The sequence below is a fragment of the Syngnathus leptorhynchus genome, chromosome 7 (genome assembly GCF_054491065.1).
Source record: "Syngnathus leptorhynchus isolate UIUO chromosome 7, UIUO_Slep, whole genome shotgun sequence".
Lineage (NCBI taxonomy): Eukaryota > Metazoa > Chordata > Actinopteri > Syngnathiformes > Syngnathidae > Syngnathus > Syngnathus leptorhynchus.
Genome location: NC_141201.1, coordinates 6,323,698 through 6,462,434, shown reverse-complemented (window position 1 = coordinate 6,462,434; position 138,737 = coordinate 6,323,698). Strand labels below are relative to the sequence as shown.

The window sequence follows — 138,737 nt, the reverse complement described above, 5'->3', positions numbered from 1 at the left end:
TTTAAGTTGTAACAATTTAAAAATCTATAGTAAATTATTTATGGCAGAGCTGCCCAATATGTTGATTGCGATCTACTGGTCGATCGTAAAGGAATTGTGGGTAGATCGCATGATATTCAAAAAGTAGGGGGATCCATCGCCACTTTGACATTTGTCTTTTGATTGACATACAGGGTAGCCAATCTGACGTCTGAACTTTTGACACATTACGCATGCGCATTAAAGCACGCCAACTTCATTTACCTTGCTGTGTCAGTGGCCTCCAATTTATTTAAACTTAAGGGTATAAAAAGTTCAGGGCTCATGGACAGTTCTGGAACTTACTAAAAGAGCGCAAATACTCAAATGTGTCATCTCCCTGACTGCATTATTTGGTTCCACCTATTTGTGCAAATCAGACTTTTCCTACATAAAGTTTTAAAAGTCTACCATGACTGATGATCATCTGGAAGCATGCTTGATGCTGGCTATTAGCAGCTATTGTCCAGACCATGCTGCCTTGGCTTATGCCATTCAGTGCAAGTCATCGGAGGAAGGTAAGGGCAAACAATGTGCAATGTGAGTTGTATTGTGCAATGTGGGTACATGCAATTATGCAAGATACACCAATGTGTCTTGAAGATGAATTTCAAATTCAATCAAAAAAACACTTTACTTATTCTAAAAGTGAAAAAAGGTAAAGGAAAGAAAAAACACACAATATCAAATAATAATAATAATCATAAATTAAACAATGATAATATAGAAGCAATACATTTGTTTTGCATTTTTATTGTAGGTATGTAGATTATTTTGATTTAGTCATCTTATAAGTAGCTTGCAAGCTGAAAATGTGTGGGCACCCCTGATTTATGGCAATAATGTTTGTTAGGCCAACAAAGTATGTGAGATATGAAAGATATGCCATCAAGTGGGGGGGGGGGGGACTTCGATTCAAGTCCAATGCAGTCAAATCTAAAGTGTGTTCCCAACTTTGAGATAATATCTTGTATGCTCTTGCAGAGACACTGTGAAAATCAGTTGAAATTGCTTTGGCTGAATTTCCACAACAGCTCTGCAACTTTTTAAGAGTGGCTGTCCAAGATAAGACATTTGAACGGGCCAAGAGACACCTGAGAGTACCTTTAAAAGGTCTGAGATTGTTATCGAGGCGTAATCACTTGGTATGCAGGGCAACACATATCATGATTAATTAACATCCTAGCATTATTTGACTTTTTACTCGCAGTATTGTTTGACGCTTGAAGCGTTTTGCCTCACTGAGTTTAGTCATGGATGGCTTAAGGAAGGTTATCCACATTAGTTTCAATGATCATCAGTGTAAAAGTCACTTGGGATAGGCACCAAGCACACATTCCCCTGCTCTGGATTATAGAAAATGGATTGATGTATGGATGTGATTTTTGCGGGTGCAGCAAATTCCGACAGTCCTGTCATCAGTATGATGTCGTCCAGCCGAGTGAACGGCTACAAATTCTCCTTTCTTTTATTTATTTAATTTATTTCCAGGCTTTGTATCTGCAGTGCCAAGCTAAGTTAACCGTTGTAAGGTCATTTGACCACAGAAGTGAGAGTGGCATTGATTTTGTGCATTTGAGCACATTTTCCAAAACAAAAATAATCTTTGAATACATAATGATCCCCCCCCACTGAACAACCGACTTATTCTCTATGTTCCAGAGTTAATAACCATGAAAAAAAAAAATCACTGACACTGTGCCGCTTATTAGTTAGGGAGACACGAGGTCTGACCGCACTGCTTTCGGATCTTGGAGGGTCCATTGTGAATCCCCCCCCACACACACACACACACTTAATTTTATTATTTTTTGATTGACCTTGACAGTAAATGCGCAAAAGCAAACGAATAGGAACTATTTTGAATTAGGCCTTCTTACTGGCTCAATATTGGCTTTGCGTCTTTTTATTTTTGCTATCCGGTTGAAGGTAATCGTATAGTTTAATGGTTGAACTTGCCGCCTCTTTCTTTCTCTTATAAAACGGTCGCATGTTAAGTCTTTGTATGCTTTGTAATAACCACCCTCCACTAGAATGGGCATCTTTAATTTCACACATTCATCAGACGAGCCGATGGAGTGTGGACCTTGTAATTACTACCTCTTACTTATTGCTTATCATATATCAGGAACAAAGCTATAAACATCTCTTGGAAAACAATGCATGAGAATACGATCTCCGAGACACGGGCTGTCGGAGATTGTTTTGGATGTAATGTGAGAGACAACTCGCATTCGAAGCTATTCATCACATCTGCTGTACTGCCTACGGTGAACTGCAGAAGCTTGGATCACACTTTTGGGTCTTTGCTCATGTTGTGTTGTGTTAATCTGTAAATTATACTGTGCCAAGGGAGAGTGTAAATCAGCAGCTGTTTATTCAAATTATGACTGGGCCTGTAGAGTTTAGTGAAGTCATTCAACTCGATTTGAATTTGCAATCAACAGCAAAAGAAGGGCCTTGTCTGACTTTCACTCATCTAATCTTATAATCTATTAGGTGAATGGGAGCGATTCATTCTCTTCATCCATCTGTGTTCTTCATCCAAGAAATAACACCATTTAGAAGGCGTGCTCGGTCATTTAAACATGACTATGTTAGTGAAATAATTTCCATGTTGACACTTGACTCAAATTGACATTGGTGCCAGAAATAGTAGCGCCTGTCAAACTGGGAGGGAAAAAAAGTGAAGTATGAGTTATTGTGATGGTTTCAACATCTGGAAACTGAGCAAAATACAAATTGACAATTCTATTATTAGTCTGTATATTTTTAATCACCAGGGTTGTGTCAGAACACTGTTCGTGTGTACCTAATGTATACATTAGATAATTGTGAAAAAACTTCTTCTGCAAAACACTACACTGCAAGCTTTATGTGACATTGTTAGCTACTCTGCTCATTGTACAGCGCCATATTTAAGCTACCAACATATATACTCCCACGTGGGAAGAGTGGAATTCATATAAACATTGTTTGTGCAACAGCTTGTTGAAAATAGACATTACAAGGTGGACAAAGTGCCACCAGCCATTTCCCAAAGTACCATCCATTTGTTATTCATTGTACACAGTGTAAAACTGCACAGCTGAGCTAAATGAGCGAAATAAAATATTAGAAACAGTTGGCAAGGTAAGACAAGTTTATCATAATACAGTGCAGCAACATGTAATTCAAAGTGCTTCACACAAGTCATTAAAATACAATGACAATGTGAAAAAGACCAGACTTGAAAATGTCAAATGGAAAGAGGCCCCACGATTGAGCCTTGTGGTACCCCTTATGTAATTTTGATCTGCTCGGATTTAAAGTTTCCTTTTATCAGTACGATGCAGTTCAGGACTATATCACTCCAAACTACAACCAAAATAATAGATACACTATGGTTGACCCGGCATTGTTTTGGAGTTTTATGTTGTTTACTGTTTTTATTTTGATAATGTATTGTTTAAACGTCATTGGCTTTGCAACATTTTTCTTCATATATAGCACTTTTTATGCAGCAATGATTTTTGCTCTACAGTATAGGTTATACAACTAATGATAGTAAATTTAAAGAGGTGTTTCATTAAATGCAATTATCAGAGCTGTTATAAATCAAACACTGGCCTCATTTCAGTGAAATAGCGGTTTCGCTTTTCACCAGCCAAGTTATCCGGCAAACTAAATGTTTGGCTGAGTGGCTCTCTATATTTTTCCCCCCCTTCCAGTACCTCTTACCTTGTTTAATTCAACTTTACCCATAGCAGCGCCACGTTTCAACTGCAGGATGTTTATTCAATACTTGGGCATATGAAAACGGAATGTCAACACTTTCTCTAGTTCAGCTGACTATTCACTGTAAATTGCTCTTGGATGTTAGGTGCTGATGAGAGCAAGACATTCCTCTGACTTTGCCCCAAAATAAATGTTGCTACATGTCTGAAAAACTTATTTATAGGATGTGTTTGGTCAAAGGTCATAAGTCAATCACGCCATGATACTTTATATATGATATATAGTTATTCTTGTCTGTGTTTGCAGCAGTTAACATCTCTCCTTTGATTCTAAATGTCTCAGAGTAAAATGTACTCGTCTCTCAGATGTCCGTTGGAAGCAGCACTGTTGAAAGCAATACGGTCCTCATGGTCATGTATCCATACTCGAGAGGGGCGAGGTCGTTTTAAACGGCTGAAGATTTGTGGTGAGGGGAAGAAAGGTCAGATAACGTGGAAAGATTTAAAGGGTTTTATTGAAAGAGAGCCGAGGCGATGAAAGTTGAAATTTTTACGTGACAGAAAATAAAGCTTTGCATAACTGAGAACTAAGAAAATGTTCTTTTCCACTCTTTCAGAATGTAAATCCTCTACAGGTGTCGTGTCAACTTCAATTGTGAGATTGGTTGTATTTCAGTGTATATTGGTGCAAAAAAGTGAGTGAATGATTGTAAGCAAGGCTGGGAAGGAAGACAACTGGAATGAGGTAGGGAGAGATCAATGACGTTATTTAAAGGATTGCAGTTGTTAAAGTGCCTTTCCCAAGACATTTCAATCAGTTCATGCGACTGCACAATGTCAGAACGATATAACGAGGGCTCGATCCAATTATTCACCAGTAAGCTCTGTTTTCAAATGACCCTTGACCCTTCATCATGAAATTGCTTCCTAAACTGCTCAGGTGCGCCACATTTAAAGGGACAGAAAAAAAAAACCGCTTGATTGATTTGAACACGATCGGAGTCAGCTGCGTCCAAATAGCGCGACAGCCCCCGTCTACCTGCGCCAAATTTTTCTCGCTCTGTAAAATTGCCAAAACTGATACTGAAATTGCCAGACAGCCCCCTCCCCTTGCATATTTGCACCACACAGTACGCCAGACTTGCGCTTGGAACGAAAATAGGGCCTCATATCTGAGAAGCCGCTTTAAAAGAGGTCAGCTCTAGCAATCTCACACTGGCTGTTAAATCAATTCTATGTCACGCTCACAAATAGCAGGCCAATAAGATCAATTAACAGTGAAATAGTCCGAATCTATGCCCTTTTACTCCTCGTCACCACCTCCCGGGACAGGCCTCGCTGATGTGTGGGACATGAGACGAGAGCGCCGACCACATAGGACCCCTATCAATCTATAGCTGCATACCTTCACCCTGCACTCACGCACACAAACAGCTTAGTGCCTATTTTTACATCACATCCTGGCAACACACATGAGAAAACAAGCCCCCCTGCACTATCAGCGTATCCAGTGTTGTCTGGCCCTCACCGCTTTGCCCCCGTCTGATGTCGGAAAGGACAGGAACATAAGATAGCTGCTTAGGATAGCTGAAAGATGGCTGCTTTAGATAGCTGGAGATACCAAAACAACTTGATTATGCATTTGGCGGCAGGGAGCGGTTGTTCAGACGTTGCGTTTCCCTTGCTGACATTCCGCTGCGTGTAATTCTGCCAGTTAGTGTCGTGTTATCAAATCATTATCTAAATGAGATAGGAACAATGGAGTCCAATGATAGTGTGCTTCCACTTTCCCTTAAAAGGTTAATGCTTCACTGTCAAATTAAAATTAAATGAATTTGCATCGTGATTACGATTAAAGTAGGTGATTTTCATCTGGAATACGATTATTCCAAATGTGAGAGCTTGCATCGTTATGCTTAATTTAATTCGTTAAAAATCAGACTCAAAGCATATAAACTGTTTGTGAACAGTTATTTACTAGCTAACACAATATTTTATTGCAAAATAGTGTTTTCGACAGTATTTCAATATTGCCTTGTATTTAGCCACACACGATTTAAAAAAAACCAACAAAAAAAAAAACCAACAAAAAAAAGTAAACATAGCTTTGATCTGGAACATATTAATTGCATTTCCATTCCAAAGTTCATGAACCATGTCGCCAATAAATGAAATGTTCTAAAGCCAAGCAAGTCCTTGATTGATTTGACACCTCATGTGCAGAATGCTCACACACTAATATATTGAAAAAAAGAATTTAAGAAAGAAATGAATCACCTCTGAAAATGAAACAAGTAGTGAGATGACAAAATCATTATAGGACATAGAAAAGAATGACTCTGTTTTAAAGCATTGCCTCAACAAGTTGGCACCGCCAATTTTAGCCTCCTTGGTTCAAGGCGGCGTGGGCTCAAGTTACAACAAGACATCTGTGAAGTTATCTCTCTCTCTTGCATACTTTTCTATCTAGTTAGCACAACTACTTTTTTTTTTATGCTTTATAATTCTTTGTAGCATTGTACAGCATCAACACACTGAGCAGTTTTTGATATTTTGCTTAACTAGATGACAAGAAAATCCAAAATATTAGGAATAGCTCTCGGTATGATACGGTAAAGTTCTTCACCACGGTAAACGACAATCAATAAACGTTGTTAAAAATAAACCTTTCGGAGATTGAGGGTAAATCAAAACTGAATATTATTATCTTTTGTAAATGTTGAATATTTGATAGAGTTTGATAGAGTATTTGACGAGCAGGCTAAAGTTTGTATGTGTTTACAGAAGTGTAAATTGAACAAGGTTCCTTCTATTTCTAATCTGTTGGGATGGAAGCAGTCTCATGTTGTCACAGTTGACATCATTGAGTGATGTTGATCAGATGCAGATCCTTGCCCGGCATGTTACCTTCCTCCTTATCTTGTGTTATCTCCTGTTTTATTAACACCACCGGCCTCCTGCAGGGCAACGGGAAGTTGTAGCCCGCAGGCGTTTTTAGACCACAGAGAGAACAGCCATCTTGCACACACACACACACACACGCTGGAACACACAGACGCCTTGAGCCAAAAATGACAGCCTTCGACTCTTGTTGGGCTTCAAATCGATTTGTTGCTCTCCTCTCACTTAGCGTCTGCGTTTCATCTAATGATTCTACTTCAATCCCGCTAATCTGCATATCCAGTTTCTCAGGGACTCTGTTGGGAAATGGAACATGTGCAGGCCAAGCGGTCATTATTCATTTTTCTAACACGTTGACTAATTTTGCAAGGTAGCCAAGAGTGAAGATCTTTCCAGGAGGAGTGAGTAAGACGCTTCGAGTCTATCGCAGTCGGTCAGCATGATGATGAAGTGCAAATATCCCCAACGTGTCTGATTACAGACTGGCGGCCCAACTCCATCGGAACCCCCAACCTACCCACATCCATTTGTCATGTTTTCATGCATTTTACAATTTTGATTACATACTGTCAGCTGTAGAGAAGTCGTGCTAGGGGAAGTGTGAGTGAATGGCACAGAGAGTGACATATGTTACACAGGGTTGAGTGAAGAAGAACACATGCTGTCCTTAGAGAGATCTTACAAAGAAGTGCATGTGAAACAAAGCTGCCAAGGCCCAAGCACACAATGAGAGGAGATAGGCTATATTCAGAAGGGGAGAGTAGTTAGAGGACAAGTGGAGGAATATCAACTATCTTTGACCCTCCATTGCCCTCTAACAAACACCGCCACCCTGGTCTGCCCACCCCGTAAGCACCCTCACTGTAAGTCCGACAAGTCCTATTTATAAGCTGTGGATGGATGAGCAAATCAGGTGGAAAGAGTCCCCATTGGAAGAGTGAGCGCATGTGTTAATGCGTGTTTACATCTATCTTTGTGGGGAACGTTTTTGACTTGTCAGCCCAGCATGTCATTGTGAAGTTGTTCTAAATATTACATTAATAGAAACGGCCAGTCCACAAAGTAAAAGGTGGAACTATAATAAATGCTCATTTGATTTATTTATTTTGATATAATAAAATAAAAATAAAATAATATAAAAGAAAAATATTATATATTATATTATATATATATATATATATATATATATATATATATATATATATATATATATCAATGGTGGCTCTCTCATGGCAGAGGGTGTGTAAGGGATGTTTGTACTTGTGCATGTGCCCTCAAGAATGCGCCCCCAAGAATGACTAACCCTCTGTGTAAATGTTTTTGCTACCACCACACACTTCACCTTCCCATGCATTGTGTTGGTTAACATCAAGGATGTGACCCCTAAAACTGGAAGACAAAAACATGATTTGAGTGAGTTTGTATTTGTGTCGAGCTCCCTGGCTATTTTTGATAAGCGAAAGTTAAAAACTGGAGGTGTAAAATGTCAACACCAAAGACAGAAAGCTAAATGTGTCTTGAAAGACATTCTGGTTTCCTGTTGCAGTAATAGATGGACAAGACAACAGCAGTAATGTTGTTAGACTAAAGCTAAGCTAAGACTAGACAGCGAATGGTGCTCATCCATCATGAGACAGGATTCTCCATTTGGCCCGGCGGCACACACACGCTTCCAGGCTTTTCTCTCTTTATTATTGTAAGTGAACAAGGGAGCCCTTCATAAGTTATCCAGTGTCTCGTTTCGGAATAAAAAAAGACCAAAAACAAAGCGAAAAGAGCACGAAGGTCATTGTGGTTTGAAACGTTGGAAACCTCAAGCCTTGCGAAGAGGCCTGAATGTGCAACCAAGGCCAACGGGTCATGACGAGGCCCGTTTCAGTCCTGGCTTGCTTTTGACAGTGCAAAAACACAGATCCATCAGAGGGCTCATTTACAAATGCCTGCATTCCTACATTTTGTTCCTCTTTCAGTAATTTCCTGGCTCAAACTTGAAGAATATTTTGCTGTAATGGCTTTGAATTGCTACAATGCCATAAACTTTTGGAATATCATATTTTATGCGTTGTAAAAAGAAATGTTCGACTGGTGGGCTTTTAGAGAACCTGATTTACTAAGCTACTAAAAGTGGGTGCTAAATTGTGCGTTCACAATCATATTATTCTTAGACATACATAAATACTATGAATAGATAGCTTCAAATAAGCGATCTCTCGCTCAGATAAATTTGGTGGTATTGGGGAAATATTTAGGGTTCAGGATGAAAGGGGGGTTTGTGCCGTGGTGGGAGTGAACACAGCCGACTTCCTTCCTGTCCATTGAAAGCAGCTCCATTTTTTTACGTTTAAATTCAGCGCAGGAGAGGCTGACCAATATGGCTGAGTCCCTTTTGTCAACACAGATGCAGTTGCGCACACGATTTGTACAATCATGATAGATTATTAATTATTGTGAGACATTTGGCTGCCCCATGCTAATCTCAGTCAATTGGCTGTGCTTGCCTAATGGCAAATCCACCTAATTTGAGGTCATGCTTGAACTCTGAAGTACTGTGGGACTTTAGCTTCTCCCCCAAAAATTCCAAATCAAACTTTAAGACCTCAGTGCTTTTTGAATTGTGCCATTGTAACATTATGACAGTTTTTCTGCTTGTGTTTTGAATGAGACCTAAGACTAACAGTCAGCTTCATGCTAAAAGACATCTTTGTCCTAGAAACCTGTGTGTTGTCCTAAAAAAAATACAAAAATCATAAAACGGCCAGGTTCATAAATGAGTGTCGTTCAAAGACTCATTCTTTTTTTTTTTTTTCCCTCTTGGTCTCACTTCACCTCTCGTCCCGCCAGCCTCACAGTCTCCAACCTTTTCCTGCCCGGGCCAGCAGCAATGGGGGCTTTCTCTTGTTTCCTGGTGCTGGTAGTGCTGGATAAACACACAAGCAGCCCCTTATATAAAGGCTCAATTCTTCTCCATCATGTTTAAATATGGATACAAAGAGAAACTTGTATGATAATTTCTGGCATCTGGTGGCAGGGGTTACCTTTTGAGAGGGTTGGGGGGGGGGCGGGCTGTGTGTGTGTATAAGGGGTTGGGGGCACTGGACAGACAGACACGGTCCTTGTTCTGATTCTTTTCTGAGATTTGGAGGTTTTCGTTTATAAAAGAGCCAGTCAATTTCATCTGACAGCGTGACTGACTGAAAATGTGACAAACGATTGGCTGCCTGAAGTTGCGTGCTGGCATTTGAAGCATTGGCAAGGCTCGTCACGACATAAAGCGCCGCTGTCATGGAACTCGGTGGTATGTGGAAACACACACAGCCGCCGGGGATTAAACCAAAATACTTACTTGAAGGAGAACACTTCTCTGCAACGAGGGGGCACGCCATTAACGTTCACCTTTTGATTTGAAGAGGCGGTCATGGAAAAGGAGACGGAATCTGGCCCCTGGCTCGGAACATGCCAGAGGTGTCACAGATAGCCTGGATGATACCGATGGCCTGGAGATAGCCTGGAGATCACTTTACTGTCCTGCTGCCATCATCAGCAATACAAGTACATAATGTCACCCAGCGAGGAGACTTCAAAGGCCAAAATGGGCTCTGGCAACAAAGAGAGTTGCGGCTGTGTTTAAAAATATTTTGGATTTCCAGGTATATTCAAATTAGCTTGCACTATAGGGATGAGCTGGATGAAGACTCATGTATTGATTACAACTGGAACCTTTCTATTGATTGTTGTGATTCAGCTCAGTCCCACCGGTCGGACAAATCGATCATGTTTTATTGATGATGCATAATTTTTCTTTGATTTCTATAGTAAGGGGGAATAAGAATCGAAAGTGTGAACTTTATAGGCTCACCAAACTTTCTGTGCATTGCGGTCAAACCAAAAACTTCTGTCCCGGTTCTATCAGGGCAACAATGAATTTCTATTCACAAGGAACGATATAAAACCTAATACATGAGTCTGCTCCCTTTTTTGCCTAAGGGATAACTGTGATGACTGGCAGCCCACAGCAGAGGCAATAAAGCAGCTCATTCTTCTGTCTGACAGTGAGCGAGCGAGCGAGCGAACGAGCGAGCGAGCGCATAGAGCGCACATTCAGCGGGCGCCAGCACACACAGCCTGCTTCACTTTTCTCGGGTGAAGACGTAGAAAATGATGTTTCTTTTGTACTATACACAGCTTACCTTACCTTCAAGGATGTGGAAAAACACCACATCATTACGTTCAAATCAGCCACTCTGTTTTCTGCTTAGACTCACTCCAGTGGAAATGCCTTCACTTTTGTGGAAGAAACAAATGGCATTTTATTTGATGAAATCAAACGAGTCGTTTAATTCAACTACGATTGTGAAGATTGTACATTTTGTACAGGTTACAGAAGAGAATAACCGAAGAACAGGAAAAGAATTATTATTTTGCAACCATGTGGTCATTCAAATACATAAGTACACAGTATTTGGCGGAAGATGAGAAAACTGGTGAAAGATTGAGACTTACCGTCTGTGGTGACCTTGCATGACTTTTTTTTGTGCATGAAAAAACAACTACGCTTTTAAAAATACCCGCAGAGCTTTGCAAAACAAACTAACAAACATGCACTGACATGGAGTAGCTACATTAAAGAACGAGCTGCTGGTAAAGTTCAACAGTACAGTTGTGTCTTTTGTTCTCGTGTGCGTGTGTGTTTGTCGTCATCTTGCACGTAAGGAGAGATTAGAAGCCTGTAGGGATGTTGATGTGAGATACTGAGCCCTCATGCCAAACTGTGCAAGAAAACTGATGTGAGAGATAATAAAGATGTAAAATTGTGATGATGATGATGTTTCCGGCCTGTCGTTGTAATTCCTAACAACCTTCCTCTGCACTGCAGGCATGACAGAACAGCCTTGAATGAATTGGACATGTGGTTCACACGCGAGACGTTCAGCGTATCCTCGTATATTTTTGTGCGTGCGGTGATGCTGTGTCAACATTGTTAGGAAAAGTTCAAATCTACAATTGCCAACCAACACGGTTTTTGGAAGAAAAAAAAAACTGGACGCTTCCAAGTTATACAATCAGTATCATTTTGGAAAGTTAGGGTTTTGAATAGAAAAATAATGTGTTAAAAATAATTTATGAGCCACTCACTGAAATAAATGATTAAAAAATACATGAATAATTGTATTAGATTACAATATGTTTATAAAATTTGGGATGTTCCCAGGTTAAAGTCATTTTGCAAAAAAAAAAAAAAAGCTCCTGAGATGAATGTCTGGTCCTAAATGGAAAAACAATAGCATGAGCGTAGCTAGCCATGCAAAAGATGAACTTCATAGAATGTCATTTTTCTTGGCAGCTTGGCCCAGTTTGACTTGTACATGCCGAACACTCACTCCATTTAAGATTTATGTTTGCAGATACACTTCAAGTTGACGTGAGTTATGAGGAGATGTCATCGTTTTGGCTGCGGAATTTACACGATTTGTGAACAATTTTCGCCTGCCGTGAGAGAGTGCGACTGATGTGCTCTTGAGCCTGTCAACTTTGCGCTACACAGAGGCCCTGTAACTTAGCGTGTGTCGTGTCACGTCCATGAAGACTTGGCAACGTGATGGCTTTTGTAGCAAACATACACACAGGCAATGAACGTAGATTTGGAATTTTTTTTAATTTATTGCTTTGGACTGTTGAAAGACTTTTGACTTTTTTATAGGAAAAACAAAACATTAGGTATTCCATCTGACATGTCAACTCACCAGACACTTTATGAGGTACATTCAGGTAAGGAGGGATATAGGACTCCCGCTGTCCCTCTACTTTTTAGAAACTTGGAAGAATTTGAGGTTTCCAGAGACTCAAAACCATCAGCCATGTTTCATTAATAGGAACAGGAAGACTTGGCTGATTCAGTTTCATGTATTTAGTCAAGTCGGATCACGATCCGCTAAAGCCGTCGGAGGCTTTCTGCAGCCAGCTGTGTCATCCCCAAATGCGCTTTGACATTAGTAGATGGCGGAATCACGGAGAGTGTCTGAGGCCGTCACTACAGCTGTCTGTAAAACCAGCTGCAAAAGATATTTTTTGTCAGCGCCAATGACGTCCACAGGACACGCTTCATTCTGCTTTTTTATGTTGTCAGTCCATACGTGTAACTGTGAAGGAGGGGGGGGGGGGGGGGGTTAACGCAGCGGGAGCTGACAGGTAGCTGTTTGTGCTCCAGCTACTCACCAGCGCCAATTCAAACCAAGTGACTGAGCTGCAGCTTCTCGAGTGCCAAAAGAAACAAGAAGACAGTTAGCGGAGGAAGAATTTCAATGGCCTCAAGCTGGAGCTCTATATCTGATACATTTAACCTTTCATAAGCGTATTTTGAAATACTTTGGATTTTTTTTATTTTTTTTTATTTTTCATGTAAGAAGTCACTTGACCTGACTAAAAGTCAGCTTCTGTAGAAGAACGTACACATTCCTACACTATAATGGCAACACACTGGGCTGGTTTTCAGCACTTAACAACAGTAACGCTTATTTTGAAGTTAGTACTAGTGAGAACTGCTCACAAAGGGTCAAGGAATAAAAACACACAAATCAAACAAGTCTGAGTTGATTCACGAAGCAAAATAATTCAACTACATTAAGTCAAAGGTTCTTCAGGAAATGATAACCTGCCCACTTCTCCCCTGCAGCGTTATTGGCATGCACTATGAGGGCTAAATTGCAGTGTAATAAAAAAAAGCTGGTTTGGATGATTAATTGATGGATGGATGTCTTGTATATGTCGAGAGAAGAAGCTTCCACTTTTAAGGCCACTTTTATCCCTGCTTGCTGTAGTCATTATTTATAAACCCAAAGCGCTGGTGTTTGTCAATGAGCCTTATTTGCCTACAGGTGGACAATTTTTCTCACCTCGAAGCATTCTGCCTGGCATCGTAGTTTGTGACTGCACGTGAATTAGATGCTTTTCGATGTATTTGCTCCATTTTTACCAATTAGCGCCATGCAAAAGCGACTCAAACTTGAATCTGGCTCACAGGGCGAGAAATACAAAACGTGGTGGCACAAGTGACAGATTGAAAGATGACGGAGAATTGGAGCAAGGCAAGGAGGGGAAACAAAGAACATATTGTCAGTACTGGGCGCTAATCGTCTCCTCTTTAGGCTGCCAGAGACAACAGGTGAGAGCAGTTTGGCTCCCTGCAGGCTCCATGAAGTACTGTGTGTGTGTGTGTGTGTGTGTGTGTGTGTGTGTGTGTGTGTGTGTGTGTGTGTGTGTGTGTGTGTGTGTGTGTGTGTGTGTGTGTGTGTGTGTGTGTGTGTGTGTGTGTGTGTGTGTGTGCGCATGTGTGTGCATGTGTGTGCATGTGTGTAAGTGCGTGTGTGCGTCCATAGAAGTCTGCCAATGCCAACTCAAACGGCAAATGAGAAGTGAGGGCCGCTCCACCAGTTCTTTGCAGAGATGCCAAGGTCCGGTCATGTGTGTGTGTGCGCGTGTGTTCAGTGTTCAGGAGATAATATTTACAGATCTTCCGAAAAATGTTCCATCTCCTCACACTAAGCGGCTGTAATGATGAATGCACTAATAGCAAAAACACATGGATCAATGCACTGAATGGAAAGAAAGATACACTTTGATGTTAACAAGAGTATGTGTGCTTATTATGTGTTAACAATCTGATAAAGCATGTGACCCGCAGCAGCTGAGTACAGAACTCTCACCTTTCAGAGTGACCGTAAAGGTAGAAATGTGCCAAGAGCAAGTTACAAGAAATATAGCGGCTTTCAGTCTGTTCAGCAAGTTGTTGTTTTTCACTCATTTCCCCTCCCCGAATTTTTTTCCCCCATAGGTCGTAATAAAGTGGATTCATTTGTTCCAAGCTCAACCCGTCACGCTTATAAAACATGGCAATGTTTTAATCAACAGCTTAATGTTGCATGAGCACAAACATCAGGTTTTTGGGGGAATTGCATTTATTACATATTTGCTACGTGTTGAGTCAGACAGGAAATTTACACGATTTATACGATACAAGCTGTGTATTGGCTATTTTGCATTGCAGCGTAGACACTTTTTCAATTATTATTAATTTCCCTATGAAAAGATAGAATAGTGTCAATATAATAAACTCATCTTTACCCGCTGCCTATTTTTGGAAGAAGAGCAAAGACTCACAAGAGCATCAACAATGGAGCTGTGTTTGTCGTGGTATCCCCGGCAATCAGTTATGATAATGTCCGTAAGTGCTGGCTTAATGCAACTACCTTTCTAAATATAGGTCAGGTGACCCAACAGATGATCAGCGGTCGGGAGATCATACGAGTAGACAAATTTAGCAAGATTAACTGCCTGTTTTTTTTTTTTTTGCAAGTGGGACTGTAACCTAACACCCCCTATCCTGCCATAAATAACCTCCGGAGCAAGTGTGTACTACTCCAGTGAATTGGATACTTGGAAACATACATTTTATACGCATCAATGAACACATCTATTCAGCTTTTGTGTTTCTTTCTGTAAAACTTAAAGAAGTGGAAAAGTTGAAAATGTGACAGTGTTGAAAAGCAAAAAAGGTCAACAGCAGAGCAGAACAAATAATGTTAGAGTCACACAAGGCACTGCGGAGAAACATCTGGGCACTGTGTGTGTGTGTGTGTGTGTGTGTGTATTTATCTATTCTGGCTTTCAAGGGAGCGGGAACTCATGGGGCTCATCCTCATGATGGTCACAAGATAGAGCTTAGCTCTTTAATCCTCCGTATTTATATTTAGTTATCATATTTATTGAGTCACGTCAGACCAAAACAAAGCCTATAAGGTTACCAGAGGTCTTAGATTTGAAATGTGTTCCTCGTGAAAACATTTGATAGTATGTGTTATGGCCTTCGCTACCAAAGCAACAATAACTTGAGCAATGTTGGATTTGGAATGCTGAGAGACATGAGCCTGTTTGGAGTCCCTGAATTAGCTTGTCAAGCTATGGAAACTGCCACTCTTTGTGTAAACTGTATCATTTTTATTGATACTATCGGAGATGTTCCATAGTCATTTAAAAATCGTTCCAATGTTGATGTGATTGGCTTCCTATCATACAGGGAAGTGCTACTCTCACATATTGAAACTCGATACGGTAATCTATAGGGTGATGAGGCCCAGTTTTCTTCATGGTTCACATTCCTACTTATATAAAGACAAACATCAGGTGAAAAAAAAATCATGTGAAAGAATGTGTGAAGGCTCAATGATCATCCATCCATCCATCCATCCATCCATCCATCCATCCATCCATCCATCCATCCATCCATCCATCCATCCATCCATCCATCCATCCATCCATCCATTTTAACCATCCATCCATCCATCCATTTTAACCATCCATTTTAACCATGATGTTTTTCCTCAGCTGCAAGTGTGGCTTTGGTCAAGGTGAAGGGCTGTAAGAACATAATACTACTATAGCAGTCGATTTTGGCACCAGACCTACGGGCAACAAAAGCCCTGTGTTGAACAGAGAGCGCCATCTAGAGGAGTAAAAAATGGAACTGGTTCACGAAGCAACCTGAAGCTTCATTTTCTCATTACTACTGTAAAGTGATGACCTTCTGAGCTACTCCCATGATATTTTGAAAACCTCACCTCCCTTTGCTACTTGCATGACATCACCTGACTGTTGCCAGCTGGACACAATGCAGACTTGCGCTCTGTCTGATTGTCTCCATAGTGAATGAAGAGCGATGACCACGAATGGCATGAAGAGTATGCGTGGGGAAATTCCGCAATATTAGATTGCTGCTTTCAGTATGGCACATAAACAAGTTCAACCTGCTTATATCTCAATATAACTTTAAAAGTGAAGAGTGTAAAAGTTCACAATTGACCCTACTGCGGTGCACTCGATGGAGATACAGTTAGTGTATAAAATATTATAGTGACAGATTGGAAGTAGCCGGGAAAGAGAACTTGGAGTAACTCCACACTGTTCGTCATATTGCATCACTAAGAAAGAATGCACTAAGTAACCAGCTAATTAAATCAAAGCTGATACAGTCTGAGGAACCAATACCAGTCTGCAGCTTATATTTCTGTTTTTGCCTTACTGTCATCCAGTGAATCAAATGCTTTTAAAGCACTTTTCCACTGACACACACACACACACACACACACTTGTACTGTAATCAAAGTACATGAACATATGCACTACTTTTTTCTTTTTTTTGAAAGGAAGAAGGGTTGTAAAGTGCTTCCCTGCTGCATTAGCCCGTATCCCGACACCCTCTGCCCGCGTTTGAAGTGCTGATCTCCAATCAGCCTCCAGCAGAGGGGGTGGTAAGGAACATCAGGCAGCTTTAAACGACTCAAGCTGACTCAGGTTTCGGGATACTGTGACTTCTTGAACTTATAGCTGTTTCCTTGGGGTTTTTCTATTTGTGGAGGGGAATTTTATTTAGGGTGACAGGTGAGGAGTAAGCAGAGTTTAGATGTGAGGGGAAGGATGATGTTTGAAAGACTTGATTTGTGTGCAATGTTGACGTCATATTTTTACTATGCATGATCATTTTTTAATAATATGAATTATATTCCGATGGTGACTAAAAAAAACATATTTTCGTAAGTGAACCAAGTAAAGAAGTCTCACATAGGTCCTTATTCTAAAAGAACAATGGCTCCACAGTTACTTTACGAGCTTTACGAGTAACAAGAGGGATTACTTGACACCAAAGGCAGCCTTCCACTTGAATAATAATGGCTGTAAATGACAGACACATTTCTGCACTGAAGCAATTGAGCTTGGTGAAGAGATGAGCTATTGTTGGACTGTTTACAAGCTGTGTCCTCGTTTGCCCAAAAGCTGATGTTGCTCTGAGTAAGTGTTACGGAAAGTCTCCCGTAAATGACGGCAAGTCTGAGAAATGGCCCCAAAGCGACGTCTGTGTGTGTGTTTGTGTGTCTGTGTGTGTAAGAGAGAGAGAGAGAGAGCGGGAGAGCTTATTTAACTACGTCCACTCGAGCACTGTGTGCCCGGGGTTTGAGGAAACTATGGAAAGAATCACACAGGCATACTGGCGCAACACACACACACACACACACACACACACACACACACACACACACACACACACACACACACACACACACACACACAGATCCTGTTGGATTGCACAGCAGGAATTCACTTATTTGTTGAAATGTGAGGAATTCAAGCAATGAAGCACAGCAAATTGAACGTTAACCAAAAAATAAACACTTCCTGTGGAGAGGTGGGGGTGACCCTGCTACCACAACAATAGTCATATAACTTGCTTCCAAGTCTTAATTTGAGTCTTCATTCTTGTAGGTTAACCTTGACCTCTGCTGGCTAGCTGTCACCATTGTTGTTAAAATAGAAACATTCCCCTTAACTGGTTCCACGCTCGCATGAGTGGCTCTCACTTTCCTCGCACAGTCAATGACCTCTCTGTCCTGACTGATAGATGTTTTCTCACCTTCTACGCCCTCACAGACAAAAGGGCAAAGTTCTCAGAATACCCAATGACAGTCTAAGGAATACATCCAGAATAATAAACAGTTGAATGAATATATATTAGAAGAGGAAGGTTGGGTATGTGTGCCCTATGTTATGATGTGATTAGAGTTTCTGCACATCATCTACCACGGCTGACAAAATGCGGCTCGGGCTTTTCCGCTTTTGAAATGTTGCGTCATTCTACACAATGTTTTCACAGGGCTTGCCCAAACATACGTCATCTTCGTAAAACACCCTCCAAAGCTCCAAGTAACAATTTAAAAGAATGATGCACACATTTGTTGGATGATCTTGCAGGGAAACTCTGCAAAAATGGAAGAGGGCAATTTTTTTTTTCATGGCATAGTTATACATCAGAAAGTAGATAAGTGAGAATTTAGATTCTGGTAATATGAATATTTAATTACAATGAATAGGAAGGCATTTGTTAAGTCATGTGGGATAACTCACACATTTAGGATTTAAAGCAGCAATGCAATGCTGACCTCAACCTTTTGTTTCCCATCTGTCGTTGAATTGTTTACTGCAGCTACGTAGGATATTGAAATATTTCCCGTGGCTCTTAGCAGAAAAAGTCAAAACAAAGTCAGCATTTTTGATGTTCCTGTTAGGTGTGAAACGCTTTTCTAGATGTCTGGCGGCATCTAGTGGTGAATTTTGTTTTACTACACGCCACATGTGAAAGCTGTGAGCAACAATTTTGGGGTTATAATTACAAACCGTGTATGTATGAAATGATCAAGATTGCGCAATAGCTTATCATACGCTGCACAAGGCATATTTTTTTTAAGGCCTAGGAGTGTTTATATAAATATTTATCGTAACTAAGATTTAACAGCGTTTGCAAAGGTTGGTAATAAACTACCACTGCATGTTTCGATTTGAACTCCGCTGTAAACAAAGCAAAGTGCACTTACTCCAGCAGTGCTGCAGAAAAATACACAAACACACGTTTTCACCAAGGTTTTCCTCTACAAACAAAACAATTTCTACTAATATGCCGGTATAAAATGCATTTTCAACAAGTGGTAATTATTAGAATATCAGTCGATAACCTGCTGGCACAAAAATGATTGAAGTCAAACTGTTAAATGAGAATGGATTGCAGTTTTAAAGTTATTCGAGGTAGGCAAACTTATTGTGTAAAGATTATTTTTGAAAACAGTATCAAGTACAAGTATCCCGTATTTTGTTATAAAATGACACACGTCTTTGAGTTCCATGCCATCGCTTGATCATGGCCGTTCCTTTCTGGTTTGTTGAGCTCATCAAACAAGCCACTGTCAATCATTTCCTTCTGCCAAGAGACTGTGACTGCGCCGGTGCTGAATTCTTTGAAGAAGTTCTCATCCTTGGCATCAAGTTCAATGTCTCCAACTTCCGAAGTGTCGTTGAAGTGGTCAGTGTCTTTGGCGTACACAATGTTGGGCTTGGGCACCCAGGGGGGCTCCAACCTCTGTGCCTCCAGGAGAGGAAAGTTAATGCTCTTGAAAAATTGGTGTTTTCGTGGGTCATCACCTTTGCTATAAAAAATAAGAGTTATGAGATATGATGGACCCAAACTTCTTGCATTGAGTGAGAATTTATTTGTACTTACTGGCATCCAAGGCGATGTGCTACTCTTTTCTTAAGGAGGCAACAGATGATGTCTTTGCTAGCTGGATCGAATCCCTTGTGAGAAAACTTGCACAGGTCTTCAAGCGTGCGACGGGTCACCTCGCTCTTCTGCACCTTTTCGCGGAAATCTCGAAAAGGCAGGCGAGCGGTCACCATCTCGTAGATGCTGCAGCCCAGGGCCCACCAGTCCACGGATGTACTGTAGTACTGCTGCCTTAGGATCTCGGGGGCCATGTAACCAATTGTACCGGCCTGAACAAACGAGTGGACACGCACAGGGGAGATATTAGGAAGTGGAGCGCTGCCATAAAGTAAAGGAGAGACTATTTGAACAAATTCCTAGCAAGTGCTGCTAGTGATGGGAAAATGAAGTTTCAAAATTGCTTTGTGAACCTTTTTTTTTTTTTTTTTTTTACTCCCCTCAAAATTGGGCTGGAAGCACACTGACTTGCCATTTTTGAAATCCCTTTTTTTAAAACAACCGTGCCACCTAGAGGAGTCAAAAATACCAAGGTTCATGAAGCTAATTTGAAGCTTCAGTTTCCCGTCACTAGACGTTAGCCAGCTTTTAATTGGATTCATTTGGGACATGCGGAGTGCTTTATAACGCTTGTCGGTCAACTCTAAACTAAGAACCATTCTACTGTATCTATTTCTGGTAAACCCCTTGCACTCAGGGATGAACACATATGATGTAAGCATACTCCCAGAAAATAATGCTATGGTAGCTTTGCAGTGACACGACTCTTACAGCTTGGGAGCATCATTTCAAAGGAATAATTTGACATTTTTCCTTGCACACAATGAGTAGGCCACCAGACTGACCTTTTGGCAGATCGTTTTCCCATTTGGCAGCTCGACAGCCAATCCGAGGTCTGATAGTTTACAATGGCCATAAGCGTCCAGCAGCACGTTCTCCGGCTTCAAATCACGATAGACAATGTTCATGGAGTGCAGGTGAAGGAGGCCCATGGTCATCTGAGCTGCATAGAAAATCACGCGGTCCATGCGGAGACCTCGCTCTCCAAGTTCGTAGATGTGGAACCTGAGGTCTCCTCCATTCATCAGGTCCATGACCAGGCACAAGTGGGTGTTGTTATCGTAGGCGTAGGCCAGGTTTACAATGAAAAGACTGCTAACCTTCTCCAGGATCTTCTTCTCTTGAAGGGCCATCCTCTCGCCACCTTTCTTCTTCAAGCGTTTCTTTTCCAGCTTCTTGCAGGCGTACATCTTTCCTGTGGTCTTCACCTGCACTGCACACACCTGCAATACAAAACATTTTTATTTACACTACAATCTGACATTCTCTCACGACAGTTTTGCTTTGGACACCTACCTCACCAAAACCACCTTTCCCCAATGTCCGAAACTCCCGAAAGTATCTATCACTAATCTTCTGTCGCTCATACTCCTTCCACTGTAGAAACCTGAAAAAGAACGGACTCCTCAGGTACTCCGAGAAAGGTTTTCCTCGCAGGAAGTCTCTTGTGGCTTCTCTCATATGGCTCACCGAGGACTCATCGAAAATATAGTTTGATAAGCGCTTGCTTGTATCCCCAGCGTCTCCTTTGAGAAAAGACAGAAAGTTCCTGGACTCAGGGTGACAGAACTTAGCCACGAGGTTCCGCCTGGCGTTTTCTTCTAAGTCGTCTTCAGCAAATTGGCATCCTCCCAGCTCGTCCAGGAACTTAACGGCGGCGGCATACCGGGGGTTACAACTGAGGAGAAACTGCCGGAACAACTCCCTGCCGATAGGCTGTTGCTCACAAAGTGACTCGTACTGCTTTCCATCTGCTTCCTGCAGAGTTGAGAAGCTCTTCGGCAGGGGCAGTTTGAGGGAAAGTCTCTCCTTCAGCAGCTCATTCTGGTCCAGCTGCTGAGCCCTGAGGTAGGCTGTGTTGGCCACCAGTTCCTTCACTAGCTGGTCGCTCATATTGGGGGGGCCCCACCTGTAAACCGTGGGGCCTTAGACCAATCTTCTACATGGTCCAAGCATCCGGAGAGCACCCGCTAGCACCTGCAAGCATCCCTGCAGTCTTGACACACCCCTTACAGCATTAATAGTGCCACTATCCTCTGGGATTTGTTGGTCCAGAGGGAAAGCAACTTATGTGGTTTGAACTTAAGAGGATTTAGTCAGGCCTATTTTAGGAGCCGCAAAGTTCATGTGAGTAATACGCGTGTTGTAACCTCACGTCATAGGTGGCAGGTCTCAGGTGAAATTTAAGTCTTTCAAAGGATTTCAAGGAATTAGTCAGACCATGTATGGGTACACCGACTAGCCACGCAATGACCACTTGCACAATGATCCATGTGCCTCTTTCATAGTGTTACTCAAATAATAAAGGGATCAACACAATTTTTTGATTAATATTTTAAAGATGTTTCAACTACAAAGTATGTTGACCATGTTGAATTGATTTGAGCATGTTTTATGAACACAAAATAAAGTGGCCATGCATGTGCTGGTACTTCTACAAAGAACAGGTAGCGCAAACTTGAAAGGCACGCTACATAGAGGAAGAAGGATAGTTTGACCAGCTGAGTAGGCCATTTAAGTTCATGTTGTGAGTGTGAATCTGGGACAGATAAAAAATAAAAAAATCCAATTATATTGGAGGATAGGACATTGCTGAATGTTTCTTTTTCTAGATTGCTCAAAATTTTTAATCATTATTTCAGTTGTGTGGTTAGTGGGATATTAATAAATAGCATGCTAACAAGACTACGTGTTTAAAATTGGTAATACAATGTCATAAAATGCTCAAAAAAAGAGGCATAATTCATCAACTTACACCAACTTTTATTCCTAAAAATTACAGTCACATATTTAACGTGTGGCAAACACTTCCACAGACAAAACCCGAAAAGCTAATAAATGACCCCACACTGCAAAATGTCAGCCTCTTTCTCCTCATGACTCTGTGTCCCTGCACACCAATCGTGAGCCGTGAGTCAGAGTTTTGTGGGATCCACCTGGTTGGTTTACTGCCTGCCACTGACACTGGGAGTACTGGAACATGCAATCAAATGGCCAAGGCGAGTTGTCGACCACGGCTCTGCACGGGGCGTTGCAATGATCACGGCCATATCTGTGTCGACCATAGGTGACGTCTTTGGATCACGTCGCCAAGGTGCTGGCCTTATTTGCCGATTCTCTGAACCACCCAGTCCTGCTGGCAGAGGGGGCAGCGATTGTTCTGCTTCACCCAAAGGGACATGCAGCAGTTGTGGAAGGAATGGTTACACTCTCCCCAAACCACTGCAAAACAGGACAAAATGTTGTACAATCAGCTTAACAGTCAATTCACTTCCCAACAAGCAGCAGTTTGGCACATCTAATAATAATAGAAAAAAAAAAAGCTTTATTGCTATTTATATCTGCGCTCCCAGTTGGCCAAGATGCAAGAAATGCAGCATATGAGTAAATGCAATTCAAATCACAGCCTTATTTATGATATAAAACAAACTGTCAAATAACTCTGACCGAATCCAGGCTCTTATCTTTTTAAAGGCAGTATGATTCATTCAATTTGTGCATTATGTATCACTGCAGTGTGCATGTGTAGCAGGGCTCCCCACTCCCCTGTATGACAGACAACTCAAATGTGGATGTAGGTTGAAATGGGCCTTATCTATCACTAAGCTATCGTTTAAGAAGAGTCTTAATTATAGTAAATTACTAAAATATTTAATTCACTGTAGTACTCTGTAATTTTTGCATAAATGTTACATTTTTATGATGCGTGATGTTCGTAGACTCCAAATGTCGTATGTCCGGAGCGAAAATCGAGGACCCCCTTGTTAGCTAATATTGTGCTCACCCACTCACTGTATGTCATTTAGTTGAGTTAATTCACAAGAAGCGAAATATTAGCGTGTGTTTGCTGACAACACCTTACCAACACAGTCTTCTTGCTTGTTTTCGGCCTGGCACCGGAGACAAGCATCTATAAAAGATTAAACGTAGTTATAATTACCGTCAACGACCGGCATTTAGGTACAGAGTAGCCGGGCTAAACTAGCTAGTGTCGACACGCTCACCCATCACTTGCACCCGGCAAATGGCACAAGTATCACATTCCACATCCCAACTCCACATAGCAACAGCATTCCACTTTTTGAGTGAAAACATCTTGTCGCCGCCCGATTTGGAGCTAGAGGTGTTGTGCGAGAGAACTATTCCGAGATCGTCGCCGTCATCCATGTCTGCATCAGCTCCAAAACCACAGCAGTTAGCCTAGCAAGATTAGCTTAGACAAGCAAAATGGACGTAAAAGGCCGACTGCCGGTGACCATTAGCACAATTAGGAGACGCGAAAGTGCAAAATAAGTAAGTCAGCGCCTACGCCATATTGGATGTGTCAGATCTGTCCGTTGTTGCTTTCTATAACGTGCAAAAAGGTCATGCTGCTCAGTCACACATTGCATACACATATTTGGTGATTAGAAATGTTTATTGTCTTCAATATTTATAATTGTAACAAAACAACAATGTTGCTGTAAACTCTGATGCAAGCATGAGAAAAAATAAAGTTGCTTTTGATGCAAATGTATTTCTCAAATAGTTACTATTTGCCATGTTGACATACATTGCCACATCCAAATTTTGGGTACCAAAATAGGCACCTAGGCTGACTTAACTATTCATTATTTGCATCCCATGAATAAAAGCCTCCCACATAGCCTTCATAATGAGAAATTATAAATGAACTGAATGCATCGTACACTCTCATCACAAACTATGACAATATTGAAAATGTATGTCTGGGAATGTTCCACAAGCAGGAGAAGCTTTGGCAGAATGTTTATTGTACATTTGTTTAAACTGACACATATAGAACCAAGTTTAGAAAATAAAAAAATGTGTGTAAAAAAAAAAAAAAAGGGGACATTTATGGAGACATTCAGAGGGAATGACCTGTGTCATGAGAAGTGAACTACATCCAACAAATAACAATGGCACATAGATATCCAGTATTTTATCAAATTACAGCAATGTGCTTTAAAAGATATTTTTGATTCTGTCACAAAATGCAACTGGACCTTGTTTTGTCTCTCTAAAACACAATAGATGAGGATGTTAACTCCCATCTAGATTAATTTTTCCCAGTTCATTTGTACAACTTTTACTTTACAAATATTGCTATGAACATGGCAAAAAAATGCCCGTTGCTGTATTTTACCAAAAGACTGCCCTTAACAGAAAAGTGACAGGCACATTATTTTAATAAAATCATACTGTACCGCATGGATTTTCAGGAACATAACAGAAACATACAATTATACCAATGCGCACAAATAAAGGACACTATAGCCATAAGATTATGGTCCCTTCTTAAAACTACAGAAGCATATTGTGCAATAATAGAGTCTGAGTTTGAAATGTTCCTGCCTCAAGAATCTGGTTCCCTCTTTCAGTCTGCAAAACAATACAGCCTGCAAAAAGAGTGAACAGGGTGTTGTACCAGCTTGACATCAATAGCATAGCATAAAAAAGGGGCACGGGACCTTACAAAATATTTTCTTTTTGCATTAAATATAAAAGACATGAAAAATAAATGACTGAACAGATTTCCAATAGATCTACCAAAACAACAGGGAGGGGGGGGGGGGGAGGTTAATTCCATATTGTCACAATTTCAATAAAAATCCAAGTTTCATGTGATGCTTTATGAAAGGGAGCTGATATAGAGATTTCAGGCCATATAAGATATGGTGGCATGACTCAATAACACAACTGAATTAGGAGAATGTATGTATAAAAAATATATTTCACTGGCACTGATTCATTTTGAAAAATGATGTGCTTTCAAATATCCGGATTTGGTTGCTTGACATTTCTTTCCCTTTGTGGATTTTAAAAAAAAATATGTTGTGGCAGTGAAGCTTCAGAAGTGTCATGAATAGAATCTTCCATTAGAGGTCTCAAGAAATGTGTACATTACAGAGTTTGGATTTCCTTCATGTGTACAGCACCTGTTGAGATACTAGTCTCGTACCAATATGAGCCGCAAACAGGTTGAAAAAAAAACAACATTTGCTGCCACAGGTCATGAAAAAAGTAATATATGATATATTATTAAAAGATATTACACAAATATATAGATATTACATTTCTTTCCACGTTTAAAATAGTCGTATTCAAAATACATAAATTTTGTTTTCAAGTCAGAGCTATGAAATTGTCTTTGGTCAAGAAAAATATAAAATCAACCAAGCTATAAATTTTACTATACAGGGTTGAAAAGACAAAATCAGGATCATGTAACTGATCAAAATGGGGAACGCTGATACACCAAGTATCCAGTAATTAGTTTCTCATTTGGAGAAATATTAAAGTGCTTTTGCATTATTCATTCCCTCAGCATGTCATGCTAAAGAACATCCAAAGAAAGGCAGATTGGCTATTCCCTCTGTACCTTGGAAAATGTACATATTTGTTCAGAGGTGGAAAGATGCTAAAACATCATAGTGTTTAGACGGTCCATCCTCAGAGCCATTCAACTAAAACTGAGTGAATAAAATTAAATTAGCAGCCTACTCACACAGCTGTGGACGTGAACTACGAAGGAGGCTCTTTATAAAAGAACTACGAAGCTGAGGGGTGGGGGGGGGGGCATATGGACATGAAGACGATAACAACAAAAATGGCAGTCTGTCTGGTTCTGTGCAGAGGAATGAACACGTTAACTTCCCGTTTTTAAGATATCAAAGCTGCAACGCTGACTGGGGAGTCTAAGCTCTTCTTTTTTTCCAGTTGGGCTTTCTTCACTGGGACTCCCGAAGAACATCCAACCTGTGTCACTGGTGTGATCTCGCTGGTGCAAAGGCACAGCTCGTCTAGGAGGTTTTTCCCACGATTGGGTTGTCCCTGAAAAATAAATAGCACCGTTTATTTATTTTCTTTTTGAAAAGAAGCAGCTAAGCGGCAAATACTCACAAACTGCCGTACTGCGCCGTAGTGTCATTTCGGATCTCATGCTGCCGCTGAAGCTCCACCATGATGTTTCGGAGCTGTTTAAGCGTCTGAAAGGTCTCTTTAGGTTCCTGAATAGTAAACTTAGAGAATTCCTCCTGCTCTCTCTGAGGGCCCTGGTATACCGCCAAACTAGCACACGCATCTAAGAAGAGTACATAGAATGTTGCGAAATCCACTTTTAAAAGGCGATCATACATTCCACTGCATTTTTAATGAGAATAAATAACCTGAACGTATCTCCAGAAAGACTACATTTCATTTGTATAGCCTTAGACACTGACCTTCCATGTTTTGCAGCTTGGTGTCATTTGCAGAGAGGAGCGAGAAAATCCTTTCTGTTTCCCGATCACAGTCGATGTCCAGTTGCAGGTTGGCCTGCATGGTGCTGAAACAGCAGAGTTAAGAAAGTGGAGTAGTGCTGAGATTTGTTGAGGAGAGTGAGCCACTGATGCTTTGTGTTTGTTTTGATCTAAATGATGTAAACTACAAAACATTAGATTGGTTGACTTGGTGGTTCACTCACATGGTGCAGGGCTTGCATCCTGGCGAGCTGCTATTTTGGCTTCTACAGCACTGCCAAGAGCCGCCGCTGTAGTTGGACGGATGAAAAGTGGCTAAGCGGCCCTCGTTACAGCGACTGACTTGGCCCAGGACATCCAGCCACTCACAGGCTTCCACGCAATTTCCTGCCTGAACGTACAGATGCTTCTCAGCATGAACTACCTGAAACATCTGACACACCAGAAGCATTTTTCATTCTGAAGTCAGACCGATGGAGAAAAAAAAAATCTTTTTAGGGAACAATCACTTGTTAGGCTTACATTTTTACGGTTAAAGGCACTTTCGTCAAGTTTCTCCACTGCCTGGATATTTTTCACATTGATGATACAGTCGGCTTCTTTTCCTAAGAAGCAGAATTTACTGTCAGGGGAAAATACAACAGCAGTGCTTTGGAAAAGTCACTTTTGTTTTTAGCTCTGAGCATCTGTTTACACAATCGAAGTAAAAGAGAAATGATCAAATACTTTTTTTTTTACCAAAATCGTTTTTAGCCATTTTTCCTTCCTTTTGTTATTGACAGCAGTCAGATCACGCAATTGCTATAATGTATCTTTTATACGGTATTTACCATCCAACTCACTGACTTAGATTTGCTCGATGATTTGTTATGAGACGCCACTAAAATTGTTATATTGGACACCCATACTCAAGTAAAGCTTTCAGGATGAAGACTATATCTCTCTCACCTTTTTGTTTGTGGTAGGAAAGCTCGCTGTTTGTCACTTGAAGCCATCGCTTTTTGAAGTTTTTCTTGCCAAGGCGTTTTCTCCCCTGGGCCCGTTTCTGGACTTCCCTAAAGAGTCGCCAGCATGCCGTTTCACTTTCAATTCATCAACATAAGTTTCTTCCCTCTACTTTGAAAACACTTCTAGATTCACCGGATAAGTCAACTCATGTGCAAAGTCTCGAGGTGACGTTAGAATACAATTTGAAATGTCAATTTGTAATGGAAATACGATTTATATTAACAATAAAGTCAAAACTAGCTCCAAAAATCTTTGTCAGACTTCCTGGCTCCACAGTTTTAGAAAGAACACTCACCCCTCCTTCAGAACCACTGCGTCTTCCAAGCCGCTTGACTCTTTGCTGACATTGGAAGATATTTCATCGAGAAACTACAGGCAGAGGAGAACAAAACGTAGTTCTTAGACTATTAATAAGAAACAGGAGATAACTAAATAGACGTTAATTATAGAAGAAAAATACCTTTTTTACTTTTTCAATGCACTTATCTTCTTGGAATGATTTGAAGAAGTCATACATGTATGTTTCTTTGAAACTAGACTGAAGGTGGGGAGAGAAAAAATGTGATTGGGACTTTCTTTATTTTAAAGAACCTCAATGTTGCTGCAAACTTTATGAATTGATTAGAGTTACATGTTAACAGTGCTGCTTACCAATTTTTTTGACAAACTGCCCCAGCTGCCCAGAGTCTGAATGGTTTTTGAGATGAGAGTGAGGGTGCGAGAGATGTCAGGATCCTAGAATTTGTGTCCAAACAAAAACTTTTCTTTAGAACTTTTAGTCCACCCATTAGATGGGTCTTTTTCAGTCATGGTGTTGTGAACTTACAGGATGATGGGAGCGGAGCTGAAAAGAGTGTGGCGAAAGAACAGCAACAGCAAAGAAGCGCAAGAACACAAAGCTGCTCACAGCCGAGTATTGGACGTGAGGGTCAGCTGGTAAGAAACAACAACAAGTTTCCAAAACAAGATAATGGGATAATCATTCTAATTACATTCATAAGGTAAACCTATGACTGTATTTTTATTTTTAAACACAGTAATCTTTATGATCAGAGGTTATTTTGCTACTAGCAACCAATATCATCAACCTACCACGTTAATCAATTTTAGCGACATGTGAAACTGAAAATCTGATTATTGTAATTTTTTTGTAATTAGATTCCAATTGGCAAATATGCACATGCCTTACTTTCACTCGAATAATTTTGGAGTTGTTTGGAAAGGTTTTAAGAAAACGGAAGGGTATTTACCTGGAAAACGCTTGCAGGCTAAGTGTCTCAGTGACCTGAAGACGGCACACATTGATGGCGGGCAGTTGGCATTAGACTGAGTGATCGACGAGAAGACTTTCTGGACATAAAATTGTAGGTTCTCCTACAGAGAGAATTTTGTTAATATACAGTATGATGGCAATGTATACTCGTGCCACACTGAAAAGTTACAATGCTTTGAGAATAGGCAATATCATTAATAACCTGTAATTTTATACACAAAGGCTTAGGGAGGGGAATTATATGTTCTTATTATTTTACTGTTTGTCTTGCTTGCAGTTTGCAAAAAAAATATCCTGAATATCACAAATCTTATTAGAAAAGTTAATATCTACCTTGTTGACTTCCACATTGTCCGCTTCTTTTAGTTTATTGGGGTCAATCTCACAAGTTTTATTGGACTCACAGATCTGTGATAACAAAGAGAGCTATTTGAGTCAGTTTGACAAAAATGGTTAATGTTTTTTTAACTACAGTTCTGCTCAGTGACAACTTCAACTTTGTATTTTCTTGTACCTCATCTATTACAGGCTTCAGCGTGACAGCGAGGTAAGTCTTTCCCACAATCTTCATCATGTCATCAATGCAGCGCGTTGCTAGCGAGTTGCCACGGAAGATAGTGTTAGCCTCCCTATACGGACAAGAATTATCATCGTTTGAATTGCTTCACATTGCTTTGTTGCAAGGTTAACAGCGTGACATGACTGTGCGCAAAGTTCTCACTGAGTGTTGTCCAACTCCAATGCCGCCACAGCAGAGACAAAAGGCACAAAGCGATTATGATGCAGCAGCAGTCGAACCATAGGTAGAACGGCCTCGTATCGCTCTCTGCAAATGTCCCCCAGGATATGTGCTGATGATGCGGAGATGGGCTGAAAGGAAAGAAAACAAAGTGAAGGAGGTGACCGGCTAAGCAAAAATACTCTAACTGTACATAAAATACATTAAATGGGGAACCGTTTGAAATGAAGTAACTTATTGCTCATTCTCCTACCTTCACATCTGGAGATTTGAGCAGCAAGTTGCAAAGTGGTATGTAGCAGGCAGATGGCAGCACCGTGTCTTCAACGTAGGCCAGCTTTAACCGTAAGGATCCCAAATCATCAGATTTTGACTTGCTACCATTCCCTTTAGGTTGAAGAAGATACCTAACACAAACAGAGATATTTTGTTTGTAGTGATGCGTGTACAAACCAGTGTCAAGCTTCAATTCAAATGAAAGCTCACAAGTCTAAAATGTGGTCATACATAATCATACATCATAGAGGTAAGTGAGAGAAGCACAGACAAAATAAAATAGGACAAGAATTGTGCCCCAGTTTCCTTACCAAGCCTTGTGTATGTGATTATTTCGCAGTATCTTGACAGGTACCCGTGTTTCCCCCAGGAACACATCTTGAGCCAGATTCTCATTATTCCACAAATCAACTCTGCAAAAATACAAGATTCAAGTACTGACGTGTGCTGTACAGGCCAATTACAGTAAGTAAGATCTTGCGGGCAATCATCACAAAGTCACAACCAACAAGTCAAAAACCTCAAAATTCAAAGACTTAAATATTGTTTTCATTGGTGGTTTTTCAACAGTGCTGTTTGTCTTGGTTTAGAAAAGCCAATCAATTATCCATGCGACAGTGCCACTTCAAATCCAAACGGTAACTCCATGCAGGAAAGTTTACCTTTGATTTAGTCTAGTCTTACCAAGTGCTATAGGTCCATTCTGATTGAAGCCCCACATGTCCTTAACCAGAAACCAAGGCTCTCTATCAGCACAGTACATGCTTGACGGAAACTTTCTTGTTTACTTTTTGTAATTTGCTTTAAAGAAAATATTTTGGGAGGACACACAAATGTAAAGATAAGATAAAAAATGTACTAACTTGATTTCTAGCTTTTCAATGTCTTCTTCCTCCACTTGGAAGTGAGACTTTTTGGAGTAGCTGCTAGACCGTGTGACCTGAAGATGGAAATGTGCTTGGTGAACATATTCAGCATAAGTTGAAGCTTGAGTATATCTGTAATGGCTTTGAAAACCTTTCAAATGTACCTCAAAGAAGAATGTCTCTTCAAAAAGTGGGTTGCTGGTTTTCTTCTTGACCTTGGTTTTCTTTTGGTCAGACCTGAAGAGAAATGTGAAATATATATATATTTTTATTATTTTGACAAAAGCATTAAGACCGAGATCTATTTTAACTAATATTTTGAAAAAAATGTTACCTGGCAGGTCCAACGAGTGACACGGTGGCATACGGGTCACAAATCTGCCCACTGATTAGCGGCAATCCCTGGCACTCTATTATTCTGCAGATATCACAAAGAAAATGCAGGATTAATTGTAAGCAACTATTAGTTATTATATGGCACAAAAGGAAAACAGACAAATTAACCTCCTTTTGCCAGCTACTTAGCTCACATCTCGCTCTACGGCTTTGGCGACTTGTGTTTGTCTTAAATTGTAGTTCTTCAGTAACGTTTATTTACAATAAAATCCACTTTCATAGTTAGAAAAAGGAAACAATGTGACATTAGCAATGGAGGTTTCACAAACTAGAGCACTATCAACTAAGAAAGTATCAAGAATTGTTGTCGTAGCAGTGTTTATTTAAAATATTTTTTTTAAATTAGAAATGAGTAACCTAATTATGAGATCATTGTAACATTATCGTACCCAGAATCTGAATAATAATAAAAAAAATGGCATGCATTCATAAAGTGGTAGTGTGTCACTTTGCCCTTATGTAGGACTCGTGTTGCTCAGGGACTATGACTTTTCTCAAAGGTGTTTCAGGTGAAAACAAACAGACACTGTAGGAACCCTAAACAGGATGTGGCTGCTAAGCAAGGGTCACTGGGGAGTAAGAATGAATTCAGCCCTTCTCTAAGTAAGGCCACGCAAAAGGGAGAAGACATGCCAAGAGAAGGCCGGGTTGTTTGTGCACAATGTCCCTTGGCGCCATGACAATATTCCCTCAAGTCTCCTTTGTCTATTTCTTCATCCACTACTACACTACTGTCTCCTGTGATCATCTTGAGTGATTAGTCACACTGTGACAGCATGACTAGCAGATGCGTGCAGTTTATGAGCTCAACCGTATTTATTTTACACCTGCTGTCATCAATGCATGTGCATTGAAGAGATGACAGTGAGCAGGTGACAGTTTAACCAAACAAAGCGAGCGCGAGAGAATGACAGCAAGAGAAAATCACAGCGCTCGCAGGCTTCCTGCCTAGGCACCATCACTTCCTCTCATTACCCTGTTTAACGATTGTAAAAGGGCGAGTGCAAACGATAAGTCAGGCCTAAATGAGGTTTGAGCATTACTCATACTCATCCTTTGATGAATGGTTGGCTCTTAGCAAATAGGCTTCACATGTCATCCAATGTTTAATTCAAGATATATTATAAAGAGTATATTTACGTGGAAGGACCTATGTTGTGCAGGAATGTTAGCAAAAGGGAAAAACTGTGGATCTTGCTGTTAATATCTTAATGTGGCTCCTTCAAAAAATGCACAATTTAGTTAAAGGAGATGAACACATAATGTTCAGAACAATTATGGAAAAAAAAAAAGACAGTTATTTTTTCCCAATACTTTTAACCAGTCACATTATGACCACTTGCACAAGATGATATCTGAGCAAGAGCTGAAACTAAATACAAACAAAAACAGTAATGTTCAATTTTGATTGACAGATGTATTATTTTAACAATACTTTTATTGCAGTAGTTAAAATTTGCAGTAGTTTACAATGCTATCATGCAATTGTATACCACTTCAAACTATAACCACAATCAAAGTGTGAAATAAATACCTCTGGGAAAAAAATTAATGTCAGTATTTTGTGAAGTGGTTAAAGTGTTGGAACACAAACAAAATACAAGTGTATTGAGTGTAAATACTCACTGCACAAGTAAATGCTGACCCACTGAGCCGTTCTCTGTGATCACTTCATTCAGTCTCATCTCGAGATGAACCTTACCCTGTTCGACAGGAGGACAAGGTGTGGCTGGTGAAAAGTTACATCAGCGAGCCATGATTCAGTGTCGGAACAGTGTACACAGTACTCGTTATTTTATTTGCGTTCATGAAAAATAATGGACACAATTATTCAAATGTCACCTGACTAGACCCAACAGACAACAGATTGTTTAAGAAGTAATCTACCTGAATACCATTCTTACAGCCTTCTCTCGTACTAATTCATTTAGGAACTGTCGTGGTTTCCTTCACAAAGTGACCTGTAACAAACACAGCACTACCTCCTGTTTCATGTCACAGAAGGTACAGTGTGTGATAAGAGCCACCACAGCTGTGGATTTTGTCATCACTCACAAAGATCGGATGTGGTGAAGGCTTTCGGAAGTGCCAGAGTGCAAGAGAACAAGTTGAAAAAAAAAAAAAAAAGAGTGAGAGATAGAGACAAACAAGACGCCCACGCACAGGTCGGCATTTAGCAACGTTTGTGAAGTCATTTGATTGCACAATCCAACTTAAGGCCCATATAATGTTAAGGACTCCGGAAGTATTGGACCAAATAAATGACAAGCCAATTAAGTCACTCACTCATAACTGCTTTTAGTGAATGTGACAGATGATTTGTCTCGAGCTGCACCTCACGTTATTTTCATGATCAGTCTTAGAATATTTCAATCTGAGCAAACACAGCAACCAGAGTTCATGTCTGAAGATCCAAATGGGAGCAGGCATTAAAACGAGACCTTGATCATTTTCCAGTGTACCTTTGCAGTCGAGCTCGAGTGAATCAGTGAAGCAGCACATACCCAGAATAGTCTGGCGTGGGCTAATGGCAGTTTGAGTCAACACGATAGCAACAGCAGTACAGTAGTGGTGGTGTACAGACCACAATATTCATTTTGACAAATATATATATATATATATATATATATATATATACACACACACACACATGTACACAATATACCATAAAACAGAGCAGCTCGCATGCACGTCTTATAAACCATAAAAACTAGAACAATGGCTTTTTCAAAGTTTCAAAATAATGACGCGGAATGAGAACACTAATTATTACCAACAGCTTTAGAATGAGACGTAGAAATTAGAAATGTTACGCAGTCACAGTACATCCGAATATTGTGTTTACCTGAACCTCCGAGTTTGGGTCCACAGGCTGAAGGCTAAACCAGTGCTCCCTCCCTTTGTATTTACACAAGTCATCCTTTCGAATTGACACCTTACCTGAAAAGACAAATAAGAATGCATTTAACTAGAGCACCACTAAAAAGTTAGCAAAGATGCGATAATGGCTTACCGACTGGTAAATCCCTTTGGAAAACGCTCTTGGCATAAACATAAAATGATAAACACTGAAATGGCCGTGGAATCTCGAAGTAGAAGTCTTCACCATAGAAAGGGCTGTTGGTAAAGGCAGAGAATCCATTTAGAAATCGAAGTCCATCTTTGGTGTGAAGAAGAGAATGTGTACAAATGTCTAGTAAAATTGTAATGTGATGGTTGTTGCTCAATTGACTTTAACTTGAAGAGCAATTTTCAACAGTTAATTAATTATTCAACACAAACGTTGTCCCCCATACACTTCACCATCTCGCATGTTGGCTTGACAGGCTTCTAAGTCATTAGGGTATGACTATGGTCATACAGATAGTTTCCCTACAAACTTAAGAACATTCAAAGAAGTAGCCAAATGCAATCGGGACCAGCAACTGAAATACACAGAGGGATGCTTAAGAGTGACTATTAACTGCTTTAACAGAGGCAGTGGAGAGAGAAACACGGGGGTGAGCGTGGGAGGACGCACTTCCTCAGAGAGTGTAAAATTCTTTTAACCAGCGTGGAAATCGGAAGAGAAAAAAACCCCAGCTGATGTACACCACCTAGAGAAGACCTAAGTTTCATATCATGCAATGAAATGTGTACTGTCAGATCCAACATTACTTTACTGTAAATCAATTTTTGGAATTAAATGTAGAATAAGCTGGCAAAAATGAAGTCAGTCACAGTTGTGAATGCTTTTAAATCCAGGTTAAAAACTAATTGAATTAGCTTACCTGACACTTTTGTCAAACACCTTGGTTCGGAACACCTCCTCCTGATCCAGGCTGATGGTGCAAAAGGTACAAAGATCCCTTTGTCGGTTTGGGCCTGATACTGGTCCCAGGTTTTTAGCTTCACCTGCATCACATTGAGAAGCACATTGTTTGCATCCCTAAGCACAAATTCACTTCTTCTATTATTTATTACTGCATGAGATTGAACTTAATTAAACTGTAATTATAAAATATGTATCTATGCTGAATACTAAACATGGTTATGTATGAGAAGATGAGTATTTATTGAACTCTTGAGAAATTAATAAATGTGTGGAACTGATTAATCACATCTTGAAGCAACTGAGACAAAATTGAATGCGGTACTTGGCTACAAACAACACTAATGAACAATCTCTTAATTGGGAAAAAAAACCCTCGTGGTTAGAGAAGATGATGTTGACAAATTAGTCGTGGTAGTGTGAAGATTTTTGCGAGTGATTTAACCTGCCCCAATCTCATCAGAAAATGGCCATGATCAACAGACTATCAAAGAGAAGACCGATGATGGCAGTGTCTTTGGCAAAACTGATCAGATTAACGGATTTGGGGCTGAAGGTGCAGCAGTTGGTGGGGGGGGGGGGGTGAGGAGTACACAGCCAGGAGGGGCTCCGGTGCTGATACCCTGAGACAGACTTCCCCAAACGCACATACGGATTCTGGTCCATCAGGATATCTGTGATCCACCTGCAGATGGGAATTGGCCATCTTGAGCTGGGAGAGTTTATCCTGAACCAGTCAGGATCTGAAGTCCACTAAAATGATCCTAGTGTAGAGTCCCAGGGAGTGTTGCTAGATGATTATGTTGAGACTCGTGTGACACAGTCTTTCTCTGCAAAACCAGTGTGATGCGAGTGGTAACAATGGTTTGCAACACACACACTTTCTGCACGCGCCTGCTGCGTGCAGACAGACCCAGATTACAGGATATGAGGTTTTTTTGCAATACTGTCATGAATGAATACCAAAAAAAAACTAAACGGAAAGTAGTAAAATGCAACGACCAACAGATACAAGGCTGTCAATACCTTCACAACGTGTCAGATTTGGACTAAATGGATTAGCGGGACAAAAACGGATGTCTAAATTGGTCCTTGGCACTAAGCTTAAACACTGGTGTGGACCTAATCAAGAAAAGTTACAAATTAGATCAGTCAGTTGACAGGCTAATATGGTAATAGTTCAGGGTTATTTTAGGTGTGATTGTTAACAGGTTACTAAATTCCAACTTGGATTATCATGCATTCTTGTTGACATCAGAACGCATTAATATGTCAACCTGTAAAAAGCAGCAAGCTATTCCATCAAGTCATTCATTATTTTGCAGTGCATCTGGTTTCACAATATCCCCTGCAAAGTGTAATGGCTGATCTTATACTATCACAGATGATTAACCACTAAGAAATTGCGAATGAAAAAGGAAAATGAACAATGGGTCAATGTGGAAGAATGCCGTTTCATAAGATGGCAATGTGAGTTACATGACATTAGAGTTCCTCTATTTTGTTCTGCTTAGCTGATTAATTCATAGTAGTGAAACTGACGCTTTCTTGTTGTGCTCCTATGGTTTTGAGCTTGAACCTTTAAAAGAAAATCATGTCAAGTCCACCTACACATCACACTGCTGTGATTAAGAGTTAGTAAAACTTTGCATCAATTGAAATTGAAAACAAATTGAAGTGGTGTTCAAATAAACAACTCAATAATATAGTGTCTGGAACAAATAAAATAAAAAAATCTGAATTAAACTTACATGTTGTGCAAGTTTGGCCAAAATCAGTTATACAGTTATATTGATGGAGAAAAAAACACTAAACAAAAATACAAAAATGTCAATTTATAATTAAAGTTTACGTTTGCTTTAGAAAATATTTTACAAATAAAATGATTTAATTGTTTTAAAAAAAATAAAGCTATTTTGTATATAGACAGTTCCACCATTTTTGTAATTTTGCCTCCACTTCTCAGCCACCGTACATTGACGCCAAGGCTAATTATTAGGTCAGCCTTTCCAATCTCTACAAAAACGCTGAAAGGTGTTTTGAACATGCGGGTTGTATTGTTAACAGCAAAATATGATGACAAGGGTGTCGAAAAACTCATTATCAGGTTCATGTTTTCATACCAAGTCTAATAGGATCGTAAGTAAGCTCCACTCCTACACAAATCTGAATGGGTCGTTTGAGTGATTCCCCACTCACCACCTGTCAGTCGTTTCTTTTCAATGTGATCGCTTTAATATGGTTAATTATTATCAATAGTGAGTGCTAACGCTAGCTACTGCCATGGTAACTTAAAAGATGGCTAGCCAGAGTTGTCTCTAAATGTGATTTTGCTCCAATGGAACACCTGAAGTCAAGAGCAGAGGCCAAATTTAAGCAAGCGGAGTTCCGTTTTCAAATGCGCTATTTGAACAGCTGCCTTTGGCTCCGACATCGGGCTTCATGAATGAAATGATGGCCAGATAGTAGCCGCAGCTAGCACGCCACCGCTTCACTGATGTAAAAACAGCAGCCCGGTCCGGCAGAAGAAGCCGATGATCAGTCTGTCTCTTCCCCGCGAATGAAGATAGCACACCGCGCCCCTTCGGCTTTGCCTCTCGCTACTGCTAGCTCGATCCCCGCGGTCACTCACTTGGTCCTACAGGGAGAATCAGCTCCGAGGCCAAACTTACATATTTTGCCACGCAGGCTTTGTAGAATTCGAATCCTTGCGTCGTCCTCTTCCGCCATGCTGAGAGCTGACCGTTGTCGCTGCTCCGGTGTATTCAACGCGGCTTTATCATATCCGTTTATGAATGCAGGCAGGCAGAGTGGGAAGAGAACCAGCCCTTCTGCCGCGTTACGTCAGGCTCCCTAACACAGCATAAACACTCGCTGCTGTCTTTCGGAGGAGAACTTCCCCACAAGCGGAGCCGGTACAAATCCGATGAACATCTCTTCACGTCTTTACATGAAAATCAGGCGCGATTGACGTTATTTGAAGACAAGATGCGACCCAGGATGAGAAAAGCCGAAAGTCGCATCAATGGTAGCCAACACTTTTTTGCACTTGACACATATCCAGATGCTGTACAATATATGTAAACTCTTGCGTTCAGTTATATTTCAACATTTCGATGGATAATAAATGCAATTAAGTGGACATGGAGAGCATTTTCACATATTTGCCACAATCACAATTAACAATCATAATGCTTCACGTCAATACTGTATAATATATGTATAGCAGGATCAGAAAGTCAGACGACATACTTAAGAACAAATATAAAGCATCATTTCAATGTAGGCTACAAATCAACAATCATAATTTCTGTTGAATCTCATTTAAAATACAGTAGAAAATATGGGAAAGACAGAAAAATAGTGGCATCTGGTGGATGAGTTATATTCAAACAGACCGCACACATCCAAAGTACCTTTTCATTTTTTATGACTTTTAAATGTTTAAGACACATTATAGAATATTTGCTGCATATATTTCTGAAATGTACGCCATTGTAACTTTCAAACTACCAATTGTTCGCCTTTCCTGGTTGTATAGATTCAAAAAATATTGTGAATGCAAGCAGTCTGTGTCATAAAATCTTTATTGTCTATTAACTAGTGTTCTTGTCATTTTTACAAACAGGGAAATTTATAACCACATCTTGATTCTGCATCTCAAGACAGAGTACGTGGAGAGAGAGGAGACTTTTACTCTGGTAAGACTTCACAAATGCATACACAACTTGTATTGTTTTTTTCTTCTTCTAGAGTTTTAATGTTTTGGATTTAATCACACTGTACTGGGTAGTCAGAAGAGTGTTCAGAACTGTGTTTGACGCATAGAAAACAAGTTTAATTTCTGCCACATCCAAGTTGCTGTTATTCTTGATTAAATAAACAAGTATTTATACCAGTAATTTACCTTTTGCATCAAAGCTCAGATGAAAACGTTGAATGGAAAAGTCATGACATCTGAAGATTTTGTCTCAACGTGGAAGGGATGAGGGGAATTAAAGATGTTGATTTCCAGTCCCACTTTTAAATTGGGGGGATTATTTACTTTTGTAAAGATTTCTCCTCTTTCAGTTAATATCTCACTTAACTATGAGAGATGATGTCAAACAAACAACAAAATGTATCTGCTTGATCCATGAATATTTTATTTAAATTTCATACGGTTTATACAAGGAAGATATCAAACGTTTCAACTTACAAGTGCTGTGTGTCAGAAAAGAAAAATAATGACATATTCCATCAATTTGTAATTGAATTATTGAAACATAAGTTTAAGTATAAAGTGCAACCCTCTATGTTCAATTATAACAGCACGGGAGTCCAAGAAATCATACAAAGCTTGTTGCTTTTCTGACCTAGTTAAAGCATAGCCCTCAATTTCCTAATGTATCCAATTTATCTTCGGGAAAAGCAAACATTTAAAAAAAACCCAAAAAAAACACTATTCCAACTGGCTCCCTGTAAACAACTCTTTTTATTTTTAAATCTTCCAGCCAGGTCACATGATCTTCGCAAGTGATGCATAAACAATAAAACAAAAATGTGTCGGGTCTTCACAACCTATATAAATTACATTATAGTCACTCGAGGATAAAATTCCTGCAGACATTAGACATTAATATTCAGTGTTCTTTAGAAATATTTTGTCAAGCTTTGCTGCAAAAACATTACAACTTTAGTACTGTACAATTACTCACAGAAGTGATTAGAACTTAATGAATCTCACCTTCTGTAAGTTTTCAAGGTTAAAGGGATTTAGAAAAACGGTTCGTCTTTACACATCCTTTTCTCCGGCTTGTGTGCTGAAATGTGGTTATCTTTAAAGTCCGATCCATTTTTTGTTGACAGTATGGAGGACATCTCTTGATCATTTACACAGTTTGCTTCCAAACTGTCTTTGTGCCTAGCTTGAGGTGTTAAAGCTAGATCTAAAGAATGTGGTGAATTGCTTAGCTTTTTTATTTTCTGTTTCACTTTCTGCTTTTTTGAGGGCGGAGTGAAAGTGAACATTGTCTCGCTCTGTGGCGATGTCGGACTTTTAATGCGCACGCACATAATGTCCTGATATTGAGTTATTAACTCAGAGGTATCCTCAGTTTTAGGTATCTTCAAGGGGAAATGTCCTCCTTCCTCATATTGCGTGTCAGAACTTTCTTGATTGTCATCCTCTTCTGTTTTGATGCAGTCCTTTTTGTTATCCAAGTATTCCAAAGATGGTTGGATGGTATAACCCTCCTCAGTTGTCTCCTGGTGCTTTTTCTCATGGCTTCTCTTGGTGGCAAGGTAGAGAAACCGCTGTGGACAGAAGGAACAGCGGAACTTCTTCTCCGGGTTGGGGCTTCGGGTTGAATTGTCAAAGCAGGAGCCCTTTTCCATACAACTGTTGCAAATGTAATCATTGCCGCTAGGCGTCTCGCCTGGGGGACCTTGTTTACCACAGGTGTGACAGAAATAGGGGTGAGAACCAATAACGTGAGCTCTTAAACCCGTCTCGGTGATAAAAGAGCTGTCGCAAATGTCACAGTTGTAGGTTGTCCTTGGGCTACAACTCCTATGAAGACTCCGTTTCACATCTCCCCCACCTGAGATGCCGTCTGCTGTTTGCCAACTGTCCGATCGGGCCTCACTGGCACCGGCGTCGGCTCTTACGGGATCTTTGAACTCGTGATACAAAGTTCGCCTGTGCTTGAATCTTAGCTTCTTTCGCTTCTTTTTTGATTTGTAAGAATAGTAGGGACGCCAAAGCTCATCGGCCATGTCGCAGTCATTGGGATCTTCGTGAGTCTCAGATAATAAACTCGAGATGTCTGGTCTGAAGCGGCGCCTGGAGCTTTCCAACTTGTCATCTGGATGGAGTGGACTTTGCCCCTCCATCTCACCCAGTTTCTTCATTTCTCTCTTTTTCCTTCTTGGGAAGAGCTTGGAGCCTTTGATTCTGCGGCGGATGATGGCTTCATCGCCTATTTTGACAGTTATCTGGCATAAAGGCATGGCATCACCATCTGCAGATGGACCCGGGCACACAGGCTTGGCAATGTAGGTTGCTGTTTTGGAGCCCGTCGTCTTCTCGTGACTCACTTTTTCGGTATTCGAGCGAAGCATTTCCTTAGTCATTTTCTCGACTCGTTTTGCAGAAGCGGATAACTCGCTGAGCTTTTCCACTGTGTTCAGTGAGTTTAGGAATGTTACATTTGGACTGATGTGATGCGAGTTAAGGACATCAAGAGATCTGCCTTTATTATCCGTCGGGCAACTTTCCGCATCTGATTCAGGGACTGTATAGTCAAAGTTAATGAAAGGTGAACTATGCTCAGTGTCTTTTCCTCTGTGGGGCGAACTTTGGTCCATTGTGTAGGACTTGTCAAAACTAATGCGGGGCATGACAGGAGCCACCATCGTCGTGGTTGCCATGAAAGTCAAAGGCAACGAACCACCGTCGGGGCAGCCGCTCACGCTGTTACCCTCAAACTGAGGACCGAGAGGATTATTGTCAAGTTGTCCCTGATAGTCTGCGTCGTCACCTTCCGAATACGTCTGACTGTATGTCTTATATCGTCTTTTCCTGAACTTCATAGGGAGAAGCCTGTACAGCTTAATTGGGTAAACACTGGCTTTTAGACCGCCATTGGCAGATTTCCGCTTCATGGCTAGTGAGGGATCAATCCCGTGGAAAGACTTCTGATGGTTTTTTAAGATATAATAGGTCATGAAAGTTTCCAGGCAGAAAATACACTGATAGCGGCGTTCGCCCGTATGCCAGATTTCATGTTTGGTACGGTACTCGGCCAATGCAAACACTTTATTACAGTAATGACAGGGATACGCTCTCTGCCAGGAATGTACGTTTTCATGCCTCTTCAGACTGGAAAGTGTTATATACACTCGTTTACATACACTACAGTTGTATCTTCTCTGACTGCCACCTAACTTTTTCTTATGTTCTTCTTTGGGGGTCTCTAATTGATCTTCAAGAAGGGGGTCGTGTGTTTTGATGGCCTCCTCGCTCAATGTGCTAACTGAATCGAGATCCCCCTCTTTGACAACTATCTCATTGAAATCTTGTTCCGGCTTTGTACTCACAACCCTCAGGCAGTTTTGCTCATGGTTGCGCAGCCGTTTTGGATGAATAAATTTTTTGTCACAAAACTTGCAAAACAAAGGACTATCGGAATATTTTTTATGTACCTTGGAGTGAGTTGCTAAGAGATATTCACTCGTGAATACTTCCGGACAACGTTTACATCCGTAGATTGAGATGCTGTCCTCCGCTTGAAGACTCGAAAGACTCGACGCCTTTTGGACATAGCTGGTGGAAAAAGGAATGACTGCATTGCTGGTCTTTTCTTGTTCATTCTGTGCTGACGTCACTCCCTCAGGTAATTTTGGGGTCATTAACGTATCATATTTTTCTGGGTGGGGTTCAGTATGTGTTGGAAATAAACTTCGAAACACAGCACCTCTGAGCCTGTGGCGCTTTTTGAGTGGACCTGAATTCCGGTAAGTAGTTGGCTTTGGCTCTAATGCTGACACCTTCTTGCCATCACATTGATTCGTCTGACCTTTTCCTTCGGGTACTTGGTTCACAGCATACGAGTGGTCCAAGAAGGTGTGAGACTCATTGATCCCGTCGAAGCAGGAGGATTTTGGGCAACTTGCAGGGAGCCCCTCATCTGGTGACTGCCGACCTTCTTCCAATGGGGTGAATGGATTGTTCCCGGGACACACTTCAGTGATAGAGAAGGCATTGGTGATTCTTGGTCCTCTAGAACCATCAATCTCCTCAGGTCTGCTGGCCTCGTCCTTGTTTTTTTTAAGCACATTAGCTGTGCTCCGATCTGTGGATTTAACGGAGTCTGCTTGGTTTTTATTCTTGTCCCGTTTCTCTTGCCCTGCGAGCTTCTCTAAAAAGGGAATGCCGAGTCTTTTCCCTGCCGCTATCAGCTCCTTCTTGTCCTCGACACTACACGATGTCACCTTTGCCGAGTAGATAAAGTTGAGGACGCAGGCAAAAACTTCAGACTTAAGGTCCATCAGTTCCAGCACACGGCTAGAACTCCATGTCTCATTTGTCAGAGCATTCTTGAAGTAGCCACTGCAAGCTGCCAGGATGTTCTTGTGGGCACGGAACTTTACATCCTCCACTACAATAGTCACATCACAGAAAAGGCCTTGTGAGCGCTGCTCATTAAGCTTGCTGAGCACGGTGTGAGGGTGAAAACTATCCATCAGGTTCTAACTGAAGCAACAAATCGCAGCCATCTAAAAAAAACCAAAAAAAACAGAGACAACAATTTACATTAGTCTTACAAATAAACAACATAAAGACCCTTGACCACATTTAGCGCATATCACAACACTAGATGGCAGTAATGACGAGACAGTGAGACTAGGTCTACGTTCTTCATTGACTCTATATTGGCTCTACGTTTTCCTATTCATCATAAGTGACTTATTTGTTTTCATATATAAATAGAAAAACTCCCAAAACAATAAAAAAAAAAAGATCAAATCATGACTGTAACCTAGAGAAAACAAAACAAAAACACTTTTACTGTTACTATGGAAGATGAGTCATCAAAGCATGAAATTGTTACTATGCGAACAAACCATGTATTCAAATTTGTTTCAATTTAAGCACTTGAAGGAAAATGTTCCATTAGATTGTAAAATTTCTAGTAGTGCATGAAATACAATATGGACACCATTTTGAAACCATAACCAGACTCATTGTCCACTTTCTCCAATAGGCCTCTGAAAAAAAAATTGAGATACAAATCTTTGCTCCCACAGGTTAAGCACAAGTTTTTACATCCATTCAGAGCTCTGATAAATTACACGTCTAACTACACAGGAACACTTTGGAGAATATTTTTCATGACATTTAATTACATAATTATTATATAAAATCCACCCCACCCCAAACTTTAAATGTCTATATACTCTCTTTTCAGACCAAACAGCCAAAAACATCTACATGAACTAAGCAAATCTCTATCGTGAGCTTCAACAACAAATGCACATTAAGATTAACCGTGCAACCTCAGCAAGTCAAAGAAAATGATCGGGGGCGTTTTTCCTATACATCTCAAACCTATTTTACAAGAAAACATATTTTAGCGGAAATATGACGGAAGTCAGTGAACAGCATGGCTATCAAAAGCAGAGTCTTTCCAAACCTCTTTGCTCCTCTCTCTTTCTGTGTGCTGATGTTTCCAGCTTCCTTGTCCTTTGCCTTCATTTGTGTGTAGCCAAGTCCAAAAGTGGATCTGTCCTGGTTTTCTCTTCTCAGGCTAGCCCTCTTCTGCCTTTCCACAGCGTGTAGCTATACTGGAGGATGGGCTCGCCTTTGTGCTAGCTGGGGTAAGCGACACATTCTTTGCACTGAGCGATGCTGTGTGCTACGTCATGCAAGCTCTGAGCCACAGTAGCAGGAGTCCTCCTTTGCTATACATAAACGCCTCATGAATCCAGCAGCTTTTCAGCTGCAATCCACTACAAAGCAAAAATAATAATGTACATGGTTATCTCATGCGCAGTGTCACGTGGTGCAACAATATGCTACCAACGTATCACACAAGCCCTTTTTTGCCTGTGCTAACACAGAAGCAGTGGTTAGTAAAGCAGAACCAGAGAGAGAAGATGGCGGCAACAGTAGTCCTAATTTCTATCCCAGCCTGCAGCTCTGAATGTTTTCATTGGTAATTTCAACAAGCATGGCAACTAAATGCTTGGCGTAAAACATCTGATACTGCCGACATAGAGGCTGTTGGTTGATGCACAAGCAGCAGATGCGTCAGCACTGCAGACGAAGGGGAGGGGGCTCAAATTGAACCCACCATGGCACTCTGAGCCTCTGAGGAGGAAAACAGGGGCTTTTATTTCCTCAGTGTTTTGTGGGAGGGGGTGTCACATGACATTGTATTCCATCAAGATGGCTAAACGCAACTCTGACCATTTGCTATCTACTATTCATAAAAAGAAACCAGCACGTGTCAAACAAAGACTCACCCAAACTCACTGCATGAAGTACAGTTCAGAAATTACAGACGCTAACCAAACACAAGACGTACGTTACATTAACCAGACAGTGGACTAAGTTTGTGCTTTTTCACCAGATGGTAGCTCCTCACGTCACAACGGCTCCACTTTCTCTTTACCGTTACTCGCTTTTCTGGTATTACCCGGTGCTACTGATTTGACTTGTAGAACTGATTGCCACACACGCGGTGAGTCGCTTACCGGATTTCACAACCCCAGAGGTCAAATTAAAAACAACATGATCCAAAACGGACTGTACTTGTTTATGATCGCCGCTTTCAAACTCAAAGCCTAAATCAGCATGAGGAAATGCGCTTTGCAGGAGGAAAAAAAGCCCCCTGTCATAAAATGATTTAATTCTTCACCATTTAATATGATAGAATGTCAATGTTTGACTGAAAGGTGCCAGAAGCCTTTGGGGCTTGGCAAGATTCGACAGGGAACACCCTCACTTAAGTGTGATATTTTTAGACTCCAAAATGATTAAATCAAAAACAACAAATCTTTTGATGCACTCAGACTTTTGTAAAGTTCTGGATATAAATGAAAATACTTCAAAGTTCTTGTTAGAGCAAAATATTAGGCAAATACCACTTGAGTCACTGTCTACGTTTACATCCTACGAAACCACGGTATGCCGATTTAAACGTTTATACATCAGAAAATATGGTCATGCTGGCTGCAAAAAGTGACCAATTAAGAATGAAAAAACTTAGTCTCCTCTCATGTGACTGAGTCAGAAAAGGTACGCTGCTGCGCACTTTTTGGTCTGGACAGATTCTCCCATCGGCTTAAATGTCGCGCGACCTTGAAATCAGGGCGTTTCCTGACAAATCTGCCAATGCGTGCATTCTCAAATAAAATGATCTGTATTTAACAGATACTGAAATTCAACTGTCTAGGCAGCAGTGCACGTTTAAAAAAAAGCAGTTACGGCTGGGTTTCATCTCCAACGACAAACCAGTGTCACACTACAATCATCACTGAGATCTTCCCATGTTACCACAACAAGAACACTCAAGTTGCTTACCCAAAGGTGCAGCGGTTGTTGAATGTGCTGCCTCGGGAATCCTCGTGGCATTTGAGACCACAAGTCTCGTTCTAGCTTTGTGCTGGATCAAGCCTTTACCATCGTCTTTCTTCGATGTCGTCTAATCGCTGTCTGTGGGACAAGCCGCTAGCACAGGAGCCATGATTCTTGCATTGCCATGTATAGTTAGTAGCCTTAAGAGCTGCAGCCACTGCTGCGTCACTCTCGTTGCATCACTGGCCCACAAAGACGAGCTCGAGGCTGGGAATGAGGGAAAAAAACAAAACAAGCGGCAGTTCATTCCAGCCACCATTCTGCCTCAGACTTGGGCCTAGCTACTTGTGTGGTATTCAGGAAGTGTTGTGGCAGACTGATCCTGTATTGTTTATGTAATTAACATTTTTTTTGTCGTCAGTAGGGTAGCTGAGAACGCAGTATCCGGGGTATAGAGTCTAATAATAGAGCAATACTGTGTGGTCATGTTATAGCAGATCATTCAACATAGCAAGCAAGCTAGCTGAACTTGACACTAAAGATGTGCTTGCCTTGTATTTCTACATCTACATATACAGTAAAAACAAAAATGACATCATCTTGATTATCACGTGTAAGATTACATAATGGCAGTTATAAAACAAGCACATCCTCGACCTGATCACATAGCTGTTTAGATTTCCATGCGTTCTTGCACCATCTGTTAAACTGGTCTCATGTAGGAAGAAAGAAACAAAATGACATAAGCCTACCTCTGCCTTACGATATTGCTGCTTGCCTGTGCAGGTTTCAGGTGATGTATGACTTTTTCCTGATGTGTCTGAAATGTGTTGTAGTCTGTAGGCCTGAAATGGGAAACAAAATGACAGCACTTGTTTTGCACACGTTACCGACTCGATCCCCCGCCTACTCCCACCATCTGACGGGCTGACACTTTTCTTTGCCGTGTTGCGTCCTCTGCTGGCTGTCCGGGAGAACATGTTGAGACCGCAGTACCGACCTTCTCCAGCAGAGATTGCAGGCGCTGTTTACTGACAAACATAAACAGGAAGCAAGCGCGACAATTGACCATTGACCTTGTTACGAAGTCACACTTTTTTTTTTATTCTTTTTTTTTTTTTTCGAAATCAAGTCTGCATACAACGCATTGCAGCATTTTAAACAGATGAAAAAATGTCTGGTGCTAATTTGATTTTTATCTTATATTAAACACGTTCAATTGCAGTATTACTTCTGTACTACTGCATGATTACAACATTGGAGAATTGTCTTGAAAGGCAATTCCTTCAAATGTCTATAACTTGCAGGATTACTTCTGCACTACTGCATAATTAGATCATTGGAGACTTTGCTTGAAAGATAATTTTATTGTGTTGAAAGCTTGTCAAAATGTAATGAATGCAGTGTGAAACATCTTTTTCTCCCAGTGTAAAACTCATGCCATAGAAATGAAATGTGCTCTTGTAGGCGCCATCACATAGATGCCATTTCGTTAGAAAGAGATGAAGTAAAATTCAGCAACAGCGTTCTAATGCGGTTCTAACCGGAAGCTTAGCTAACGTCAGAAAAATCTAGTCCCTGCGCGGATGAATCAGGCGGATGCATATCACAGTTGTTGGTCTCTCAGCTGATGTGAAACTAGCAGCAAGGGCTAGAAGAGGGACCGAAAGAGAGAGAGGGAGAGAGAAAACAGAAGCTGGTGCACTGTCTGTTACAACTACAACACTGGAAGAAATAGGTAACCCCATTAAGGCAAATGTTTGGTTTTCAGTGACACTTAGGCCAACAGCCTTAAGACCCGTCGAAAATATCCACAAACGAAAAGGATAGGAGATAACGCTGTACTCTTTGTTTAAGGTCTCGAATCCCGTCTGTGCTTTTCTGTTTTTGTGTCTTAAGGTATCAGAGGCCATTTCGTTTTGCTAGCTTACGTGAACGTGCTGGTGGATATCACCAAGAAAACGAGACCGTACACTTAATTCAGTACGACTCAGTTGCAGCCTAATATACATCGTTTGATTGGTGCAGGGAATCTGCAGTTCAGGGAATCACATCTCGTCTTGCTGACAAAAAAGCAAGCTAGCAACAACAAGGCATGCTAATATAAATTAGCTTGTGTGCCAGTGTTAGCTGGTAGCTGTAACCCTCTTGTTTGGTTTGTCAACGTTCAGTGTTAACCACCGCTCACGACACTCCCGTTGTACTTCATTGGATTTCGAAAGTCGGGCTTTTATTTTGCATTGAGCAACTATCTTAGCTAGTGGCAAACGATAACGGAGCCATGGTAAGCCATCTATGTCAGCCTACTGTGGTGTTTGCCAGTAAACAAATTGGAAGCGTTTGCCATCGTATCAAGCTAAGCTAGCTTTAGCCTTGGAATAATGCGTTAACAACCTGGTCGTCAGGACTAAGGTGCCTAAATATTGCATTGGACGGTGTTTTTACCCCAACAGTTTTAAATGTTCGATATGTAAGTTACGATACGGACGCGTCGCGTGTTCGGTCAACTTGTGTCTGCTTCTGAAACATTAAAGACAAACGCGAGTTGGCGTCACTGAGAGTAGGACATTGTTGGCCTTCTGTCAGCTCGGAAAACATTAGTGATCCTTAGCTAGCTAACCTCAGTTAGCCTTACTTGCGAGTTCTATGTTAACGTCGACACTTTTCGGAAGAGATGTTGGATATGCCTGGTAACTGATTTTATATCAATTCGTCTGTTTTCCGTGGTTGTTCGATCATCACAAAACAGTACGTCATGTAAGCTGAACTTGCGTGAGAGAGTCCTGTGACAGTTATAGTTGTTAGCCAGAGCATATAGAGTAGAATTGTCTCGATAATCGATGTATTTATAACAATTTAGCCGCTTGTTTGATTGCAGCTTGTTCTCTAGCCGTGTGTCATTAATCGCCTTCTCTGCTGCTACCGTGTTTGATATATGTCGCTAACCGGATTGTTTGGCGATCGAATGTGTATCCTGTCAAAAAGGCCCTCCTGTCTCGACAGTACTTAAGAATAACCTGTAATGATACCAACAAAGTAGATTGTACGAGGAAAAACAAAGAAAAGGATAAGTGAGTTTCGTTCAGAGCCTCTGCCTGAAAGATTGACACACCGGTACGCCAACTACGCATTTAATCAACCCATTGCTCCATTAGCTGCTATACTTTAGCCGATTGAGTGTCGTGTGTGCGCGTTTACTAACAACGTGTCCTAATAACAGCCACTATCCATCCAATCGTTTACCTGTTTTGGGTTGGGGTTCTTAACGTGTGTGCAGTGTACAAAAAAGGGGCAATTTCCGTGGTAAATTTAAGGTACTAGCTTAACATGCTAGTCGGCGTCTAGAGAACTACGTCAGAAATTCAGACCTCTTATCAGGGCTTCGGGAAATGAATAGACTCCGTTGTTTTATTACTGGTGCATCGGAGTTAACTCCGGTTTGTTTAGTGTCGCAGACAACGTTAGAACTTAACAGAAAAGGTGAGCGTGGTTCATCCGAATGGGCGAATAAACAAAGACCAGGATGCACTGTCAGTGAGGGCCTAAAATGGCCTTGTGAGCTTACTATGGCGTATTTTTAGGAGCTCTTATTTCAGGATTTTTTTCACCCTTGGAATATCCGTGCTCTTTGTCTAAAACGGCAGTTTAAGTTGTTTTGAGATGTGTTTTTGTATCTGTTGATAATACGGTGTCCGTATTCAAAACATGAAACACGTGAAAGCTATGCATTTGATTCATCCACTTGCAATATTTAACCATATCATTTTTTAAATTTCTTTGAAGACATGTAATAGTCCAGGTATTTTTAATGATTTAACATGTACATTCCAATCAAGTTTACTCGTGATTCAGTCTCTGTAAAGACATGCATATGATCAATGAGCTTCTATTCATCAATGAGGAGAAACAATGTATGTAAATGTCTTCACCACATGAGCCCTGCATGGCAATAGCTCAATTAAATCTTCAGTTAAAAAGAAAATATATCAAATGCAATCATCGACTAAAATACAACATTGAGGTAGATAATCTTGTCATGGTTGCTTTGTTTGCTGAATAGAAATAAATGAGGCTGTACTAATGGTCAAATGATATATTTCCTAAATACTTGTCAAATACTGATACTTAATCTATAGCAATTATAATATTACAGTGAAAATATTTTTATACGTTACTTTTTTTTTTTTTTACAATTCTCTCTTTGATTGCAGTGAATGGTAGTGTCTAGAAAGGGTATGTCCCTTCAGGAGAGAGGTGCCAATGTCCAACCGGCCTAATTCCAATCCAGGGGGGTCACTGCGCCGTTCACAGAGGAACACTGCTGCGGCCCAGCCACAAGACCATACTGTCGCAGGAAGGTAGGTTTTGTTGAATACATTTTTATACTTTTGTTAACTAGCTTCTCATTTAGTGAATGGTAACAGTAAGTTGCCTCTATTGTGTTTTGAGACAAAAAGGGGAAATATATTGAAAGATGGGACTTGCTTTGTTCACTTGAAAGTAACTGGGGCGGTACATGCGCTACTCGTGTACATTTTTATCACGATTGGCTAGTTCATCTTCAGATACACACTAAATATACTTAATTTTAGTTAAAATTCTACTCCACAAATAATTTTTGTTTTCTAGGTTTTGAAATTAGAACCTATAAAAAAACAAAAACAGGTTGACCATCTTGCTATACTAGATTGTGTTCAGTCTTAGAGGTTCCTTCTTTATGAGTCATATCTGGAATATGACTAATAATGTTTTAAGTTTACCATGGTTGACAAAGCTATACTTCGACGGCACTTGGCAAAAATGATTTATTTGTATTAAATATGATCTTCTATGTCCTAAGTACAAACACCCACATTGTTTCTTGCATTTGAATTTCCACTCTTACAGGTTGCAGTCAGAGCAGGTCAAACAAAAAGTAAATTCCCCACCTGAAAGTAGAAGGCCCATATCCAAGGCTTCCAAAGCCACAAGCAGCTCAGTCACTGGCCAGACCAAAGGCCATAGCTCAAAAAGGTACCAGTCCTTTACTCTTGGTACTTCTTTGCTAGAGTTTGTTTTGACATGTATATGATGTACATTTTGTTCTAAGAGTGTTATATGACATTTGTTTTTGTTTGAGAACAACTAGTTTCTTAGATCACATTTTGTCATTTTTCCTTCCAAATTGGCAGAAGCGGACTCGCGCTGTCCGTGGCATCTTTTGTACTGCAAGACGACCCAGAAACTGCAGGGACATCTGAACAAGAGCGACAAAGCCATCAGTCCAAAAGCGAAGGCACCCGAGGACTCAAGCGAAGTGAAGCTCCAGACCAAATTAGCACGTTAGGACCGCCACTAACAAAAAAGGCCAAATCCCAGCCCTTACCCAGAGATAATACCTCAGAGACCAGGAAAAACACAGCTAAGAAGAGGTCACTAGCCGCCGCAGAAGCACCTGCATCCTCGGGTAGAGGACAGAGTAAGAAAAGTGGGGCCACTGGGGCCTCACCGGTCCAGAAACGGAAGAAAGCGGATTCTCATCCAGGTCTAAGAAGCACCACCGTGTCCCTCTCCAATAGTACAGAGGGCAGAACTGTTAAACCCACCAAGCTGGCGTCAAAATCGGCCGCCTCAGCCAAAGCTGGGTGCAGCAACGTGACGGACTCCTCTTCTTCTGCCTCAACTTCCTCCTCCTCTTCCACTACAGGCACAAATAGTGCCACAACGCCAGGTGCCCGAGTCAAACAGGGCAAAGACCAGACAAAGGCACGCCGATCTCGCTCCGCCTCAAGCCCCTCTCCTCGCCGTAGCACCCGTGACAAGGAACAGGCCAAGTCCAGCTCTTCAAAGTTTGAGTGGGCGACACGCTTCAACCCAAAAGTCAATCTGCCAAAACCCAAACTGTCTCTAACTGCATCGTCCAAAACTGAGACATCCAAACCAGGACCGTCTGGATTACAAGCGAAACTTGCACGTGAGTTACCGTTATTGAAATACTTACAATCGATAATACACAACTGAATTGTCTTGACAGGTTCCATGCAAGGGTGTGTGTCGTTTTCAATGATCTTCGGAATGTTTGGATAGCATTCCTGAATGCATACCGTGTATAATACAACAATCCTGGCTGTGTTATTTTTTTTGCAGCATGTCATGGTAAAAACAGAGTTTTGAAGCTCACCATAACATAAAGCAAATTAGATTATTTTTTTTTTTTTTGATAAATTACTTTTTTTAAGATCCCAGGTTATGTGGTCTGCGCATGAGCCATATGCAACAATTCTTAATATGACCCATCAGGTTTATTTTGCGCTTTCAAATTTCACATCTTTTTTTAATGTTCTTATTCTGTGTGGGGTGACAGGGAAGCATTTACAGAAACTTTGTCTAAACCTGGACAATTCTAAAAAAATAATAATAATAATAATAAAAAAAATTCAACATTTCGATAGGATTCATAATGTCACCATATACTATATAAGGTAGTTCTATTGTTCAGACAAACAACAAAAGTCTGAACAAAAGGAACGACCTTATATAAGATTTTCAACAATTTTGTAAGTTTTTTTGAGGGCTCTGCTGTGGTCATACTTCATGAGGATGTAGAAAATGTTTTGTACTTTGTCGAGAGAATAGTTTATCTTGGGGTATGATCTTAGCTCTTCAGTCTTGTGCGTGTTCACATTGCATAAAGCTGAGGTCTCTCATGCTGTGATGTGACATTGCTGATGTGAGTAGGTTCCATCCCACAAAGCCACAGACAGACCAAACTTGAGAGACATGTTTTCATAGTTTTCTAACTTGGATGGTCTGGGGTTTTGCCTCAGTTATGTGGTTGCACATTGGAATATTTAATATTTTAATTGAATTTTGCATCCACAATGTATATTGCCTGAACGGGAAATTCAACAGACACACACTGCATGTGTGTGCACACTACCACCACATCATACACATGCAGCCAGCACCTTTGGGTATAGAATTAAAACCCTTTGATTCCCTCTCACAGTAACATTTGAGCTTTTCTGTACTTGAACTCAAACAGCGAATGTATTACCTAAAGCAATAGGCAGTTGTAAGGAAGGTTGGACGTGAGGCGTACCTGTGAAAATGTTTGTTGAGTCCTACTGTTATTAGCAGGGTGGCCTCAGCGGCTTGGGCTTTGGGCCCAAAAAGGGAGGCTCCTCCTAAGTTGGCTTGGTTATCAACCTATCAGTTGACTCAGTTATGTTTGTAGACAGGCAGAGACACACCACTCTTGTTTAGAACTGCAGCTCTCATTTTATTCATCCGTTATCATCTGATACCATAACACTGTACCGTATTCACAGCGTTAATGGTAAGTAAATCAGTACAAATCCCAGTCTTTGCTTAGTTGTGGGAGACATTTTGTTTTGAGTAATGTCAATTTTATGCAAGATATTTTTGGTTTTGTCATTTGCAAAGGACACAAAGGAATAGTCTGACTTTTTAGCATTTGGTATCATAATCTGATGCTTTATCCTTTTGAAGAAATGAACTATGACTTCAGTCTAGCAATGAAGGGTACCCTGTCATACTGCCCCGAGTGCTATTAATACCACTCTCCTGTCTTGCCAGTGTTACAGGCATCGAGACTTTTACCAACTGAAAATACAGTTTCACTTGTGGCATGGCTATATGATTTTGGCATAAACCTTTTGAATCCCTGCATAATGTTTCACCAATTTTTAAATGTCACCATTGTTTCCCCAAGGTTTGAGAGAATCCACTAAAAAGCGCAGCGAGTCTCCTCCAGCAGAGCTCCCCAGCTTTCGGCGGAGCACACGTCAGAAGACCACGGGCTCCTGTGCCAGCACCAGGTATATAATATATACATGCGTGCCTCCAACTTGAATTTGACTGGAAAAAATTTGCTTGAATAAATGTGCTCTGTAAATTCTTAAACTGCAAGAATAAATTCACAATGTTGAGCCACATGAACATCCTGAACATGTGAATTATTCCGTGGTGGCTCATATTGATTCTGCTTATTACAGTCGGCGGGGCTCAGGCCTGGGCAAGCGTGGGGCAGCTGACGCTCGCCGGCAGGAGAAAATGGCTGACTCCGACAACAACCAGGATGGGGCAAATTCGTCGGCCGCTCGCACTGATGAGGCATCGCAGGGCGCCTCAGGTACATACATTATATACAGGTACATTTTATTTGCAGTCATTGCGTTGACAAACTCAACTTCTAAAAATAGTAAGAGTAAGTATAAATAAGTTTAGTCATAACTTGATTTCTTTCCTCACAAACTAAATGACTATGATTTATCTTTCCAGCTTCGAGTTCAGTTACTGGAGCAGTAGGCATGACCACCTCTGGAGAGAGTGAATCTGATGACTCAGAAATGGGAAGGCTTCAAGGTGCCTCAGTTCAACATAAACTCAACATTTGGTTACCACATATTTTTTGTAGTCATTCTGCCTATGCATGCATATTGATTTAACCTGCCACTTTGGTGGTGTTTTTATAGCTTTACTAGAGGCCAGGGGTCTCCCCCCACATCTATTTGGCCCCCTGGGACCTCGGATGTCACAGCTCTTTCACAGGACCATCGGCAGTGGTGCCAGTATGCAGTACCCTCTTATCTCTGCATCTCTGTGACTTTAGTAAACTCGTAAGAATGAATTAAAACATTGTGTCCATTCTTTGTCCAGGCTCCAAGGCTCAGCAGTTACTGCAAGGTCTGCAGGCCACAGGTGATGAGTCTCAGCAGCTCCAAGCTGCCATTGAGATGTGCCAGCTTTTGGTAATGGGCAATGAAGAGACACTTGGTGGATTTCCTGTCAAGAGCGTCGTGCCCGCTTTGGTGAGTTAAATTTAGTTTGACTCTGACACTTTTGCGGAGACGAATGGACTGGCTTTTCATATGAACCTAAGGCCTTATTACTCATTTGACCTAATGCTTCTATTTGTTGTTCTGCTTCCTTTCACAGATTACACTTTTGCAAATGGAGCATAACTTCGATATTGTAAGTACGCTAAAACTTGATCACTGTTGTTTTTCTTCCCAATGTTTTTTTTTTTAATGTAAATTTCCTTGCCTCTAGATGAATCATGCCTCTCGTGCACTCACGTACATGATGGAGGCCCTCCCCAGGTCCTCAGCTGTAGTGGTTGATGCTATTCCTGTCTTCCTGGAGAAGGTAAGACCTTCCAACCTTTCCTAACTATCTTGCGATAGGTAAGATGTCATTTTTATATGTGGAATGTCATTTATGCAGCTTCAGGTGATCCAGTTCATTGACGTAGCTGAGCAGGCCCTGACTGCCTTGGAAATGCTGTCGAGGCGACACAGCAAAGCAATTTTGCAGGCGGTAAGTGTGTCACGTAAGGCATCTTGTCTGTAGTCACCGCCACTCCCAAACTACCTTGCAATAATTTCCTGTCATTCCTCACAGGGTGGGCTTGCTGACTGCCTACTCTACCTAGAATTCTTCAGCATCAATGCACAGAGGAATGCCTTGGCCATAGCAGCCAACTGCTGCCAGAGCATTACACCTGATGAGTTCCACTTTGTTGCTGATTCTCTGCCTCTGTTGACTCAGAGACTTGCACATCAGGTAAAATAAACTGCTTCACAAAGTCACTAAGAAAAATGACACCATTACACATGTCACATGGATTTAATTCATGGTGATATGTCATTTATTTGAAAATATGCCAAGAATGAAATGTGTTTTGGTTTGAAATCCCCCTGCAGGACAAAAAGTCTGTTGAGAGCACTTGCCTCTGTTTCGCTCGACTGGTGGATAATTTTCAACACGAGGAGGTTTGTTTGTAAACTTTTTCTGATTTAGTGCTGTTTCTCTCACCGATTTTCATCCAAGCCAGTTTTTATGTTTGAATCAACAGAACTTGCTGCAAGAAGTGGCATCACGAGACCTTTTGACCAACATTCAGCAGCTGCTAGTAGTGACACCACCTATACTTAGCTCTGGGATGTTCATCATGGTTGTGCGCATGTTTTCCCTCATGTGTTCCAACTGTCCCTGCTTGGCAGTTCAGCTCATGAAACAAAGTGAGTAACAGTCCCCTTAACCCTCTCACCCTTATGGTTCACACTTTAATTTAGTCTCTGATAACCCCCTGGACCTACAATTCATTCATTTGATTATCATAGTTGTAAAACGTTTATAGTGTTTTGTTAACGCACACTTTATTCCAATTGATATGAGCTGAATGCTAATTGCTTATATCCCCCCCCTTTTCAACAGACATAGCAGAAACGTTGCGCTTCCTCTTGTGTGGGGCATCAAATGGCAGCTGCCAGGAACAGATTGAACTTGTACCACGCAGCCCTCAAGAGCTCTACGAATTGACCTCCCTAATATGGTAATGTAGATTTTTTTTTTCCCTCCTCCCCATAGCATAACATATTGTCTCTTCTTTTTCCATATTAAAACATTGATTGATGCCATTATGACGAGACCAGTATGTCACAACCTTTTATTGACACAACAACCATACATAAATTTTTAATATTCTCAATAACACTAATCTCTTCATGACGCCCCAGGAATCTTAAAGTAGTTCTACAGCAATCTAAAACTTGTTCTCCATCTAGTGAGCTGATGCCCTGCCTTCCTCGAGAGGGCATCTTTGCAGTCGATTTAATGCTGAAGAAGGGCAGCGCCCAAACGACGGAAGGAGTCATATGGCAGTGGCGGGATGATAGAGGGCTGTGGCACCCTTACAATCGCATCGACAGCCGCATTATTGAGGTAATGAGCCACTTTAAGCATACTTTGAAATGCTGAAAGACTGCCATTATAGCATCCCTGGTACATTTGTCCTAAAGTAATTCATTGCATTGTGAATCATAATTAAAGATCGCATTTATTGTAATTCACTTCTAATTATGGCCGTATATGGTGATTGTCTTGTCCTACAGACAGCCCACCAGAATGGGGAAGATGAGATCAGCTTGTCAACTCTGGGTCGTGTGTACACAATTGACTTTAACTCTATGCAGCAGATCAATGAAGACACCGGAACGGCACGTGGTATCCAGAGGAAGCCAAATCCACTTGCAAATCCCAACTCCGGTAATCATCTTGACTAAGTTTCTTAAACACAACAGTTTGTACTGTATTTTCTCTAATATAAACACTTGGTGCATTTGTTTCAGTTACGTTAAGTAGTCCATCTGAGCTGTGCACGCATCCGCCTCAAATGTCTCTCATTGTAATTCGAAATGTTTGCTGTGGTTTTCAAGCAATTTTAAAATGGTGTTGTCCTTTTTCTCCAGGGAGCCACCAGGAAGTTAGGCGAGAAGATGCACGAGCCCAGCTGATGAAAGAAGATCCCGAGCTGGCTAAATGTTTTATCAAAACTCTATTTGGGGTCTTGTATGAAGTGTACAGCTCCTCTGCTGGACCTGCAGTTAGACACAAGTGCCTTAGAGCCATCCTCAGGATCATCTACTTTGCTGATGCAGAGCTGTTGAAGGATGTGTTGAGGAACCATGCAGTGTCCAGGTAAGGATTTGAGTCGCTGTTTTCATTCATGAAGAAACTCAATCTAGAAGGTGCCATTTAAAAGGGCACATTTATTAATGTGGTCTATTTTTATAATTGACTCGTTTGTTTACTTTTTTCCCCCCCTCCAGTCACATTGCCTCCATGCTATCAAGCCAGGACCTGAAGATTGTTGTGGGGTCTCTGCAGATGGCCGAGATCCTCATGCAGAAGCTCCCTGATGTCTTCAGTGTCTATTTCAGGAGAGAAGGTAATTGTCTTAGATTTCTCTGTGATATGTTATTGTGCACAAAATGATTTTGTCTGTGTTTTGAAAATGCCATGGCTATAAATCATTAAAATTGAAGTCGCTGCTAGTGGAGTTCATTACAGTTCCCTTAAGGTAACATGGAAGAATGCTTTGTGTTCCCTAAGTCACAGCGTTATCTCAGATTTTTCTTGCTGAGCTCTGAACTGACCCTCAATGGTCATGGTTTCCCAACCTAAAAAATTTGAGACTGAATAAATGTTTTAGCTACTTGTGTTTGTGCGACCACTGATGACTTGGCAAAGTTTACTAAAGAGGCACCATTTTGTTGGTCATTCGGAATTGGTTTGAGTTTGTGACGTCAGACAGTGAGCAAACACTTTGCGGCAAAGTATGTTTATATACTGTTAAAAACAAAGTGAATAGCACGACATAAAAAGATTCAACATGTGAAACGAACACTCTGCAGCAAATGTTCTATGAGCGACACAGGAGCAGGAACTCCGTCTGAGGAACATAGGTGCAGAATTATTCTTATTCTCCTCGGGAAACAGTTAGTTAGTCACTGAATGCAACATGTTACAAAATCATCCCCTTTTTTTCCCCCTGATGCCAACAGTTTTCTCAGAAGTGTCAGCTCAAAGTGACTAATTTTACTCATATCAAGGCCTACTTTTGTATTTTGTTCCATAGGTGTAATGCATCAGGTTAAAAACTTGGCAGAGTCTGAGAGCTTTCTAGTTACTTGCCCGCCCAAGGCTTCCCCCAGCAGTAGTACTAGTCTGTGTACTACAACCATTAGCACTACATCTACCACGGCCGCCAATAATACGACGCCTGACTTGGGTTCTCCTAGCTTCCAGCACAGCATGGATGACTCACTGGACCTCAGTCCGCAAGGGTGAGTAGAATGTGATATTCTTTATTTTGTCAACCTGAACAAAATGTTGAAATTCAGATGATGGTTTCTGCTTTTGGTGTGGGATGTTATGTTCCCTATTAAAAATCTGATACAAAAAGAACCTTTAAATCACAATAAAACAGTAAAATCAAAGTCATTGTTTTCCTCATCCCAATCGACACAAAGATTCACACATTGTCATTGACCACACTGAGTTTGATTTTTTTTTTTTTTTTTTTTTTTTTTTTTTGAAAGGAACTATTAATAATGGAACAGATTCCAATTTTGACAAACATGGACTAATCATTGGACATTGCCAAATGATTAGATATTCATTTGTTTGGTACACATGCATCAGAATTGGCGTGCAACTCCAGGTTTATGTTTAAAGAATGAAAGTAAAAAATAGAATGAAATGAATAATAAAAGCGACACTAAGCAATATTAAATTATGCATTTCATGCATTTGCAGAAAGGCACACTATATGAACTGGAGCAAAAAGTTCAGCATTGGTTTCACGGGACTATAAGATTTCATTGTTCACCCAGCCTCCTCTGCCATAACGGTTCCCTTATTATCCGAGGACCAAGTGTACAAGCAATTAAAAGGCAATATTCTTTAACGCGTCCCATTTTTAAAATGACACAAATAGCCAGCTTTAGAAACACTTGACTTTGTATTTGAAAATGTCAACAGATGTCGTAGTGCAATTTTTTTTTTCTTTTAAGTCCGTCACAGTAATAACCATATTTACCATACTCCTGTTGTCTATTCTCAGGAGGTTAAGTGATGTCCTGAAGAGAAAACGATTACCCAAGAGGGGCCCCAGAAGGCCTAAATACTCACCGCCAAGGGATGACGATAAAGTAGACAATCAGGGTAAGATCTTCTTTTGGTACTCTACCTACTGTGAGTATGAGAGTCTGTCCAATCATCTTGTTAGCGTTTTAGTGCACACACTACACATCGTGCAGCGTTTGTCAAAAGAAATAGAATAACATTGGTCCAGTCAAATGATTTTCTTTTGTGCATGTTGTTAACTTGAAGTCTTGTTTTCTCCACAGCTAAAAGCCCCACAAGTACCCAGTCACCCAAATCATCCTTCTTGGCCAGTCTCAATCCCAAGACATGGGGCAAACTGGGTGCCCAAACCAATAATGCCAACTCTGAGCCCTCACGTACAGCTGGGGTGAGTGGCCTGGCAAGGGCACCTCCCAAGGACTCTGTCTCAAATAACAGGTATGATCCCAACAAAATCTGAGATATCATGTGCAATTATGACTTTTAATGTATGTGTGCTAATGTTTATATTTGATTATTGAACTGGTTTTTTCCTCCGTATTTTGGCAGAGATAAAATCAAGGCCTGGATCAAAGAACAGGCCAACAAGTTTGTAGAACGGTACTTCAACTCTGAAAATGTAGATGGCAGCAACCCTGCATTGAATGTACTTCAGAGGCTTTGCACATCCACTGAGCAGCTCAACCTGCAGGTATGTATAGCATGAACACTTTCCCACATGAGCCAGTTAGCTACAGATAATGCCTGATATTTGATGTTCCCTCTCATAGGTGGATGGCGGTTTGGAGTGTCTTTCGGAGATCTCCGGTATCGTGTCTGAATCTGACGTGTCCTCTTTTGAGATCCAACACAGTGGGTTGGTAAAGCAGCTTCTGCTTTATCTAACCTCCCACACAGACAGAGACTTGCTCAGTCGAGACTTGCGACTCAAACGCTTCCTCCATGTCTTTATCGGCTGCCCGGTGAGAATAGGGGGCTCGAATTTTGAAAGATCAAAGCATGCAACAAGGTCTTTCTTGGTTTACCTTTTTTAAAAAAATGTTCTCCTGCTATGTGGTTTACAGGCTCCAGGAACAGAGCCTGAAAGTTGTCTGGACCCAACCGAAAATGGGCCTTTTCTGGCTCTGGTTCACAAAATGAACAGCTGTCTGAGTCAAATGGAGCAGTTCCCTGTCAAAGTGCACGATTTCCCCAGTGGCAATGGCAATGGAAGCAGGTCAGTTGGTTGGTCCTTCGATCACCATTTTATTTAACCCGAAACTAATTCCATATCTATATGTGAGTTTAATCAAGCGAATATGCTTCTCCAGAGGCTCACAGGCACTTAAATTCTTCAACACACATCAGCTCAAGTGTCAGTTGCAAAGGCATCCAGACTGCACTAATGTTAAACAGTGGAAAGGAGGCCCGGTGAAGATCGACCCTCTGGCCCTGGTGCAAGCCATTGAGAGATACCTTGTGGTCAGAGGTGAGTGACAATTTTGGCCTCCTTGCTGATGAGGGGAGCATCTGCTAATTTATGCATTCTCTCAAGGGTCCGCTGTTGTTGCAATTGAGCTGTAACCAATTTTTGTATCAAGGGTATGGCCGAATCAGAGAGGAGGATGAAGATAGTGATGACGATGGTTCGGATGATGAAATAGATGAGTCACTGGTATGTGAATGACACAATTCAAAATGGCCTTGGACTTATTTTTTATTTTTTTTTCTTGCTCAGCTCTAACAATTGTTTTGGCATTGGCCCTCATATGATATTATACAGGCTGCACAGTTCCTGAATTCAGGCAGCGTACGTCATAGACTGCAGTTCTACATTGGTGACCACTTGCTGCCATACAACATGACAGTTTACCAGGCTGTGCGACAGTACAGCCTTCAGGCAGAAGAAGAAAGGGAGTCCACAGACGATGAAGCAAACCCACTGGGGCGAGCAGGCATTTGGACCAAAACGCATACAATATGGTCAGTTTTCCCTAATGAGACTGCAAGAAGGAGTTTAAGATGAAATGCACCTTACTCGAGGTAAACATCTGATTTGATTCTACTCTCAGGTATAAGCCCGTTCGAGAGGATGAGGACGGCAGCAAAGACGCCGTGGGAGGGAAGAGGGGCAGAGCCCAAACTGCACCCACAAAAACCTCTCCCCGTAATGCCAAGAAGCAGGATGAGCTGTGGCATGGTGAGGATCTCTAGGGCTTCCAAGTGAAAGGCAGTAGCTTTTGTCTGTTAAAAAAAAAAGAATCTGCACTTGAGCAAGGGCTTAGAAATCACTACAAGGTTCACATGGGCAAATGCTACGAGTGCTAAAATGTAAATCTAACAATGGCGTTCTCTATTATTTCCAGATGGTGTGTGTCCCAGCGTCATCAATCCCTTAGAGACATACCTCATTTCAGAGCCTCCAGAGAGCATAACCTTTGATGACCCCTCGTTAGACGTCAACCTGCTGCTGAGGGTTCTGCACTCAATCAGTAGATACTGGTTCTACTTGTATGATGTAAGTCCCCAAGAATAATGTGTACGGTCCGGTTTTCCCCACCGGTTGATTTAAAGCAGGTCTACTCTGTTAACTTTTGTCTTTGACATATTGTTTTGGTCAATGCATCAAAAGTGGTCAGCTGAACTGTTCCTGTCATTGCCTACACCAAACCTATTTTGACATGCCCTAATAAAATTGTTTTTGCAGAATGCCGTGTGTAAGGAAATCATCGCCACCAGTGAGTTCATTAACAGTAAGCTGACCGCCAAAGCCAACCGTCAGCTCCAAGACCCCCTTGTTATTATGACCGGGAACATCCCAACTTGGCTCATAGAACTCGGAAAGACTTGGTAAATGTTTGCCCTTTTTGCCGTGTCATGGTAGTTGCAAATTGGTCTCGGACCATTTTCTCATGTTGTGATCTCTCCGCAGCCCTTTCTTCTTCCCCTTTGATACACGGCAGATGTTATTCTACGTAACAGCTTTTGATCGCGACAGAGCCATGCAGCGCTTACTGGACACTAATCCTGAGATAAACCAATCAGATTCTCAGGACAGCAGAGTTGCACCACGTCTTGACAGGAAAAAGGTGTCCTATTTAATCTTGTAACTTGTAACTAACACCTCGTAACCATTGTCACAGTTGCCCTTTACATTGTCTTGTCTGTTTCTTCAAATGTAATTTTGTGTCCCATTCTTTCAGAGGACGATAAACCGAGATGAGCTGCTCAAGCAGGCCGAGTCTGTAATGCAGGACCTGGGAAGTTCACGTGCAATGTTGGAAATTCAGTATGAGAATGAGGTACTTGAAATTGATGATGCTACCACAGGCCTTTTAGTCGATCAGTGTTTGCATACGGGTGGATGTACGATTGAGTTCTCTCTTCACTTAAATTTGAATTCATGCATATCAGTCTGAGTGCTCAGTAGTCTATCACTAATTTGCACGAACGAAGCAGTGCAGTACTGTTTTTGTATTGCATTATAAAGAAGAGGGTGAACATGAATGTCATAAATGTCCTCGTTCTCCAGGTGGGCACGGGTCTTGGTCCCACTCTGGAGTTCTACGCTCTAGTTTCGCAAGAGCTACAGCGAGCTGACCTCGGTTTGTGGAGGGGTGAAGAGGTCACTCTGACCAACCCGAAAGGTATCACCCTACGCGTCCTTTTCTGTAACACATTGTCTCCACTTGTTAATGAAACCTCTGCTTGTAATCAAAATATGCTGTTGCTTTTACCTCACTCTCTTTTTCCATGTTTCTTTTGGACTAGGAAGCCAAGAAGGAATGAAGTACATGTTCAGTACCAGAGGGCTCTTTGCGGTTCCGTTTGGCAGGACAACCAAACCAGCACACATAGCCAAAATCAAAATGAAGTTTCGCTTTTTGGGAAAGCTCATGGCCAAAGCCATCATGGACTTCAGACTTGTGAGAAATTAATAGTTCTGTTTTCTCTGACACCTTTACCCCTTACAAACTGTTTGAGTTGAATTTAACATGCGTCTGGAAAGTATTCACAGCGCTTCACTTTTGCCATATTTTGTGTTAGAACCTCTTTTAGTAAGAGAATTCCCTCTAGAAGTTTTTTCCAAAATTGTCACGTCTGCATGTAAGATGAACAGTATGTAAGGGTTCACACATGCTACTCTTGGCACCTAACGCATTGAATGAAACCTGTTCCACAAATGGATTATTGCTTTGTTTTATTACCACCAGCTGGACCTGCCACTGGGGCTGCCATTTTATAAGTGGATGTTGCGACATGAGACCTCTATAAATTCCCATGACCTGGTCAACATTGATCCTGATGTTGCGAAATCCATCCTGCACTTGGAGGATATCATTCGTCAAAAGAAGAGGCTTGAGCAGGATCGCTCTCAGGTAGACTTGCTTTTTTTTTTTAAAGTGTGAAAATCAGGGCAGAGTGATTTTTTGTTTTGTTTTGTTGAACCTTCCATGACAGAACTTTGGCACTTGGGATACTCTTGATGTCTGTTTCCGTAACCTTATGTTTTGTTCTTGTCATGTGGACGTCATACACATAGGAGTAACCTTTTCATGTATTTGCTTGTAGACAAGGGAGACGTTACAGCAAGCATTGGAGAGCCTCAATATGAATGGCTGCATTGTGGAGGACCTGGGTTTGGACTTCACACTCCCAGGGTTCCCCAACATTGAGCTGAAAAAGGGTGGAAAAGATGTGCCTGTCACCATCTACAACCTTGAGGAGTATCTCAGGGTATGGCACCACCCTTCCTTCCTTGTCTTTTTTTAGTGGCTAAGCAAAAACAAAGGGCATTAGTTTGCAAAACCAACTTGTTGTTTTTTTTTTGCCTCTCCTAGTTGGTGGTGTACTGGACTCTCAATGAGGGAGTGTCAAGACAGTTTGAGTCTTTTAGGGAAGGCTTTGAGTCAGTCTTCCCACTACATCACTTGCAGTATTTCTATCCAGAAGAGGTAAGTCTCTCCACCCACCTAGTAAAAGGAGTTGAGTAAAATAATCAGTTGGCGACCCGGTTCTGGCATCTTCAACTGTACTCGTCTCTCCCCGTAGCTTGACCAGTTGCTGTGCGGCAGTAAATCGGAGACGTGGGACGTCAAGACCCTGATGGAGTGCTGTCGGCCGGATCACGGCTACACACATGACAGGTAAACTTACATCTACCCCGATTTTAATTCAACTCAGAGCTCGCAAACATGAGATGGAGAGTTTAAAAGCAAATCTTGACCTCATCACCCTACAGCCGGGCGGTGCGGTTCCTGTTTGAAGTGTTGAGCAGCTTCGACGCAGAGCAACAGAGACTTTTTCTGCAGTTTGTCACGGGAAGCCCAAGACTGCCCGTTGGAGGTGAGTTGGCACTTGCACATTCACTCGCATACACGTCTCTTTGGGATTGCAGAGCATGTCTGTACTATGTCAGCGCCAATCACAAGGCTTGACTGTTCCGCTCAGGTTTCCGTAGCTTGAACCCCCCTTTGACGATTGTGAGGAAGACATTCGAGTCCACCGAGAACCCAGATGAGTTCCTCCCTTCAGTCATGACCTGCGTCAACTACCTGAAGCTGCCTGACTACTCCAGCATTGAGATCATGCGAGAGAAACTGTTGACGGCAGCTCGCGAGGGCCAACAGTCGTTCCACCTTTCATGATCTCGCCACATCTCACATTCAGATGCCTTCTTCAGCGACTGAATATATGACTTCACTTCTAAGGTTTTTTTTTTTTTTTTTTGTAATCACATACATTAAGGCTTCGTGTACAGCCTTCTTGTTAGAGAAGCAGCTTGCAGAAAAACTTTAAATATATATTTGCTGCCCCGACTCTCCAAAAATATTTAAAAGAATAAAAAAATAGAACGGTGTTCCATGACACAAATGTTAAAACATAAAGAGAGTTAAACCTATATCAGTAGTTGAGTAATGTTAAAAAATGATGAAAACAACTGGGTGATATTTTAAATTGCATTGCTGTGTGATATTTAAAAAAAAAGAAAAAAAAAAAAAAGAAAAAAAGGGATTTCTCCTCTCCAAAGTGGACAATGTGGGTGTGAGGGAAGGGCGGGGAGGGTCCATCAAGCAAGCTAGGTTTACTTTAGCTCCAAAGATCATTTGTACAGACAAATTTGCAGACTTTGCTCATTCTATACATTTGATAGAATAGCTCCTTGTTTTTGTCATCTCCCTCCATTTGTCCGTCTGCACTTTTATTTTGTCGCCACCCCCAAGCCTCACCGTTTCCAACATGTTGTGTACGTTCACTCTCCGTTAGCATTCCCTCTCGTTGGTCCGCGCTTAAATTACAGTTGGTTGAATGTGGGTAATGATGAACGCATATGAACCATTTTCTTCTCCTTGCATAAGTTGGATTGTATTCTGGCCTCCACCTTAATAGAGCTTCATTCAGCTCAGATGAAAAGTTGTAACCGGTGTGTTGATCTGGTTCAGGTGTTTTGCTCTTATTTTGCTAGCATTAGCGTCTTTCTGTTGGGCCCTATCAGATTTGTAGGGTTACCTCGAGCAACCCTCAACACACAATGTAGCCGGGCACACAATTTTGACTGGTCTCATTTTATTGTTTTATGGCCAGATAGCATTTCAAGTTCACTTATGGAGTCAAATTTATATGCAGTTTCACACCCTGTTTGAGGTGAGAATGTCTGCTTTTCTTTTTTATTTTCTATGGTCTTTATTTCTTGCTGTAGTTTTTTTTTTTTTTTTTCTTGCACTGCTGGCTTGGAAAAAAAAAAGGTGTGCACCTGCAGCCAGTGGCCAGAAGAGGGCGCCACTGTCTACTTTCCTGGCCCAATCGTTCATGTGCTGGTTTCTAAGATCTGCAATAATTTACTGCATCAGGTTCATGTTTTTACCTGAACATAAATAAAGTAACTGTTTGACTCATTTTTTGTCATTATTGGGTTCCTGCTCGTCACACAGTGGAACCTACAAAGTTGAAGGCCATTGAACCTGGGGCAAGCTAAAAGACAAGTCACACATTGACACCAAATGTCATGGAAATTTTGCCAAATGTGCATGATTAGTTTCTCAAAAAAATGTATTACATTTCAATTATTTTAACTAGGGTTGTGCATAGAATGTGCTTTAATCTGACCCACTGTATTTGTTTTGAAGGTGTTTAAGAAATGGCAAATCTGTTCTTTCATGCCAATTTTGTGCCATTTAAATGAGTAAAAAAAAAATACAATTGCTCCACGAAGCAAAATTAAAGTGTCATTTTCCCATCGCCGATGAGCATTCTACAACCTAAAACATACTTGTACCAAGTAGATGAGGTGAGTTTCAATGACATGGTTTCTTGTGGTCCAATGCGTGAACATACAATTCATTCAGCCTTTTCAAGATGACGGTTATGTCATTTCAGTCTTATACAAATCGTCCAATCTATTGTAAATAGTTTCTGTCACACGTTTCAAACCTATGTAAGATTACAGCTCAAGATGCATGTTTCTATGTTCTCAGATGGTGCTGGCTTTTAGTGGTGGTTTGGGTTTAAACCCAAGATTGGTGCAGGTATGCCATCAGTTACACGTGCATCTTTTTTTTGTTTTACCTTGAGCACCTGCTCCTCCAAAGGTCACTGCATGCCCCCGGTGCCCCCCCCCCCCCCCCCCCCCGCATCATTCTATGGTGCATCTCCTCCTTTAAAGTAATACTGTCATCTGCCTTTGTCTCCTCAGCCTCCTTGGAAGGCCACCTCCAATCAGAGGCTGCACTTCATAAGAGGGGACAGCATCACAATGACTGCCAAGAGAGGGAGTGTGTACGAGGGGAGGCGGGGTGTGTGTGCTCATGTCGTCACTGCCTAAGATACCGTACAGAGCAAAGCGCCCACCCTCTCGCGCCTTCTGTTCTCCTCCTGCATCCCAACCGTCCCAGTCAGACGGTTTTCAGTGTTGCCTGCCTGAGCCCAGCAGAGGCTCCATATTCTGGCAGTGAGCAACGATCGGCAGAGCCAAAACAGACGAGTACGAGCATCAGGATGAGCTTGAGCATCGCGCATCCCTTGTCCCTCCTTCTCCTGCTCCCTTCGCTCCTCAACTGCGGCATCGGCGCCGTCCCCTCCCCGTTCCAGCTGGTCCCGGACACCCCTGCCCCGGCTGAGCCCACACCGACCCGGCTCGCGTCTCGGCCGGACCCCTGCGAAGGTCAACCCTGTCTCAACGAGGGATTCTGCCTGGCCATCCCGTCTCCAGGCAGCCCAGAGGACACCTGGGAGTACACCTGTACGTGTGGTCAGGGCTTCACTGGACATAACTGTGAGGTCAGTCCTTAACTTGTTTTCATTTTTAGGGACAGCAATGGTGAAGAAAGATGATGTTTGTGCTGTAGAAAACAGAATCATCCTGGATTTCTCATTTGGGGATCTTGTCCTGCTCCCCAGAGGTTAAAGTAATCAGCAGCGGTGTCAAACTCAATCACATCATCGGTATTAAGATTGTGTCAAATTATAGCAATGTTTGTTTTTATAACCTCATTATAATACTACAATTGTTACAACAAACTGAAATGACAAGCACATTTTTCAGTGCTCAACTGTTCATTTAATATTAAGAAGGAATTTGGAGTGGAAAAAATGTGGAATATAATATTTGTAAAAAGTCAAGGAGGGAAAAAGGAGATTTTCTGCTCAAAGGGGAAAAAAAAAAAATCATTCACCATGAAATTTGAAATCGACACCAGGTCTGATCAGAATCCTGTGACTTCTTTGTTTCTTAAAGATATTTAGATATTTAAATATGAAGCACATCACTTGCACTATTACAAATGCACCGGTTTGCCGCAAGTTTAAGTGTACTACTATTTTGAACCGGATTAGTATTGTATTGTGGGGATGTGTGTACCTTAATCTGTGATTAACAAAAGCAAAATCTGCTGGCAAACTATAGAAGGGATAGCTTTTTATAGTGGGAGCATGTGCCATTACTGAGATGTGGAGGCAAGGGCTGCGTTGCTGTGGCAACAGGAAGAAAGAGCGCTAGCACACACGCTCACTTAAATTGTTTTTGTGTGTGTGTGTGTGTGTGTGTGTGTGTGTGTGTGTGTGTGTGTGTGTGTGTGTGTGTGTGTGTGTGTGTGTGTGTGTGTGTGTGTGTGTGTGTGTGTGTGTGTGTGTGCGCGCGCGCGTGTGTGTGGAGAAATAAATTGCATTGCATCACTGTATACAGCGCATTGGTTTGAATTGTTTCAAATAAACTCTCAGATCAATTCTAGTTTTTACATCCTGAGTAACATTATAAGTCGTATAAAAGTCTGCCAACATGTAGGATTATTTTGTTAAGGTCAAAGGGACACTGTAGATGAAGGATGGGTAACTACTGGCCTGCAAGCCCCCCCCCCCCCCCCCCCATGTTTCATGTATAGTTTTAAGTTGTAATATCATCAGTCACCACTAGATGGCAAAGATACTTAGTTGCGCTTGTACAGGAGACTTGTGCTGCCCAATAAAATCGTGAATAAACCTAATATTTCAGTGATTTAGAATGACAAGCGGGGCAACTATAGTACCTGAACTTTTTTGGTGAAAAATGCACAAAATGTGTTCTTGCACGTAATGTTGTTTGTGCCATCTTTGAATGAGCTCTTTGCATGGGGGTGACGGGGTTATTATTTTTGATTGTGCAAACCCTTTGTTAGTGAAGTAAGACTCGATCTTTTATCCAAGATCATACCTTTTTTCAATTTCATTTTTTAATGCATTTAAAGAAAATCCAGACCATATGAATGGATGATGCCCTTATGTTCCCCACCATATAAAGGAATGCGGCTCCATTTAAAGCGTTTTTCGATCTAACTCTATTCAAGTTCCAAGAGAATTGGTAAATGACTAATCCTGAAATTGTCCACCTGTCACTTACAAGGTGATTGTGAATGGGAGTATTGGCCGAGAGTGGACCCGTTGCCATTGAAGTGTTCTTACCACTGAATGATCTGCCGGAATTGTCATTGAGCTGGTGTCTCCTGTTTCGAATGGCCCCTGTTCACTTGAGCTCACAATGAGCAAACCACGACTGCAGTAAAGCTCAATACGGTCAGCTGCGTCTATGAGTCATGCCGAGGCCAAAGCGAGCACCCACTCATCAGCTCAGAGGATAAATGAGTGTGCTGTAGCGTGACTGACAATTTAAAGGAAAGCTGCAAGGTGAATGGATGAACTTTAACCGACTCACCAACAGGTGGCAGCCATAAGCCCCCATGGATTTCTTTCATCTAACCCGAGAAACATCTTTATTTCTTAAAAGATCCTTGTCATGCCTGATACCTGCAAATTTGTGCATTTAACAAAAGAGCCAATGACAAGGGCCTGCCTTGCCGTCCTGGTTTCATTTCTCAGAATAGAAGCAGCAGCTGCAGTCAGGTTTTCGGCCTGCTTCTCATGAAACAAAGGAAATTTCAAATGAATCGGAATTACAGCGCAGTTTTTATTTTCCTATATTCAAGCACTTCACTTTTGTGACAGTTAACAAAAATGAAAGTTAGTAGAATTAAACCTCACCTTTTTTTTTATGACAGCTGGTCCTTAAACATTGTTGGTCATTATGGTGGTACTAGAAGAGCTATTTTTTGGGGTTACGTGGAGTAAAAAAAAAGTTAGACAACCACCGTTTAGATATGACAGATTTATTGTTATCCATTTTCAGACATAGATCGAAAATATGAAACATGACTGCATTTGGTCTTTACATTAGTACATGTGACCTAGAAGTTAGGCAGTCGGGATGAAAAACTTTGACACTCCACCTTAAAAAGTATTGTCCCATAAAGCAAGTGGGGCTATGTTGACCGCTGCTGTAACATGGTGCAACAAAATCTATCCCGCTTATATTGCTCTTGAGCTCATGGCCAACACAGACCTCATGTTGAGCACAAGGGGAATCATTGATTTTTGCTTCCCCCCCTTCTTCTTTCTTTTCATCCCGCTGCTTATTCCTTCACCATGGAAACTGGAACAGCAGTCAATTGAGATTTGCTGAATGACCTGATTGGAAGAGCTTGCTGCTGCTTTGCATCCTCTCTTCCTCTGCTTGACGGACGGTTCAATGCGGGAGGATGAGAAGAGAGCCAAAACGGGGAAAAGAAACAAAATAGAAAGATAATTAAATAATCACAGTCGGCAAGTTAGAATTCAACATAAAAAAAGTCTTCAAAGTCACTCAAAACTTTGCAGCTGTCATTTTTGTAAATCCTTTGACTGCTTTGTTGAGCGTCAAAAGATTCAATTGAATGCAATTGGTTTTTTCTTACTGTATTTCCAAGAGCGAGTAAAACCATTCCCAGCGTGCAGACCTTATAGTGTTCGTCTTGAACTTTCTTTTTGGTTTGTCGTCAGACCTTCTGTCAACAGCTTTCTTGTTTGAATGACCTCGGTCATCGCTTCAGTCTCTACCATATTCATTATTAAAATGACATGATGGGTTTTCTGACAACATAACAGCTGTCAATCAAGAATCTATTACAGGAAGCTGTTAAAACATACCTGTCATTTTTCATTATGAGAGCCATAGCACTATTTAAAGTCACATTTCATCTCATTAATATCTCATTAGCTCATCTGAGAATTCGTATTTTTGGGCTAACGTGTCTTGCTGAGAGTGCAACAAAGAGCTCAATTTATAGAGTTGGATTTATGTACCATTTGGCCACATCATTTTTGTTTTTTCTAGAGTTACATTATTAATTATTGACAACTTCAGAAGTGCTGCTATTTGAGGAAATGTTCTCGTAAACAGAACACCATCACTTAAATATGTACACTCACTACACGCGAGTAATAAGTGTACTTGAATGATCAGATCATATGTCAGTGGTCCAACACCACTGCAAATAATCATGATGCTGCAGTCATCATATTGTTTTTCTTTTCTTTTTCTACTGTTTTCCATTGGATTGGCTACTTCTACTGTAACATTTGATCCTCATCCTGATGAGAATCTTGTAGTAAACAAAGCTAAGTCCTAAAGATATGTCTTAATTGCACGTGTGCGTCTGTGTGTGTCTGTGTGTGTGTGCATTTGTGCGTGCAGGAGAACATCGAGCTGTGTCCAATTAAGTCAAGCTCAGTCCTTGTGGTCTCTTTGAAACTCTCTTGCTTGTTAGTGAGTGGAGTAAAACTGTAGAAAAAGAAAAATACTGTCTACTGTGCCCAACTCTGCAGGAATGTTTACTTCTTTTAACAAGGGGATGTTCCTTTGGTGTTTGCTTCACTCTAAACCCCCCCCCCCCCCCCCCCCACCTGCACAAAATAGGTCAAAGAGCAAACACTGTTATATATAACAGTAATTAAAAATATAGGACAAACAAAAAAATGGCCAAAGCCAAGGTTGCAGTGTTTCTGTGCTATGTAGTAGCAACAGACTCAGATGAGGGGCTTCATTAATGAAGGTCTTTAGTCGGAGTCTAATAAAAAAAAAAAGTGATGTCATTTTGTGACATTTATAGGCAGATGCAAAACTTTGTGCATGGGCGTCCATTTTGCGGAGATGGTTTACTTTCAACAGAATGTGTAAGTGTTCACTTTATAGCGGATTGATCTTGTAGATAATCATTTACATTTCACACATCGGATGACCTTTTGATGTCGAAGGAGTTCAAGAAGAGAAAGAGTTGGTTTGATGACTGTAATGTGCGTGGCTGGATGATCGATTTTTTTAAATAGTAATCCATACGAAATCTCTGCCACTATGATAAGTATATTTCTAACCCCCAACAGACTTCTTCCCACGTAGGCGTAAATGTTAATACGAGCTAATCGTTGCGTCTGAAGCGGCGCCCGAGGCTGACGACAAGTCGTCGCTCGGCTCTCTACTGGAGCTGCTCTGTTGGTCCAAAAGGGATTTGAGGGATTTAGCTAGCATTTATTGTCTGCAGCAAAGAGATATTTGGGACACATGGCAGTACACTAACATCCCATAGAGCGTTGGCTTGTCTCCTAGTTGGCTTCTTTAAAGTCATACATTGTAAAATCGACTCAGCAGACAAGCTGTGAATCTGAGAACAAACCTACTGGAGACAGTCGCTACTAAGGTGTCATTTTAGAAATAGCTCTGTCTTTATCCAACGGATAATTAATTCCAGATACCACATTTTGGAGGCATGTCAATTTAATCACATTATTAAGACTGTTGTAAGTCTATCTGTGCGTGGCACCTCCAAAAAAAAAAAAAACAACAACCCTGCATTGACCTTTAAATCAACATTTAGCACCTCATCAGTCACAAAGCCATTGGGGGCAGTCACATTACATGTCCAGTGCACTCTCTCAATATGAGGTCCAATTTGGAACACCATGCCTCTGTTCCCCTTCCAACATCTCCATGGCAACAGAGTGATGACGAGCACGGAGCCAAAAGATTAACAGGTGTGGAGTACATAACACTGAGCAGGAAGTGCCGTGTTCCCTTGTGTCGGACAAAAACAATGATCTATTTAACTCATTGGCTGGTCAGCAAGTCTGCTTGTTTTCCTTTAATGATTGTTGCATGTGCAGAGTGGCCTCCCTGTGCTAGCCAGGCCATTTAATGAGCTGCTACAGAAAGAGGAAATGGGCCTTATCACGTTTTATCTGACAAAGGTGGAACAGGATGTTGCACTCCCCCAGTGTGTGTCTGAGACTAACTCAAAGTGGCAGCAGGAACAGCTTAAGAGCCATTTTTAGCCGGTGAAGGATTGTTTTTGATCTGGATGCCATAATACAAACATGTGAAAAAGATAAGAAAACACATTGCTTATGAGCTAGCACATCATGTCAGCAGCAGGCGTTAAAAATTCTCTTTTATGAGCAACTTCTAAGTTTGTCTCTTACTCTAATTTCATTTTTTTAATTCACCCGTAATACTTTATTTAGCGGGGTTCGCTGTAAACTTCAACTTTACAGATGCCATGTCTATTTTGTAGCCAGTGTGTTATGTGCTAAAGACCACAAAAATGACATAACAAAACATAATAATAATAAAAAAAAAAAGACACCACTCAATGTCTGCAAACTGCTAAATCGCTACAGACATTTATTTTTTTTGTTATTCAAACTTGTCTGTTACAAATTAGGCCAGCAAACGCGATTGGCAACTAATTCAGGATATACTTTCCCAAAGCTACACAAAATGAACTGCTCTGACGTTAATGCATAAAACATATTTGATCTCACGCGTAGATTTTTTTTTAGCACTTAGCAGATGTGTGTCGACCTTGTTATCTCCATCGCAACTGATAATATTAGTGGCCCGGCTATAACAACAACAAAAAAATGGTGCCATCGCTGTGTGTCCTCACTGTTGAAAATAGATGCATCATGCGGACATATGAGCTGTCACTGTAATGTGACAAGGCTACGTCTGGGAGATGGAGCACCACCGTATTAATCTGCAGCCCACTTCCAGAGCAAGCTCAAACAGAACCGTGTTTGTTGCCGTGAACGTTACTGACAAGTTTGTCGAAATATCTCCGGAAGCGACGACGGTCAGCAGCCCCAAGGCCTTGTGAGGTTATAAATAGCTCACAACACCTCCCTCCTCCACTTCTCATTATCTCCTCTCAATGTTCCTGTGTCAAGTTGAGCATTTGACATAGCGGTGTGTTAGTTGTGATAGACAAAGTCTGGCAATCACACCCGTTTATTGGCTGTTTGCTCGGTGACAGCACGGGGACCTCGCTGAAGGACTTTAAGCATCCTCCGGCTGTGCGCTAAATTATGAATGACACATTCAAAGACATGAAGACTTGAAACGACTTCTCAAGCATGTTGGTTCCTCTTATTGCTCCACTGCCGCCTCATTAACATTTATTCACGCTTTGAGGCAAGATTGAAAACCTATCAAGGTGCTGTGCAATGTTTATGTGGGCTGCAGGGAAGCACATTATGAAAAAGCCTTGGAGCCACCGGGCGAGGGGGCAAAGGAGTTTGCGAGCAAACCGATGATGGATGCTTTGATGTGCGGAAATAGAAACTGACATGAAAAGGCTTGCAGGCAAAAAGTTCTCTTTTGCATAAGTTACTTTTTGGTACCGCAACATGGATGAATATAAAGTATGTGATCGCAGATTAAGGAGGAAACATTTGGGTATGGCAGTCATTTTGAGCCTCAATAGTTATTTATTGTATTGGATTTGAATCATTTCATATCAAGTCATAATATTTGAATCAAGGCTGTTTATTGGTGCACCTTTCTATCCGAGTGGTGAAACAAAAATCGTGAGATACTAATTTGAATTCCAACCACAATTATGTGGAAAAACATGGCTTAAAGTCCTACAAACCTTTTTTTTACTCAAAGCATCAGCAAATCTCACGTGAATTCAGCTCATCATTGTAATTAACTATCGGATTAACTCAACAAGTCAACCTTTTAATTAGATGCCACCACATGAGGGTACCAAAGATGACAAGTTTAATTCAACACTTCAAACTAGAAATGAAAATTTATGACATAGGAAATGGTCTGGCTATTTAGTACTATATGTCAACAATGCCAATAATTTCAATATCAATTACAATAGTTTATGTACCGTTATAATTGAAACGGACCACCTCACTCAAGCAAAGTGTACTTTGTTTTAATGGAACCCGAATCACTCATTTTTATGCGTGAGTTGTTTTGTTTTTATTATAGATGCCAGTGCAGTGTAGTGCCTAACACTTCTATTAATATGCGTCTAGCCACTATAAGGATCTAATGTCAGTCACCAACTCACGTCTGAGATAGAAGTTGCGTAAATCGAGTGATGAAGCAGAGTGTGTGTCGACAAAAGCGATGGCGCTGCATCACGAGGCATTTATCGCTGGGCGGCTTTCTAACTGACAGACATAATAAATCATTTTAATATGAATGTGAACCTGATATACTGTCAGGATATTGCCGGAATGGCAAACCTTCAAAACAATACATTACCGTAACTCAAAATACGGAAGAAAAATGAAACGGAATCTATTTTCTTTTGAGAAGTTCACTTGACAGTTTCCACATTGACAAAGATGAATGACACTTTAATGTGGGTTGAAATATGTGCCCTGAGAAACGGAATCATTCAAATTCATCCATTATCTGAAACTCTACTTTGAATTCAGCTCAAAATTTATATTGCTAAACTTGAATAATTGCATCAATCAAATTGAAATCATAGAATTTGAATCATTTGCATTGATACTGAATAGTAGATTTTCATTTAAATGTTATAGATTCAAATTAAATATTGTAATTTTTTTGTTTTCTGTAGTTGTTAGCAAGACATTTAACTTGATTAGGAATGTGGCGCAGATCTTCCTTCCGTGTAGCTTTGCTTTAACTTGCTTTGTTTTCACTACTTCACATCCAGGTCTTAAACCTCATAAGAGCGCAAATGACGTTAAAGGATTAATTCTGAGAGCAATTTTGCCACTATAATGAATAAAATATTTTGTTTCAGTTGAATTACAGAGAACTCATTATGCAGTGCGCATTTCAGATGTAAATTACTACCAGCAGTATGAAAGTTTAATTAACATAATCTAACAAATGCCTCATTGACTGATTATGTAATTACAGCATATTCATAAGAATCGTTTCATTCTAATGCTATTTTTTGGGTGTAGGATTTGACATTCTTCTAAGTATACTTGGCATATACTTAATTTGCATTACTGTTATCATTCTTATTATTAGAAAAACATTAATTTTGATTTTATACTTTCATCACCAAATATAAACCAGCACAGGATATTGTGTTGCTGTTTATTATTATTACTATTATCAGGTGTCATGGCTACTGCCTGTTGACACTTTGAGAGAAGGAGGCAGAGTTGTAATCCCAGATGACGAAAAGCAAGGCTTGTATAAACATCCATCTCTTTTCACTGCGTGATGCGACTCTGGCAAACATTGCCGGAAGCAGATGGGGTGAGGGCGGGATAACAACACATTGCCTGTTGTGCTGTAGGCCAATTGTTCCCACTTGGTCTGTAACTATGGCAACTTGGTTGGAATAATGGAGGTGTAGAACAGTTTAAGGTAATCTGCAGAAAATGTTCATGGACCTCACTAAGCATCACCAGACGCAGGACTCACCTTGGCATGTGATTGCTGCCTCTATTGATTTTTTGTTCTTTGCACAAAGACAAACATAGCCACTTCCAGTTTTTCCTTCTACACCACCACGACGTACTTAAAATAAAATAATTACGGTAAGATGTGACTTAAGTACATAACATAATATGACGCTATTTACCCTTTTAAGGAAAATACCAATACATGCTTTATTTAGACAATAAACATTTGAAGTGTATATCATTTAGTATGAAACAAAACATATTTTGTTTTCATGATATGCTACGTTCTTATGGGAAAGTGCCATTTTATTTCTTTCCATTGTTTTAGTGTCCCTACGCGAACACAAATATGCCTCTAAATTAAATTAGGAATTTACACTTCATTTCTGCTCCTTTCCTCGGGACAGCTCACATTCAACATTGTGAAGCAATTAACTTTCCTTCTGAGTATCTAATTCCTCCTATTGTTGCTCCTCGGGAATAAACACAAAGAGGTTAATATATGTCATGATCGGTTGTTGAAAAATAAATTCATTCACATGATTTGGTGGCGCTTGTGGCTGTGAGTTATAGCCAGAGAGTAATGAGAAGCAATCATTTTGTAATACACAAGCACCAATACAAACAGCAGTTGGGCAATAGCACCATATAAATATTATTAAATGACCATTTTGGCAGAAAGCTTCTTGAAGTTACAGTTTCTATGAAAAATACTGTAATTCTCTTGCAATGAGGGAAATGCAAATGCAAAAATAACAGCAAAGAATAGTATTTAAAAAAAAACATGTTATGTGGTACATTAAAAAATATTTCATTTTTTAGTTTGTGGAAAAATCAAAGTTTTATTTTTATTTTTTTAATCACCCTCAATAATTTATTTTGAACATTCCACATGAAGGATAACAAGGTTGGCTTCACATCGCTTTTTATCTGATGCTAATAACGCCACATGTGGTAAAAAGTAAATAACTTTTTAAAATTCACGCCACACACATTCACATGAAGAAATAGAAATAAATATTTCAAAATCTTCAGTACAGTTGCCAGGGGACATGGTTCAAACATCATTACCATCCGTCTGTTCAGTCTCTCCCCAGGAAGACACTTTGTTTCCCTCATGGTGGGATTTTGTATTTAAATGATCTTACTTAAAATGATTTATAGAAAAAACAAAACAAAACTAGGAGACCACAGTTTCAGATTCTTTAAGCCCTAGAAGGAAAGGCATCGTTCTGTCAGGCAGTTTTGTAAGCAGTACTTTGTCTTCTTTGACCTTCACCATCCATGCAAGAATATTTTCCTTCAAATGTTCTTAAATATTGATGAGGGGGAGCCAGCATGATGACTGTCTGTAGGCATCAATCTCATTTCTGTGTGTGCGTGCGTGCATGTGTGTGTTCCTAATTTTTTGATTCAGCACAAACAATCAAACACCAGCCTTGAAATCAACAGAGAACAAAAAAGAGCAATTGATGGGAATCAATAGATAACAACATGGCTTTATTTATCCATCCATTTTCTATCATTATGGAAACAACACCAATTATAGGTGAACAGGACAGACTAAAGGAAAACAATATAAAAGAAACAGTAGCTTGATAAAATCAGTGGATAATTATCTGTGACAAACTGGACCGCCAGCATTCTTCTTATCTACGTTTATGGAGCACTTTTGCTGTCAACCTACGATAATACCATTTGAACTTTTAATTTGAAAACCAATTATGTACAGCTTGGTAGGTAAAGTGTCAAAGCTGAAGATGATGTTTTCATTGTCTCTCTTGCCACCAGTTTTCCTTCGTCTATTTATTCCCCCTCATTTCAGTTCTTCACAGACCCGTGTTCCAGCAGTCCCTGTCTCCATGGAAACTGCAGCCTGCACAATGGCGAAGAGGAGGGGGAGCCGACTTTCACCTGTGAATGTAGCGAAGGCTACGAGGGACCGAAGTGCGATCAAATGGTGCTGGCCGGGGCTGAATGGGAACCTGTCTCCCCATCGGCACCCGAACTAGCCACCCCTGTCACCTCCACAACTTCAGCCGCCACTCAGCCACCACACCCAACTAGCGTGTCCCCCAGCACAACATCAGCACCACCCACCCTGCCGCCATGGCAACACAAAACTGGCCAGCGCCTTGTGGTCGTGCTGTGGGAGCCCGACAGGGTAAGACAACTCCAATTGGACTTGTTGTTCACTTTAGGGTTCATCAACACAACATGATGTGGCCATGTTTGCCATTTAGGTGACTGAGGGTCTCCACTGCGTGAGCCCAGAGCTGTGCGAGTTGACAGCAACGCTGACTTTATCTCTGGAGGTACCAGAAGAAACGGCTGTGAAGTAAGCGTGCCTTCAAGTTTTTTTTTTCCAATCCAAATTGCTTCATCAAATTTATTAATTAACTGCTATATACATAGATGGATAGATCGATACTCTGTATGACGGTTAAAACATTGTACGGCAGATTTTAGTATGGCAACAATTTGATCTTGCAATAACTTCAATGACACGCTGTCATACTTTGTATTCAACTTTGGATGTTGAACCGTATTAGTCATTCGAGAGTATATTTCATCTTTTCAGCATGCGTGCTCATGAACAGTGTTACGTTCCCACGAGTAAGGTCAATGATTTATACAGAAGAGTCAAGGAGATGAGAAGACGTCCTTGATGTTGCCCCTCATTACTGATAGTGAGTCAGTCCATGGTTGGAGACCGGGCGCTATGAAGTGAGAGCTAATCAGCTGAAACAACTTTGTTTTTATTCAAAGCGGTTCACTGCAAATCTAGTTGGATTAGTTTTTATAGACTGATAGTTCTCGCTTTTCACTCAAGCTATTCAAGTAGATTCTGTGATTATTTAATTGTGACGAGATATTTCACATATTTAGACGGACCCGAACTATTTTCTTTTCTAAATCTTCTCCCAAATTTGTTCCCTCTCCAACAGGCTGGTGGTGAACGCCGGTGGAGCTCCGGTGCTGTGGCGTGTGAATGAAGAAGGCTTCCTGCGTTCTTCTTTTCTAAATGGCTCTAAAATGTGGTTCTTGCAAGCCTCAAATGGGCTGGTGGTCCCTGACCATGCCTTGCCTCTGGGACAAAACTACTTTCTCAGTAAGAAGCTATTTTTGCTTCACCTTAACTTTAGCCATGCCTGACAGACAACGTACAGGGACTTAAATGAAAGAAAATGCATAATTAATAGGGGGAGGGCGAGACTGAAGGTCAAGTGTAAGGACAAAATTGAATATCTGATTTGATTTGAGAAAAAAGCAGGGATACGGCATCGGCTGGATGGAGGAGGCATTTGCGAATGACCGAAATAATGCTTTAATATCAATTCAAATGTGCATCATTGAGGTATGACTCATGCATGACATGTTGAGTGGAAAAATATATGCAAAGTCAGCAAAAGAGTGAGGTGCACTGACATTGCATTTTGCTCTCACCTCATTGTGTTTCAATTTGTCCGTTGGAGCGATTTGCTGTGACTGTACACTTTCAACACAGTCATCCGGGTCGGCAATCATTAAATCAGAAGGGAGCATCACTACGCTCTGATTGGTTGGAGATGGCATCGCATACGTTATCACAGCTGATTGGTTCTAAAAAGTCTATCGATGTGCACTATTTTTATCCCAGTGCCTGAGTGGCTGTCAGTTGTGATTGAAGATACTGTAAGATGTGTCTTCAACTTAAATGCTTTGAGAGAGATAAAGCACGTTCTATTCTGGTCTCCTTAATGGAGGGGGGAGGAGTCTAGAGATCATGAGTGTCCACATTTTTTTCTTCTGCTGACCACATTCAGAAAAAAAACAATGATGCACGCAGTTTCTATGTAGTACGTATGTAATGGAATTTCTTGCTCGGTAGGTGTGATCCAGGTGGATTCCCCCACAGCACCAGAGGTCACCCTGCGTCTCAACCTGACGGTGAAAGCTAGTAGTTGTGTGGAGCCTGGCAGCAGCTTTAGTGACCCCCAGTGCTCAGGCAAAGGCAAATGTGTCACACAGCCTTCTGAGGTAAGACATGGAGCTGCATAAGAAAAATTCTCCCCAAGAAATATGTCAAGAGTTATTCATTTTTGTAATAAAAGCAAGCCACTGAAATATTATCTGGGAACTGTTTTAATTTGTAAAAAAAAAATACATAGATACAGTTTACATGATATGTCTCCTTTAATTTCCCTCCAATGTATGACTGCATATGTTTGCAGAGCACCTTCTTTTGCGAGTGTGATGATAGCTACACAGGAATCTTCTGTGAAGAATTTGATGCCTGTCATCACCGCCCTTGTCGTAACAATGCCACCTGCACTGATGTTAGGCAGGGTGGCCAAGGACACAACTTCACATGTTCCTGTCAATCAGGTAGGTGCATGCTTGCCTGCCGCTTGTGTGTCTGTGCTTCTTTTAGGCTGGTGTGTACAATAATGAGAAATCTCTATGACCAAAAGAGAGACCAGTATGAAAAATTGACTAATCTAAGGCCTAAAAAAACAACAACGGGCTGAGACATTGAGTTCATGATATAACACCACTCCATTGAATCAATTTCACACCAATAGACATCAACATGTAACAACATAATTGAAAAAATTAATTTGTACTAAAATGATATATACTAGGCCTATTCACATTGCTGATTGCTGTATGAGAACTAAATGATTACCATCTAGTGGTGATTGGTGATATTACAACTTAAAACTACACTGCTGCTTTTTGCAGGGAACAGGGACCGAGACTACCCGCGACTAGAAAAAATATCATATAATTGATGCGCATTGAAATGCATTTTTGAAAAAATATATAAAATTGTAAACCCACCATGACTGAGTTTTATAAACCAGTCTTTATCTGGAGGTGAGGTGTTGATTCACAATAACTGGTATAGACAAGTATATTTTCAAGGCTGGCAGTAAATTGTTGACCAGATTGTGTGTCTATTAGGTTATGAGGGTGAACGCTGCCAATCGCTGGTGAACCACTGCCTCTCTCATCCCTGTGAGAATGGAGCCACCTGCTCCAGCAGCCTGGCTGGGCCCAGGTGCTTCTGTCCTGAAGGTAAGCTGCCGTGTTGAATACACAAATGTTCAGTGAGCCATAAAATGGCAGAAAGGTGCTAACTGATCTGATGGGACTTGGGTTTTGGAACCGCAGGGTCACAGTTTGAGTCCTGCTACACAAAAAAAAAAAAAAATCTTTTTTGGGGGAAAGATACTCAGTAGGATGTAAACAACACAGCATGTAGTGTATTCACAAGCAGATTTATTATTTTTTTTATTATTATTATTATTATTATTATTATTATTATTATTATTATTATTATTATTATAAATCTCTGCAGTTCCCAGCTAGTATGTGCCATTGAGATACTTAATTTAAACCTCCGTCCTCCATCCTAATTAGGTTTCATACCCTTAATGACCTGCATTAGACTGTCTGAGGAAATCTGCGACTGCAAAACTTTTGCCGAAACAGCAGTTCTCAAGAACACACTGTGATTAAGTGATTAATGCTCGACTCTAGAATGAGATGCGAGATGCATTAAAATTGGCTACGTAATAAGACGTGAAATGACGGCGGCCATTTAAAACGGTTTCATTACGACCCCAAGTTGCTTTAGTACCAAAATGAACGCTTAATTGCCCTTCACCAACAACCTCAAGCTGCTGGAAATAAAAGTCAGAACAAAAAAGGATGATTAATTCATGTTGCTGCTCTGAGAAACAAGGCACTCTCCTGCAAAGAGAAAATACATCTAGATCTTTGAAAGTTAATTTACATGTGCTGTAACTCACGCACACATCACAAATTCTTTATTTTACCTACTGGTAATTAGTTAGATTAAATCATTCGAATTGTGATGGATTTTTTTTCTGTACCATTTGTAATGTATTTGCCTGCTCCCCCTTCCTTCTAACGCACGCACGCAAGACCAGAGGACAAAATGTGTGTCATTTCTCTGATGATGATGCCTCTGGTCGGAACCAGCCGGGCGGGGGAGTAAACGAGCCTGCTATATTTAAACTGTTAACTTCCTTTAATGTAGGCCGGTTGGACTGCCAGCAGCAGGAAGACACGGCAATAGTCTGCATGCTATATATGGCTTTTTCAGATCATATTCAACACGACATACATAGAATGAACTTGATCTCAAGGTGATGAGAAAACAGCTCACTTGGAACAAAAAGGAAAAAAAGCAAGGGAGTGATTCATTTTATTCAAGAGATTTTGTATGTGGAAGAGGAGGGGGGGGGGGGGGGCTGTGAGAAAAGAGAGCAAGGACAATCGTTTGCGAGGGTGACAAGAAAAAGCAGAAGGATGGAGCTTACGGTGACTGACCCAAAATAAGGAGCTTAGTTGGGATGCTGCAATTTTTCTTCTTGTCTTTGTTTTGTGTGTGTGACAAATATCTTCCAACATTCAGGAAATTACAGACTTTACAAATCAATGGATGCATGAAAGAGGAATCGCTTCATTAGTGCAATGAAATGTTCACTTCACAGATGCCAGTTTCGGGATTTACTTCACCATAAATCACACAACACATTGTATCACATTGCTCCTTGGTGCAAAGAGTGGCATGATTGGAAAATATTGATTGTGCATGTTACACCAATCGATCCTCACTGTTTGACATTCAGTTGATGACCAAGATGCAATGTGATCTGATGTCTTTATATTAACTACACAGTATGTGTCAAATTCTTGTTGGTCAAAGCCTTTATTATTCCTTTTTTTAGCATAAAGACATAATCATATAACAGCATCTATCCTGGTCTTAATAATAAAGAGAATTTTATCCCGATCAGGATTTCAGGGGCCCACATGTGAGCAGAAGGTGGATCCGTGCGCTTCTCGGCCATGCCACAACAATGGAACCTGCTTCCCTCAGGGCCCCAGCCCTCTGGGTTTTGGCTGCAGCTGCACATCAGGTTTCACTGGCCCCACCTGTGCCCAGTTGGTGGATTTCTGTGCTTTGAACCCGTGTGCCCATGGAGTGTGTCGCAGCGCGGGCAACAGTTACAGGTGTCTTTGTGTGCCAGGTGAGATGCATTCACTTTTTTTCCTCTTCATGCTGGGGTTAGGATAACTCTGGGGGTCTTCAAAATATCTTTTCCAAACCCAAACAATTCTTTAGAAAATACCGATAAAGATTCATCATGTGTTCACATTTGGGGGACGGGTGGAAATGTTGGAAAAAAATTCCAGAAAAATCAGAAAATACCCAAAATGCAATTACCCAGACTGGGACCCGGGAGGGGTGGGTCAAAGAATATTTCCACAAGGCAGGGTGAGCACTGACACCCCCCCCCCCATGCCATCTAGCTCCGCCATTTATCTCATCGCATTTTGCTGTCACCCTTGTCTGGTAGCCATGGTGAAGCAGCCTTAAAAATTTGAATGTGTCTGTGGTAATTCTTTGGATGTGGCATTATTATCCATTATTATTGTGGCATTATTATTATATTATTATTTGCTGGTTGATCCGAATTGTGGCTATGTAATCAAATGCAATCAAATATTCAAAAGTATCTAGCCTGCAGAACATCACGGTCAATACACAAGGATCCCAGTACACACGCACACATCTGATGTCTGAAATGTGGAAGGATCCATCCTCATGCTTCCTGTAATCTATCAGGTAATGACATGCAGCCCCCGAGCTTCCCCAGCGACAGCAGAAATTTTGAAAAAGCCGATTGACATTTTGCTGACATTTTGCTGAAACAACTCAAGAGGCCCTAACTGTGCCCCTCGTTAATTCACCCCCTTCCCTGAAAATATGTTTGTCTTCATCTGGGGAGGCTTTGCAATCATATGCTTTTAACTTTTAGGGAACATTTTCTGCTATTTTGAAAGTCTTCAATTTGTGATGAACACAATCAAAGACGATGAATATTATGCTGTGTTCTATTAAGGCTACCATGGCTTGTACTGTGAGGAGGAGTACAATGAGTGTCTGTCCGCACCTTGCCAGAACTATGCCACCTGCCGGGACCTCATCAATGCCTACGAGTGTGCCTGCACACCACAGTTTGAAGGTATGCCATTACACACGATTGATTTAATTCCATTAAAAGCGGCACACTCCATTTTTTTTTTTTTATATGTGTTTTTGTGAAGGCAGACACTGTGAAATTTACAAGGACCCGTGTCTGAAAATGCGCTGCCTCAATGGAGGTCATTGCGAGAGTGCAGGATTGAATGCTTCTTGTACCTGCCCACCTGGATACACAGGTGAGTGCTGCTACTGGTTGGTGTGGTAGCAGGTAAAAGCAAATATGGAATGAGAAAATTGCAAGTGGTTGCCAGCGCACCTTCTTTATTAAAAGTAAGGACATTTTATGTTGCGGTTTCAAGTGCACTCCATTAGCTTATTAGTTGTTCATGCGGAAGCAGTTAAACAAAAAACAAAAAATGCATTTCATAATTATTTAATGATGATTTTATATTCTTGAATTAGAATTTTGTGCACATGTTTTTTTTTTGTGGCCATAATTACTTTTTATTGTCATGTGTCAGATTCTTTTTTTTTTTTTTTTTTTTTTTTATCACGTTGGAAAACGTTTCCAACCAATCCACTCAATTTCAGAAAGTCATTTCTTAAAAATGTACACTGTGGCAAGTTAATACACAGAGTTTGTCATAAGCAACATGCAACATCCTGAACCTAAAAGTATTACTTAGGAAACTACTGAAGCAGAATATTGATGGATGAATAAATTGAGTGTAGTGTAATTATTGTTTCCATTTAGTCTTTTTCCAAACTCTTGGAATGATGCCACTATCATAGGGCTGATTAAATTCAGTCAATAAACAGAATGGGATGAAAGTAAACTGTGTTAATGCTCCTTAGCATCCAGTAAAATCTTCAATGTGCCTCAATAAAAAAAGGATTGCTCAAGTTTGGCACAATTTTCAGTCTGTCTACCCTGCATTATGTGATTACCTAAGAAGAGAAAATCAGTAATACAGTTTCCTAGAAAAAACTCATGCAAATCTGAAAAAAAAAATTCCATCCAGGAGAGCGATGTGAGGTCGACATCGACGAGTGTGAGAGCAACCCGTGTCATCACGGGGGAACTTGTATTGACCAATCGCATGGCTACACCTGCCGCTGTCACCCCGGGTGGGTAGGGCCAGGCTGTGAGATCCGTAAGTCAGCCTGCCAAAAATACTTCTTACGTAACTAAAAAAAAAAAAAAAAAACCCAGACACAAGTTGAATCAGTGTGTGTGCGTGTGTTGCAGACCTGCAATGGAAGCCGCCGCACTCGGAGGAAACTCTGACTAACATGCCCCGCCACTCCCTCTACATCATCATTGGCGCCTTGTGTGTGGCCTTTGTCCTCATGCTCATCATCCTCATCGTGGGCATCTGTCGCATTAGCCGCATCGAGTACCAGGGCTCTTCGCGACACGCCTACCAGGAGTTTTACAACTGCCGCAGCATTGACAGCGAATTCAGCAACGCCATCGCTTCCATCCGCCATGCCAGGCCAGTCATTGCGATTTAGCAAACAAAATCGTAAATGCCGTGTCAGAAAAGACTTTTTGGCCCCATGTCACTAGAAACTGGAAATGAAGTATCAAATGATCATCATTGCCTCTATGATCGCATGATTACATTCATTTTGTTGTTTTCCTTGCAGATTTGGCAAGAAGTCTCGGCCTGCCATGTACGACGCCACTCCAATCAGCTATGAAGACTACAGTCCAGATGACAAACCTTTGGTGACCCTCATTAAAACAAAGGATTTGTAAAGCAGTGTTGCACCCATATACCCCTACACACAGCTTGATATGGGAAAAGTCAATCTGAATGTAAAATACGAGAAAAATAACAACCCACGATATGACATCTGTAGTTTAAAAAGAACAACAAAGGAATTTGATACATCTATTTTCCTGTTAACCTTCACGCTTAGGCTTCGCTGTAGCATAAGAGCACCACTGGCACGGTAAACTAATGCAGGCCAAAAGTAACAGGAACCCTCTGCTACAAAATAACAACAACTCCCTCTCGGTCTGTCTGCTGTCAGGGCTTCCGGCTCAAAACTGACAACAGTTGGTGCAGGAAATAGATATCACCGCATATGCTGAATATTTTTATATCTAAAGTCAATTCTGCAGTAGGTTGCCTTACTTCATGCATGGTTACATTTGTTGTTCAGATTAGAAAGTCCTTTCATTGGTTGCTCTATTCCATTGCAGATGTATTATTACTCTAAAGATTGTGCCAAATAATTATTTTGTGGTTGGTAGACAATTTACATACATGTATAAGAATATTCCAGATTTAAGGGAGAGATTTTTGTTTCTTTTAGTAATGCCTATTGTGTTTGTTCTTTACATGCAAGTTCCTTGCCGGTGTATTAATGATCAAGAATGTGCATTTGTTCGAGTACTGTGATTCTACCATCCTGCTGTGTGTACATTAGTGAACTGTAGGATAGACAATTGGTATGATTATAACTGTACAGTTTGTTCGGTGTACTGTACCTGTTTCTGTTATAGAGCACTAACTCACACCAAGTAATGATCGTACAGTATGGTTTCTTCTGCTGGAATGACCTATAGATGTGTATTGAACACTTATTGCTTATATTACCTATGTTGAATCATGTAAAGATTAAAGTGAACCATATACGTCAAACTTGCGTCACTTGTCACACTCAAACGTAGTACGCAACTTTTTATATTTACTCAAGCTTTTTTGCAAATGAACACTAACTTCGGATATATGAGGAGAAGCATTGTAAATATGAAATGAATCATAATAACGCTAAGTGTTGAAGTGAATGTCTATTGGCTTTGTAGCAAGGTCATACACACCAGATTCAAAAGCGGGTTGTGGGAAAGACCTTTTATGGAGTGTTAGTAATGAGAACAGCCTCAGTGACCTCAGGCTTTATCCAGATGTTCCCCGTGTAAACAGCTCTCTACACAGACAGAATGCCACTGCAGACTTGTTTCACAACAAACCATTATTTGTCCGCATATCTTTGTTGCAGGCTGGTTTGAGCTCGGTTTATTATCAGTCCAGGGGCCTTGTGATTGGCCTTTGGGTTGGCCTTTTGTGTGTGTTGTGTGACTCGGCGAGATATCAAGAAGATTGCATGTGGTCCTTATTTTTGGAGTTGCCTTTTTCTGCATCCATAAAATGTACAGAAGAAATAATAGTATACAGTGATATTCAGCTTGACACATTCATTGCGGAATTTTCGAAAGTCTGTGAACGCAGCACTAATAGGTAACACCACAGACGAGCGGCGAGCGCCATCTCCTGGTGATAGAAGTAACTGTCGCCAGGCGGAGCAATCCAGCGTTGGTCGCCGACTGGTCCAGGCTGAAGGAGGGCAGAGAGGCGAACTGCAAGAGCGAACAGATGTGAACCGGACTACGACCAGAGTACAAGCTGTCGTCCAGACGGAGATCCGTTCATACCGCTAATATGTGGCAACCAGCGTCGGAGCGATTGCAGGTAGGACACGACGGCCGGTGATTGCGTTTACTGTCTACGGAGGAGCCGTGAATATCAAGATTGAGCTGTCTTTTTGCATTCCAGCCGTGATGTGTGCACGTTGGTATCTTACTGCTGGAGAGACTTGCTACAGATGTTTTAAATTCATCAATGTACGAATAAGTACCTGCAGCCATCCTTTAAATAACGAACTTGTCATTTTCCCCACTCGCCGCTTCTACGTCTTTGTATTTGGTGATACGTTTACGTGCATCTACTCACTGTGCAGCGAGTGTGCGTCTATCTTATCCACGACAGCCCACAGTGAATGTTTTATACCCCCCCCCCCCCCCCCCCCAATACAAACATTTCATGAATGCTTAAAATAGTGACACCGGTTCACATTTTTCCATCAAATGAACGTCAACCTCAAGTGTGCAAACACGGGCCTTCTACCTTGAAAACGCCAGGATGTTTGGTTTGTTTTTTTGATTCCAGTGTGAAATGGCAGCGAGGTGCCTGTTTGTAAATGTCAAAAGGCTCGTTAATGACACGTAGTTTGATAAGCGGGGGGCTTTTCTTCGAATCTCCTGCAGACATAATGCTCTCCAGATGTGCGCCTGCTTGTGGACTGCATGGCTGCCAAGTGAACTTGCACAATCCTCTCATCTGCCCAGACGTCAATAAGATCGAATGAGGAATTATTAAGACTTCCGCTTTTTTTTTGTGTTGAAATTCCAGGGTGAGCTGAACTGTAAATTACACAATTACGCCATTACGCATACCTCCCCACATCCTCTTAAATTTATGAATAAGCGCTCGATGTGGTTACACAACCCGCGAGACATGCGTCGCTTAGCAACCGCATTATGGAACCATCATCCGATGGATAAAGTTTTATAACTTCACTCCTCGCCAAATGGACGTCATGTTTAAGATGAAGTAATACAGTGGAGCCTCGGTTTTTGAACGTCCCGGTTCTCGAACAATTCGGTATTCGAACAAAAAAATCGAGATTTTTTTGCTTCGGATGTCGGACGAAATTCGATTGTCGAACCTCGCGAGATGAGCCGAGAGGACCCGCATGCCAACTGACTCGTTCGTTATTACTTTCTCGTTACTCTGAGGATTGCATCAACTCTAATCATGCCTCCAAATGAAGCAAATGGGTGCAGTAAAGCCATCCTAAAACACAAAGACGCTCCTAAAGCAATGCGACAGTGAGCGCCCGGCGGGCTGTGGGCGGTTGCGTGATCGGACCAAATTAAGCTCCCAGGTCACTGACCTCCACTTAAATTTTGGAAAGTCCATTAGGACTTTAAAAATATTTTCTAAATTTCAGCGACGTCTCTGTCACAATAATGCAACCAGCGCAGTGCAGTTGCGTGGTCGGCGGCGCGCTACAGTTGCGCGTTTGGCGGTGCGCTCCAGTTGCGCGATCGGACAAGATTAAGCTCCCTGCGCATTGAGGTCCACTTTAATTTTGGAAAGTACATCAGGACTTTAAAAATATTGTCTAAATTTCAGCGACAACTCTGTCACAATAATGTGACTAGTGCGGTGCAGTTGCGCGGTAGGCGACGCACAACGTTGCGCGTTCGGCGGTGCGCTGCAGTTGCGCGATAGGACAAAAATGCGCAAATGAAAAAAGGACGTTTTTTTTTTTTTGCTTGTTCTCTTTTACTTACTCAATTCGAGCAGGGAAGTGAGTATGTAGAAACAAAAGTGAGCACTCAATAAAATGATTGTGACTTGACTGTATGATTGTGCAATGTGTTTTGATCAAGTGGTTTGGCAAATAACCTCTGTGGTCAAAATGAAAAACAAAAACATAATGAATTATTGCATTCACGATGAAAAAAAACCCATATTTTTCTAATCAACCCATTGAGGAATATGTTAGTTGTTGCACCTTCTCAAACTGTGGCTAAGATGAATCCTTTTCAAAGTTGCAGGTCTCAGTAATCGTTATTTCCAAATGGATTCATAGCATTCTATGAAAAAGTCTCTTCCAATATCTCCTCTTTGAGGAGCTATGGTACTTCATTCATTGTGACAGCCAGTCTAAAACATGCCCATACAAAAGTGGTAGTGATAAATACAACGGTATTTTTCTAATGATCAGCATCAAAAGAAGGGAAGAGCCATTAGAAGTGCATTATAACTACGGTAAGTACAGCAGCAGGCTCTCGCCTGCAGTGTAACCATAGCGACGCCCCTCTTTACATTGATATCTTTTGCCTCAGTTGAGTCAGGGTTGATGGGCATTTCTGCATGGGATCTTGATTTTGTTGCATTTATTATTGTCTTTTTTTTGCCCCCCTGTTTTCATCCGCGATGGCATACATCCATATTCTGGCTGGCTTTGCTCCTCTGTTGCCATGGCAACACCTGCTGTCTTGCTGCATAAGTGTCTCATGTTTAGGCAAGGAGAAGAGATAGATGGCGGCAGCCGGGGGTGAGCAGATACAGGTTGAGGCAAGAGTTTCTCCTAAAGCATAAATTCAAGTCAGCATGTTTATTAATCTTTTGCATTTCCCTCAATTCTATTTCTGTCTTGAAAAATCTTTATCATCCTCCCGCCAACTGGTGCACACTGAGTCAAACACATAAAAACACACAGACAATGTTCTTTTTTGAAAATCCCTGTGGCGAGCAAGTATGTCTTTTCCTGTGTCAGCAGCTCTTTCTTTAGCTTCGGTTTTCACGTTTTGACACTTAACTATGTGTGTCACTTGACAAACAGAGCTTTTCTAAAGAAAACATGTAGACCTGACTTGTCAGGAATCGATGACTACTTCCCTTGTCACCCGCGTTCACATTTGTGTCTGCTCCTTCCTTTTTATTCGCCCATCACTTTGTGGCCGTTGTAGTCACGATGAAAGCAATTTCAAAAATAAAACAGAATGCAACTATAGACACGCATCTGCAATTTCTCTATAAAGAAAAACTCTTTCACATTGGGCCATTGGCAAAACATCTGTCACTGCCAGTAATCCATCTCTAATTCTCTCCACATGATGATGAATCATAAAGAAGCTTCAGTTAAAGATTTTGGTTAGCGCGCCTTTAATATTGTGTGGCACAACATAACATTTGCAAAGAGAACAAAACTCCAAGGAGGAAACTTAACCGGTGCAAGATGGTCCTCTTGTTATGTGTGATATTCTTTTCTCATTGTTAAATGGTGATATTGTATTTTTCTGAATATAAGTCACTTTTTTTTTCACCACCTGTCCTCTAATAAACATTTCTAGACAGCCACAATACGTCATTACTGGTCAAGAGTTTTTGGAACGGGCACACAGGCTACTCATGTGGTGCCCGTGCTAAAAACATGAACCAGATCATCTTATATTCTTATATTTGGAAACATGGAACCACTAGTTTCAGTAAAATGTGTTTGTTGCAGTAATCACAGCATATTCAGTCATTTTTAGCCTAGGTGGCTTACAACCTTGAAGAACTCTTTCCCGTACTGTTCCCGTAGGGGGATAAAAGATAAACTTACCATCTGTTACCTGTTAAAATCATCACTGCAGGAGGTCGAAGGAGACACTCTCCAAAGACTGCTCTTTCCTTTAAGAATGTCAAAAACATTCAGTGCATGCATTTTCGCTTAGTCATCTCCTGTCTTACTATTTTGTGTTAACATTTGAATTACTTAATTGAATTGTATGTATTCCTTTATTAGATGTCTTTTAAACAAATATATTGTTGACTGTTGGATTTGACTGTTATTTATCACTTCAAAGCCTAAATTAATATTTTATAGTTCTAAGACTGCTGGGATAGGCACACCCACGACACTCCTGAGGATAAGTGGTTCAGAAAATGGATGGATGGATAGATAGTTCCAAAGATTCACATTAAGCAACATTTAGTTGGTGTGAAATCACTTATGTCATACATTCCCCAAACACACAACAGTCGAGTTATTAATTTTTGTACAATTTAGGGACCACAATTTAGGATTTTAGAGAATTTCTACTCCACTTCGAGAGTTGCAAAATATTATCTAAGCTCCTCCCATTATATTTCTCAAGAATCTACAGTGTGGAGTAAATTAGTTTAGGGATCAGATTTTCATTTTTCAGTGCCACTTTGATCAGTGTGGATTAGGCACCTGAAACTAATTCAGATTACACAAGAGTTGCTGAAATGTAAATCTCAAAAGAGAGCTTTTGTGTTTGCTAATCTTGGCTGAGGTTTCTGAGGTTTCCTTGTGACGCCAGCCATTGTGTATTGTAGCGTGCAGACGGGACCCTTGTCTCGCAACCAGTCCTGCACCGGTTTAACGATGGAGTCTGCCACCGTCTCCAAGTCTAAATCCCAAAATAGAATCAACTGTCATCACTTGATGAGGAAACTGCGGGGACATGAGAAATAGAGTTGAAAATACGATGACTCCAATTCAGAGTGGCCCTCTCCACTCATGCCTTTTGCTCCAGGTAAAGGGCAGCCAACCATCTCCTCCCTTTTACTCGGTGCCCGGCCCGACCGCAGGAATGCGAGCCACTGTCAGGGAGCTGTAAAGTGCTGACGCGGAGGTCAGCAAGCGTTTACACACATGTGGCTTTACTTTCACAACTCTGTCAACTTCTTTTTTTTTCTTTTTTTTCCATTTGCTCTTTGCACTTTTTTTCCGTTTTATATCCATACGTTATGACAAACATTTTTTTTAGATATTTGTTTTGAGGATGCTAAAAGTGCTAAAAGAAATCTAACTAGTGAGCGAGCTGTTTTGCATTTGACATTTCTCATCTCATTTATTGTAGTACTTGTTTAGACCTGAGCCATTTGATTGGGCCTGGCTTCAGGAAACACAAAATGTTGGACCAGAAAATGGCATCTTGCCTGTTTATCTGTTTTTCTTGTTTCAAAAGAGCCTCCCTCTTCTAATGTTGTACAGGGGACACTGGGAAATGTCAAGTTTTTAGCCAGCAACTGGCTCGACTGTGTTATGAAGCTTAAGTTTATTTGGAATCAAGTCGAGAAGCAAACACTTGTCTCGTCCAGACTGAAAATGTGTAAATAACCTAACCTTTCTCCTCTTCCTCCTCAGCACTTTCAGAGCATGCTGAAGACCAAGTTGAATGTGCTGACGCTGAGAAAGGAACCGTTGCCAACGGTGATCTTCCACGAGCCCGAGGCCATTGAACTTTGCTCAACCACACCACTTACAAAGAACAAAACCCAAGCTGGATATAAGGTAAAATCACATAAATCCTCAAATCCAGTCTTTCCCATGAATACTAATTCTATAATAGTATTACGACAGTCCTAATCCAACTGGACACACAAGTTCTATTCATTCCCACAACGTGCTTTACCTAACCTACCACTGTACCTGGCTATTACAGTCTGATAATTAAGATGCTTTAATTTTGTAATTCTTGCAGTGTTCAAACATGTGACTGATTCTCAACAACAGAATCTCAAACTTCCTTCGATTCGTATGTGGACGTGAAGTGAAAGTCGGTATAAAAGCCCTCGATTGGCGTGGCTTACGTTCACAGACTGTGACTTTTAATGCTCAGTGATGGACTTCAGACATTCATTATTCTTCATCTGCATCACAACTCTCATTTTATTGGACTGCCTTGGTCTATAATTTGGCAACCACTGATTTTCAGTCTTACTGTTTTTGTCAGCAAGTGAAATTATGGCTCAGTGCTTCACGTCGGTGTCATCCACTGACGTAATGCGAGAAAGATGCCAAAATGAGGAGATATTTTTGATTTGCAGTTGTTTTATGGCTCAGCAATTCAATTTGTTGGTGCAAAGTCATAGTAGTGGGCACATTGTATCACACTGTTGGCTCTCAGTGGCATGAAAGAAGATAAATATTGATACGTCGCCTTGGTGAAGGCTGAACATAGCTGGACTTGATCGCCCTCTCTTCCTGGTGTGAATCCCAACATCCACTTGTAGCCTCTGAGCTCACTGCACTTTCCAGCAGCGTTGTAAAGGAAGCCAAGCCACGTTGCCGTGGATACCACTACCACTATTTAGCAGAGCACCAGCCACATAAAAGTAATCTCTCCCATCTGTTAGCGAAACCTCCTAAAATGTGAAACGGCCTTCCTCGCCACGTCCCCGTCTGCTGGCAGGTGTAACATCCTGTTTGACTCACTACCTGTCTGTATATCTGTCTGCCTGTCTGCCAGAGTGTCTCCAATTCCAGACATTTTTTGCCTCAACGCTGTAACGAGAGAAAACGGACAAAACAATAGCGGCTTTGCTCTCCCCGCCATCCGCCCTGCTGACTTTTATATGCAACAGTACAATATGACACCATTTATTATCCTTGCAGTGTTTTATATTCTCTCTTATGCTTCCTTCATCCCCCTCCTTCTCTTCGTTCCCTTTGAGCTCGCAGTCTCAGTTTGCAAACAGAAAGGCTGGCTGAGGACTGCTGACATACTGCCAAAGCTAACAGCTAGCATGGATGAAAGGCCACCTCTCATTTCCCTGGCTGGCTTGCTGATGTTAAAGCACTTCACATCCAATGAGACACTGTGCTACTTTTCAATTTGCACCCATACCAGAGGTGCAGCCAGAGATCAACTTAGAGACCAGTTTGATTTGTTCAACGTCATTTCTCAGTTAACTCCCATCTTGACTTTGGGTCTTACACTTTTTTCCCCCCAGTCTCTTGCCCACATCCAAAAAAGCTGTTTCATTTCTTTGCACAACTGTATCCGTGTCACTGTGTCAAGGAAAAATCTTCAATGGCAGGTTTAGTTCTTTCATGAGAAGGTTTGTTGAAAATGTTCAATCCTGATCTGGTTTTTGTTTGCACCATGTGTAGACCAGATGTGATAGCTATGGCCGATACATAGTGTAAATAGTGTGACATCACGCCAGCACGACACAAAAATAACCCGTCAATTAATTCAATGGAGCACGCACAAATCCAATGGTGGAAATGGTATATTTTATTATAATAAGCCAAAAAAATACAAAACACTTGACATCATCATTACATATACATAGACTTAAAGCAATGCACAGTACACTCGTGCACACACACACATCGCTCATCTATCTTTGCATGCCTTGGCAAGTGGAGCCAGCTGTGCTGTGCTGATTCAATAAGTTTTGAGGAATGTTAACAACCTCCTCAGGAATGCTGCATTCATTCCCAAGCCGTGGATTCCCACTCATGTAGGGGGATTCAAACACCGAGGCCTTCTGAAGGAAAATGTCAAGATAGCCTCAGTCCGTGACACTGCAACATTTGTTTTTTTGACCTCTACATCCGCTGCTGGTGCCAATTTTCTGTTAAGATAGTCAGTTAGTAGTTTAGCTAAGGTTGCTTAAACAGTATACACTTGTCAATTTGGTCTTGTGTCTACAGGTATGTGGTTACTGCAATTCTAGAAATGCTGTGCCACGTTCATGGACAGGAGGTTTTTTCTTCTCCGGCCACTGAGCAGGAAATTACCGAAACATCCTTCATAGTTGCTCCCAGACCCCATCCTATGCATGGGTTCTTCAAAATCTCTCCCTTCCCCTTCCTCGGGTATCTCTTCGTGGCTTCCCACGCTTCACCTTTTTTTCTCTCCCATAATTTCCTCTGTTCCTTCTCCATTGATAACGGAAACAGCTGTGCCCCAGTGCTGCATCTTCCATGCATACAAAGTGTTTCAGTGAAAAAGTACAAATGTTCCTGTCTGTCCTCCTACCAGCCAGCTCACAGGACTGAGGATGTTTGCTTTGTCTCCCTCTGTGTATCCGTTGCTCAAACTTTGCATCTTCACTTCCCATCTTGAAATAACAGCCTTCACTCACTGCCCTTCTTACCCTGGATCTGAATTTGCTTGTATGGCTTTTGTTCATTACTGCTAAATAAACATTTGTTTCTTCTCAGATTTCACGCGAGCTCTGGAAATGTGGGGAGAAAATTAGGAGCTTTCTAGTCTGGAATAAGTGTCACAAGGACGGAATGTAGCAATAAACCGTGGCAGTAATGACATTATGTGCAGGGTTGCAGTGCCGCAGCAAAAACACAATGAAAATAATCTGGATTTTTTTTTTTTTTCTTCCATCATCGTGATTGATTGATTGGTTGGTTGATTGATACTGTATTTTTCCTGTGATTGATCTGTTATTTAATGGTGCTGCATGTAATGATTAACATGCAATGGAAAATGTCATCAAATGGTAGTATAGCACTGGATAGACGCACATCCACACGTACATGCACACAAAAGGGAAGGCTCGCAATGGTAAAGTGACATTTGTTTGCTTTCCTTGACTTCTTCTGTTTTTCCGAGCATGCTCCATTTCTCTCCCACACTTCCCCTTTTCAACACCGTAGGCCTCCTCCCTTCACTCTGTATTTATACTGTCGTGAAATCACACGAAATCCATATTTGAACTTTAGTCTGACGATTGTGAAATGTTAACAATTAGTTGAGGGAGTGTAAAACTGTGGAGGGGATGTGAGAATAAGTGAGATGAAGGAGGTAAGTGCTACGTGTAAACTGAAGAAACCAATTAAAGCGAGAGTGGGAAACGTTATAAGAAGAGGCAGCAATAGAGAAGAAACACATGGAAAGTTGAAACAAAGGAGACGACTTTGTAGCTCTCTGAGATGATTTAAAGATGTATGCCTGGCTTTCAATCACTTGGAGGACTGCAGATGTGTGCTGGTTGGTGACGGATTTAGGAGATCAATTTTAGCCTGAACTTGTGATGAAAGCTGCAGTCCAGCAACTTTGTGGTTTGACTCACACAAACTCCTGACTGTTGTTTTCAACGGAATGTTTTGCTTCTATTCAGAAATTTCCTGACACACTAGCCACAAAACCATTGTGTTGACATATTGTGCATGGGAGCGTTTTACAAGATGTTCAATATAGTATTTCCTTTATACTAACAGGATTTGCTTTGTTTAGAATGACAGGTTCCCAACATCGGCTGAACAGCTAATTTAAACGTAAGGATATAAGGTTATGGTATAGGTTTGTAATAAATAATGATGCACGTGTTACTCGTGTACTGCTGTAAATGATGAGAGTACATACTAAAACGATCAAAACAATCAATTATTTTGGCAGAAGTTGGCTAATTTAATCAGCTCACTGATTAATTGGTCAGACTCTACTTTTCACATTTAAAAGTAATCCTGGTATAAGTGATGGGAATGAAACTTCAAATTTGCTTCATGAACCAGTTGTTGTATTTTTTTTACTCCTGAAGATGGCACTGTTGGTTTGAAGATAGACTTTTAAGAAATGGCAAAGTCAATGTGCTTTCAGCCCAATGTTGAGCTTAGAGTGCCATCTTGAGGATTCAAAAATAAAATTGGTTCATGAAGCAAATTTGAAGCTTCAGATTCCTGTCATTAACTGGTACTATAGTTCTTATATAGTTTAGTTCTTATTTTGTCCCTGAACCTTCAACCTAGACTTAGTTTAGACTGAAAGTAAGTGATGTGAATGCTATTTTTCCCCTTTTCTATCCAACTTGCACACCGCAACATATCTTTGTTGCGCCTCAATTTGAAACATTTATCATCAAATGAAGAGAATCAAATTCCAAAGGCAGTAACTGAGACACAAACGAGTTTCCCATGGGAAAGGGGCATGCAAACCTCTGGGGAGACAACACCAGCTGCATGTTTGGCCTTCAACCCTGTGAACGAAAAACTCGAATAAAACCCAGAAGCCGGCAATCTGAGTAAGATTTAAACAAATTATTCAATAGCAAAATAAAAGACTCAGGAAAGCAGACTTGGGTTACTCAATGTGGCATTTGACATTCAAGTAGAAACCGTTGGCTATGTCATGGATTTGCTCCAGGCTTGTGGGGAGGTAGTTGTTTTTGGCTCACTTTATCTTTGGAGCTCTCATGGTGATTTCTCCATCAAAGCTGCACAGCGTTGTTATTTCAAGGGGCCTTGAAATACTTTGAAGTGCCCTCAATCAGGCAAATGATTGTTTTTCACCAATAGTGAGACATTACACCTAAGCCATCGTATTTGCTGTACAAGTCGGACCGCTATTAATAATCCAAACATCATATTAAACAACCGACAAAAATATCCATGTTTTTACTTGGGCCTTGGGGATGGTGAAGTTGTGAAATACTATCACCATGAATTTTCATACTTCCTGAGATTTTTGTTCTGTTGTCGCTCATTCATTGGCTGACAGAACCACACACCCAGTGACTAGCGGATTGTTATACATGCTTTCTTGAAAGATCCCATTCATTTAAAGTCATGGTGGAGAAAAGAGACTTTGCGCTGGCAGTGGCAGACTAAACATAACTGTAAAAGCAGGAAAGTATGTTATGAATAAAACCAGACATGGGTGTCTGCTCTCTGTCATACAGTCAGTCTGACTTGTATTTTTGTTTTTTTAACATGTATTCATTTTTAATTAGGATTGATTCTTGGGTTGTATCATCTTGTTTTCAAGGTGGTCCCAAACATGTACTGGTAATACTGGCAGTTTTTTGCCAGACATCAATTCAATATATACATTTCAAATATTCTATAGTATAATACAATAAAATGGCACATCCCTCCTAATGTGTGCAGCAATGTAATAAAACTTTGACAGAGAAATATCCTCCAATTCCACTGTAAACACAGACAGGAGTGAAACTATTTGAGGATATTTTGCTCATCCGAAGCTCCTCCTCTGTGTATTTTTATAAAGCCATAAAGAGTAGTGTAGCAAAAGGGCACAAGTGAGCCATTATTGTTGGACTGTTCTCAGACTGGCAGAGTTCCCATCCACAACTGTGTGAAGAACTTCACAAATTATTCATGTCAATCACGTCAGTCTGTCGCCGCCCTAGTAAGCAGTGTTGTTTTCCATTGTGAGGAGGCTGGTTCAGTCAGTGTTTTTTTCTTTGCAGATGAGTACAAACTGCCTTCAAGTTTGCAGGTTTTTTTTATTCCTGTACAACAAACCAAATTGAATAATTAACCTTTTAAATTCAATGTGATGTCATTTCCTGCAGGTGACCTACCTGGGCAAGGTGACTATTTCTGGGACCAATTTCTTGTCTGGCTGCACAGAGTCAGCAGTGGTCGGTCTGGTGGAGCATCGTGCTCTCGCTAACCCTGGGAGCTCTCTCCTGGAGATACGCCCCTTCCAGGTTCGTCTCCACCACCTGGATGGGCACGGCGAGGCCTCAGTAACCATGGACACCTACCAGGTGGCACGGATCGCATATTGCACAGCCGACCACAGCGTCCGACCCAACGTCTTCGCCTGGATCTACCGGCAAATCAACGACGATCTGACCTTCCAGATGGACTGCCACGCCGTGGAGTGTGAGAGCAAGCTCGAGGCTAAGAAGCTAGCGCACTCCATGATGGAGGCTTTCCGCAAGACTTTCCACAGCATGCGCTGCGATGGGCGCATCCACAAGAGCGGCTCTTCAGATGAGTTCGCCGAGGATTCTTCTACTCCGGAAGACTCGACCCCAGACGACGGTTGAACCGACGCTGATGGAAACTCCTGATCCCCATTCGTAGAAAACAAGGGGTGAAGGGAAGGACGGACAGATTAGCTGCTCTCTCTCATTCTCCCCTTTTACTTTTACTCAGACAATTAGCAGACGCTACGAATCAACTCAACTGCTATCGTAATATTTTGAAGATTTACAGTATATAACTCCCCATCTGGATCTTTGTGGCTGAAGTCACCCTCACTGATCCAGATATTTTTATTCCCATTTTTCACAAGGGTCATCCGACACCCAGTAGAGGTACTTGTCTGTGGTCATTTAAGCTTTTCTATCAATGGAACCGCAAACTACAATACCTCCATCTCAAGAAAGCCTGTTATTACAATGTCCAGACCCAGCAGTAATAGGCCTCTGGGCTATTTTGGGACCCAATCCAGAGTTTATAAGACTGGTGGAGCGCATTGATTTTGTGCTTGCGCAATAGTTACAATGCCTACAAAGGTACTCCATAATATCAGCATATCATCTTCATGGTACCTTCTTCAGCTCCCCCTCATCTACAGGTATTTACTTTGATGGTACTTAGGTATGTCATGACATGTAGAACATCTATTCCAACATATGTAGATGTTTCATATGTTCTGAACGGGATGGTAGCTGGAGCTTTTCTGTGACATGTTAATCATTCTTGTCTGATTTTTGTTTCAAACATACCAAAATTCAGGCTTACCAGTGCCTGCCAGATTATGTGCCTCGATTTCATCGACATTTGTTTTGTCTAAAACCTGATTAGTACGTCTGGCTGAATGTGTTATTGGCCGCTTATTTTGTTTTTCTCTCTGTGGTTAGAGACGATTGTGTACACTACACAAGTGCTTGCAGAGCTTGTGAAAAGTAGAAAAACATGGAGTTGAGTTCAAAGGATACCGTGTGAACAGCTTTCAAGGGGCAGTCATCTCCTGTGGCCCCCCCCGGTAAGACTAGCGTCACCGCCAGCGAGCCTTCGGAGATAACAGTTCAGATCTCCTGAATGTTTGGATATTCCAAAAGACTATGAATGCTTCTTTACACCATCTGCAGTCACCTCGCTCTCAGAGAATTTCTTTATGCTATCACCCTGTAGGGCATGGGTGTCAAACTCATTTTTGCCGCGGGCCGCATTGCACTCATAGTTTCCTTCGGAGGGCCATTATGATTGTCAACGGCTTGTATCATATACAGTATAAGCTACGCAACAAACTGATAAAAATACTTTAAAAAGATGAATGGTCATAAAAATTGCAAGCAATATCTGTAGTTTTTAAAAGTGAAGATAATATGCAATTTTAGTATCGACACATGAAGTCAATTTGTCTCCGTGGGCCACAAAAAATGATGTATCTGGCCCCCGGGCCTTGAGTTTGACACCGATGCTATAGGGAGTGACAGCAAGTCAGTTTAACGCTACACATCAGCAGTACTGAAAGGCTCTCAAAGGGGATTGGCGGAGTTGGTCCCCGCACTATGGATTCCAACAGAATGATAACAGTGTTGGTACACACACACACACACACACACACACACACACACACACACACACACACACACACACACACACACACACACACACACACACACACACACACACACACACACACACACACACACACACTCGAGCAAGGCTAACATGCACGTACACACTCAGCCATACATCTTATTTTACATACTGTATGTAGATGCACATTGCATTGGGCTCACACTTAATAAGCTCATGTAAATAAAATGTATGTATCACTTTCCAAATATTACAGCATAAATGTGGATAAATATTTTAAATAAAAAAATAAGCTGAGAAATATCATACGATAAAGAAACAGTGTTACAAAGCCTACTGTGAATCGTAAGTGGAGAGCCTGATTTAAGTGGTTTGTGTGTGAGCGTGCGTTTGCGTGTGTTTGTCAGTGTTAGATGAGACGGAATGTTCGGAAGAGATGCGTGCAGGTTCAAGGGGGAGAAAACTGTAGATTAGTCATGTCTGTTTGAAAGCTCCGACTTGCTTTAAATGTTTGACAAATAAATGTTTTCTATACAGTGTCTGCAAAGATCAAGAAACAGTTGCATATAAAGCATTTACAAAGATCACTCGTGTGATGGTGTTTCTTGTTTTTGGTGTTAATCAAACCGCACATCTGACCTTTCTAATCATATTTTTTTGTGGTGCTGTGGAGGATGACCAAAACAATTTAACTTCCCTTTGGAGAATAAGCCAATATTCTGCCAAGTTAGATGTAAAACATAAAGTCACTGTTCAGCGTCTTGCACAGGCATGTGGCATTATCACGAGATCTGATTCAATTCACTGATTTTGTTTTCCTCTGCGAAACATTTCTTTCGTTGAGACTTGACTACTAAAAACCATTTCATGTTTTTTTCTTGAAAATCTTTCAGTTGTTGCAATTCACGTTTTCCGGCTCATCTCGTCAGTTTAGCAAATACTAAGAGGTTGTTACTCATTCCTTCCATTGCATCATTTTATTGTGTTGTTGTTGTGTATACGGTTCTCTTGTGCCAAAGTGTGACAGTGCTTGTTTTCAAAGCAGCCACATCAATAACAAGCTGCTTGCTGCCCTTATGGCTGGTCATCATTTTGCAGCTGAAAAGCAACAGCAGGGAATTGGAGGCAAAATGGATGCTGGCATTTTCCTGCCTGTCAAAGAAGAACACTGCCTCCCTCTGGCAACCTGTATAAAATGTCCCGCGTTATCTTATTTTTTGTAAATTAATTTATGCAACTTGCTCACACTCCCTGCGTAATTGGGTTGATAAGAAAAACAAAAGAGGTTCTGCCTTTACACAGGTGAATGTTTTAATTGACACTGTAGACTATCACGATGTTAATATAAGAAGTGCAAAACATTATAACAACTTATCGATTGTAGTTTTACGCCAGTGTAAATGACATCCACTATAACAACACATCCTGTAATTATTTATAATAATTGATTCAGCTCTAATTAGCGGTCCTCCCCAGACACCCAAAGACTCAATCTGCTTGTTAGATTGGAACAACTTTAATTAAACATTTAAAAGCATCAGGAGTGTTGTTTATTTGTTTTATTTTCTCATTTGGATAACTAAATTAACACGATAAAACGTAAGCAAATTGTGACGCATTCATATTCAATTCACGGAGCAAAACAGTTGCAACATTGTTCTGCCAAAACAAAATAAAAGTCCAATAGATAATTTGCACACAATACCAGAAGTTTTATAACTCCGGCTAAACAAAGCCTTGTGTCCCAGTCTCTTCCAGCTCACCGTACACAACTTCCTGTTTGGATTTCTTTTGACACTGTGTGATTGGCCTCCACTGTGCCCCTCTGTCTTGCTGACCCATTTCCAGCATCAGCACATGCAGGGGGGCCCCAGAAAGAGGCCACCCCGACGCTTGTGGATCAGCCTCTCCACGAAGCGTCAGTGAACTCACAATACAACTCTGTTCCGGCTCCAGCTGGACGCGCCTCCTCCTGCACGGTCCCAGAAGATCCTTCTTTTCCTCCTGGTCAATGGCGTAAAATACTTTAAGGCTCAGATGTGGGTGAGCGCAGTCAATTTTAGTCTACTCATCAAGGTTGCTCAATGAGTGGTGAAGCAATGCAAGTATGTTGTGTTTAACATGTGTAAAGTAGATCCAACTAATTCTCTTCCCGTTTGTACTGAAACAGAAAACAGACTCACTGGATCACAACAGCATTTTTCTTCCTTCTTCAAAAGAACTTGCATTCAACACGTGAACTCAGAATGTTGAAATGTGTTGGAGTTTCAATATTAGAAAAATGATTTGTTAAATGTTTATTCCAGACACAGCTTTCTTGTTTTCTGACATGCAAAGTATTTCCTGTGATCAGGAGCAGATCTCCACTCATACATCCTGCGTAGGCGATCGTTCCCTGCAGTCTACACGTGAGGTTCATAAGGTCATATGGACTGGGATCATGACACACACAGTCTCTCCTAAAATGAAATTCGACCACATTGTGCTTTCTATGTGGGTCAACCACACTTTTTAAATATATCAAATAGGGAAGAATGAAAAGAAAGATGATATCTCCCAATTTTTTTCTCCCCAAAAAAAAAAATAAAAATAGAAATCAGGTGCAGCGCAGAAGCAAAGAGATCCCAGCCCCAGTGTCAGCTGTGATAGTAACAAAGTTACGGGATCTGGACAGGGAAGTCGATCAGATGAACAAACACAAATACAAAATGTTCCACCAGAAGGTCAGAGCACAGGCAGTAAATTCAGATGGTGTATTTTTTTTAAATGCCATAGTCTATGTAATGTTTTATGTCAAAATACTGTAAATATCTACAAAACGTAATAATTCAGCTTCAGAACGGCATTTACATTTTGTAAAAAAAACAAAACAAACACACTTTTGTAATTTTTTGAGATTGTCTAGTTGACCATCAAACTCATCATAGTGGTGTAGGCTGCATACAGGTCTAAGTTCAGTTCCAGTTTGTACAAACTGTATCATTGGGGCGCAGCATGTACATTTTGTAAAATAAAACATGCAATTTTGTACATTTTTTAGATTGTACAGACCAGGTCCTCATATGGCCACCCCAATTCATGCAGTGCCTCCCCTGGCCACCCCAGTGAAAAAAGATCTTTACTCCGCCACTGTATACGGCGTGTCTAAATGTGACCTTTTTCACCACAGCATGTGAGCTAGAAAATGAGGCACAATTCCAAAGTACTTCTCTGATGCTTGAATCATCCATCTGTATATTTTAGGATCTCCCCCATAAAATGACTTTGATAACGAACATACATATAAATTAAATGATAAAATGAGTTTGGAATGAGAAATCTTTTGGCATGTTTATGTCTTCCTTGTAATTATTAAAGCATTTTCTTTCTTAAATCAGAGAGACATTTTGATGAAAAATTTTGCTTTGAAGTTGTTGCTCTCAACATACCCATAAGTAATTCATTGCTTCTATTTGACATAGCGCTCACTCAACATTTCACACAATTTCCTACACCAGTGTTGGGTAAACTTCCAAACACAATGGCTTGCTGAAAGGAAAAGCTGTTGTTTAGAATCAAAACGTTACTTTGACACACATTGGTTTATAACACAGGGCCAATGAAAATGAATGTCTGTGCGGTGAGAAGGGGAAAAAAAAAAAGTGACATGAGTGAAGTCACAACTCATCTGGTGGAACATCTTGTATCCAGATGTGTATAACGCCTTTGGGTTATCCACCTTTGCCATGTCCGGCTGCCTGGTCCAAGAATAAACACATGATCACACAAGTCTCTCCTGTCTAAAGTCCTTTTGGAGGGAAAACAGCCTTTCTTTCACCAAAAAGTGGAAAAAAAACCTTTAAATTTGGCTTCTACTGCACACTTGATGTGAAGAAATGTGCCCACTTGGTGTCATCACAGCACTGCATATTGGATCCCACCGCCATCTGGCCATTATTCCAGTCAGGCTGTCAACCTGTCGACATCAATTTGAAATGTGAGGGATGTTAAAGTGTCACTGTAACACGTGTGGATGAATTTGGATGCTTATGCACATCTGCATGAATCAGCATTTGCCAAAGCCCAAAGACGAGGTCAACAAACTTAGCATTGTGGCTGACCACAATATGGCAGAGGCATGGGTTTTTCCAAAGTCAAAACAATCCATTCCGTGATGCTAGGTGACTTCATCGTTCTTCTAATCGCTCCAAAACATTCTATTTTTTAACATAATGTAATGAATGATGGACGGATGGCTGTAAGTGATATTTGAATTTCTGTAACTTTATTAGGTATATAGTACTGGGTTGTCAGACCCTTTCCTATGGCTATCACACATGACCCTTCCGAGGTGGTATAAAAGGGGGAGAAGCGGGCAGGGTGCATAATGGCCTTGACATTCGATCATAGCATCTTCAAGCCATGGGGGTAGCTGCTTTAAAGTGAAAGCCACCGGCATGTCAAGGAAATCATCCGAACTTCACAGTAACATGCTATCGTGATGTCCCATGGTGTAGTCCTGCGTGGTTCAGAACTCCTGGGTATAGATTAAATAGAAAAAGATAAGAGTGGAAAAAAAGCGATAAGACATTTTAAACAACAAACACGACTGTTTGACTGTTGGAAAGAAAATGAGGTTTCATGCAATTGTGCTTTTAAAAAGCTTCAAGGGTTTTCAAGTCTTCGTGGCTTTGCTTCAATAATTCATGATTTAACATTCATACTTTGATCTCATCTGACATTATATGAATTCTCCACGTTCATGTGCATTTCTATCCCTTGTTCCCCAGCCAAACCTCCTGTTTTGTTTGTATTTTTTTCACAAATCAATAGTAATGGTCACACAGTCCCCACGCGGTTCTATTATTTTTACAATTTGTGTTGAAAATGGCTTGCACTCTTTGACGATGCTCACTGACCTGACCTTACTTTGGAGCATGTGTGCTCTTTTATTCTAAACTCCAGGGACTAAATGGCAGTCCGTCAACATGACAATCACCTATAATAATACAAACACTTTCTGTCATCGAGAATTTTAAAGGTCAGGGCTTCAGCTTTGGACCATCTGTGCATGTTTTCACACTTTCCAAGCTCTGCTAAGTTTTGTAAAAACTTGACATTGTGCAGTCCCTGAGCAGCTCCTTTAGCAGCACATTATTACACCCACGGTGTAAGAAAGAACGATTCCGCAAGTCCTTCATTCCCTCTGCTGTCAGACTCTACAACATGCGTGGCATCTGATAAAATTGTGTTTCGTCTCTGCTAGCGGCACTTGTCTTTGTCTTTTGTCTGTTATTGATCCTTTTTGGAAATTTGATCACTTGTATTCTTGCACTCGTATGCGCTGCTTTGACAAGTAAGTTTCCCCGCTGTGGGATGAATAAAGTTCCATCATCATCATCATCATCGTCATCATCATCGTCATCATCATCATCATCATCATCATCATCATCATCATCATCATCATCATCATCATCATCATCATCATCATCATCATCATCATCATCATCATCATCATCATCATCAGTAGCACCCTGATGAAAAGCCACATACGCATCTACATTTTAACTACATGGCACCTTTCATTTTTGCATGCATGAAATGAATGTAGGTAGGTCGGTAAGAAGTTGTCATTCATTCATTCATTCATTCATTCATTCATTCATTCATTCATTCATTCATTCATTCATTCATTCATTCGTTCGTTTCAAGGGCGTCTATGTGTATTTAATGTGTTTTCTGACAACTGTGTTTACATATGCACTTTTGGATCCTCCTCTGTATTATTCAGATTTGCTCAACAACATGTCTCAGCTGCAGCACAGTGCTGAGAGGAGAGGAGATGTGGATTTAAATAGGTTTGGATTGGAATCACTGCTGTGCTTCCAAAACATGCATACTGTGGAAATAAATAACATGCAAAATAAAATAAGATTTAATGATGATGATGAAAAAATCCTGATCAAAAATTGGCTAATGCACTCAAGCATCAATCGTCAGCTTAGCTGTATTGTGTCCCAGCGGTACCAGGTAGTGGAAAAGGGTCTTATCTTAACAGACGCAGGCACACTTTGGCCAATTATTGTTCAATTGATTTCCTGTGAGTGTATACTGGACAACAAGTAGGCTTACAGGAGATTTCCATCTATTGAACGCACTTGTTGATAAGTTGCCCATATTACACTTACTGTGCTGTCCCCACATCTTAACCCGAAGTTGGCTGTAGCGTAACACAGATAGCATTAATTTTCCCAGGAAAAATTAGAAAGCAGCAAAATAAGCTTATGTTTATGACTGTCTGCCTCAAATTTGGTGAATTGTTAGCTATTTGACCAGCTCTGCACATTCCGAGAGAGCAGGATAAAAAAAAAAAAAAACACATGGAAATTAACACAAAATACACCAGAGGGGAAAATACTTTCTTGTGCCACAATAAAATATGAACATAAAAATATTAAGTTGCATGTTCAGCATGATCTGAATATTGGTTTGAATGTTTCACTCGGTGCAGGATTCAATTAAAAAATCTAAACAGTTAACATTTCTAATCTTTCTTTTTCGCCGCTGGGGACTCAAGTTGGAAAAAGTCGCTGTTTATAGTCCGAACATCACATTTTTAAATGCATTGTTTGTCATCATTATGTGCATGCCACATTCTGACCTAAAGTCGGGGGTTCACCATGTGATGCAGTTCTTGGTCTTGACACCCTTAATGAGATTTTGTCCTTGGTCTCACCACATGAATAAATAAGCCATGAAGAAAAAGGCAATGAAAGGAAAAATAGATGTAGTATTACTTGAAACCAATTGACATTTTCTCATGAATAACAATGTCTCTGGGGATATTGGAAGTTCTACAGACAAAGACAAAACCTCCCATCTGGAAGCAAAGCCTCTTTATAACACTTTTTTTTTTTTTTAAGAAAAACATGACTCCTGTCTGGATCCTCTGATTCCTCACAACCACTCCTTTCACTTGAGCAAAGTCATTTAATTTTGAGAAAGTTCAAATTCGAAAGTTCCTCCTTTGCCTCCAGTCTTGAGAGCATCACGGTGATCCCGCGCTCACCCTCACTGATAGAGCGAAGAGAAATCATGCATAGCTGCTGGCTTCAAAGGAAAGATAGCTAAGCATGGCGGGAAGAGATACGTGGAAAGACCCACAAGCAAATATTTCCAAGTGGCCCTCTGAGACGCATTATTGTGACGGGATGCATTGCATAGTAAAATGTCGATTTAAATAGAGAGAATATTACCAAACATTATATGATGTGCTTTTGCTTTGATTTCGCTTTGTGCAAAAATCTGTTCTCAATTGCCGACTCTGACAAATAAAGGTCACTTCAATAAATTTACATGACTGAATGAAGTAATGTCATTTATGAAGAGTTTGATGTCGCTATCGCTGCAGATAAACACACTTGGATCCAGTTTGCTCGAGCCCAAATGACACCTTCTCCCTCGTCAATGATTTTCCTAATGCATTCAAATCAATTCTAATCATAACTGACGGGTGCCATTGATATGTTTGCATAACTCAACATTTGAAAAACAATTCAAAAGATGCTAATGCACTCAATGTCACAATGTCATGTAGGAATCATCTAATTATATCCTGTGCGATAACTGCATCAGCCTGAAATCAAATAATTCCCTTGACATTTCTTATTGATGAAAATGATTGGCTTGTGTTCAACTTAATACGTTTCCATGTGTGTGTCTGTGCATTTATTTATTTTTTTGGACATCAACATTTTGAAATGGGAGATTGTTTGTGGAGTTGGAATGTTTGGTGCAAAAAAAAAAAAAGAAAAAGAAAAAGAGAGTTGCCTCCAGCTGAGAGACAGTTTTGAGCACTTTGCCAGTGATGCTTTTAGGCAGGGGGCTTAAGCACATACAACTGGCAGCTGGCTGTAAGCAAAATAGTGGATTGGGAAAAAAAAAAAACATTCAAGCCTTTATTTTTACATAGAATGAAATGAGGCATCACCGTGCTTAAATATTGGATATGGCCATAATGTTACAGCATATATTTTTTGTTCCATATGTTTTTTGTTTTCTTCTCCGAGGCAGAGGACGACAGATGCATATGGTTCCATTAACACAGGCGGGATGAAATGGGAGATCTGGGAATCGAAGAAGTGATTGACCAAAGATGCATATTTGAAAAGAGTGCCAAGCACATTGTTCAATTTTAACGTTGCCGCTAGTGATGGATGGGTTGCTCATCGAAGCATCTTAATGGACTTGTCTTGTTAGACAAATTCTAAACTGACACAGATTAGATTGAATAAAACATGACGCCATATTTTCTGAGTATGTTTCATCTTTGAAGATCCATCTTTATGTTACTATTGAGGATAAGCCTTCCAATCAGTCATGCAGCCTGCAGTTATTTGTTTGAATTCTCCAAGGCCACTTAGCTGAGATTTATTTTGTAATAACACTTGGAAAGAAATCACCATTTTGTTGCTTTGCTTGGAAATGTTTCGACTGGTGCCAGTAGTGTGCTTGATATATAGAAATGATACTTTGAGAAGAAGTGATGACATAATTGTGGAGGTATGGACGCATCTTGCTTCATTTGAACATAAAACTCTCAAAATGTCGGTAAACTTTGTCCACTTTTTTTATTTGGCATACCGTGAAAACAGTCAATTTCCTTCACATTTTAAAATACTTGATTCTCCTCCCTCTTCAAGCTCTCTTCTCTGTCCTTCATTTGGCCAAAATCAGCTTTTATGCACACCGACAACAAAAACCTCGATAGTTCAAATTTGATGAGATGATTTAAATCATGCAAATGGCGACAGCATTTTGAGCAGCATCTGAGAATCTTTGATAATCACAAACCCCAGCTGCTCCGAGCATATGTAACATTTGCCAGTAGCTTGAGGTTATCACCACTACGTGAGGATGTGATTAACCTTCCTCCACACACTATCTCATCTCAAATGTTCCCGTAATGGCTTACATTCAACACAAATGTAGTTATGAGACTCATTCCATAACACTAGCTAAAAGGTATGTTATGTCATTGAAAATTGAAAATCAATATAAATATATTGCATTGGCCCATGAATTAAATGTATTGAAATGTGGGCTTAAAAAAAAAAAAGTACAAAACTACTAAGCAAGTGTGTAAGAACAATACCTAAATGTACTACATTTACATTACATACAGCAGAAACAGCAGTGGCCTCATTGCACTGACTGGACACACAATAAAAGTGGTAGACAGTGGCCACAAGGTTGTAAAACTAGGGTTAGGGTTTCCGACGAGGGTTTCAGACTACTTTTAGGGTTTCCAAGATTAGGGTTTCTGACTGGCCTTAGGGTTAGGCTTTCCGACTAGGGTTTCCAGCGGGTTTTGGGATCGCTAATTAGGGTTTCAAACTAGGGTTAGGGTTTCCGACGAGGGTTTTAAAGCGCCGGTAGGGTTCCAAACTAGGTTTTAAAACTAGGCTTAGGGTTTCCGACGAGGGTTAGGGTCCCGAAGTAGAGTTTAAAACTAGGATAGGGTTTCAAACTAGGGTTTAAAACTATGGTTAGGGTTTCAAACTAAGTTTAGGGTTTTAAAGTAGGGTTTAAAACTAGGGTTAGGGTTTTAAACTAGGGTTTTAAACTAACGTGAGAGTTATGAAGTAGGGTTTAAAACTACAGTTAGGGTTAGGGTTTCAAACTAGGGTTTCAAACTAGGGTTAGGGTTTCAAAGTAAGGTTTCATTGGAGTATTAGGGATTCAAAGTAAGGTTTCATAGGAGTATTAGGTTTTCAAAGTAAGGTTTAATAAGATAGTAATATTAATAACAATAATAATAACTAATAATTATTATTTCATCAGTAGTATTTCATGAACCGTTAGATGAAAATCCTGAACAGGTCAGCTTGTCATGTCAGATCCCAGAAAGTAAAATCTCCTTTGACCTATAGGGTAGTCCGGTTGAGAGCTCACCATGCAGCCTTGTAATCTGCTTATTGTAGGTGCACCGTACAGAAACTAAACATTTCCCTTCAAAGAGTAGACTTTAAGAGATGTTGTACACAAATGTCTTTTGTAGATGTTGATTAAAAACAAAACATCTTTCCACGGATGGTCAACATCAAATGCTGGCACGTTGTCTGATAGAACACATACATTGTACTGAGCCACATATTGCTGGATGTTGAGGGGATGTCCTTCATGTTAGAAAAATAATCAGGTAAATAAACTTTGGAGAATTGTAAAACTTTTGCAAATGAATACGCCGCCACCAGCAAACCATGATGACAAAAGAGCAAATGCTATAAAATGTCTACAAATGATACTTCCAAAACTCATCAGATCTTAGCTGCTCTACTGGACCTTAAAATGACCACCGTGGAGAAAACAATGCTGTGACACACATCCCAGTTGAATGTGACTTACTCCCTAGTGAGCTGTTGCTGCTTAGCACCCACTCTACTCAGCAGGGATTAGGCACACCAAGACGTACACACAAACGTACACAAACACACAATGAAATGCAACCCAAGCAGCAAGTCAGCAGCACCAGGAACAATTTACAGAGGCACAATGTGAAGCGGTCTGAACCTGACTCTCCACAAATGGTCAAATTGCAACCCGTGACGTTTGGTGAGTGCCTTTGGAGTTCTCTGTTATAGCCTAAATTTTTTGTGTGTCTGCATCAGTGTCCGGAATGGTTTAGTTTAGTCAATGCTGTTGATGAATTGTTGATGACATCATCATAAATACTTGCTTAGTGCTGGGAAAACAGGTACAGTAGATTATGTAGTCCTCAATGGTCATCCCAAAAGATTTTTGGTGAGTACAGATATTGTTGTGAAGGTGAGTTTGCTGACTAAGCTTTGGCAGATAGCGACATTGGTGCAACTCAATTAGTTGACAGTCTCTCCTTTTGTTATGCAACAGCAAACAATGTGTGCTTGTTGAGGTGGGCTCTGCTATTTCTGGGGTTGAAGTCACGGAAGTGGTTGAAAAGCTCCTCGATGGAAAAGATCTGCTCGGAGTTCCCAAAGACTCTGGATGTTGTGGGGCTGTCCTGGTGGAAGTTGTGGACGGACGAATGGACGGAGAGAAACAAGATGGATGGATTATGAACTATGAATTTCAAACAATACAGCAATGCAGGCACAAGCAGTGAATGCTTCACAGTTCGAAACCCACTTTTTTTTCTTTCTGTCGCTTTTTCTCACCCGCATTCTCAATTACTGGTTGTCGCACTAATCTCCACAGGGAGCATTACGCGAGTTGCTTCATGAGTGTAATTACAGAGAAGAAAGCAATTACTAAGCAGGCCACTAACAAACTATTGTATTGTTTTTTTTCAGAGCTTGGTTATTAATAGCTTAGGCAAGAATGGCATTTACGTCATCAAAGTCCACTGTCTGACCATCACATGCTCCCTTGCTTACAATATTCATGTCACACTGAGTAAAAGAAAAACAATTTTTTTTTTTTTTTTCAAAAATAGGTTTTGTCAATTGTTCACTGACACTTTCATAATTCCATACTTAGAAGTGCATTCTTATTGTCAAAAAGAGGTAAAATGTTTTATGAAACCTCCAGAAAAAAAAGCAACATAAAAAAAAAATCCAGTCTCTATTCACACATCTGGAAATTTTATGAGGCCAGGCCACTATACTTCTTCTCAGGTCATAAATAAAAAGTTGGCATAATAATTTGTGAAAATAGGTCATAACAATGTTTAATTAACTTCAGTGTATGTACATGTTATCAAAAGACGACCCAGAGACACAATGGCCTTTAATTTCCTGTCTAAAAATGTGACAAACAAATAGCAGAATTACAATTTCAAATAGGATAAGGGTTCTCATTCCAGCCACTTCAATTGAGATGAATCATTAAATAGCCATGTTGGAACCGCGTTGGTTTTGTTCCCGCTTAAGGATCATCTAAATTTATGTGTGAATGGTTGCATGCCTCGTGACTGACTGGTGGACGACCAGTCTAAGGTGTAGTCAGCCTTTCATCTAAAGTCATCTGGCATCGCTGACACGACCCTGCATAATAAAGAAAATGAATGAGTGGTCAAAATGTTGCAGTAAAAAACAACATTGTACATGTGATTCTACTTTCCTGTTTGTTTATGAACCAGATTGTGTTTACAAGCTCATTTCTTTCCACCCAAGCTGTGGGACCACCTGTCAGTGCAAATTCATCACATACAATATCTTTCTGACAACTATGGATTTTTGTTTAAAAAAAAACAAATGGATTTGGCTTATATCAGTGTTTACCCAGGGCCCAACTTCATCTTGTATTGATTTTGAGATTATAGCACTGTTAATCTCAATAGAGCTGCTGTCCAAGTAGACAAATATTATTTTAAAAGGCCTCAGTTCTACCACAAGGGCAAAAAATATTCACATTGCAATGATATTCATTAATGCCCTCTGCCATCATCTGACATTGGTGCTGAGGTTGAATTCTCAGGTGTCATTTTCCCTTAAGTGAACATTCATCATCAACACAATACTCAGCAGTATGTGAGTCAGCTCGCATGCAATAAAATGCATATTTTTGTGTGTCCACTTTACAGTCTCGAGAGACTTGATTTATGCTGTATAATAATAATGAATTCCTGGAGGTTATTATTGAGATTGCCCGAGTCTGTAATTTTGTTAGAAAATGAAAATTATTTTAAAGTGGAAAAAATAATCTGTTATGGTATACACATTAGAAATACATAATTATGTTTGGAAAAAAAAGTCGAATGTAGTCTTACATCTCATCTTGGGTAAGTGATCTGTTGAAGACGTGGTCACATGGAGTCTAGATGATTTTCAAGTTTTCTTGCATCTGCAAGGGTGATTTCTTATTGCTATCCCCTCGCCATGTGTTTGCTTCTGTTCTTTTGATAGCCCAGACACCTTATCTACTCTCAGGAGGGGCTAAGAACTATGTAGACAAGAGTGATAATGTGCCAAGTGTGAAGATGTGTAGGGGAGGTGTGTGGGTTTTAAATGGATGATGAAGGGAAAGTAAAGAAGGTGATACGGCAGGTGAACTAAAAGTAGGTAGTCTATAGCGTCAGGAAGAATAAAGAGGCTGGGAGGAGAGGTGTCCCACTCGTAATCCTGTTAGAGAGGCCCAGATCAAGTTGGCATTGATGCTGCCACCTCTGAAGAGATTTTCCTGCATGCTTTTGAAAAGGTCTTAGATTTTCTCTAATTGAATCCTGTTTCACTGTCACACTCGACCTGTTTCTTCTGTGCCCGTATTACTCAGGTAATTCACTTTAAGATTAAGATCATTTGTTGGTTTGCCGATATGAGCGTACTACAATATTGCTGGAGAAAAATGTCTGAGCCCATACAGAACAGAAAGTGTGACAAAACAGTTTATTTATTTTCCTTTTTTTTCAATTTTGCTTTTTTTTCCAGTAAAAAAACAAACAAAACTATTGTCAGTTTTTTAGGGGAGAGGCTGGAATGGATTAATTGCAATTCTATTCATCTCAATGGGAAAAGATGATTTGAGTTAGTGCTTTGAGTGACAAGTGTGGTCAAGGACAGAATAATACTCATATCTCAAGACATAAATGGCTGCGCTCATGGATTTAAAGTCTAATATATGCGCATTTGTTAAGACTATAATTTAGACAGAAACTAACCTTTCAACTCATCCGCAGTCGATCAGGAAAACAGAAGCCGACATGAAAGAGTTCATTCCCTCTCTACCCTGAAGCGCATTGCACCAATCAAAAATCATCGGCACAAAAACATCTCTATAAAGATGTCTCCAGGGATATAAATTCACAGAACATTAGGGTAAATGGAGTGTTGTTTTGATAATTGGCTTTCAAACCTCATTTCTCTCTATTTGTCTTTTCACCATTCATTTCTTTCTGTGCTTAAAGAATGTGTCCTTGTGTGCAATACCGCTGAAGGGATTGTTTCTGAGAAAATTCTAATATTGTGAATTGGCACTCTCTCTTTTACTATGAACACAAGTGTATTTCCACAAAAAAGTGTTGGAGCCTGAATGGATGCTGGTTAGGGATGACTGTGGCCTTATCGTCACCAGCCGAGGAGCCCCTGGATCCCTTGGCTCATCACCAGGAAGCAGATTACCTTCCTCCTTAATCTCTTTTTTTTTCCTGATGTACAGAGGGGTGTGTAATGATAAAAGCCCTGGAGACCTTCCTTAAAAAGATCCACTTGGAGCCAAGCCTGAATGATTTATTGTCTTGGACCAGCCTTGTCAATAACACGACTTTTGTCCAAAGTTCATAAATACCGATTATAATTCTATTTTTTACTATGCATGGATTTATTTCATTTCTTGCTTAATTAAAATAGATTTCAGGGACAGAACATTGCGCACTCCATTTTCAATGCCAACACCGAGACAACTCGAAAATGTCTGACCTCACCCTTTCTTGAATTGGTGACTTACAAATGAGTCCACTACATTTAATTCAGTTTCATATTAAATAACATAATATATTTTTTGCTCATATACTACATGCAGTTGAATCATATTTGGACATCACTGAATCTCCAAAGTATGATAGTGAGATGAGAAGCTATGGATGTTCTTTTTAACCTTTTGAAAGTAATAAATGACTATCCTATGGTCCAGTGGAAGCTCAATATAGTGGAATCTCGATTTAACGCACTAATAGAGGGAAAGGGTCATTTCTTAAAGCTGATTGTCCGTTAAATTAAAGTACTATTTTTAATAGCCTAAAAACACCCAGTACAGTACAAAATGTGGTATGTTGCATTACTGATTGGACGCCTGCGTAATAAGAGAGTGTTGGAAAAAGTTCAAGTGTCTTTATTACTGGGAGGGAACAAATAAAGCATCAAAAACAACGGGAATACAGGAATGGATCCACTACCATAAACTGTTACCTTTACATTTACAGTAGCTTATATTGATTATACTTTCTAAGGTACATTACTGCATTTTAATGTTGATCATGATGTTGGAGCATTAAGTTTTTTTTGTTTTTTTTTAATGAGAGGTTCTAGACTGTGTTTTTGGCAAGAAATAGCAAGAAATAAACTGACCATTATTCAATAGTGATTATTATTCATACTGTGCCTTTGCAGTCTTTTATCACAAACATGAGTTTTAAACTCAGTTTGTTATGAAATGGTAGGAGAAAGACACAAGCGAGTTCATCAAAAGTGTCAACAAATCATCTTATTCTTACTCTGAAACACTAAATAACCTTATTTTACTTGCCATTTGGTCTCTTACAAAGAGTCTGTAGCGAGAATTGGATTTTTAATCTGTCTGGATGGAGTGTGCTCGGTTTCCTTGTGACTGACTGCTTCCAAATATATTGCATGAGGAAAGGTCTTGGCCTCTAGGCTGACACCAAATTGCTTTGAGTGGCGGGCGGGTAGAAGTCTTGTGGCGGAGAGTTAAGATTGTCTAGTGACTCAATTTATTTTTTCTATCGTCTCACTTTTTTATTCTGCCTCTTTGGGAGGCTTCTGACTAGCCGAGGGAAGAAATATTCAATTGTTAGGGATGTGCTGCACAGTATGTCATGACAATACCTTAATTTTAACCTTGCAAACATTCTAAAATTGAAGTTAAGGGTTACTGTGCTCCTAGTAAAAAAAGCCTGGAGCTTTTTAGTCATATTTATCTAATTACATCTTTTAATATGATGATTCCTGATGGGATTCCCTGACTTGTGGGTTCCTGCTTGAATCCCTCAGCACACCGCTCCATTGCATGTTGTCGCTCATTAATATGCAATGTGGAACGACAGTATGCAGGTTAAAAAAAAAAAAAGACCAAGGCCAAAGCAATTTCATTTTCTAAGCAGAACCTTTGAAGAGTTAATTTCAAATGCCCTCCAACCACGGCTCAATCTGAATTGCATTTGTATGGAGAAAGTCTTGTGTTTAGAAAAAAAAAAAGAAAAATGGGGGAATGGTCGATTTGCCATCATTTAAAAGGCAAAAATGACACAGCAACACGTAAAATATAAAATGTCATGAATACCTGATTTACCCTCCAGTGTGTATTCAATCTCTGTGAACTATGGTTCAATCTTTTCCTTCAATTTGGGATCACAATGCTACTGGCATTTGTCTTTTTTTTTTTTTTTTTTGCAGCCAGGGCCCAACCCAGTCCATTTGTTGCATGAGATTGTTTGCAATTAACTCTGTCAGCTCTGTACAAATAGCCGTCTTAAAATATAACCTTAGAATGGCTACGAGTATCGGAAAGTTTGCCTTCACAAATATGTTTTTTCTTATAAACTAATTTACTGCGCTGATTTTCTCAAGGTTTTCAAATATATCTTTATCATATTTCAAAGATTTTTTATTTGTTTTTGCTGGGATGGTCACAGCCACCTTTTCCGATTGCTATTTGGCTTGAATAAGAGTAGGAATTCGTTTCCAGCGAAGCGGTGACCCTGAAGAGGATAAATGGTACAAAAAAAAAAAACGGATGGACGAAAGATGGAAAACGTCCCTCTGCTTTGTGAGGAGCTGAGTCCAAATGTCAAACAAAATCATCAATTCTACCCAAAATGAAATGGCAGTCCACTTTAACTTTCCACTCCTACCGGGGTTCAAACTGTCATCTGAGTGAAAAGAACCTTTCACTCCAAGCAAGTTTAATCAGTAAATCGAATTATTGAATCAGTCCAAATAGAACCAGACTTGGAAAGTATACAAACACTTTGTCCAACTACAAACAAACCAAATCCAATTTGTCAGTCTAACACAATACTTGCATAATGGAAGCGCCTGGCGTATGTAAACGACTAATCAAACCTGCCCAGTCCATGACGGTGATCCACATACACACACAAATGGGCAGTTATTTTTACTATTAAACATTTGTAATTTTGATATGGTTTTCGCTGTCATTTTAATCCTGGTGTGGGTCCTTCCAGCAAACTGAATTGGACCAGAGTTCATTTGCACCAAAACAAAATTTCTTTGATTATTTGAAGTGAACCAGACTTTGATACTTGGCCAATTGAACCAAATTCCTGTTTGAGGGCTACTTTTTAAATACATTTTAAAATCTCACGTACTCCCCTGGAGTGCTTTGACGTACTCCACGGTAGGATACATACAAACAAGATTTCCTCGAAATATTCTCCACTCCCAATTACAAGCTTCAACCATTTTGGTTTGCTCCATTAAACAGACCAACTCCCAACGAGGCAACTGTCCAGACTGAGGTGTTTGGGTTTTGAAGGGCCATGTAGGAAGCATAGAGGCTCAGTTTGTGGAATCAATGGACTTTAATTGAACTGATATGGTGAGTGAACAATGCAATAGATCACTAGAGCTGTACCTTTCCGATAAACTGACCAATCGCCTTCCTTGGTCCTTGTGTTTCTGATGCAAGGCCTTCTCAAGATTGAAAGATTGCACGCAAGCCATACCATGATGACAGCCTCAGTTTAAACCCAAAACAAATGATCCTCTTTTTGCTTTCCTTGTTTCTTAGACCATTTTCTTGACTGTCAAATTTGAAATGTGTATTTTGGCATTTCTGTCGAGTGACCCTCAAACATTCCATTTATATGGTTCCCATTCCTGTCTAATATTTTTGTGCAGCGGCAAAGAACAATTACCACCTGCCACAACTCTCAGTCAGCAAAGCAAATGGAATATCTTGAGACTTTTTTTTTCTGAATAAGAGCTTGGGAGAAAACAGCAAAAGAAATATGGTGAAAGGTCAAAATTGTCTTTTCTGGCTCCCAGTTGATTTGCCTACCCACTCGGGAATTGAAGCAACAAACAGTGTTCTTTGAGTGACTCACCATGCTTGAAAAGGCGATTAAATTCCGTCTTTGCCCCTCTCCCCACTCGCCAAGTAAATGGGGCCACCTCCCTACAGATCCACTACATGAAATGACCTGTGGCGAGGACATCATCGCTTCTATTTTCTAGTTGGCAGGAGGCCATATTTTAATATTAAGATCGACGCATTCTCTTTTGCAATCATGTCGTTTTGAAATGTATTTTTGAAATGTCGTAGTTATTGCGCTAATGCACAAGCAGCAGGGACATCTCTGGACTATTATTTATTATCCCCCACGAGTATCATACAGCACTGAATGACTGGTGACTGCTGTTAGCAAGTTATTCTTTTTCCTCCTCTTATTTTAAAACTGGTTATCCTCCTCAAAGAAAGAGGGCATTTTCAAGATACCCTGCAGATTGCTTATTTCACGGCTCATGTGCATAGTTTGACACAAGCCCTCTATCTGTAGCGGCCTCCTTGCTAAAATATAAACACTGTCTGGCCCTATATTCAAAATCATTTCTTTCATGATGACGCTACTGCCACCATAAAACCTTTTTTTTATCTGCACATGCCTGAAACGGCATCTCAACAATTCACTGTACTTTGCAATCACACTTGATACCGTATCTGACGAAGAGCTCTTAACATTTACAAACGCTTGACATCTGACATCAATAAATACACCATAACGGTTATTATTTCACAAGTACATTATTTATATTGTTTCAATGCCATAAGCTAAATGAAATGACGTAAAACGCAAATATTAAATACATTAATCTGACTGCTTAAAATTGGATTGCATATTAAAAATTGTCTGACAATATTAACTTGGAGATGTGAAGAGTGGGAGAAACAGGCACTTGCCAATTACAAGCCTCCTCAAACCAGTTAGTGAGAGATTGATTGCACAATCTGCGCCCACTTTGCATCTCATCCATAATTTTGAAGTGGAAAAAAATTGGACATTTTGGGGGATTTAAAAAGACTGTCAAATTCGATAACTAAATATAAAAAGAATATGAATGAATCATTATTTATGTTTTACTTTTCATGGAGCTGCAAAAGCAATGCCCCCCTCCCTTGTTTTTATCTCGCCCAGCTCCCATCCCTATGTTTGAAGGTCAATCTCATTGTAGCTGTTGGTCACACTTCAGAATCAGCATTCAGCCTCATAATTGATTCATCATCAGCAACCCTTTGAAAAATAAAACAGCCCTCCTGATTGCAAATGTTCTTTATGCCCATTTTATCTGTCAAATGTACAGCTCAGCCTTACAAATTACACTGTAAACAGTTGAGATGAATTGTCTGTGCAAGAATGTTATGCTTCAGTGAGATGATTGCAGAGTGAGGAAGGCTTGATGCGCATCTGTGACCTAAATAATGATATTCTTTTGGCATTCTTATACAAATTTATAAAAAAAATAAAAAAAATAATAAAATAAAAAAGATGTACATAAGAAAACACAATTTTGTGTGATCTGAAAAATAATATAACATCTGACTCTTATTTTCTTTAGAGCTAGAAATTAATGTAGTGACTGTTTGGTATTTTAGTTCTTTATGGCTTTTATGAGCGTGTAAAACTACGGCACACCATTTTCACTTCAGTCTCACCAAATTAAATCTAACACCAAAACACAGGTTCGTTTGTTAATGGATGATTTCAAACAAGCAAAAGCACTGAAATTAATAATGTGACAATATATCGGTGACACCATGTTTTGTTTACTGTTGTGATTGTGTAACCTAATTGATTTTGCCATGTTTGCAGACTTTTCATAATGGAGAGGAAATGTTTGAGCTGAGTCAATCAGTGATTTCATTTGAGCCCCCCGCCAGGGCTAAATAATTACGCTAATTGCCACATGATTGAAAAAAATAATACAGAAAATTTATTTTTATGGCTCGACACCTTTCACTCGAATTCATCCATTTCAATCAAGATGTGGAGAGCAAAAAAAGGGTCTGCACATTGTAAAAGTTCAATGATTCTAAATCTTTCGTAAATCCTGTGAAAAATTGCAGAACGATGGAATCAGTTCCAGTTGACATTAAACGACCTCTCTCCTTTTATTATTTTTTTTCTCCTACATTGTATTTAATTAATTCATTTTCACTCTGCTTCTGCCTCTGGGGTGCCATGTATTGGAAAGAAGGAACAAGAATGTAATCTTAGCTTATGCCTCATTTTGCCATTAACTGTAATTGGCTTCTAGTTCCATCTTGAGCAGCTTGAGGGGACAAACTTTGTTCCACAAGGAGAAAATTAGACAGATGCTCCGGTGTCTTCCCCTCCCTTTCCATCTGTCAAGCTTTCTTAAGTGCATTTGAATCACAAAGAGAACCGACCGGACCATGGTATAACAAGTGGTGACGACCAGCCCGTAATATATACATTTATTAATATTATGTAGTATATACATTTATTATTTTTGTATTTAATAATATTAATGTTCTCTTTATAAATCATTGGGTTCTCGTGTGACAGTTGAATAATTATTTTCCTCAATCCCTGCCGACTATGACACAGGAGAGTATGTTTTGTAGCTCAGACAATGAGTGCGATCACACCGTTTGTAACACGTCCCAGGTTCCCCAATGCTCATCGCTGACAGTCTCTGCTTTCCAGGTACTAGCTCCCACAGTTGATGAGTCAGAAGAGGGGGCAGATTAATTTCTTCATTTCCGTCACCTCGAGGGAAGCTTTATTAGCACTACCACAAAATGCTTTTAATTGTCACCGTGGTAGTCGTAAAGCTTTATTGGCATTTGATAAGAACTCTACAGTATGATCTTTATAATTATCTTCCACTCTCCTACTCTAATCTCATTGATTATTGTGAAAATGGAGAAGAGAGACATGGAGAGAAATGGAAAGCAGCTTAATCCAAAAATACTTTTGTTTGATGTAACACTAAGTGATTTTATTTTTTGCCCTGTGATTAGCAGCCGGTGACTCCAAAGTGTATCCTTAGATCTATTATCACCCACGACCGTAATATATACATTTATTCTTATTGTATTTAACATTATTAATGTTCTCTTTATAAATGTTACGGTACAGCACGAGATTTAATAGCGTGTTAAATAAAACGATGCATTTAGAGAGACAGAAAACACATTTCTTATCCTCTTTGGCAACCCACTGTTAAATAATTCCTTTTGAAACCCTATGCTACATTAAAACAGCATTATAGTGAATAATCATGTCATTCCATCTGCGCTGTACGCATGCCACAATGTTGTATTTTAAAAAGAAGGGGGATTCTCCATGAGGGTCCCCTTGTACTGGCGATTTTCAAATAACAGCAGAAAGAGAGACCAAGAGAATGAACAAGTTTGCCCTGCTGGGAATTGATTTTCTAAAATATCACCAGTGTTAAAATGTTTGATATATAAATTGCATTTCAAACGAGAATGTCTCTGTCAAGCTGCTACTACTTTGTTGTCTCATTTTCAAATCTCTACTTTTCTCCAATATGCCCACAAAGTCTTTCATTCGTGCCAACCATAATTATGTCTCTCAATTACATAGTATTTCCACAGATAGACAAAGCAGATTTGATCTGATACATGATACATACAATGTGCATAATGCAGGCAGGATAAAAATACAGCTTCGGCTATTTGGCTGCATTCAGGCATAAAGATGGCTGACATGATTTACTGCCATACAAATGAACATCACATGCCTGCACACTCAAACACACACGAGAGCTTCAAAACAGATACAATCAGCGAGATATATTTTTGACCTAGAGTTATAATGTGTGTATTGCTATTTCAAATGCAAATATCCTGGGGGGGAGTTGGCTCATACATACTCTAGTCACCTCACAACACGAAACAGAGTCCTATCGATTTGTGGGTAATGCTAATGTACGGTTTGGGCTTGCGCTCCTCAGCTTTCACGCATTGCGCTCTAGGTCATTTATAGAACAGGCTTGGACAGCGATAGTGCTATGGATCTTTTCTTCCCTATGAAACAAGATATTGGAAGCCTAAAAGCATGGTTGCCCCAGTCATATTTGAACATTTGCGGAAAACAAGTAAAAAAAAAAAAAAAAAAAAAAAAAAAAATATATATATATATATATATATATATATATATAGGCTACTTCCATGTACTGTAATGTCATACACCTACAAACACTTAGATTCAATTAAATGCAATTGCATGTCTGCTTTTGACTTCAACTTTAATTGTAGCTCATTAAGACTGTCATGATTGTGCAATAAATAACCATCCATCTATTTTCTACCACTTCATGATAACAGGTGTGTGCATACTGACTAACATTGGGACTGTCTAATGAGCACTGAAACATATGGACTTCAAAAGACTGAGAAATGGTGAACTGTAACACTCAAACTGAAGTGCTACAGCAGCAAGAAAGAATGTTGTCTTGAAATTTCAAATATCAGGTCACCCAAATCTGTCTTCACAAATGCAGTGCTGAGGCTTCAGGACTAAAAACAATTCCCCAGTCTGCAAACTCCAAAATACCACATGCGGTTTATTTGTGGCATATTTGTGAAAAAAACCCCAAAACAAAAAAACTATTTTGCAGTAGAATGGATCTGATTGTGATGCAATTACCTGCATCGTCTGTTATATTAATATTGGAAGAATTTGAGTATTTACTATTGTTAGACAGCGTTTAATAAGTGGGTAATAAAATCCTTCACATTATATAATTCAACCTTGCTCCATTAGTAAAACCTTGTTTCGCTGACCAAAACATCAAAGAATATTGAATCTAAATGACCGTGTAATCGTATGTATCAATTTATGGCATGCGTACGCTTAACTGTTCCCTTTCAGGGCATTCCTGGAATTATCATTTCAATGACCGTACTTGAAAATGATGCGCTCTGTTTGATTCTTATTTGCATTCCGGTAAAGAAATGCCGTCCTAGATCAGAATCATGCAAAGACACTATCAATCAACAAGGAAATGTGGAAAACAACATATCCTGCACATATAGAGAAGCAGACAAATCCAGTGACGATACGTAAACAGTCGTTCATGTTTGCAAAAAAGATGACCTCAACAAAGACAATCATTGGAAGGAGAGATGAGAACCTTTCGTTAACCTTGTCTTTAATGATAACACTTGACACGCCAATTTGTCTTTTCTATTGTCATTGCTCTATTTCCTGTCTCGTTAGGTTGACTGGACTAATTAAACAAGCATCTGATTAATGCTTCAGCAAACTCCGCTCATTACTCTGAAAAGGTGCCTCATTAGGTGGATTGTCATTATATTCTTCTAACAAGCAGGATTTTCAAAACGGGCTCTCTCGAAAGATGCTTTCAAAGGTGACCATTGTTCTCGATGATTATCAGCCGGTGACCTACATTTCCCTGCTGTTAAATCACAACACAATTTTAGATGTTTAAATTTCAAATGTGACCTAGCACTATTTTTTTTTAACTAATTGAGTCATCACATGGCCTGTGTTCCTGCTTTCTGTGGCTGTGCTGCACAACTTTCATATGTCATGTACTTATCGTGTTGCGTGCTAGCCTCGGGGGTCTTCTCTCTTCCTTGACAGCCATGGAAGAGGCCAGGACTGTCTAATGGCTTATGGCAGGGCATAAAATTGGTCAAATGGCAGATCAAAAGCGCAAAGCTGGAAGACGCTCAGTGACAATTTTGCATTTGATGAAATTAGAGCGCCAACACTGTAGCACAGGTGCATGTTTTGAAAGCTGCGTTTCCTTCTTCTTTCCCCCAAATGATGTCACACATCAGATTTGGATTTGATGGAGTTTTTTCTTTTGCAGTCGAATCAATAATTGTGCTTATTTTTCTTTTCTTTCTTGAAGTCTCTTGCACCGAGTACTACTCACATTTCTTGCTGGACACTTCCTCTTTTTCAGCGCTCAGGCAATTTAATGCATCATGATTTTATCTTCTAACGTACCTCATTAAGACTCACAAGAATTGAAATGTGCAGCTGAATGTTTGCAAACAGCACTAAACCGTCTGCTTAATTGATTTGAAAACGGCATACTTAAATTTAAGTACCTTAGCTTTTTACCTCATCTTAGGCCCACTTACTACTCAACGTTTAATTGTTAAACGATGTGGATAAAAGGTGTTTAAGAGGAGAAATTAATAAAGATAGGATACAGAAATGCATAGTACCACAAAAATGTAAACCTATTCAATTTTTTTCAAGCAATTAAAATTCAAATGTTTTTATTGTCATTGTACAACAGATATAATTTGTCATACACGACATCAGAATAGAAATCATAGATAAAGGGGCAGAAAACACAAAGATGGATGATAGCGCACATGATGAAGGGAAGGTCACGAGAGCTGACAGTTGGTTGCACGCTAAACCCAAATGGTTCAACTGCTGCACTAATGAATACCACTGAATTGATTTATACTCTTAATAGACTATTTCTGGAATATGTGACATTGGTCTGAAAGGCACAAATATTCAATTGAATATAGTTAACTTTTTTTTTTTGCCCTGTGAAATTTCAGGCTCCATCTTGTCTCATTTAGGTGTTCAATTTACATAATTCAAAATGTCTAAAGATAGCCATGAAGTGTAAATAATGCAGAAAACCATGAAAGGAACCTCAAGCAAACATATGGAGGGAAAGAGAAAGATGTCAAGTGAGGATGTCTGTTTTGAAATAAACATGTGTGATTATGGTTTCCTGAAAGGAGCCCATAAAGAGCCCCTGCAGAAGCAACCAATAATGTTTCAAAGCGAGTAAATATACAATGACGCATGAGCGGCGCTTGGACAAGTCCAGCAAGGACCTACAACAAGAAAATAGCTGCTTGACATTTATGCACAATCTTTACTCTTAATACTGACTGACATAAATGCCTTTAGCAATTAAATGGCAATGTATATAACTGTAAAGAAAACAGGAAATGCAAATATGTGCTTTAACCTTTGGCTTCTCTGAAGGAAGTGCAAAAATCTTTGTCCCCACCTTATACCCTTACAATTGTTAACCTAATCTTCAGAAGCATCCTTGCCACATTATCCACTGTATTTTTAGAATTATAACCCTATAGAGTGAGTACGAGATGCTCCGGGCTGTAACAACCCTAATGAGGGTCATAAACTCAACACACGAGTCACATGTAAAGCTAATAGAAGAGTTCTATAAAAATACAGTGACACAAACCACTTCAGTGTTTCCCATTTGGCTTCACATGGGAATGTTTCCCATGCAATTCAATTCTACTTAAGAGGAATACTTTAAGGCTTCTTCAACTCAACAATGATACATTTACATTCATCTGTCAAAATAGAAAGGAACATTGAATGTAGGCCATATCCCGCCTGAGCACTTGGGTGCTTTTAAACACAAAATGTGAAACAAATTATAAACATCTTTATACTGCAGAAAAGCAAAAAGACTATAAATCGAACAATTCTCTCCGACCCTTAAGTGACTCAAAGTGCTCAGCTGTTTTGAGCCTCGTGACCAGAACCGGCAGTGTAATACATCGTCAGATTGTGCAAAATAGAGCCAACGCCTGCTTGTAGCGCAGCGCACATCCATAAAACACCGCATTACCATTATAGCATACTTGCCCAACCGAGTGTCAAGTGCATTTGGATTTGTCTGTATACATAATGACGAAAAAGCTAGAAGATGGATTGGTGTGTTTGATAGAGGTCCTAAGGTTCTTTGCGTGCACACACACACATTCACAAAAGCATTCAGCGTTTCCGTGTGAGTCACCCCAAACCATCTCCCGCTGGGCACTGCAGTCACACCTGACAGGCCACATCAGGCACAGAGACACTCATCCACCAATCCATCTATACGCACATTCCATTACAAATAAACAAGCGCTTGATTGTGCGTGTGTGTGCCCGGGTTTTCAAAAGAGCATTTGTGACAGACATGCATTCACAACAAACACAAACACATTTTGTCTAAAATCAATTGAAAATTAACCGTCGTATGAGGTGAGCAGAAACACAATGGTACCTTGACTTAAAAGCTTAATTTGCTCAGTGATTTGCTTTTATAGGTCAAGTGAATAGGAACTTTACTACGGCCACTTTCCACTTGGTAAGGAACTGTCAGATGCTCAGCACATTTTGAGCAGGTGCATTGTGAAACAGCCACAAAAACCACATTCAAGAAAATTTAGCAGGAAGAAGAGAATTCTTATTTTAGGTTGGGATACTTTTTTCCGACATCACGTTAAAGTGAGCCAAAACATCACGTAATGCAAACAAATGGTCAGCCTCACTACCACCCGAAATTATTTCTCTTACCAAGTGTCACGCTCTCCAGACATTGCACATTTTGACAGAGTTGCCGATCACATCTTGGCCATTTGCAGTCAGGAAAAATGAAAGCAACACAGCCAGCAGGAGCATTAACTCAGCAACGTCTGTGCCTCCTCCCTGCTGGCTGAGTGGGATGGGAGTGAAACACAAGTGGGAGAAAAGATAAGAGAGCCGAGCAACACGGAACAGACAAAGAAGCAAATATGAGCCGTGTGTGAGTCACTGTGCCAGCAGATGATCTGTGATTGTGTTGCTGTTCCCAATACACAAGAACGCATTCGAGTATGACAGCATAAACCAAAATACTCTCGTATCGATGATGAATAGGCACGTTTTCATTGCGACAAATCCAATACTCGTGTTTTCGTCAGTGAAGTACAAAAGAAACTATAGGAGATCAACATATTGATCAAGAATAGTTTCACCGACATGTGTATTGCAAGTTTTATTGAACACACCCATCTCTTTTTTTACTTCAGTAGATTCAGACAAGCACGCTTGGCATGTGAACGCTGGGTTATCAAATATGTAGAACATACACAGCAGGGAGGAGGCAAGAGTGAAGCTTGTTAGGGCATCAAAGTGAGTGAGGAAGAAGGTTGATGACAACTAAAATTTAAACTCAAGTTTCGGAAATAGATGAATCTGTGAAAGTGTGGTACAAGATGTACGTGTTAGGTTCAAAAGCCCCTCACATGCATTGATTTATATTTCAAGTTTGGTTGATTTTTTCGAGTGTTGACGAGTCTTGAGCATTTGTCACGTCATCGGTGGTGAAGGTAGAATCAAATATTAAATCTAAATTCATGCAATGAAATGTTGTCCACTTCATGCTTGGGCATTTTTAATCTTATGATCATCAGAGGAAGGTGCACGTCCACAGATTGTGTTGCCACTTACATTTTATCGGACCTCGCAACTATTCAAGCGTGTGCTGTCATCTCTGATTTGGCCAAGAAATCCAAAAGTTGCCCCAGGCAATGCTTGAAATTTTTTAGAAGTTTAGAAGTCTACAGAAGTCTTCTGTAAATAAATATGTGTCCAGGCACAGCAGGCCTATATTCCACATCAGTGGCTAAAAAAGAAAAAGCCAGAAGCAGTGGTGCCTATGGGCAAAGAGAACAACACACACTCTGTGGACCATGGTATTGGGAAGTAAATGTCAGCACGTCGCTCACCGCCTCTCCACCTATCGTTCATCTTTTTGATCCGTTCTTTCACTGTAACATTGTTTCTGCTTTGCTATTTTTAACAAGGCCTTGGTGGCATCGTGGTCGGTGCAGATGGTTTGAAATTGAGAGGGGTTGGTTTAAATCCTGCTTCAGACAGATTTTCAATCCAACTTCATTTTCATCTAATACCTTTCATTTGTTTATAAGAATGGATGTTCTTGTATTCATTATTTTTCTAATCCTTCAATTTAATTCTCACTCATTACACTTGGGTTGAAATGTTCACATTTCAGCACTTCATAGGATTTTTTTTTTTTTTTTTTAATATTGCACATTTTCTTCCTTCCTCACCAGTCCAGATGTCTAGTGACATTATTTCAGCCTAACACCTGAGATGTGGTTGGGCTGTCACACACCTGTCATGTGTGAAAACTGGTGACGTAAATAAACACGTGTCAATACTCTAGGCTTCACGCGGTTAAGTGATTTATTAACCTTGTAGAACATTTGCTTATGTATATGGGCAGTGTGAAGATGGAGATTGTGGAATTATCTGGTACTCCGACATAAGCGACCGTCGTGAACGACAATAAAGTTATGCGATTTGATCTGGCCATAACGGCGACGGAGTGACGGACGGATGACAGAGTGACGGACTGACAATGACAGTTTTGGTTAGCCTTGAAATAATAACGGGTAAAAGATGGGTTGCCCGATTTTGATTGCATCTGCTTCAGTGCCCAGAATGATGCTGTTGTCATTTTTCTGATTATTATTTATTAAAAACATGTCTGTCCGATTTAAACGATGTTTTAACAGACAGTTGTTTGCTGTACAAGCTTTTCACACATTTAAATGTTTTCTATCTTCTAGTGTGGTGTTTGTACTGCCAATCAAATGTGAAAAAAATATATTTTGTTTATGAAAACTGGGAAGCTAGGTCTCGGGCTGTTAAATGCATAATGAACCATACAAAAAGATATTTTCTTTGAGGCTAGACTCAAATGTTTCTTATTTTGTTATGAATATTTTATGCAATTAGAGGAGGCATTAAAGCATGTAAAGAGTGAAAATAAACAGTTGGGTTTAGAAATGGAACATGTAGGCAAGGGTGTTTTGACACACATTTAAATTGAATATAACTAAATATGGGGCAGATATGAGTTAATTGATAATACAATCAGTTGAATACTGAACATGAACACAATTATTGAGCAGTTCCCACCAAACAATTTGATTGGACAATAGCCGTTCCACTAGAAGACTTTGTACTTTACACGAGACTCCACCTCACAGGCATTTGCATTTTTAATGTTAATTGGGCTTACATGAACAGTCTGTGGTTTCTCTCACATTACTGTTGCTTGTTAAAAACATAGCATCCAATTTTTTTTTCATTTTTAAAGAAATAACATTTGATTTAAATGTAGAAATGTTCATCAGATGAGGACAAAGACAAGCAAAAAAGAAAAAAGAAGGCTCTCACATTGTTATTTGCAGATCTTGAAGCAGGAGAACTTTTGCATTTTTGGCTTTTTTGTCTCTTGGTCACAGTTTAGCCTCGTCTATTCCATGTTTCTGTCAAAAAGACACAACAAATTGAATTATGTGAATCCTCAATTCAACAACAATTGTAAATGTCTTTCAGGGCACCAATGCGGGAAAACACAATGCTGTCATCACTGTTTTCAGCGCTGCGCACCTTCACCGAGCTGTAAGTAAAATTCTTGTTTTTGTTATTGTGATAAACTATTATCCATCCCACACGGGTTACAAATGCTCAGTTTTTATTCGTCATGTTATTTTGTTGTCAGTAAGTGTCAAACATTATGATACGCCAAAGACTGTGTCACTCTACTTGCTATCAAAGTTACGGTTGCAGTTTGTTTTTCTGTTTTACAATTGACAGCTGTGATGATCTAAAACAATATCAAAATGCTACGTATAACAATAACTGTGCAGTTGAATGTTTTTATGGCTCAAAATATCAAAGTCAATCAAATGGCTCAAATATTATCATCAATGGTTTCTGCATGCATTTGTAAACAAAAACAAGAACCCCAAATCACTCTCATTTGCAGAATATCATCATTACGTTTGTATAGAATTTTTAATGCCCCACATTTCCCATTTTTTTTCCTCTATAAAATAAAACATTGAAGGTCATCACACCCACTTCTGGGGTCACATTTTTTTCACTCCCTTTTAACGCCTATCACGAGTGTGTGAGTGGGGGGTGATTATAAGACATAATAGTTGCAATCTATCACTTGGGCCTTGCCAGTGTCCCTCGGGGTGTCAAGTTAGGGAGTGAGGGAAAGGAAAATGAATCCTCAAGGACTTTTGCATGCGACAGCTCAAACTGAGAGATACTAAATGAAGTGTCACTGAAACTAAGAGAAAACTGTCATAAATTTGATTCATTTCTCCTTTGGGCGGCACAGTGTGGTAGTGGTTAGCGCCACTGCCTCACAGTCAGGAGGTTCTGGATTTAAATTCATTTAAATCGTGGCTCTCGATTCTATGTGGAGTTGCCATTTTCTCTGCTCGAAGTTTTCATGTTCTGATGCACAAACGCAAAGTGCACATACCGTTTGTTGCACAAAACACACACACACACGCAGACAGACACACTAATGATGAAATGTAATCTCCTTCACATCAGCTTGTCAGTAATTACAACCTGTCAGATACTCGAGACGCAGCGTGCGTGTAAACAGAGATCATGTTATGTAAATCACATTGTCCTGCTTCTTATTTTACATGCAATAGGAGTTAGGTTTAGTCCCATAATGCTATCTACACAGGATGCTAATGGAACTCACTATGTAATTTGTGTCATAGTTATTCATGTTAGTTCATCATGTTTGCACCATTTGCTAGGGTGGATTTTTTTTTTTCACTTTGGTCTCAGTGTAATAATTAGTGTTTGTTAAAGATTTTTTTTTTTGCTGCTGGTATTTTTTGTGTATTAAAATCACCCTGCTGTCTGATCAACTAGAAACTATTTTATCACAATGGAAAGTATCAATACATGTTTAGTAAATGTTTCAGGGATAAAATACTTAAAACATTAAATTCAAATAATAATCAAGAGAAAAGAATGGACCACTGGTTTTCATAGAATGTGGTTATTTGTTTTTCTTGTCAAGGTTGGTTCTCTGTGCCTCCGAGAAAATTATTACTTAGGAATAAAACTGTTGAAAATGAGGCCTTGTCCCTCTCCTTGTAATATTCCAAACAAAACAATGATCCCTCTTGTGTTGCTCGCTGACAGGGGTGAAGAATTTTGTAGACCCATCGAGCACTTGAATGAACACCAAAGTACATTCACAGATGGGAATGCATGAAAAAAAAATGGTGAAATATGTAGGAAAAAAAACAAAAGGTGAGAAAAGAGGCTGAATGTGTGACAAAGCAAAGCAGGAGAGAGTGAGTCAGCAGCACCCGCTTTGGTGCACTCTCTCCATCTCAAAGGACAGATGTTTCCCTGAGATTAAAACTCAAACTCAGGATTTATTCATCTGCATCATTCCCACCACCCATAGCAGGTGGTTTCACGCTTCCTCAACCTCTAGAAAAGGTTCCTTTTTCCCGCCGCTGTAATGTTCAGCCTGTCTCAGATTTAATGAATGACACTGATAAACCGAGCTTACGGGAGAGGTTATGAGGCTGCGCTAAATTTAGCTCTGTACAGCGCAAGTATTTATCAGAGTGTTTTCAGCCGTCACGCGCCATTCGTGGCTTTTCCATTTCATCATGAATGTTTAAACTGTGGAAATCTTTGCCAATGCCAGACCAGTCATCACTCATTCATAGCTGGCCGTTGGGGACATTGTTGTGAGTGGAAGGCAGCTGTAACATTAAACTGGTGTATTCAACTTGCGGCGGAGTGCACGAGAGTAAATTAATTTGATTGAGCAAAGACTGATTTATATCAAGATGTGGATTTTGCAATTAACGTCATTGTGACCGCAGTTCTTCATCTGTGTTTATTTATTTATCGGCCTTAATTACCTTCGGGCTTCAAGGTTGCATTGTCCTTTTTCCAGTCCAAACAATAGTCTATAAAGTACTGTGTGCACAGAGCAGCCACAACATTGACCAATGGCAGTGTAAAGAGGATAAAAAATTAAGATGATTCTAAGTTCGGCCCTTGGAAATAATTTCATTGAAGTAGTGGAATTTAAAGAATCTCGTGATTATGACCACTTGACTAATTAGAATCCGTCTCAGTTAAGTAAAAGAGTCACTGAAACTTTTAATGACCCATTTGTTAATTCACTGAAAGGTGCTATAGCCATTATCTTCTTAAAACTAAATGTTAAGCAGTCTTTCCATTAATTACACATGTACTGCCACTAATTAACAACTACCATAAGGATATTTAACCTTTAAAAGAGAGCTCTGTTTTACAATAATCCTCTGAGCTATTATTATACATATGGCATAAATGAGGCCCGGGCCTCAACCTTTTCACTGAGTCGCTGGTAATTGAGCTGTGAATAAAAGCACCTGGCCCATTTGCTCTTCACGTTCATTGTGAAGGTTAATTAAGTCCTCACTTCATGTTGGCGCCGTTTACGCTTTTGTCTGGGAGTCATACAGCCAATGGCTGCTGTCGATTGTGCAGCTTGATTATAAGACGATGCTGGTGTAGTTGTTACCGATGTACTGTACATTCAGTATGATGTTAAAGGTCAAGAGGGTGGACAAAGATATATAATGCATTGTTTGAATGATATTTAGGCATCATATTGGAAGTGTCCATTTATTTTGCACAGAGCTTCTCATCCCGGGGTGATTGTAGCATTAAATTGGATTAGTTAAATTTATGTCCAGTATGCTGGCAGCAAATATGCTTTTTTTTTCCTCTTTTGTACAAACCTTAATGAAAGAATTACATGAAAAATGCCATTTTTTTTTCACAATACTGAAAAGCATTTCTGACTTATTGCTTGTTTTTTTTTCTCACTTCATTCTTATTTTTAGCTCACGTGGTTTCTATCAACTTCCATTATGACCAACATGCAAAGGAGAACAAAGTATAATAATATCATGACCAACTAAAGGCTCAGCACTCAACCCATATCAAAAGACTCAAACTGTCTATTGCCAAATGAATGCCTTTTTTTTTTTTCAAACATTAACATTAGTTCTGTATTCAACCTGGGTCATCTGCCGTCTGTTGTAAAACAAGCCCCTTAGAACCTCATACAAGGACATTGGGCTGTTTTCGGGCCAAACCTGCTGGTTTCCTCTCAGCAGTCAACTGAATCACAATCTGTCCCCAACGCTGACCCCCCTCCTCCATGCTATCCTCCATTAAATGGTGACAGTGGAATAAGGATTAGCAGCTGTATGGAATATTTGTTCATCAACGTCATCATACAGAATGAAAAAGAAATATTATTACACAGTTACGTTTGGTGTCTGTCTATTTCCAAATGAATCCTTATGATAAACACAGCAGCCATTGTGCAAATCAGTGCTGATACTGAGAAACCAACTAATCACTCTGACCACCATTAACCTTTTCATACACTTATAATGATCACATCCCATTATTATAAACATTCATTATGCTGAACGCACAGGTGGGGAGAGAGAGCTAGCTGGAAATGTTAAACCAAAATACATGGAGAATAACTTAGTTGAGCTGAGGTTGTTGATTACGCTGATTAACAAGAGTGTTATCTCTAATTGCTTCCAAGAATCGACTGTCTGCTGGTAAATATGGATCTTTATAATCACAGAGGCTCTCCATTGTTCAGTCATGTCAATGAATGTGTTTTGAGGATTTCGCCTCAATTGTGTGAAAATCCTGCTTTGTTATAAGGACAATGAGTTGAAGAGCACTTTTACAAAATGCGATGAGTCCGCATTGATTATTCAGAGAATTGATTCTCTTGAACTTCATACACACTCCACTGGGTGACCAGGCTCTGAATTATTTGAGTACTCTTCCTTAGCCATAGTTAGATTGGGGCTTTTCCAGCTGCTTTTTTTTCATGGGCATCTTCAATGTCCAAGAGTTGGCCGACTTTGGTGAGCAATATAAAGCATGACCACCCAGCATGTCTTGTTCCTTCTAACAGGAGGATCATGTCTGGTCTCAAGGATGTCATTGCGATGGAAATTGGGACTGCTTGATCAAATCCACCATAAGTCTCGCTTTTTGGCCAAAGAGGCAAGTTGTCGCCCACTTCTTTGCTGAGCCTTGGGCCTCTCTCCTGCCTTGATAAAGGGCTTGAAATGTTTGGCTGCTTTCTACTGTTGCTTGGCTTTGACGATGGCTGAACAGATGGAGTCAGCGACCGTCTTCAGAACCTGGCCGCGGTGCCAACGTTAGCGAGCGTCTCTCAGTGCTTTTGGGCAGCAGCTGAGGGTGTGATCAAGCATAGCGTAACAAGAACACAGGAAAAATGGAGGGCTCTCAGCTATTCCCCAGCAGTACGGGTTCAATGGAGTTGGGAGCACATAAATAAGTCCGAACATATTTGACATTTTCACATTTTTTGTAAAGACACAAAAACATGTCCCAGTTCTCCCTCGCATGCATACACATTTCGTGAGCACTGACCAGAAGCCATCAGGTGAGATAGAAAGGAACACAAAGTTCCCTGTGTGGACGACTTGCAGGATGGCCATCTGTTATGAAATGTGTCCTCTTTTGCCTGTTTGTTGACTTGATAATTCATGTGGGTGGAATAAGGTGTTAAACACTCACGTGTCCCTGCAATTTTTTTAATTTATACAGCTAAGTCACATAGAATTGCCTTTCTCAAGTATGTAGCATCCATCAGTTCTCCAACATGCAATCTCTTGCAAAAGTATTCAAACGGCAACATCAGCATTGGAACATGCTGTTGCATTTTACATTGGTTGCTAAATATTAGATCATGTTTGATATTTTTCTGACAGTTAAATTGACTACAAATGGTCTTTAGCAATGAAAATCTGTCCCATGAGTCAAGAGATGACCCTTGTTTAGGTTATATTACTTTCATGACCGCTAGAGAAACAATTTCTCAAAATGTAAACTGCAGCTGGAGCATAGGAACTCGACCAAACCATCTTTTTATTTATTTATCGACTAATCCAGCGAATTCACAGGCCTGCAAGCATATTGCACCCTTTGCTCTTTTGATGTTCTATAAATATCTTTGCCATGACACAACCGCTCAGAATCGTGAGCGCATCCTTTCGTCTGTCTGACTTTTCCGCTCTCTCATGGTGTGTGTTCTTATTTACATACGAACATTTTAAAATAGTCTGGCACTGACAAGATGTTGACTGTGAGTTCTACTTTATTGCTCATTCTATCTCTCTTGTGTTTCCTTTTTTAAACTTCCATCTCACTCAGATGTTCCGGCCTTTCATCTCCGCTTTAATTGTCCTTCTATTTTTTTTTTCAAGAAAAATGTGCAGTGGATTAGCTCTTGCCTCTAAAAAGACTTTGGATTAAGAAGCGCACAGTGCGAAGAGGGCGATGAGAGGAGGGACACGATTAAGAGGAAAACGGATAAAGGGGGAAATGTGTGTGTGTGTGTGTGCGTGTGTGTGTGTGTGTGTTTATATGTAAATACACAAATCACTCCCCGAAAATGCAATTAGCATTGTAATTATTTACCGTCGCTATGTTTGTCTTCTATTTGGGAATTGCAGTAGAAGAGATTGACTGTTGCTATGAGACTTAAGTTTCCTTCAGTTTGGAGCCTTTAGATCTTTTGCTGTTGTGCCGCCAACTCAAGTGCTTAAAACACAAGCACCGGTGAGCTTTTTGTCAGGGAAAAAAAAAAAAAGGCAACTGCTGCTACTAGTGTGTAGAAAGATAAGCACTTCAACACTTGTCAGTGGAACACTCATTCACATCTGTCAATGGTGGCTTTACACATTCACTCCTTTGGGAAGTCATATCAGGATATATAACCTCCCGTTCATCCATATTCTTTCTTTAAATAAAACAGTGGCTCTGTCATAAGCTCCGATTCACAGGAAAACAAAACAAACCATGACATCTCCTAATCATCATGAAACATTGTGTGCCACAATCATATACATAAAGCTGCATGCAGACTGAAGCGGTTAGCTAGATTTGGAGATGATGTGTACATTGTACATTTTCCCAAAACCTTTTAACCAACGTAAATGAACCCAAATTCGCAAAGAAATTAAAATGAATACTCCAGTTTTGCACTAATCCTATCTGCTTACGCTCTAACTCTCACGCTGCTACTTATTTTTAGACATTGCTGTTGAGAGACATTTGTGGAATTTTTGATGGTCACTTTGGATGTTGGTTAAATCCTCTTAATAATCACTCCTCGCTGATGCTTGCTATGTCCTTGACAGTTAACAAGACAGTTATTGTAAAAGCTGGATTTGAGGGGTATCTTTTCCCTAAAATCATTACTTGCTCGTAGATTAGAATTTCATAACAGACATTAAGAAAACATTTTAAGACAGGGTGTTGAGAAACAGACAGGAAATCTAAACATGGTATACTTCAATACATTACATAAATATGTAATATTTGTAGTCTTGACAGTTTCTTCTGAGCTCAATGAGTTATTGACATAATAAAATGTTGCTGTTAGTGCATTAACATGCCCAATTCTACGGGAATGTCTTTATCGGTTCACACATTATGAAGCATAGGCTCTCAAGTCGCTCCATAACAGCGGAGAGAATTAATAGTTACAAGTAGTGCATGGTAGTCCAGGATTTCCACTAACATTCAAATGTTGGGGGTTTGAGGCACGGACAAATACACAGTATTAGAAGCAAGCTAAGCAAATGTGTTGTGCATTTTTTCTTTTGTTTAATTGTAATGTTTATAGTTATTTTATTTATGTCAATCGTCAATATTAATACAATATTTCAGATCATATAAAACGTCACACATATATTTAATAGTTAATACAATATATATTTGGTCATAAATTGTTCCAATTTTTGGGGGGGGCGGGTGTTTATCTGGTGCCCTCAGGCATTCTAGAAGCGCCCCTGGCAGTAAAACATAAGTTCATTAAATAAACAGTAAACAACTGTATGTCCTCTGTATAGGTATGGTCGGGAATCCTACAATGTGACTCATGAAACTAATAATGGCACGTTATTCTTTACAATCGATTTATTTAAAGGTCATCCATTACGCGGCTCTTGTTTCAACAACTCGTGTGCGTCAAGGTGCGCGCGCACTTTTGGAGCCATGACGCGTGCCCGAGGGTGCGTGTGGAGCTTGGTCGCGTGCACTTGGTGTGATGGTGAAACATCACTCGAGCAGCTGACACCGGGCTCAGTTTGTTACGAGGCGGTGCAGGATTCACACTTTCTTGGACGCTCGGGGACGCGCATGTGGACCGGGGAGTGACCCGGGCACCGTCACGCTTTGCGCTCTCCGCTGTGCATTTTGGTCAATCTCGGGCTGGAAATATTCTCACAGTGAAGTACGGTTTGCCAATTCTGACACCATGACAGATGCAAAGTGCCTTCTAAAAACACCAAGGTAATACAGATTCTTTTTTTTTTTATGGGGCTAAAAAGAAAAACATGCCAAAATGCAGACTGTTAATTGTCACGACTTCCTCAGTGCAGTATTTTGTCGCATTAATGGTGGCATTCTAATTAACGACGCGATTGCGCCTAATTGTCATATAAACTGAGGTGAAGTATATTCCATCCAATTCTGTGCGCGTTGTGGTTCGTTGGATGATGATGCCAAGTGTTCAAAAACAGCATCACCGGGGCATCTATGCTGTTAATAGAGCCTTAGATTCCATATTAACCTCATTTTCCGTCTCTGTGGTTTTAAAAAGGCTTGTGCCTGCGCCTGCTTGTTTTGGTCATTTGAAAGGCTCCACTTTCATGCAGTGTGGCTGATTCAATTAGAGGAATAACATTTCAGCAGTCTCATGATAAGTTGTCTTCTTGAGACAGAAATCTCCTGCCTGTGTTTTAAAACTGGGAATCAGGACTGACCTTGAAACAATTACTCAATTATGTTTTTTCCCACCTTGAGTGGATAAATAAGTGGAATAAATAAACAAAAACACAAGAAAATAAATAAATACATATTTAAAAAAAAGAATAATCTAAAAACAAGCAAGTGAAATGATGATGAAAGATCATTAGGATGTTTTTTTCTGTTTACCAATTATTACCATGCAAAGTTT

General features: G+C 40.3%; 8 protein-coding genes across 16 annotated transcripts in view; 4 read left to right on the top strand and 4 right to left on the bottom strand.

Annotated features, from left to right (window-relative positions):
- Positions 1 to 19,326: 19,326 nt before the first annotated feature.
- grk7b (G protein-coupled receptor kinase 7b) lies at positions 19,327 to 21,684 on the bottom strand. Its single transcript, XM_085916170.1, has 4 exons — positions 21,088 to 21,684; positions 20,577 to 21,014; positions 19,732 to 20,003; positions 19,327 to 19,657 (listed from the first exon to the last, which is right to left on the bottom strand). The coding sequence occupies exons 1-4, from the start codon at positions 21,682 to 21,684 to the stop codon at positions 19,327 to 19,329; spliced, it is 1,638 nt and encodes a 545-aa protein (XP_085772296.1).
- An 853-nt stretch (positions 21,685 to 22,537) lies between these two features.
- rnf7 (ring finger protein 7) lies at positions 22,538 to 24,041 on the bottom strand. The gene is made up of 3 exons (XM_085917047.1): positions 23,796 to 24,041; positions 23,654 to 23,701; positions 22,538 to 23,013 (listed from the first exon to the last, which is right to left on the bottom strand). The coding sequence occupies exons 1-3, from the start codon at positions 23,956 to 23,958 to the stop codon at positions 22,895 to 22,897; spliced, it is 330 nt and encodes a 109-aa protein (XP_085773173.1). The 5' UTR covers positions 23,959 to 24,041; the 3' UTR covers positions 22,538 to 22,894.
- A 501-nt stretch (positions 24,042 to 24,542) lies between these two features.
- rasa2 (RAS p21 protein activator 2) lies at positions 24,543 to 38,364 on the bottom strand. Its single transcript, XM_085917046.1, has 24 exons — positions 38,074 to 38,364; positions 35,361 to 35,484; positions 34,604 to 34,707; positions 34,436 to 34,530; positions 33,217 to 33,293; positions 31,529 to 31,612; positions 31,359 to 31,431; positions 31,192 to 31,268; positions 30,640 to 30,741; positions 30,306 to 30,459; positions 30,035 to 30,183; positions 29,828 to 29,942; positions 29,647 to 29,721; positions 29,291 to 29,414; positions 28,867 to 28,973; positions 28,692 to 28,775; positions 28,501 to 28,578; positions 28,336 to 28,409; positions 27,981 to 28,087; positions 27,555 to 27,637; positions 27,257 to 27,465; positions 27,015 to 27,118; positions 26,695 to 26,875; positions 24,543 to 26,625 (listed from the first exon to the last, which is right to left on the bottom strand). The coding sequence occupies exons 1-24, from the start codon at positions 38,129 to 38,131 to the stop codon at positions 26,595 to 26,597; spliced, it is 2,469 nt and encodes an 822-aa protein (XP_085773172.1). The 5' UTR covers positions 38,132 to 38,364; the 3' UTR covers positions 24,543 to 26,594.
- Positions 38,190 to 66,772, top strand: trip12 (thyroid hormone receptor interactor 12). Of its 7 annotated transcripts, XM_085917037.1 has the most exons (43): positions 38,190 to 38,429; positions 39,030 to 39,102; positions 50,675 to 50,821; positions 51,351 to 51,476; positions 51,635 to 52,416; positions 54,178 to 54,283; positions 54,461 to 54,597; positions 54,747 to 54,830; positions 54,941 to 55,036; positions 55,125 to 55,276; positions 55,404 to 55,439; positions 55,518 to 55,613; positions 55,692 to 55,784; positions 55,869 to 56,030; positions 56,171 to 56,239; positions 56,323 to 56,488; positions 56,685 to 56,802; positions 57,035 to 57,191; positions 57,362 to 57,515; positions 57,719 to 57,947; positions 58,079 to 58,197; positions 58,888 to 59,095; positions 59,875 to 59,975; positions 60,161 to 60,335; positions 60,447 to 60,588; positions 60,668 to 60,859; positions 60,962 to 61,113; positions 61,208 to 61,365; positions 61,478 to 61,551; positions 61,660 to 61,859; positions 61,949 to 62,076; positions 62,243 to 62,394; positions 62,584 to 62,726; positions 62,809 to 62,965; positions 63,080 to 63,178; positions 63,409 to 63,523; positions 63,648 to 63,802; positions 64,091 to 64,255; positions 64,449 to 64,613; positions 64,718 to 64,831; positions 64,929 to 65,023; positions 65,119 to 65,222; positions 65,328 to 66,772. In XM_085917037.1, exons 3-43 carry the CDS (start codon positions 50,724 to 50,726, stop codon positions 65,522 to 65,524), a joined length of 6,171 nt encoding a protein of 2,056 aa, XP_085773163.1. In that variant the 5' UTR covers positions 38,190 to 38,429; positions 39,030 to 39,102; positions 50,675 to 50,723; the 3' UTR covers positions 65,525 to 66,772. The 7 variants fall into 7 exon arrangements, with proteins under 7 accessions (XP_085773163.1, XP_085773168.1, XP_085773167.1 ...); XM_085917042.1 differs by lacking the exons at positions 38,190 to 38,429; positions 39,030 to 39,102 and adding an exon at positions 48,037 to 48,201 and having other exon boundaries at positions 57,446 to 57,515; XM_085917041.1 differs by lacking the exons at positions 38,190 to 38,429; positions 39,030 to 39,102 and adding an exon at positions 48,037 to 48,201 and having other exon boundaries at positions 57,443 to 57,515.
- Positions 39,509 to 47,382, bottom strand: zbtb38 (zinc finger and BTB domain containing 38). Of its 2 annotated transcripts, XM_085917045.1 has the most exons (4): positions 47,216 to 47,382; positions 46,470 to 46,730; positions 44,578 to 44,893; positions 39,509 to 43,660 (listed from the first exon to the last, which is right to left on the bottom strand). In XM_085917045.1, the coding sequence occupies exon 4, from the start codon at positions 43,625 to 43,627 to the stop codon at positions 40,157 to 40,159; it is 3,471 nt and encodes a 1,156-aa protein (XP_085773171.1). In that variant the 5' UTR covers positions 43,628 to 43,660; positions 44,578 to 44,893; positions 46,470 to 46,730; positions 47,216 to 47,382; the 3' UTR covers positions 39,509 to 40,156. The 2 variants fall into 2 exon arrangements, with proteins under 2 accessions (XP_085773171.1, XP_085773170.1); XM_085917044.1 differs by lacking the exon at positions 44,578 to 44,893 and having other exon boundaries at positions 39,510 to 43,660.
- Positions 66,773 to 67,692: 920 nt separating the features above from the next.
- dner (delta/notch-like EGF repeat containing) lies at positions 67,693 to 87,548 on the top strand. Its single transcript, XM_085916451.1, has 13 exons — positions 67,693 to 68,153; positions 78,733 to 79,071; positions 79,151 to 79,245; positions 79,856 to 80,019; positions 80,779 to 80,927; positions 81,122 to 81,275; positions 81,855 to 81,968; positions 83,720 to 83,953; positions 84,830 to 84,952; positions 85,035 to 85,148; positions 85,935 to 86,066; positions 86,162 to 86,408; positions 86,563 to 87,548. The coding sequence occupies exons 1-13, from the start codon at positions 67,872 to 67,874 to the stop codon at positions 86,672 to 86,674; spliced, it is 2,259 nt and encodes a 752-aa protein (XP_085772577.1). The 5' UTR covers positions 67,693 to 67,871; the 3' UTR covers positions 86,675 to 87,548.
- Positions 87,549 to 88,249: 701 nt separating this feature from the next.
- pid1 (phosphotyrosine interaction domain containing 1) lies at positions 88,250 to 101,460 on the top strand. Its single transcript, XM_085917226.1, has 3 exons — positions 88,250 to 88,394; positions 93,439 to 93,585; positions 99,357 to 101,460. The coding sequence occupies exons 1-3, from the start codon at positions 88,365 to 88,367 to the stop codon at positions 99,837 to 99,839; spliced, it is 660 nt and encodes a 219-aa protein (XP_085773352.1). The 5' UTR covers positions 88,250 to 88,364; the 3' UTR covers positions 99,840 to 101,460.
- A 36,417-nt stretch (positions 101,461 to 137,877) lies between these two features.
- sphkap (SPHK1 interactor, AKAP domain containing) overlaps positions 137,878 to 138,737 on the top strand; it is a 17,066-nt gene continuing 16,206 nt past the window's right edge. For both annotated transcript variants that reach the window (XM_085917007.1, XM_085917006.1), the window contains exon 1: positions 137,878 to 138,070. In XM_085917007.1, the coding sequence (XP_085773133.1) occupies positions 138,036 to 138,070 (35 nt within the window). In that variant the 5' untranslated portion in view covers positions 137,878 to 138,035. The remainder of the gene's footprint in view (positions 138,071 to 138,737) is intronic.

Bases quoted from the DNA above. Each gene is read 5' to 3' on its own strand.
- zbtb38 (XM_085917045.1), bottom strand. From the start codon at position 43,627: ATGGATAGTTTTCACCCTCACACCGTGCTCAGCAAGCTTAATGAGCAG.
- dner (XM_085916451.1), top strand. From the start codon at position 67,872: ATGAGCTTGAGCATCGCGCATCCCTTGTCCCTCCTTCTCCTGCTCCCT. The intron at 68,154-78,732 runs GTCAGTCCTTAA...CCCTCATTTCAG, and splicing joins TCACTGGACATAACTGTGAG to TTCTTCACAGACCCGTGTTC. The intron at 80,020-80,778 runs GTAAGAAGCTAT...CTTGCTCGGTAG, and splicing joins GGGACAAAACTACTTTCTCA to GTGTGATCCAGGTGGATTCC.
- trip12 (XM_085917037.1), top strand. From the start codon at position 50,724: ATGTCCAACCGGCCTAATTCCAATCCAGGGGGGTCACTGCGCCGTTCA. The intron at 56,031-56,170 runs GTAAAATAAACT...ATCCCCCTGCAG, and splicing joins CTCAGAGACTTGCACATCAG to GACAAAAAGTCTGTTGAGAG. The intron at 57,516-57,718 runs GTAATCATCTTG...CTTTTTCTCCAG, and splicing joins ACTTGCAAATCCCAACTCCG to GGAGCCACCAGGAAGTTAGG.
- rnf7 (XM_085917047.1), bottom strand. From the start codon at position 23,958: ATGGATGACGGCGACGATCTCGGAATAGTTCTCTCGCACAACACCTCT. The intron at 23,702-23,795 runs GTGAGCGTGTCG...AATCTTTTATAG, and splicing joins TTGCCGGGTGCAAGTGATGG to ATGCTTGTCTCCGGTGCCAG. The intron at 23,014-23,653 runs GTAAGGTGTTGT...CCTGTTTTGCAG, and splicing joins CAAGCAAGAAGACTGTGTTG to TGGTTTGGGGAGAGTGTAAC.
- grk7b (XM_085916170.1), bottom strand. From the start codon at position 21,684: ATGAGCGACCAGCTAGTGAAGGAACTGGTGGCCAACACAGCCTACCTC. The intron at 21,015-21,087 runs GTAGGTGTCCAA...TTTGTATTGCAG, and splicing joins GGAAAGGTGGTTTTGGTGAG to GTGTGTGCAGTGCAGGTGAA. The intron at 19,658-19,731 runs GTAAGTACAAAT...TATTTTTTATAG, and splicing joins GCACATCGCCTTGGATGCCA to CAAAGGTGATGACCCACGAA.
- rasa2 (XM_085917046.1), bottom strand. From the start codon at position 38,131: ATGGCGGAAGAGGACGACGCAAGGATTCGAATTCTACAAAGCCTGCGT. The intron at 29,415-29,646 runs GTAGATATTAAC...TTCTCTCTGTAG, and splicing joins ACAATGTGGAAGTCAACAAG to GAGAACCTACAATTTTATGT. The intron at 27,466-27,554 runs GTAAGCCTAACA...CTGGTGTGTCAG, and splicing joins GTGCCTTTAACCGTAAAAAT to ATGTTTCAGGTAGTTCATGC.
- pid1 (XM_085917226.1), top strand. From the start codon at position 88,365: ATGTGGCAACCAGCGTCGGAGCGATTGCAG. The intron at 88,395-93,438 runs GTAGGACACGAC...CTTCCTCCTCAG, and splicing joins CAGCGTCGGAGCGATTGCAG to CACTTTCAGAGCATGCTGAA. The intron at 93,586-99,356 runs GTAAAATCACAT...CATTTCCTGCAG, and splicing joins AAACCCAAGCTGGATATAAG to GTGACCTACCTGGGCAAGGT.